This window comes from Cynocephalus volans, chromosome 1 (genome assembly GCF_027409185.1).
Source record: "Cynocephalus volans isolate mCynVol1 chromosome 1, mCynVol1.pri, whole genome shotgun sequence".
NCBI lineage: Eukaryota > Metazoa > Chordata > Mammalia > Dermoptera > Cynocephalidae > Cynocephalus > Cynocephalus volans.
In genome coordinates, this window is record NC_084460.1 from 256,472,339 (window position 1) to 256,591,740 (window position 119,402).

A 119,402-nucleotide genomic window follows, 5' to 3' on the forward strand; every position below is an offset into this window, starting at 1 on the left:
AAAGGATTGAAAATTGCCTGTTGGCCAAGGGCCACAGCAGGACTCGCTTTGTCCTTGTAGAGGGCACACAGAGTAAGACATCAGGATGATGCCGGGAGTGTTGGCACGATGCAGTCCAAAGGCCAAGCACACATGAATTCATATTGAAAAACAGCTAATAATATTATAGAATCTTGGCTTTGAAGGAATTTTCTTAGAGGGTATGGAATTTTACTATTCATTTTAGAAATCTCCATTATAACCTCCCAGATAGATAAGTCTAACTTCTGGTTCAAGGGAAAACTCAATATTTCAGAAACCAGACCATCCTGTTGTAAACTATCACCAATAGACACTCCTCTTTTAATTAAATCCAAATCTTCCTGCCATGACTTCTTCCCACTGGTTCTAGTAGCGCCCATCAGAGCAATGTATATAGTATGCACAGTCCCTCGTCCATATGAATACCCCTCAGGTATCTATTCTAATTCCCCCTGACTTCTCCAGAATAAACATCCTAATGTCTTTAATTATGTAGCTGTGCCCCTTTTCAAGGTATATTAGTCAAATATTTAGCTTTAGTTTCAAAATTATGAACGAAAAAATATGTAAAAATCCAGAATTCCAGGAGGAAGCTGGATTTGAATTTATTTTGATCAAATTGAGACAGATTGTTTTCAACAACCAGGGCAGTGAGACAATGGAATGTGAGTCATATCGAAAGGCACAAATGCCCTAAGTAAACAAAACATGCAATATGATATGACATTTGAAATAGTAAGTTTTGGAGCAATGATTATTGCAGCATTTATCTGGTTTTTAACAAAGTCTTATATCCGCATTGCATGTAAAAAAAAAAAAAAGTTGGTTCCATCTTAATGCCCGAAGTGATTATCAAAATAAATATAGACAAAAATAACTTACAGAAGCTTGGATTCATGGGTCTAAGCACTAATGTTTTTCTGGGTTTAAACTGAGATGAAATAATATAAAGCATCAAAGCAGGGAAGTCGCCTTTGATTCAACAAACATTTCACACCTTCTATATGCCAGGTGCTAGAAATAAGTACATAAAATACATAAAGTACATGGTTACTATCCTCAAGATGCTCAGAATAAGGGGGGACAAATACTGGTCACTATAAAAGACAACAATAACAAAAACATAAGATGCTTATTTACTTCCAGGCATTTCTACCTCTTTGAGAATTGTTCAATCAATGTTTACAAAAGAAATGTAGTATCTGTCAATGGTGATTTAAAGACTTCAAAATGTATTGAATTAAGTTTAGCATAAAGATCTTTTGACAGATCTTGGATAGGAATGATGAGGCTTATTTCCTGACAAATGCTCATCAGTAAACCTAAAGACAACACAAACACAGAATGTAGAAAAACGTTAAGGAAAAATAGAACAAGTGAAAAGAAACAGACTGACGGTATAGTTGACAAGCTGTACGGTTAATATAATGAACAGAACTGGATTATACAATGCATGGTCAGGAGATCCTGTTCCGTAATACTCTAATTAGTTAAACTCTTATTTGGAACTTTCCCTAGTTTGGTTTACCAGACATTTAATTACATTTGGAGAATCAGAATCAATCTAGAGTAGCCTGAAAAATGTGAGTGAAAGAAACCCTGTGAGAAAAAATTAAAGAAACTTTTCCCTCAGGAACAAGGTTTGAGGGGCAATTTGATTCTTGTCTTCTGTGGAAGGAAGATGTCAATCACTTCTCATTTCAGTGATATAATGAGTAAGACAAGAATTGCCTAAAGTACAGCTTCAAAAATTTATTTTGGGAATAAGAACTTTGAAACATATCATGATTTGTATTAAAATATTATAATGAGAAACTGCTGTGGTTTGAATGTCCCCTCCAAAATTCAGGTGTTACAAATATGATAGTGTTAAGAGGTGGGTGTTTAAGAGGTGATTAGGGTATGTGAGCAGCTCCCTCATTAATGGGATTAAAGCCCTTTATTTTCTCATTTTTTTTTTTACATTAGATATTACTAATGCTTTATTGTCTGAATATCTTAACGTAGAAAAACAATGAAAACAAGTAAACAGAAAAAAAGGAAGGTGAGCTAAGACTCATAGCATCCCATTGTGGATTTTGTCATATTTGTACTTGGTAGATCTGCAAGATCTGACATCTTTACAACACAGCCAGCAATGCAGCATTTCTATTTGTCTTTTATCTCTTTCAGTAAGGTTTTGAGGGTTTCTTATTATGTCTTGTGTTTACCTTACTAAATTTATTTGTAGGGCTTTTTATTGTCTCTGTTGTGAATAAATATGAATCTTTTTCTCTGTCTAGTTTTCAAATTTAGTATGCTTGTATAGAGGAAAGATATTGATGTATAGACAAGGGGCAATATAATGTAAAAGATAAGAGCATGGACTTTAGAGTCAGAATTCTTGGGCTCAAATTCCAGCTCTATCCTAACAATACAATCTAGGGTAAGTTACTTAACATCTCTGGGCTTCAGTTTCATCTTCTGTAGAATTAAACAAGTCCCACCTCATAAGAGTTGTTGTAAGGACTAAATGAGAAATATATGTAAGGACCTTATAACTGTGCCTGGCACATAGTGTTAAATAAATGTTTATTAATTTCATGTTCAATGACTTTTTAAACATTCCTTGATGTTAGTTTCTTTTAGTTAATTCTCTTGGGTCTTCTGATAATAATATCTGTTAAGAACAGTAGTTTTTTATTCACTGGACCCAATGTTTATAACACATACTTATGTTGTATTGAAGTTCTGTTTTTAAAACTAGTCCTTTTTAGATATATGCTGAAATATTTACAGATGAGATGAAATAATATGTAGGATTTGCTTCAAAATCCTTAGAGGAGGAGAGTAAAGCACAGCACAGGCAGGGGTATACATAAAACAAGATCAAGCTGAAAATTATCTAAGTCACATGATAGGACATGGGGGTTCATTAAATGAGTCTCTCTACTTTTGTTTTGAAATTTACAAAGTAAAAAGTTTTTAAAAACCTACCTACTTCATTTTAAGAACCAACATTACCTTTAACCCCCAAACAGAGAGCTGCTCTCTCATTAATGGGATTAAAGCCCTTTTAAAATAGGCTTCATGCAGCATTCAGCTAGCTTGCTCTTTTGTCATGTGAAAACACAGCATTCTTCCCCTCCTAAGGATGCACTCCTCACCAGATGACCAAACCTGCTGACATGCTGATCTTGGACTTCCCAAACTCCAGAATAGTGATAAAGTAAATTTCTGTTCTCTATAAGTTACCCAGTCTTAGGTATTCTGTTATAGCAGCACAAAATGGATTAGGACAGAAACTCTCCTGGTGGGTTTACATTTTCACCTGTTTGGCTGGTCAGGTCATCTAATGATTTGATTCTGGGAAAATGTTCAAACGAGAAGATGTCTTTCACAACAGTGTGGTTAAGGTTTATAACAAGGTTTTGAAGCCTGCTAGAGCATAGGAACAACCAGGAGTAGTACAAAAGATGTAGGAAAAGTTTCAGGAGCAAAGGATAAGACATTTTTTTCATACCTACATCTAGTTCTTCATCAAGAAACATTCTTTGTGTCTTGGGCTACAGAAAGTGTTTCAAAAAATCAATATACTATTTCTGCTTCTGAATTTTTAAAGCTTTGCAATCTAAAACCCTAGTCTAGGGTCTGACATGAAAATGTGTCATCTACTTAGAGAAGATATCTGGGTCTCTCAGCCAAATCTAAATAAAATCTTAGCACATACAAGATAAGTTCACTGTTTTGGAGAGACTATTTTAGCCTGAATATATTAAAAATAGTACATAAAACCTGTATCAGTGAGAAATATATGTAGGAAATAGCCATGTTTTCCAATAACCACTAAAAGTTGTGGGGTTTTTTGGTCTCCTTAGACCAGTGAACTGAGAAATGATGAGGTAGAATATCAAAATGTGTTTTCATATAGGGTAATACCTATGTGCAGTTCCGTCAGGGTTCACACCCCATAATGGTGTTCTTTTTTCCTGTCTCCTCTGTAAGTTTCTCTTGTTAGCATTGAAAAAAATTTTATCTGCTAGGTTGATTTTGGCTTCTTTTTCATAACCTGAAATATTTTCTATGTCGGGGGCAGGGCATGGGAGTGGGTGGTAGTAAGAGTCATTTTCTGTTCTTTGTCTTTTCTGTGATTTTCATACCTCTCTCTAATGTCCATGTGAACCAGCACTCACAAAGTATTCCATCTACCCATCCTGTCATCATCACTTCATTATCAGAAAACAAATGAAGACATTTGACACTGATGTGCTAGTGAGAGTCCCAGTGGCCGAGAGGTGAGTCCCAGGGCCCAGACCCCTCTAGACAGAGTTGCATCATTCACTACTTAGAGTTCTTAAGGGAGGGGATCCCTTCTCCTCACTGGCATACCCTCCCTGACTCTCCCAGAGCTGCAAGTTCTCACTGGTCTGCCTGAAGCAGAAAGGGAGGTCAGAGGTGCTCGGTGTGTAAGTGGGAAACCAGTGAGTGGAGAGAGTCTGCTCTCTACCTCTCTCTGTCTGAAGATAAAGTGGAAGTTTTATGGGGCTGAGGGTGGACATGGGAGTTCTATGCAAGACAAAGGGTATATGGGTGCCTTGATTTAATTCTACTAATTTCGAGTTTACTATTTGGCATGCAGTCCTCAATCCAGCTGAATACTTTCTTCCTGTCAACAGCACAGTCTCTGGGGTCAGATTGCTTATGTTTAAATTCCAGTATTTTATCATTACTAGTTTTATTACTTTTACTTTCCATTACCTTCCAACAAAAAGAAAACCCACTAAACACTAGTTGTAGTGCACGTGTAGTCCCTCATCCTAACCACATTCACGTTGGGCCATCTCTGGGGTCCTTCCTCCTCTCTCTCACTCCATTCCCCAGATTTTTAAGTTGTCTTCAGCACGCTTTCAAAATCATACATTCGATCTCTGCCACCACCACTTTGAGGAGCTCTGGGTTCCCACATCCTCCATCCTTGTTCAAGCCAAGGTGAGAGAATGACCCAAGGGCAGAAATGCTGAGCCCTTGACTCCCAGTTCCAGGCTGGGGTGGCTGTGAGGAAAGCCAGCCTTTCTGAACCCCAGCAGCAGAGGGCACCACATTTCCTTGAGACATCTTCCCTCTGGATCTTACCATGGCACCCTCTTGACCAGAAGCGTGGCCTACAGTCCTGAGGAGGGAGGCCAAGGCTTTTTCTGGGACCCAGATCATGAGGACTGGCTGAGCCTCTGGATTCTGGGTGTGAGGCCTGGTGCTGAGGGAAGCTGAGCGAGGCCCCACAAAGAGGGGAGAGGGCTGCGCCCAGAGGATGGCTGTGTAGTCTCCCCTTGAGCATCAGGCCTGTGGCTCCTGCTCGGCCCTCCCCCTGAGGCAACAGGGCAGTCTGCGGAGGCCCAGGTCACACCCTCTCTCAGCCACCCGTGCCAGACCCAACCTGGACCTTCCCCTCTCCCAGGTTGGCCAGATAGCAAGGAAGGTTGGCCTAGGCCTGGTGGGAGCAGCTTGGCACTGGGTGTGAGCCTCCTCCCCCATCGCCTGCTGCATTCTTAGACCTAAGGTGAACGGGGACTAATGCCTGGGAAAGCTGATCCAGGGTGTTCCTGAACTGAGTGAAAATAATGTAGGGGGGTTTCTCCTCTGGTAGAGACTAGAGACTGATTCTTCACCCACGTTTTCTTTCTGCCCTGGTAACTGGGAAGCAAAAAATACAAAATTCTAGTGCATATCAAGAACTGACACCAATCTCTCAGTGTGGAACCCAGAAGTCTCTCAAGGATGATTCCAGTACTAGGTTGATAAAGCCTTAAAGCTGGGGAAGGAGAGGGCAAACAAATGACATAACAAGTGAAGAATTAGGCCTAAAGGTAGCACCTTGCATTTGATTGTGATTAAGGATGAGATGCCTGAAATACATAGAACTAAATATTTGTTTTATCTAAGTATACTCAATTTATATACATTAAAATTGATATTTATCAAACAAATCAATTAAGTATATTCATTCTATGATTGTCAGAATATACCTACTCCAATTCCATTAATCATAGCATGAAGAAAAATTATATTTCTGGGCTACTGTATTTGTATACAAAAGTTACCTTAAAATAAAAATGTTAGATTATTTAAAGATTCTGAGCTCGATTTTATATAATTTTTGCTTCTCAATTCCTCTGCAATCTGGTGTAAGCTTTTTAGGTTCCAATCTTTTTTATGTTAACTTTTGTGGCTGGATTCTGGGCCTCAGCGTCCTCATCTGTAATGTGAAGGAGTCAGGAAAAGTTATCACTAAGGTCCTTTCAAGCATGCATTTTGCATTGACTAATCCATTGTAGAACACAACGAGAATAATGGAATAATGGTTCTTTTGTAGTTCTCCTGAGGCTTTTACTATTGCTAGGAATCATACCGGGCAGATGCAGGCATCACATGTAATGTGTGCGAAGGGTAACTGAATAACGACCATGTTTCGAGGTAGTGGTGCTTGATGCTTCAGAGTTAGGAAATGCCCTTTAGAAATGTTTTCTTTTAAGGAGAGACAAGCTTGGAAAATGTTCTTGAGTTATTTGGGGATAGAAACGCACAGAACAGATGTAGCCTTTGTTTAAATGTGTCAAGCACTTACGCTGTGTATAGTCTTCGTGCTAACTAGTTAGAAGGGGCAGCGTCCCTGGTCTAGCTGTACAAAGTGTGGGGTTTGAGGTCAAAGCAGGTTTGGCTGCCAAGGCCAGACCAGAGCGCCAGGACCCTGATCTGGGAAGGCCGCGGTGAGGCTGCGGAGCTCACTTGCGCGCGGGATCAGCCCCTGTTCTCCCCACGGCTGGGCCCCCGCCCGTGGAGAGGCCTTAGGGAGCAGCGCCTCCTCTTACCAGGGCAGAGATCAGGAGAGCTCGCAGTCCAGGGGGCTCGAGCAGACGAGGGGCCAGGGCAGTGAAGTGACTTGCTCGCTTATGCTTTCATGAACTTTGGGGCTCTGGTTCCTGCTGGGAAGGCGACAGCACTTCGGACAGTGTGTTGGGGGGTAGACGTGAGGGTGGCGGCCGCCCCGCCCCTGCCTCGGCCACCGCGCCTGCGGACGTGACCACGGCACCCCGGCTGCCGCCCGCAGAGGGCGCGCCCTGGAGCCGAGCGCCCCCTTGGCCGCCACCTGCGGGGCCCGGCCGGCCGGGAGCGGAGCGCGAGCGCGCGGCGGGCGCGGCGGCAGCGACAGCGGGAGGAGGGGCGGGGAGCCGGAGTGCGGCCCGAAGGACGCCCCGTCCTCCAAAGCTGCCACTTGACTGAGCGGGCGCTGGCAAGAAGGCGACGCCGCTGCCCTTGCAGCTGGACTGCACTTTGCCCCTGCCCGCCCTGACGCCAGCGCCGGCTCCGGAGCTGCGGGCACCGGCCCAGGGCATGCAGCCCGCCGAGCGCCGGCTGCCTCCGTGGCCCGCACGGCCGTCCGGACGCACGAGCGGCGCGCAGCTGCTCCGGCGATGCGTTGTGTAAGTGAACATCTGGTGGACGGCCGGGGTGTGTGTGTGTGTGACGGTCTTTGCTCGTCAGCTGTGCCTTTTTGATTTTTCAGTGGCAGAAACCCATGAGTTACAGGAGGCTTTAATCAAAGCAGACATTTCTCCGCCAGCTGTCTTGGGTAGAGCCATACATCTCTGTCCCCTAATCGAGGACAATTGGCCCCCATCTCTTCCATCTTGTTCTGAGCCCCCATTTCATTACGAGTTGCCGTTTAACGTTCTTTCCTACCTCAAGAGTGAATGAAGATTTTCAGGTAAAAGATCTGTCCGTGAACATTTTATTTGCATGCCAAGCTGTCAGGCATGTGATGAGCAAGTACGGTGTTAGCTCTTGTGCTCTTTGGAGCTGTGGGAGGCTGAATCTTGAGGCAAAATGATGCAAATGAGAAATAAAGCGGAGTAGACGAGCAAGATCGTGCAGCCATCAGCGAAGGGATCTGAGAAGCAAAGCTGAACAACTGGACTTGCTTCCCTTCTCTCTGGTCTCCCATCCTTTATGGAAGTATGTTAACATAAAATTATAAACTAGTACATATTCTCCTCAAAGACTCCATCTTTTTAGGATCTGGTTTATATGATAGTTATCTTAGGGATATTTTTAGATAAGAATTCAGAGGAATAAGGAACCTACTTTTATTATGACAAAGTATAAATCAAACCAAGATCAACAGTTGGATGTTCCTTTTTCCTTTGGATGAGGTTGTTTTCAAGTACCTAATACAGCTATCATATATAGATGGGAAATAACATTATTTAGGTATTCTGCAGACTGGTCTGGAAAAATAACTTGTTTTTAACTTTGTTTTGCCATCAAACAAAAATTACAAAAAATACTTATTTAGGACTACAATCTTATTGCAAAAGGGTACTTTAAAATCATAGACCAACCTCCAGTCCGTTTTAATATCTCCTCTGTAGCACTCCTGACAGACCAACCACAATTTGAAAAACAAGTCATTGACAGGAAGCTCACTACGTTTTGAGATATTCCTCTTTTCTGTATTAGCAAGACTTTGTTTACATGGAACTGACAACTGCTTCCTTGGACCTGTTTCTCATTAGTCCTACTTTTGCCAATAGCCCTCCAATTCGTGAAATTACATGCAGGATTTTTCTGTAAAAAAGGTCTAAAACTTTCATCAGAGTCTGAAAAAAGTCCATGACCAAAAATAGTTAAGAAACTACTTTTCATTTTCCTGTGAGGATATCTATTATGGTACTGGAGGAACTGTTGCTGACCGAAGTTAAATATCTGTGGTCATAAATAGGAGTGGCCAGGTGAAGCCACATGGTACCTAAAGTAGAGGCCAGAAAGGTTGAGGGAGATGTCTGCTGGCGGACCTGGTAAATGAAATGAAGTACTGACACCTGACTTGAGAAATCTATCACCTGATTTTGTTAAAAACCCTAAATGACTGTTGGCATTCTTATGGAATTTGAAAGAGACTACATATATGCATAAGACCTTTTATAAGACTACAACATGGTTATTATATGGAGATTTGCATTAATTCAGGGTATGGCCCATTTTGAGCCAAAACTTGATATATAAGACATCTTAGAAATCTGTGTAAAGGCTTAGAATATGACATAAAATGTGACAACAGAAAAATAAACTCTCTGTTAATCTAGTATTTAAGATGAACTTTCAGGGATTTAGCAACCTGTTTAGTTACTAAGCAGATTTTAGAAGTTACTTTTATTTTGACAGAGCTTTGTGTTTGGGCCCCACTCAAAGCCAAGTTGGGGCTTTTTTGGGGGGATACTTCCCATAGGATACCTTCCCCAGGAGCTTACTACTTCTGATGACATTGTACCCAGGGTGGAGGACCACAGCTTCAAAATGAACTATAAAGAATAGGCTCTAGTAAGTCACATTTTTCTCTTTGAAGGACCCAACAAAAGGCCCAGGGGTTGCCAGACGCATTCCTGAGGGAAGTGCCAGAGCTGTGGCCTGACACACTTTATATATTTAGTACTTTGAGGCTTCAAAGTAACATTGAGGGAAACATGTAAAAGGGACCTTCTTTCCCTCATGTTGTATGACTGTGTGATGTGTATGTATGTCTCTGTGCATTGGGATTCAGGAGGGAGAGGGAGTGGTGGGAGGAAAGACACCATTAGATTTTATTATTTTTAATTGAAACAAATTAAGGACCATCTCTGGGCATGTACGCTACATGTAGCCTGAGTAAGTTTTCAAAGTTTTCATCTTATTCTCTCTCCCCACTCCCCTCTTTGATTTTATTGTTAAATAAAATTTGAAAGCACTTACATTCTGATGGACATTGGTGCCGAACACATAGTAAACATTCAATATAGACTGGTTGGATGGTTAAGGGATGGTCTCACTAATAGCTTTTATGTATCTTGAGATTATATACTAAGGTATGAAAGATATTGGTTTAAATATTTTTGAAAAATTGTATTTTTTAGACATGTTTCTGCAATCAGCCAGTTAAAATGATAAGAAAGCCAAAACACTTCTCCTGGTTAATTTCCAGCATTTAATATATCATGCCTTGAACTGATAGCCGTAGTAACTTCCCAACCTGATAGATGAATAATACAGTCTAAAAATTAACTCAGTACGGCCAATCACACCTGCTGTCCTAAGGCCAATCATATCTGCTGAACTATATGCATTAATGATTAACATTGTTGAAACTTTATTTCCTCATTATGAATCAACTATCTTATTAGGGTAGACTGAAGTTACACAAAGCTTATTTGTTCTTCAGTGGCGTACAGGCTTGGATTGTAATTGCCTTTTCAGATGTCTATCAAGTATTTGAACAGCTGCTACTATGACTATGAGCAGTAAATGCTATGGATAAACTTTTTTTCTCATTTGGGACTGACTTTAAGGATCACACTTCCTTATTCATGATAAATTTTAAGAGGATTCTGTGGGATGGAGACTATAGAGCTAAAACAGAATATTCTGATGACTCTGCTCACCACCTTTTATTTATCTGACCCTCATTGATTTTTCTAATCTTTTTCAGGTTAACTATGTTCAATTCCCTTAACCATCCCTCACAGTACAAAATAGATACTATGGTTAAGTCATTACATGCTGGACATGCACAACTGAGACAGTCCCCATCTTAAAGGAGTTCAGTCTGGTAAACAAGACAGACATCACACACATCCCTTGTTCCATTTTTGAAAAAAAGTTGTTTTGTACTGTTTTAATCACCCCTAAGTCTTATCTTAAGAGAAGTTCATTCAGTGACAACACCCACTTGGGAAGCTTAGAAGACACATCACAAGCATTGTAGCTACTTACTGTCTAAACGTCGAACAACGGGAGGAATGACATTACTCAGGAGAGAAACCTTTAACCTTATTTTAAATTAATCTAAGCTTTTCATATATAATTTTTAATTTAGGAGAAAAAGATATGTGACTTTGCTATTCCTAACCTGTGTTGTTTAGAGTTGGCACTAGTGTAAAGACCATCATTCTCTGCTTCTCTTTGAGTTATAAATATCCGACCAGGAGAAAAAGCTTGACTCTTAATAGCAGTCCAAGATGTGCAGGCTCACAAGGTCTGGGGCAGGAACAAATCTTGATATGCTTGTGTCCACTGACAGTATAGACCAAACGTTTTCTGTAAAGAGCCAGATAGTAAATATTTCAGCCTTTGCAGGCCATGATCTATGTCAAAACTCTTCAGTTCTGCCATCGTAGCATGAAAGCAGCCGTAGACTATATGTAAACAAATGAGCATGTCTCTGTTCTGATAATTCATGAAAACAGGCAAAAATGATCTGTCATGTGCTGTCCCTTGGTACAGATAAATAAATCTAAGCTAGCAAAAAGCTTAGTCACTAAAGATGTTGAAAAATGTTTTCCTGTTTTGTAAATTGCCATTTTTATTGAGTGATTTTCTTTTTCCTCTTTTGATAAGAAAAAAGCTGTTTGTTGTTACTTCATATTTCCTCTAAGTGATAAAATGGTGAAAAGGACTTTTGCAGTATTTCTACATGCCAATGAATGGCACGTTATTTTGCATTCTATAACTTCAAACTTTCCTTCTCTTGACAGATAAACACAACAGGTGAAGAGTGGTAAAAAGGAACACTGATTACTAAAGTGGCCTGGAGAGGGAAAGCACTGGTCAATATCACGTGGATGAACCCTCACTGTCTTCCAAAGATGCTGTTGAATTAGTCTTTGCCTGCCTTCCTTCACTTAGCCAAAGCTATTCATAACATGGGCTGCATGAAATCAAAGCAAACTTTCCCATTTCCTACCACATTAGAGACTGAGAAGCGGCATGAGAGTGAAGAGAACTTTACACCAGACGAGAGACTTCTACCCCGGATGTCTTCTCTGGTTAATGTCAAAGAGGAAGTGAAAGAACCCCCAGAGACCAATATTGTGATCTTTGAATATGCACACCACCTGTCCCAGAAAATCGTGCATGAAGCCTTGCAGCAGTGGGCATGCAATAACATTAAGTACTATGACATCCCATACATTGAGAGTGAGGGGCCTTGATGCTGTAGGATGATGACACCTTCTTGAACTGTGGATATAGTTGGTGCTAGTTTAAATACATGAAACAAAAGCAAAAATTGGTGTGACTATAAAGAATTCCATCTGGATGTAAAACCATGTCTCTGATAATGTCACTTGTGTAGGAATACTTAGGATGAAATGTGTTTTAAGCAGTTCTGTGTTAACAGCAATTTCTATCTGCTTGGTCTTGGATTTTAGTCATTTGAAGGGCTAAACAGACGTCCGTCCTCTGGCACCTCTGGCAGCCAGTAATCAGCTGTATGTCATACCACTTTCCTCCTTAGGCAGTAATGGCATCACCAAAGAAAACACTGAAGAACAAAAAGTGCCCCAAGTTTCAAATGGGTTATTTACACCCAAAAAAGCCCAGATATGAAAAGGGTTTTTCTCAAAATTCCTTGGCAAGTGAGAGGCACCCAAGCCATAACACTCAGCAGTGGGTCTTATTTGTCAAAACCATTTACGTCAAAGATCCCCACTTCTTGATACAGATAACCTAGCATGGGAAGCAACCCATGTAGATAGGTCCACATTGAACCCTGTCCTTAATTAAGAACTTCTATTTTGTAGCTGAAAAGCATCACTACCACTTTAAACTTTAGGGCCCTAACTAACAACAGCTGTTACTGAGTAAACAGTCTGTTTACTCAGACTGTGTATAAAGCCTTCTTAAAAAGGTACCATTTACAGAAGCCATGATATTAATGTTCATTGCATTGAACTAAGAAGCCCAGTGATATAACTATACAAAATACCAGGTATGGGCACCTTTTATGAACAGCAATCCAATAAATCTTAAAAATAATAGAAGCCTAGTCTGCAAGGTGGAAAGCAGAACCTGGTCTCAGTGCCAATTGTGTATTAAGTTTTACTTTCTCAGAGATTCAGAGAGCTTGTCTATGAGCACTTGTTTCCAGTTTTTTATTGACTAGTGGGGTAGTCACCATTCAAATTACTGTAGGACCAGATAATGCATGAGGACTTATAGTTGAATTACAAAACAGAAAAGATAGAACACTTCTTCAGGGAGAGTACTCACATTTTTTTTAGTGGTAACATGTTCATAGGGCATTTATAGCCATATACTATTTTCATAAATTTTGCTAACTTTGGGGAAAGCTATTTTTTTTTTCTTTTTCACTTTTACTGTCAGCCACACACATGCTTTTTATTTTTATTTTTTTAAAGAATTAAATACTGTTTGAACATCAACAGTGACAGAAAATTTGGGAGTGGGGAGAAAGATACCGAGAAGACATAACTTGTGGGAAAATTGGGATGAGTCTCTAGAATTAACTTTTCATCAAGATTTGCTACACATTGAAATTAATTGGAAAGGAAATTATTTAAGCTGTGTATGTTAGCTCCTTTTATTAAAAAATACTATTGTCATTGAAATCTAAAGGCAGGCAGAAAAAGGCTTATGACCTCTTCAATGAGATAAATATGTATTTGGCCTTATAAGCAGGCAGAAGATCTACCTCTAACTTCAACAATACTTTGAAACCCACAATCAAACAGAGTGAATTGTCCAAGTTACCTGAGCAAAAAAAAATTATCTGAAATGAATAATGTGCCACTTTTAGTTGACTTTGGACACCTGACCATTCAACTTTAATTCCCAGGATTTACACTGTCCCATTAAACTTGCAATTTAGCAACTTATATAATAGGAAACCAGCCATTCCTGGTCATACAAGGATCTGAAGTCATAAGGCTAAGGGCAGAAAGTTTCCCATAAGTACAAAACATTTCCAGCTTATGAAGAAAAGTTTAGGTTTTTGAGTGTTTATACTAATAACTCAGACAAAAGCCTAGATGATGATGTTTTTCATTCATTTTATATCTCACGTCAGGACACATTTGCTGTAAGGTCATGTGCTGGTTCAAAGATATAATTAGGTACACAAAATGATAAATATGGTAAGAATACAAAGCCATATAAAGCAGCATGTCACACTAAATTTTTCAGTATACATAGAGACAGAGACTAGTGAGTTTTGGTTATATCTAAATACTTTAACTTAAAGTTCCTTCTTTGCCCTGGGCCCCTATTTGCCAGGGGTGTTACAGTGATGCCTACCAGATGCATATCTAGCTAGAAATATAATTTGTTTCTACTCTCAGCAACTGTGGCAGTATAGTTCTGTCACCGAGCACCCCCTCCCATCCCTGAATCATATTTTAATAGAGTATATATCTTGTGTACTTCCAACAGACTTATCTTTGATATATATGCTGTATTATACATATGTCAACCCATGAACAGGAACTACAAGACTTGCATAATCAGTAAGTCAGTAGATAAACCAACTTGGGAGCAGGCGGGAGGAGAGAACTGAATAAACAAATTTACACTACATTGATAGCTTTCTCATCAAGGTATAGTCTAGCCTAGGATGGATGAGAACATCTTTGATAGGATTATTAGCCTTATTTCATACCTTTATATAGCCATAGTGGCTTTACTTCATTTTGAAGGTCTTTCATGAAAAATAAGAGTAGAAGGGCTGTTGAGAAGGAAGGAGACATATAAAACAGAAAGAATTATTAGCTACTGGAAAGAAACATTTAGAACATCCAACTACCAGCACAACGAAAACCTCCAGGTGTCAACTGTGGATACAAATTATCAGGAAAACAAATGTGCCAATTCCTTATTTAAGACTCAGATGATAACCCCACAAATATGCTTCACAGCTGCCTTCCCCAATTGTCTCTTATGTACTGTTAGCTTTCAGTTACATGTCTTTGATTCTAGAATTCTCCACTTTTAGTTGCCTTATCAGTTCTTAGCAAACTGCCTATAGGTATTATTAGCACTTAAAGCACAATTTTGAAGGGGACAAAAATGATCATCTTAGTCCCAAAGAATTTGTCAATTTGCCTTATTACTATTAAAAATAGACACACTAAATGAAGTAGCATGATACTCATACATCCTACTCAGTGTCATTGGCATTTTATGAGATGGGGAGAACTGTACTTTTGTATTACATAGTTTTAGAAACGAAAAGTTAGAGACACTTTATTAAGTAATATCAAGGAACAGTAACTTAAAAACAAAGTTCTAACAGATATATTGTTTGCTTAATCATAATGCCCTCATCCTGCATTTGAATGAACAAATAGGACATGTCTTCCCTGGAGCCGTGGGCACTGGCTCAGAAGAACTACCTGCGTCTTAATTAACAAAACTCAAGTATTGTTAGCAAATTCTCTTCCCTCTAAGACTTTAGCTATGAAGTGGTATATTTTTTCCAAATATTTTTGTGGAAACCTTTTTTTTGTAACTGTACAATAAAAGTCCAGTTGCAACGAACTAGCTATGAGTTTTTATTTAATTGAAATAAGTAAATGCTTTTCAACATTGTGTACTTTCAAATTAAGACATTTTGTGCATTGCTAACAAATGTAAAGTGAATAAAAATCCACTTACACAAATAATTTCTTGGATCATTCAGGTCCAGTTTAGGAGCTTTAGGTCCAGTATAGGAGCTTTAAAAATATAAATGTAACCATGTCTAATATCATGGCATCTTTATTCCAGATCTGTTCCTGAATATTTTGGAAGAAAAATGTTTCATGTCAAGTAGATTAATAACTGAGAAAATTCAATGCAATACTACAATTTCCTCATCTATAAGCAGGGTGCAGAACAAGATATTTGATGTCTTTTTCAGTCCTATTGGCTTTTTGCTCTTACAAAACTGAAGTTCTCTTAATTTCTGAGGGGTATGGGATGAGGGAGAAACTGTTAAGTTGTTACAAAATAAATGATAACTTGGTCTTTAATTTAAAAATTATTCTTACCTAGAACTTAACTTTAAGGTCCTGAGTCTGGAACACCCTGCAGTTTCTTACATATATTAAAAACACTTATTTTGTTAACAGTATGAATTATTGAAGATATTTATATTTTGAATGGAAGTCTTGTTTTCAATTTTTTTCTCCTGATTTGAACCTTACATAAGGACAATTAACTGTTATCACACAAGAGTTTGATGTAAGTTACAAAAAGCAGAGTGTCTCTATCTTAGACAGTGGAGTTTCCGACTTCCTCATTCTGCCAGATTAGCAAATATTGCAAATAGCAAGAAATAATACTTCATTTCCACCACAGGAAGGTATTCTGATTACTTTAGGGCAGGTGAAGCCTGAATTAATAATACTGAAGAGATTACTTCATAAAAACCTTTTTCTCTTTGCCCGAGATTTGTAATGTTTATAAAAGGAACTTTCTGTAATAGTAACTCAATTGTTTTAAAATACACTCATTTATGGAGGAAATTCCAGCACAGTACCAAAAAAAAAAAAAAAAATTCAGGGTCTTTATTTTTAATAATCTATACCTAAGTTTTGGGGGGTTTTTTTGTCCTTTTTGTGACCGGTAAGGGGATCGCAACCCTTGGCTTGATTTCGCGCACTGGCCATCCCTATGTAGGATCCAAACCTGCGCGGGGGGAGCGCCGCTGCGCTCCCAGCGCTGCACTCTCCTGAGTGCGCCACGCGGTCGGCCCTATACCTAAGTTTTTTAATCAACATATAAACCACTACTGAACATAAAGTTCCCATTTCAATTATATATACTCATACTAACTCAAGAGACTCTTTAAAGACCTTCAAATTTTCCCACTTTCTAAAACAGCAGTTGCCAAATTTTTTCTGACCTGAACCAGATCGTAAATATTTTAGGGTTCGCAGGCCATACAATCCCTGTCACAACTACTCAGCTCAAAGCAGCCATAGATAACACAACAGATGAGTATAGCTATTTTCCAATAAAGCTTTATTTATTTATGGACATTGATATTTGAATTCATATAACTTTCATGTCAAGAAATATTAGTCTTGATTTCTTCTCCCAACCAGTTAAAAATACAGAAACCATTCTTAGCTTGCAGGCTGTATTAAAACAGGCAGTAGGCCAGATTTGGCCTACCTGCTGTAGTTTTCCAACTCTTGCTCCAGAATATACCTTAAAAGGCCAAGTCACCTCAAAATTTCAAATCATTGCTTCCCAGAGATTTAAAGTGATTATTCAAATCTTCATCAGTAACTTCTTTTAGATCAGCTGGTTTCCACTTCGGACTCTGGTCTTTATCAATTAAAACTATCAAGAGAAGATACAGTTGTTAGTACATTTCTTTCTGGTATTACCAGATTTTAGTTACTGAATTGACATAAACCATCTTGTACGAGGCATATTTTTCTATAGCACATTTTTCCTGCAAAGTTTAAGTTTTTATATATGTTCTATTTTTTCTTCTAAATTAAAACCCCAAAGAATATGGATGGATAGTAATATACTGATGATGACTAATGTGGATATTTTCTAACCTTCTAAGCCTCATGTCTCTCACTGTAATAAAGCCTACTGGACTAATCCATTGATTTAACATCATAACTGTTTTTTCTTCTTCAAAGAGAATTGTGAGTGAAATCTCCATGTTATAAAACAGCTAAAACCAGAGCTGATGTGGTTTAAAGGGAAGGCAGGGGAGGGCAGAGAGCCCAGATCTGCCTTCTAACCTCCTCCACAATGGGTTTTAGGAGGAAAATTATTTGCTTAAGGTAGAGAGAAGGGGACTTTATGAATAATTAAATATGGATACTGCTGTTCTACTGAATTCTGTAGTTAAGACAGCTCTGAATTTAAAAATCAGACCACCTTCAGGTTTATCATGAAACCTTCTACTATTTCAGTGTAGTCATCACTTAGTGTAGCCACATAGTATCCCCACAGGATTAGAAGAATGAGGCGATCTGTAACCTCCTAAAAAAAAGGCGGGGGGCAATAGCCATTTCCTGGTTGTGAAAGTATACTATAGTTACACAAATATTATCACTTGGGAAACTGGGTGGAAGGGATGCAGAAATATTATTTTTTACAACTGCATGTGAATCTACAATTATCTCAAAAAGTTTTTTTTTTTTTAAAAGTATGATTGTGGCAGCGAATTTCAACCATGCTTAAAATGTGCATAATTCTTTTGAAAAACGGAAATATTTAAATATACAAACTCTACAGTAAACTAGAAAAAAACTAATTTAGCATTAAAAGGCTGAGAAGTTAAAGAAGCAGTCTGGGAACCAAGGAAGAAGGCTGCCGTGGTAGGTAGAGGGAAGGAAGCTTCATATACAATTAAATATGAGTACTGGAGGTTTTTGAAGGATTGGCTGCCTGCTATGGGATTTTGGTTTCAGATCAGTGGTGATACTAAACACTGTTCTGATCCTTACCAATTTGAAAGTTTTATATTCTCTGGACAGCATAAACAAAGAACAATTCTGGGACATTCTTTCAACAAGAATCTTTTCCCCATACCTCCTTGAGATCTCACTGAAGGGCAAAAGGAAAGCGAATATTAACAAATTTGTGTGTTACTTTATTTCAAGCTAGCAACTTTTTTTTTTTTTTTTTAAACCTATAATAGATATAACAAGTTCTTGCCAAGTAGGCAGCTCAGATTTTTCAGGTCTCCTGAGATACCTACTCAAACTCCATTAAGTAGCTATCTACCTCTACTAACATGATCCATTTTCATTTTCTTTTATGACCAGAAAGAAGTTTATTCTATACATCAAGAGGAAGAATTTTAAACAATCATTTCCCTAATTTGTTGACATTTTTATAATTAGCAAATTGTAGCAAACATTTGATTATGCAAGAACACTATACAGTCTTACCCAGAATAGATACTGCTTTCTGAGTAAATACGAGGCACTGCTAAAAGAGGCAATATACTTTCTCTTCACTAAAAAGTTGTTTGATAAGCACTTGCTTTATGAATAAGAACTTGGATGCTGCTTGGCTTCAAGTCTTTTTCCTTAAAATAACTGAGAGTATAAAAACAATATCTTTCTTTTAAAAGGGTTGTTATATAGTGAAATACTTTAGCAACTTACCCAAGCAGCACACAAGTCCTCTAAAATCAGATGTTTAGGCTCTAATCCACATTCAGCGAGAATTTGCAGAGAATTAGCGAGATAAATGCATATTTTACATGGCTTCTATAAAACACATAGCCATCTTCTCTGACTCATCCCCATGTGTCTTCTAAAAGAATTTGAACCAAGTGCTTATTTCTGATTCTATATCATGCCAGAAATTAAGAGAATTCTCTAACAGTGAATTGGTGTTTATCAAAGCTCAGAGCTCAGAAACCATAACCTTTTATTCAAATAAAAAAGTATATCCAGAGTGTGTACTATATTAAAATGATTAATAAATAAGAAAATTAGATATGCAAAATACACACAGAGGGAAACAACTCATTTTATACAACATAAATAACTTTTTATAGGGATAAGGGCTATACATAAATAGGAATTACTGCAAGTTTGCTAGGGAAAAAAAATTCAGCCGTTTCTCTTGCTTTTTCTGAATATGCTGACTTTGGAAATGACAAGCAAAACTGGAAAGCATTAATAACATTAGCAGACATTACTAATTATGTCATATGGTTTTTCCCTAGCAATGTTTAACTTCTCAGGTACAGGCAAGGAAGTAGATAGGAGGGTTCAACCACTGCTCAATTTTGCCAGGCCAGTACAAAAGAGGGACGAAGGGTAAGGGACTTGAGGGCTTTTCTGCAAGAGAACAAATGCGTGTCTCAAAGGCCTTAGCAGGATGAGTTTACAACCACACACTGCACTTATCCCATGTGACTGTAGAAGTAAGATTACCTGTTACATATAAGGTAGGGGGCAGTGACCAAGTTATGTGAATTTTTAAAACAACATTAGTTTCAAAGACTGATCTACCTTTATATCCCACATGGTAATATTAAAAAAAAAAAAAAAAAAAAAAAAACACACAAATACAATCTTTATAAAATTCTCACTAAAGCATAAAACAACTATCATCTTTAACAGTACATGCTCACAAATCCTATTTCTCTCACAGCCAGGAAGGAAACATAGCTATTTGCCACTTACCAGCTCTAACGCCTTCATGAAAGTCATGACCTCCCTGAAAGAAAACCAGTATTAAACGGGGTAAATTCTGGGCATCTTTGTTCCTTGTGATCTTCTCTCTCCTCTACCCACTTCAGCTTCCCACTTCCGTGGCCACAACCTGAACCATGACATTCAGAGCCTCTGGACCACCTCTGATAACCCACTCTCTGATCACCACCTCCTAATCGTGTTTGCTCAAGTATCTCCACTGCTGCAAATACTTGATCTTATTGAAATCCACTGATCCTATGACTTTCTCCCTATCTGCACTGGTTTCACTTTGCTCTTCATCCTGCCTAGTTTCCCTGTCTATTAATATGGTCACTTTCCCTTGAAAATGCCTTCATCTCCCTCAAACCTTTTCCTCTTTTATACAGTCCTGGCAAAATTCTGACACCAGCTGAACCCTACCATTTACCTCTGCCTGCATTTGAGCAGCTAAATTTTGCTGCAGAAAGTCATAAAACTGGTTCCATTTAAAATTCATGGTAACAAATCTCAAACAGGCATGGACCAACACCCAACAATCCATAATATCTTCCGCACTCCCCAAGATAATGATTTAAACTGTTTACTGCCTTCTCAATTTCTACCCCTAGAGTACACTCTACTCTCGCTATATTCTCAGCTAATAATTTTACTCCTACTTAATTTAAAAAAGAAAAGCCCTCAGATGTGAACAGTCCTGTCTTCCCACCACTAAAACACCTACAGCCAACTGCAGCCATCTGCAACTGTTTTCACTTTCATGACTATGAAGGAAGGGACCATCCCTCTTTCAAAGGCCAGTCCTCCCCTGCATTCCAATTCACATCTCCTCCTGGGTTTTCAAGGGCTTTGCTTGAGAAGGTTATCCACTTCTCTTTCTTATCCTGACATCGCCAATGTAGGCAGTAGTTATAACTGATGGCTGAGTGCATGCGGTTCAAATGTTTGGATTCACATCCTGGTTCTACTAAATAGTAACTATGTGAACTTCAGCTAGTAATTTCTCTAACCCTGTTTCCTTACATGAAATGGCAGTATCAACACAAGGGTACTTCAAAAAGTTTGTGTAAAACTGGAATTTTAAGATACATGAATCCTTCCATGAAGTTTCTGAAGACCCCTCCTACATCCATCATAAGATTATTTTAATCCACATTCCAGCATAGTGTCTGACACACAGTAAGTTTTCAGCAAATGAACTGTTAGTATCATCCACATAATCTTTTCTCTTTTGCATCATTCCCAATGATTTATAAACACAGTCTAGTATCTTTTACCTTACAAAATAAAAAAGGAAACTCACTTGATTCCACAGTCCCAGTTTCTATTCTTTTTTCAAGAAGAAAAAATTGTATACACACGTTGTCTGCACTTCTTCACATCCATTCACTCACTTCCTCTCCACTTTACTGCACTCTCGCTTCTGTCCCTACCACTCCTCTGAAATGGCTTTCCCAAATCACCCACAACTTCAGTGTCACCAAATTCACAGGATACTTCTCATCTACTAGATGCCCTGGCAGTATTCGACACTGTTCATGACTCCCTCTCCGTGGAACACTCCTCTCGTGCTTTTGTGACACCAAACTCTCCTAGTCCTCCTACTTCTCTGTCCTGTTTTTCTCATCCCACAGCTCTTTTGCTTCCCCACCTCAAAATGCTGCAGTTCCTCAGGGTTCAGATCCGGGCTTTTTCATTTTCTTTCTACGTGATTTCATCCATTCCATGCTCAATACATCAGCCTGAATGATCAATCCTGTTAAAGTATAAGATCAGGGCACTCCTCTGCTCAAAACCATCTAGTGGCTTCCCACTTTACTCAGAACAAAAGCCAAAGTCCTCATAGAGACCTTCAAGGCCCTGTATGCTCTGCACAGCCCTTCCCCACACTGTTCCTTATGACCTCGTCGCTCCCTCCGCACTCCCTCCCGCGACCCCTTCCTCACAGCCTCCCTGCTGCTCCTGGCACAGGAGGCACAGGCCTGCGCCTGCGCAGAGCTGCTTACTGGCAGCTCCCTCTGCCTGAGATGCTCTTCCTCCAAATAGCTGCATGGCTCACTTCCTCACCGCTTGCAGGTCTTTGACACAAAGAACATGTCAGTGGGGTCTTCTCTGGTCATCCTATCCACAATTCAACCCTCCCTCACCCTATATTCCATATCCTCCTTCCTTGCTTTATTTTTCTTCCTTAATATTTACAATCATATTGCATGTTTTATGTATTTATCTTCTTTACAGCCTATTTCCCCACTATAAAGTAAGTTCCATGAGGGCTGGAATTTTGTGTGTTTTGTTTACATATGTATTCTTGGTACATCTAACAGTACCTAGCACATGATAAGTACTCTTGTTAAGTAAATAAATAAATCCCCAAAGTTTTTTTTTTAATTGGTGCTAATGTCTCCCAAACATAAATCTCTAACCCATACCTCTAAGCTCCAAGTCCTAAATGTATTCTTCCCCTCACATCCATCATCAATTCTATCTCTTACATTTGTCTCAGATCCATTTACTTCTCTCCACTGCCACCACGCTAGTCTAAGCCACTACTATTTCACACCTGGATCACTGCAATAAACTCATATCTGGCCTCTACACCCACTCTTGAACCCCTCCAACACTATTTCTACTTAGCAGCAATAATTACCTTCTTAAAGCAAACCAAATGAAAAATCAAATCACCCCCTGCCCAACCCGAGAGGCTTCTTAACATACTCATTTCTCATTCTTCAGGTCACAGATGAGTTGGCATCTCAAAGATGTCTTCCGTGACCTACTAATTTAAAGCAGGTTTCCCTTTGCCTCCCCAATTCTCTCCTGTTCCTGCATCATTCTCTTCTACCACCAACCCTATAAGTTTCCTTTAGAGCATGTACCACAATTTATAAGTATTTTTGTTTACTTGTTCTTTACAGATTCAGTAGACTAAACTCCATGAGAACAAAGGACTGTGTCTTCTCATTCGACAACATAACCATAACACTTAGCATATTACCTGGCACATAGCTAACATATTTGCTGAGAGAATGAAGGAAGGAATCAATCAATCTAGGCAGTGCACTAAAAGTGCAATGAAAAACATGGACTGTGTGAGGTATATAGGGTAGTGGTCCAGTGCAGGCACCGGAGTAAGACTGCCTGGTTTCATGTTCCTTGTCTCTGCTATACAACGTTAGGCAGGTTACTTCTCTATGCCACAGTTTCCTCATCTGTAAAATGGATACAATCATAATACCTATATTCTAGAGATAGTGTAAGCTTTAATGCAGAGAATGCATGTAAAGTGCCTGGCATAGTATCGGCCCATAATAAAACTAAACTTCAGCTGCCATTTACATCGTACAAGCAGTGACTTTAAAAAATGGCTAATAGAGCTTCATTTCTAATTAGATGAACTACTTTGAATATCTTAATAACTATTTCAAGATACTGAAGTCCATTAAGAACGTCTGCTTTCTGGTTATTAAACCAAATATTCCTTTTAGTTTATTAATCTAAATAATATGGTGCTTCTTAAGGGCCCAACATAAGGGATGTTTATAATCTGGAAGAAGAAATAACTATGACTCTAAAATGTTTTATGAAATCAATAGTCTATGTGATTACTGTCTAATTATATTTACAATGGCACTTTCAATGGTAATCTATTAATTAAAACATGTAACAATTAATAACTTCTATGTATGAATTTTTTTTATATACATCTCCTTATAACTAATATTTCTCATTTTACCCATAAGGGAATTCAGATTTAGAGTGTTTATGCTTCTTGTCCAAGGTCACAAAGATCATGCCTGAAAAATGGTTAATTTCTATTTTGAATCCCACATGAAATTAGAGGCCTTCTTACACTTCTAACATGCAAATATAATTGCTCTTTCATAAAGGCTTAAATAACAATCTGGTTATAAATATTTCCATACACTAGCCTGTTGTGCTTTCATAGAGTTGATTTACAAGTATTTTAAATTTTGTTTATACTTTTCTGTACTTCATATGTTCTACAATGAACATATATGACTTTCATAACTAGAAAATGACAATTTAAAAAAAAAATTCTTACCACACAAGCTTGACTTAGCCGATATTCCATAGTTAATACTTCTTGCAAGGTCTTTGAAGACCCCTCCATTAGCTGCCTTAGTGTGATCTTTAGGGATGTTGGAGACATTTTATTAATTACCTTTTGGGGAAAAAAAATTTACTCATTTTAGCCCAATAGCTCTTTTATTGTCTATAATTAACTAGCTGAGTTTCTATGTAAATGATTTAAAATATGTTCCTTAACAGTACTTTCATATGCCAAAGTCTCATAAAAGATTATTCCTTAGTCTAATCCTGACAAAGCACCAAACAAAAGTTTTCTAATCTGTTACAAAAACAAAACAGATCATTCCACAAGTAGAATAAATTCTGTACTTGTAACTTAAGTAACAAAATAAATATACATTTATCATTTGCCTGGCATAAATTATGATCCCAACTAGCCAAGGAAACAGTGATTACACTAAAATTAATACCCACCTACTAATAGTCGCAGAGGACATTTTATTTTACAATGTAAAGAAGGTGAAGGAGTAGAAATATAGTAGCTCTTCCTTCCCACTTTGTTACTCTAGAGAAGTGTCTTAACTGAACTATAGTCTTCACCTATAAATAAATCTACTTACCTTGGAAGAAAGGAGAGAAAACAATTCAAGTTACTTAGAGGCACTCTTCTACAGTATTTGAATATTTAATAAAATAAGAATTACAGACCCGACTCATTGGCTACAATGCTATGCCACTTTCTTTTGAAGTTAAGGATGCTATTACTAGCGTTCTAATGCATGTGTATGATTGTGACTACAACGGCTGCTGCAAGACGTCCATTATATCTTGTATATATCTGAGGCCTGCCCTTTATAATTGCAGCATATAGTTTTCAGATTTATTGTTGAATGATTGTCTGAAAGGTTTAAACTTTATTTTTGAGTTCAAAGAATTCTCCACTTCAAGATTCCATGTCCTTTGTACCATTTAAGTCTGGCAAACAGATTCAAAGAATAGATTGAATGGATAGGACAGTATCTTACTTAGGAGTTGCTAGAGCTTAAATAGATGACTACAATCCAGGAAAAGTTCAGGGAAGATCAGTATCCAACCTACAGCAACAGTGCTGCTAAAGAGAAGAGAAGAGGGAAAGAAAAATGATTAAGGGCTTTTATGAAACTGGTTTTTGGGGGAACTCGTCCTTCTGCCCTCGGTGCTTTATGGACATAATCCCTCTTAATGCCCCAATGACAATCCTACTCCACATTCTCGCCTTTCTGGTTGCAAGCCATGAGGATGATGGCATTTCTGCAGCAGTCTGTATCATGTGCTAAGAGGCCCCTCCTTTCTGTAGGCAAGTAGATAATGGGTCCATTCTTCAGCAGGAGCAATACCCATACTGTCTCAGGTGAATACTGAAAGAACTTCATTCACAATGCCCAAAGTATATTTAAGGGAGTGACATAGCCACCTTTCCGGCTTTTCTAGTCTACAAGGTCAATGTAACTACAGTTCCCTTTCCGACAGTGCTGCAGCCTATGAGCCCACAATTACTCCTCAGCACTACCATTATGGTTAACTGCTATAGTTTCCATTTCTTGGTTTGGCACTTTATGCACCAACTGGATTTCTCGAAACACAAAAGCATGTCTCTTGCTATACTTCCTCAACCCCTTCCAGTTGGCTATCAACTAAAATTTCATAAGAAAGGCCACTTAAGGGCCCCATTTATTTGTGCTTGTCACAAACACACACACACATACACATGAAAAAATGGGGAAAAAATTCATTCAAAAAGCTTTGTTGGCTCAGACATTTCATGAAATATTAATTATTTAAAGACGTTTTCATAAGACAAACATTATATAAAAAACGGCTGTGCTGACAACTCAGGGATCCTTACAGTTTCCAACGACTCTCAGTAGGCTGGCAATTCAGCACAGAGGCTTAGGGTTTAGACTCTAGGGTCAGTGAGCTCTGGGTTGGAATCCCAGCTCCATCACCTACTAGATGACTGACCTTAGTTTCCTCATTTGTAAAATGGGGGTAATGATACTACCTGCCTCATAAATGATATGGCAGTATAGGACTCTGCAATATGTCAGAAACCAAGCAAAATAGGGAAGGGAAGGAATATCTATTGAGCACATTTTCTTTAGGTCTCAAAGAAATACTTTAACATGTTTAATTGCACTTTGGGAAAGGCAGTGTTATGTTCATTTTACAGATGAGGAAACCATGCTCTTGTATGAATTTGCCCAAGGTCACAGAGAAAGTGAAAGAACTGGAGAAAAGAGGATGTTGAACATAATTAGCACAAATAAAAGATAAATATTTAGGTGATGGATATGTTATCTACCCTGAGTGGATCAATATATGCACGTATTGAAACAACATACTGTATTCCAAAAATATGTACAATTTAAAATAAATAAATTTTTTAAAAAGAAAAGTGAAAGTGCTGGAATGCAAACCTAAGGCTGCTGACTCCAAAGCCGACCTCCTTCTACTATGTGAAGCTATAAAAGTAGTCAAGGATATCAAAGGCTGAAGAGAAGGCAAAAAGAAAAAGGATGAAGAAAGGACATTGTATCAGGTAACAAAAGAAGTGAATAAAAGCTTGTTTGTGTAATTTTGACGGCAAGGGAGAAGACAAAGTCAGGATGGTAGCTTGAGGAAAAAGAGGGACAAGGGATTTTTTTTAATTCAACAATATTACTGCATCTACTATGCATCAGTCGCTTCAAGGGAAACAATAATAAACAGGACATGGTTCTTGCATTCAAAGAGCATTAGTACTACAATCACTGCCCTTTGGGTAAGAACCTTAGGAACTCTTCTTTTTTTTTTTTTTTTTTTTTTTCTTTTTTCGTGACCGGCACTCAGCCAGTGAGTGCACCGGTCATTCCTATATAGGATCCGAACCCGCGGCGGGAGTGTCGCTGCGCTTCCAGCGCAGCACGCTACCGAGTGCGCCACGGGATCGGCCCTTAGGAACTCTTCTTTTGCCAAGTTTTATCAAGCCCTGGGGGACTTCCAACAATAGGAAAACTCAGGATATTGCCTCTACCTCTCCCCTCAGGAGTCTCCTTGAACACCCAGAGTGATATGCATTATCAATAGAAAAACAATATTCAACAAGCCTACTGATACAATTAGACGAATATTCAATACACCTATTGATACAACTAGAAGAATTCTATCAAGTAGGCCTCAGGGTTGACTGAAGGGCTATACAGATATGCCTAACTCTTCCTATAATTCACTACGTGATCTTAGAAAATTATCTTTTTTGAGTTTTTTCCTTTATAAAATAAAATGGCATTTATAACATTTTCTAAAAGACTAGGCTCTCTCAGATTTAATTCCAAAAGAAGGAAGCTATTATGGTTAATTTTGTGTTTAACTGGGTCATGGGATGCCCAGATATCTGATTAAACATTACCTCTGAGTGCGTCTGTGAGGGTGTTTCTGGATGAGATTAGCATTTGAGTTGGTAGACTCTGAGTAAAGCAGATGATCCTTCCCAGTGTGAGTGGGTATCATCAAATCCATGAAGGACCTGAATAGAACCAAAAAAATGCAGAAAGGTTGGATTAGGCATCCCTTTCTCTCTGCCTGACTCCTTGAGCTGAGAAACCAGTCTTCTCAGACCTTCAGACTTGGACTCAAATCTACGCTACCAGCTCTCCATTTCTCAGGCCTTCAAACTACACCATCAGCTTTCCTGGGTCTCCAGCTTACAGAGATCAGATCATGAGACTTCTCAGCCTCCATAATTGCTTGAGCCAATACCTTATAATAAATGTCTTTCTAGATATTTTATATATCTAGAAAGATATTTCTATATACAAAATATTAGAAAGAGATTTATATATATATATATATTTTTAAACATATATCTCTTATTGGTTCTGTTCTCTAGAGAACACTGACTAACACAGAACTCTAACATTTTGGAATTCATGTATACTTATTTATTTTTTTTCTTCCAAATTTTATTTTATTTTGTCAATATACAATGTGGTTGATTATTGTGGCCAATTAAGAATTAATATATATTTAGATCATTTTACTTTTTAAAAATGCATTAAAAAATAGAACTGATACTGACTTCCAATAAACAGGAAATGAGGGCCTAAGAAGCTAATTGAAGGAAACAAATTGGCTTGTTCTCTATCTAACTCAAAGGAATACATAAAGGTATAGAATGAATATACATGGGTGTAATTTTGCTCTCTCTGAATAACAGCTACAGTATATTTCAAATCTGCTAACATGCCATGAGGTAAATTTTCTAATCCCTCCATTAAGAAACCAAATTCACTATTTCTAAAATCTTTCTGTGAACTGCTAAAAATACCACTGAGAAAAAAGTGTAAGTAAACCACAGACATTAACCACTTAAGAAGTATTCAATGTAGTTTCCACATTATGGAGGTCAGAGGGGAAGGACAAATCATTTGTTCATTTTCTGATAACAAAAAAATCTACTCTGACCAGGTCAGCTAATTGCACTACCTTGGAAGATCTGGGATAAGTCAGTAGTCACATCTGCATGTCCTGGAAAATGTTATCCTAGGACCATTTTTACTTAGAAGCAGACATAATGGCACCACAAAGGCATAAAACAACCCAGAATGTTTCTTGTAACTCTTACCCTAGATCCCTGCACATAGGATATAACCTAGTAACAATCTCAAATCTATATGTCACATGCAACCAATAGAAAAACTGAAGTGATTAGGTGGGGCTTTCTCTCTCTCTCTCCTCTTTAAGTCTTCCCCCTTCTTGTGATTATGAAATGTTAAGTTCTGCTGGCTCCCTTCCAAGTGTATTTCTCAGGGCAATGAAAATTAAAACCACAAGGCAATGCTATTTTATATACCCCAGAATAACAAAAATGAAAAAGACAAATAATATCAAACTTTGGTAAGATTGCAAAGCAACTAGTGCTAGAATATAAATTGGTACAATCATATTAGAAAATTATTTGACAGTAACTACTAAAGATGAATGTACACATATCTGATGATTTTGCAGTACTGCTCCTGGGTATATACCCAACAGAAATGTGTACCTGTTACCAAAAGGCATACACAAAAATGTTCACAGCAGCACTATTTCTAACAGTAAAAACCTGCAAATAAATGTCCAGCCGTAGAAATGAATAAAGTGTGATATATCACTCAATGGAGTATCTTACAGTAATGAATGAACAAACTATTGCTACATAGGTACGATGTGGATGAATCTCATAATGCTGAGCAAAAGAAGCTAGACACAAAGCTGTATAATCTCACTTACATAAAACAAAATGTATGGTGTAAAAAGCCAGTATAATGGTTATCACAGGGGAGGATAGTGACTGGAAGAGGGCACAGATGGGATATTCGTGGTGCTCTGTAATTTATTCTAAGTGTTGGTTATTGTATTAGTCAGGGTTCTCCAGAGAGAAAGAACCAATAAGACATGTGTATAAATATTTGAGAGGGGATTAATGAGGGGAATTGGCTCACACAATTGTGAAGGCAGAGCTGTCCCACGACAGGCTATCTGCAAACTGGATGCTGGTAGCGTGGTTCAGTCCAAGTCCAGAAGCCTCAGAACCAGGGAATCCAATGGTGTGATTCTTAGTCTGAGGCCAAAGGCCTGACAGCCAGGGGTGCCACTGGTGTTAAGTCCTGGAACTTAACAGGAAAGGCTGAATAGTCTTGAGTTCAGATGTCCATGGACAGGAGAGAAGAATGATCCCAGCTCCAGCCAATAGAGGAGATTTGTCTTTTCCTCCAATTTGTTCTCTTTGGGCCTCCAGCAGATTGGATGGGACTTCCTCATATTGAGGGCGGATCTCTCCTACCTAGTCCACTCAGGCTCACATGCTAATCTCTTCTGGAAAAACCCTCATAGACACACCCCAAAATAATGCTTTAAGCAGGTTTCTATGTATTCCTTAATCTAGTCAAGTTGATATCTAAAATTAACCATCAGAGTTAAGTTCATGTGAAAAAATTTTGAGCTATACATATATGATTTCAGTATTTTTCTGTATGTTATGCTACAAAAATATGAATTTTTGAAGTACACATACTTGGAAAAAAAAACTTACTGAATTCAGCTCTTTATTATAATATAAATAAGCCCCCTCACTATCCCGCCACAATCATCTTTCTGGCCACATTTTCTGATACTTTACTCCTTGTTCCTCACTCTGCATTCTCTAAACATCTGTCCTTTGAGTATGTTTGTTCTGTCTGGAATACTCTTCGCCACTTGGCAACTCACAACATCTTCTAGACTTTGCTCAGATGTCACTTGCTCTGTGAAGCCTTTCAGAATCCCTCTATCACTGCATGGACATCCACAGCAATCCGTGCAAGCCTCTATTTTAGCAGCACTAGAACACACTGTATTATAATTGTCTATTTACGTGTGTGTTCCACTAGATTGTGAGCGCTGAGAACAGGTACTTTCTGTTCCTGTTATTTCTGTATCTCAATGGCCAGTACAGTTGGCACCTTACCCACTCATCTATTTGTCACACCTATCACGTGAAATGCTCTGTGATAGGTGCCTGGAGATACAGGGCTAAGTAAGCTTCTCAGGAGCTTATGTTCTGCGCTATATCTCACTCAATAAAGCAGAAAGACAGAAGAGGTAGAGAGAAAAAGACACATAGCAGGATAGGAACAAGTGGATACAAGCACACAGACCTTTATGGACTAATACTGCCATTTTATGGTGTTTTACAATATAGCCCCTAAAGACCTGAAGCTGTGTTGTGTTTTTGTAAGGCTTAAATGGGAAACATCTCTTAGTATTATTTGTACTCAGGATTGAACGAAGTTAAGTTGAAGGCAGAATTTTATCCACAAGTGGTAAAGTCACATCAGCTCTTTCTTTAAAATCAAGCAGCAAAAGCCCTGTTATATCCCGTCAGTTAAATAGATCTTTGATTTTTAAAACCAGTTTAAATCAACCATAGTTGAGTTATGTTTTGCTATGAATTGTGAATATTTTTCTAAATAATCATCTTGTACATTATACGCTTATATCTGTAACTCTTTCCAGAAGTGTTCAGACCAACAATAAACCAACACAAATACAAAATACTTAAACTAGAACAAGTCAAAACACACTATAAGTGCAATTTCACAGAAACATTTTTATTTATTTTCACCATTCTGAAATATATTATTATATAAAGACCAAACAGCCCTTTACTTAAAGAAATGGCACTAGTATTTTTTTTTCTTATCTACAGTGAAAGGTTTATAGCCAGTACAGAAGAGTACTATTTTTGCAATCTGATCTTACATTTATCCGGTAAATTCTTTAAAGCATTAATAATTTAAATAAAATGAAAAGATAGTGCTACAGTTTGAATGTAGTTTGTCTCCACCAAAATTCATGTTACCAGAGTGGTAGTGTTGAGAGGTGGGACCTAGCAGGTCACGGGGGAGGAATCCTTCATGAATAGGTTAGAGCGAGACTCTCTCAGGACTGGATTAGACACCAGAGAGCAGGCTGAGAGTCTGGCTTCCTCGACTCTCTTGCTTCCTCTCTCACCATGTACCCTCTTTGCACAAGCCAGCTATGAGTTGATGCAGCATAAGGCCCTCACCAGATGCAGCTGCCCAATCTTGAACTCTGCAGCCATCAGAACAGGAAGCCAAATAAACCTCTTTTCCTTATAAATAACCCAGCCACAGGGCCGGCCCGTGGCTCACTGGGTGATCATGGTGCTGACAACACCAAGTGTCAATCCCCTTACCAGTCATCTTTTGAAAAAAATAAAATAAAACAAATAACCCAGCCTCAGGTATTCTGTTACAGCAACACTAAACAGACATATCTAAAAATGCAAATACCGCTATTTCGTGGTATCCTAAATGCTCATCATAGCGTTTAAAGGTCACAAAGGTCCATCAGTGGACTGGAAAACTGTTTTCTCTTTCTTTCTATATAAATTGATGCATTTTCCCTTAAGGTTTACTGTACTCTTTCCCCAAAGGGCACAATGTGTCCATCAACACTGCCATTAAATTGCTCTTATTACTAGCAAGAAACAGTATAGTATAATGGGTACCTTTAGCAAATATAATGCACACTTCTATAGATAACATTGTCTTTTAATATAATTTGGCATGCCATTTTTTAAAAATAATTTTACTGATGTTTAACTTAGATATGATTAAATTCACTCATTTTAAGCACACAGTTCTATTAAGTTTGATGAAAGTATATGGTTGTATAATTATCCCCATAATCAAGATACAGAACATTTCCATCACCCCATAGAGTTCTCCTTACCCCAACCTTACCCCTTGCAACTGACCTGTTTTTTGTCCCAATAGTTTTACCTTTTTCCTTCCCAGCTCTGGCATTCTGTGAGCCTGCAGACCTAACACCACGTGGACACCACCAAGGCTTATATTTTCCAAAGCTGCAGGCCCAGCCACACCTGGGGCCGATTTAGCCATAGATGGAGTAGCCAAAGCAGCTGGGGTGCTGGTGCTGGAAGCAGCTTCCCAAGGTGGTCCTGGGCAGTGAGCCCGTGGAGGGCTCCTCCAGCCTGTTCCCCAAGACAATTCTGTCTCCCTAGATCTTTGTGCCAGAAATGGAAGAGTTGGCCCCAGAGGCTTCTGCAATGCCTTCAGGGCCTTCTTCTTCCCTTGATAATCCCTTTCCTTTGTACTAACCTTCTTAGCAACATTGGATTTTTCCTCTGAAAATGCTCTCTGCTTTTCTACCACATGGCAAGGCTACAAATTTTCCAAATCTTTATACTCTGCATCTCTTTTAAATTCTGGATTTATGTCGTGCCTTTGCCACCATAACTCAGCGTACGTAGTCTGTTGCAAGTAGCCATGCAGCTTCTTTAACGCTTTGCTGCTTAGAAATTTCTTCTACCAAATGCTCTGGGGTTCACAGCTCCTGTTTCTACATCCACAAAGGCCTAGGGCATGGACACAATGCAGCAAAGTTTCTTGCCAGTTCATAGCAAAGGTGATCTTTGCCCCAGTTTCCAATAAACTCCTTCTTATTTCTATCTGAGACCTCCTTAGAATGGTCTTTATAGTCCATATTTCTATCAGCATTCTGCTCGCCACCATGAAACCAGTCTCTAAGACATTCCAAACTTTCCCTCTTCTTTTTGTTTTCTTCTGAGTCCTCCAAACTCCTCCAACCTTTCCTCAACACCCAGTTCCAAAGCTGTTTCCACATTTCAAGTATGTGTTATAAGAAATACCCCAACTCTCTGGTACCAATTTTCTGTATTAGTCTATTTTGTGTTGCTTATAACAAAACAAGTGGAACTGGGTAATTTATAAAGAAAGCAAAATTTATTGCTTACAGTTTCTCAGGCTGGGAAATCCAAAGTCCATCTGGTGGTGGTGATAGTGACCCAGGGGTCTCACATTGCAAGATGGTAGAAGCATAGAGAATGCAGAGCGAGCGAGAAAGACAGACTCCCCTCTTCTTTTAAAGCCCTCAGAATCATGCCCCCAACCACCAATTTTAATCCATTCATTTCTGCATGGTCCTACAAGCCAATCACCTCTTCAAGGCCCCACTTTTCAACTACCATAATAGGATTCCCCAGCCTCTTAACAGTCAGAATGGGGGCTAAGATTCTAATACATAAAACTTGGGGGACACAATTCAAGCTTCAGTGAGTTTTGGGGGGACATAATTCAATCCACTACATGGATTAATGTCACAATTGCAATATATCGTAAGGTGACTATTCGCCAGTGATCTAATCGCTCTAATAAAAATGTCACTGAAAACTTCCCCCACAAGACAAGGAGGACTATTTGGAAATGAAGCATGCTTACTAAAGTCCTTCTCTGTTAGATTCAAAGGACTTAAAACCAGCTTGGCTTTGCCCTCAACAACCAGCAGGCTGACACAGCACTTGGGTTTAGTTCAAAGTTTAGTGGAATTGCTTTCTGCGGCTCACCTGAATTTGGGGGAAAAAACACAATGCTGTAGGCTATGTCACCACCACAAAGCACTCATGGCCCTCAGAGAGGTTTCTCTGTCACAAGACTTCACCACACTCAGTCTTTGCAGAATGGATCCACATATTACCTTCAACTGCTCTAGAGCAAAAGATGAACCATCTTGCCGTAAGTTTTCAATAATCTGTTCCATAGTATTGGCTGAAAAACAGCTATAAAAAAGGAAACACACGATTTCACCAATGTGCAAGTGATTTCCTATTTCTAAGATAACAATGAATCTAACACGGGCTTCTCCCCACACCCATTTCAATAATGAAGAATTTCTCAATTTACTTTACAGGATTATGAAATAGAACATTACATCCCTGGGTAAGTGTCTGTAGTCTATCTTCACTAATGCAAATAAAAGGTAAATTTTTTCCTTTCTTTTGCTTTCTTGCATCTATTTTGTACTTATATGTAAATAAATATCTCAACTGTGAAAAACTGATGCTTCTAACATGTAGAGATGGCTGTCTTATTTTCCAATAGTTTTCCTCCTGTTGTTTCCTTAAGCCAGTCTGTCAATCTCTCAAACTACTGTACAAAACCTTTTTCTAATTGGCTGAATAAGACCTTCAGGGAAGATGACTTTACAAAGATAAAGGATAAGTTAATTCAATTATTATTTCCTAGCCTTTCTTCCCCACTTAAAAAAAAAAAATCTTTTGCACTAAAATGAATTAGCATGGTAGATTACTTAAATATAATGAATTCATTTCCCCCCTGAAAGAGGCAAGAAGCTACTTTCAGAGGTAAGGGTAAATAAAAGCATTATGCTATCTGATAGCAAAATTCAGTGTATTATCAAACACAATGTAATTAAAATGTTAATGAATTCAATTTAACATAGTCTTTCCAAAGGAATAGATACAATTGAGATCTCTTTGTCAAGTACCTGTTTATTTTCTCCATGTGTTCCTCAAGTATAAAAGACTTGTCTTGATCAATCTTGGACTGTTTGAAAAGAAAACTATTTTAATCAATTTGAAGTAACTCACATCTTTTAAAAATCCTTAAAAATTTAATCATATTTACACATTGTGACAGGTTATCACTTTCAGTCAAATTGCATCTAACAGTCTCACAAATAACTACCACCATATGTTCAAAATTCAGACAGTATGTAGTACTCCAGACTAGCTCTTAAAAGTGCCAAAATCAAAAATATCCTTGTATTTTATTTATGTCATTATGTAGGACACATCATCATTAAAATATATCTATGAATTTAAGGATTGTAGGGAACATGAAAGGTCATCCTGCCCAAATTTCCACCTGATCTAGAAATTCCCAGTACATTCCTGGCATCCCTGCAGCGCTGACCTCCAGGCAGAGAAACAGCACTTCGAGAAGGAGCTCACAAGTGCTTCAACAACTATGATAATTGGGTTTTTGTTGTTGTTTTAGTTGTGGACCAAAAATCAGTCCTCTTATGTTTACAATTCTAGTTAATCTCTCTTTCACCTTAATCAATTCTCACATGGCACTGTTTTGTGTCCCCTCACAATCCAGGTCCTTTTTTGGACAGGTTCCACTTTCTCAAGGTCATTCTTCTAGTGTGGAACACATAGCTTAGCAGCAGGTGTGGCTATATCACAGCAAAGTACAACAGGGCTCCAGATGCCCTGGTTTGTTTTGGATACAATACTTTTACTAATAGGACTAACTCTGAGTTAGTGCAGAGGCAGGCCTATCATGCGGCTGATGGCCCATCAATTAAAGCTATCTTTTTTTTTAACCTGTGCCACTGTAAGCTGTATGTCTCCCATTCTTTACTTGTGAATTTAGTACTTGGAAGTACAAGATTTTCACTTATCTTTATTAAATATCACCTTGTTACTATTAAACAGAGCACTCAAAGGGGTTTTTTTTTTTCATCCATATTCTTTTACCTAACAACATATTTTTCTTAGTTTCAATCAAAATGCTGTCAACATTCTCACCCAAATCAGTGAGAAAAATACTGAAAAGTCCAATACCCACTCATTTAACAGAACTCTTTGGTAAGGCCCTTCAATCCCCACACACCAAAATCCATCCCATATGTACCCAACTTGACAACATGAAAGACTGCCAAAGTCTCTGACAAAAACAGATAAAATCTTCATATTCTCTGTAGTTCATATTCACTGCACCAAGTACTTGGTGGCCCTCAATCTGCACTCATGTTCTTCAGTTCTGGGTAATTTTTTTGTACTATTTCTCTAAATATTTTCTTCCCTCTACCTTCTCTGTTATGAATTCCAAATAATTAGATATAGGACCTCCTGAATACCTCTAATTTTCCATTCTCTCCATTTTCCATCACATTATCCTTTTCTTCTTCTTTCTCGGAGTTTTCCACAACCATCAATTTTAATCTATTGTTTTTTTCCACAGTGCTTTCATATTTGTAATTTCTTATTCTTTGAACTCTTTATAACATCTGTCATTTCATATATGAAATGTTTTTCTCTTATCTGAAGATTACAATCATAGGTTGGTGTTTTGGTTTTTTTAAAGTTTGCTTCTCCTTGCATTGTCTGCTTCCTTCCAGTGCCTTTTTTTGTTTGTTGTGGCCTGAGAATACTTAGCTTTCTGTGTGAAGAACTAAGATTAGGAAACTGTGTAATATCAATTGCAGTTATAGGACTGTCAATTATATGATGGATTATAAGATGAGGAGGCAAATACCTGGATGTGTCTTTAAGAGGTCCGTGTGTCTTTAAGAGGTCCATATGTCAATATCCACAGACTTTTTTTCTTTTCCTTCCAATTACTGCTTGGGAGTGGGGTGGCATACAGAAGCTCTTCAAGCCAAACAGGGCTGGAGATCTTGGCATTTAATATGTTTTGCTTCTTTTTAGTACAACACCTCACCCATCCCCACTCTCAGCTGGACCTGTCTAATTTGATCTCTTGAAGGACTAAGTCTCTACTCCTCTGCCAGACTATGAAAGGATAGCTGCTCTTGATTGTACAGGAGGAAGACTTTTGGAGGTCTAACTGCTGCTTATAACTTCTGCTTATAAAATATCTTCCTGTGTTTCTGCCCTACTCCACACCCCAGTCTTCAGAGGGACCTGGTCCCTTCAAAAGGGTCTACAGCAAGAATCAGCTTGCTGTTTACTGGCTTCTCCTACTGAAGGATAATTTTCAGCATTCTAGGTCTAAGTTAGCTGCCATCATCCCTCCTGCTTTCAAGCTTCCAAAATATTAACATCTCATATCTGCCACTGTCTCCTTTTCTGTTCTATTTGTCTTTGTGGATTTATGCCTTTTTCATTCCTTTATTACAATTTTAGTGGAGTTTTAGGAGGGAACATATATTCAATCATCATGTTTAACTACAAGGTATGTAGTGTTCTAGATTCTTGGCTCTTACAAGAAAACTGAAGTTAGACAACATAAGTAACGAGTTAGAAGTAAACACTTATTATTAAATATATATACACTATATCAGAGTTTCACTATAGCAGTTCCACAAATATTGTCAACTTTGAACCTCCATTACAGAAATGTTACACTGTGTGTAAAAAGCCCTGATCACAAGGCTATGCACTGAAGTTCACCAGCAGTGAGAAGACAGGCTGTGAAGTTTCACAGTAAAGAAGTCATCTTATGAGATGGCTATCCTAGCAATTGTGAAGCACTGATTCTCCCACCAAGCTTTAAAGTAAATAAATCCCCAGTATATTTATTTACATCCACAAACTATAATATTTACCAACTTCTAATTTTTTAATCACTTCCTTTTCCCCATGAATTAGAACCTGAGTTATATTGACAAGATTACCTCTGTATGGTAAGCATCTAAGACATCTGCAATATTTTCTTTTGAAGGAGATTTCAAGGCAAATAGGTCTTCTTCTAACGTGCCCAACTAAAGGGGGAAAAAAAGGAAAACAGACTTAAAACCCCACAGAAATACAGAAAGCTTTTTAAAAATTTCATATTCTTTTTTAGAATCCCTATCTTAAAATTACAATGCTCTCTCTTCAGCTGAGTCACTGAAAGAAATTTTGACTGAGGTTGAATGTGTATGCATTCCCACACAGCAAATGTTGTGGATTTGCTTACAAAAAATGAATAAAGGTGGAAGAAACTAAGGAGAACTAGAGACATTCATCTTTTTTTCCCTCTGCATCTTGAGCAGTTGAAATGTGGTATTGAGACTAAAGATCTGAATTCTATATCATACTTCATTTTTAATTAATTTTAACTAAAATTGCCACACAGGACTAGTGGCTACCATACTCGATGTACAGTTCTACATAGCCCCGCTTACCTCTCTGTCTAATCCCTCGTGTATCTATCATCTCACAGTCAGTCAAATGGGACTTCTTACTGTTTCTAAGACATAGCTAAGGCTTTTTCTGGCCCTGTGGTTTCATTGACTTTTCTCTGTTTGGAATCCCTTTTCCTGACAATACTCAGCTTAGGGCCAGTTGAACTGCAACCTCTATAAAAAAACTTCTAGTCCTCTCTTATAAGTAAGTTTGTCCTCCCATCAATCCTTTGAGTACTTTTTTTTGTATTGTTTTTATACTTATCACACTTTTTACTCTGCCAGGTGAGACAGATGGTTATTTATCTTTTGTCCCCACCTCTTACCTTCTCATCCCCAATGTATATTACTCATTTTTGTATCCTCTACAAGCCCTGAGAATGGTGGTCTACCTGCTGCAGATATCATTTTTGGGCAGCTGATAAGGAGGGAAAAGGGTTGTGAATCAGATCACACTTCCATCCTTAACTAAATTCTACTGTAATGAAGGGTGTTCCTTCCACAGCAGATACCAGAGCATCCACATTTGCTTCCTGTTACAGCTCAAGGGAAGAACGAGACGGCCACCTGCTCAACATGACTGAGGATGCCCACAACATGGGGAGAAATCTGAAACATCAACCAAATACGACGGAAGGTGTTCGTAACAGTGTACAGAGACAAACTTCAATTTTGTATATTTCATGTGTTTTACAGGATCTTTAACAGTACCATAAACAAGACCAAGGCTTATCAACATAAAAATTTTCACAGCCAATTTATGAAGTTTGTGAAGAAAATTCTATCAGCAACCAAACAATACATTTTCATGCTATCAAGCTTTTTAATTTCAGTAGCAGGTGGGCCAAAGAGGATGAATGAAAATAAAAAATCATAATTTGTTAACAGTCCTTACGGATTCGTATGACAGTCCAACTGTCAACGTTGTACCCAAAACAGAAGAATGTGATAAAGTGGACATGTGGATATGATGGGCCATCCAGATGTGGTGGGCCATCCTATGTAATGTAAAAAGAGACTCTCAATGAAAAATATTGCTGTGTTTACAACATTAATAATAGTTAAAATTTGAATGCTTACTACATGTCAGTTACTGTTTCTAATTTAATTATTATAACATTCCTTCTCCTATCCTAAAACACTCTTCCCTGAAGATCAGATATTCATTTGAAGACCATGTGCTTCTAGGGAAGCTGACTTTACCCCACAGCTCCAAGGACAGAGCACATTAGCTGGGATAGGACAGTCAGTGTATTCCACCCACCCACATGGTTCAAGGGTGGGTTATGTCAGTCCAGTCAGGGTGAGGCTAAGCTAGTTGAGCAGAATAAATCCGAGGTCTCATGGTGAGAACACTGGGTTAAAAACACCTTGAAATGAGTGTTGTGTCATATGTAACACAAGGAGTTTCAACTACTATGGTAATACTGTCATCCCCATTTTGCAGATGGGAAAACTGCAGGCCAAAGAGGCTAAATTCCAGCTAGGATTTAAACTTGGGCTATCTGCATATTCTTTGCCATTAAGCTGCCCTGTGCTAAGAAAATTGGCCATACTGTTTTTTAAAAGAAGACAAAGTAACATGTGTTCCTTGTATCAGATAAGCTTTAGAAAAGTTGTAAGACCACATTTTAAAACCAATTATTTTAAATGCACTGAGGAAACACAACCAAGAGAACCCCTAAAAAAACTCTATAAAATAAAAGCCTATCATTTTATACATAAATTTAGATTTTTATATATTAGACTTTCTTAAAGAAGGCATTACTTTTATTTACAGACTCTAATTATTCATTTAAAAATATTCACTGAAGGTAGCTGGCAAAACAGTCCACAATCCGGTATCACCCCATTTTACACATTTGGAACTGAGAATTAGAGAGCTTAAGCACCTTCCCCAAGGTCCCACAGATATAAGCAGTAGATCCAGGATTCACACCCATGTCTACCAAAAGATTGTGATCTCAACCACTCATAGAGCCTCCCTATGCAATAATTTTTATTGTTATTCCAACAACACAAAATGCAAACATCCAAACAATTACCTTTTCAGAATCTATAAAGTGTGTAGCAATTCCTGCTCTGTACACATCTCTTCCTTTTAGTCTGAATCCTGTTAATGCAAGGAAGTAACCAAGTTTTCCTTGAAGTCTTGGTAAGAAATAACCTCCACCCACATCAGGGAATAGTCCTGTAATTAAATATAACAAAAAGAGAATAATGATTCAAATAAAAAGATGAATATAATCTCTTTTCTTTAGATTACAAAGCCATTTCTTTTTGGAGTTTGAATCTATGTTACAAATACCGATAACCTTAGTACTATACTATGTCATCAATTTTACAAAAGATTTGCTATAAACTGCGCTAACTTAATTTGGATATTTTTCAAATCTTCATGTCTCACGTCTAGAGAAGTCAGTAAAGTATTTGATGGCACAGTATTTTGTATCTAAGAAGTATTCAATAATGTTACTTAAATTTTCTTACCACTAACTTATTTTTTAAGAACCTCTGAAACAGGTAAAAAATTTTAAATATTTTCTTTCCAAATGGTAAACATAGGAAAATACATACATATCTAAGGGCTTTTTTATTATGGGAAAATTCATTATTACCATTTAAATCATTTCCCAAACTTAGTCAATTATTTAATATTTGAGATATTCAAAGATTAATACAATAACCACTAGTCCTATTAAATGGACAAATTTATATCTAATAAAATCACTTGCATTTACACTTTCCTTAATCATCAGTGTTTTTAAAATTCCCTGTCTACTGGTAACAATTGAAAATAGGATATATACAAATAATTGCAGTATACTACTTTTTGGTATTTAAGAGCTCCTTAAACAATTGTGACCCTCTAGTTTCACAATCCATATATCTATTCTAAGCTTGCTTCATTTAATCAAGTTGAGATAAAAATATAAGCACTCAAATTCTTTCCAGTTCTATTTGACAAAAAGTTCCTAGACTTAAAAGCAGCATGCTACTGTAAATAGAAATATCTCCTAGTACCTCAAATCAGCTAGGTCTATAGTTGAACTCATGACCTCCCTGCTCCCATCTCCCTCTAGTACCACCCACCTCAGTAAAGGACACACCATCCAGCCTCCACACCTTTTTCTCTTGTACCACCCCCATAAGCCCCATCAAAAACTACATCCTGTTGATTACTCCTCCAAATGGTTCTCCACTGAATAGCCAGAGTAATCTATTATAAAATACAAATCTGGAACAGAGTCTTGCATTCAACTGCTTAAAACACTTCCATGGCTGCCTATCTCTCTTAGATTAAAATGAGCAACTTCATCGAAGTTTTCCAGGCCCATGACCACTTTTTCAGTTACATCTTTTACTACTCACTCACTATACTCCAGCCACACTAGTCTTTCAGTTCCCCAACATTCTTCACCCCTTCCTGCCCCAGAGATTCAGCAGCACTCTGCCCAAGTGAAAACACCCTTCATCTCTTCCAGGGCACCACATTCTCTCCTCCCTTACCCCTTGCCTCAATGGCTGTTTCTTACCAGTCTCCCTGGCTCCACTTTCTTTGCTTGACCTCTAAATGTTTCTGTGCCTACGCTTGATACTAGGCCACCTCCTCTTCCCTATATACACACTCCCTATATACACATTTTAAAGCTCCTATGGCTTTAGATAGTATCCACATGCTGATTACTCCCTATTATGGACTGACTTGTGTCCCTCCAAAATTCATGTTAAAGCCCTTACCCCCAATGTGACTCTATTTGGAGATGGGACCTTTAAAGAGGTAATTAAGGTTAAAGGAGGTCAGAGGGTAGGGCCCTAATCCACCAGGACTAGTGTCCTTATAAAAACAAGAGACACCAGAGATGTATGCAAACAGAGAAAAGGCCATGTGAGGACACAGCAAGAAGGCAGCCATATACAAGCCATGGAGAGAGGCCTTAGGAGAAATCAAAGCTGCTGACACTTTGAACTTGGACTTTCAGCGTCCAAAACTGTGAGAAATAAATTTCTGTTGTTTAAGCCACCTTGTCTGCAGTATTTTGTTATGGCAGCCATAGCAGACTAATATACTCCTGAATCTAGTTATGCCTTTTCCTTTGAATACCAAACTCTTAGATCTGCCTTCTAGACATAATCACATGGATAATAAGCATCTCACATATAACATGGTAAAACAAAGCTCTTGATTCACATCCCTCCAATTACATTGCTTATTCCCTAATTGGCCTCATCCATTTAGTAGCACAGGCTTAAATACCTTGGAGTTATTCCCAATTCATCATATCAGCAAGCCAGTTAACCCCCAAACATTTTTCCAATCTATTCACTCTATCTCTATACCTCCACACTACTCCAAGCCAAAATCTCCTCTCTCTAGACCTGTGCTGTCCAATAGAATCTGCTGCAACGATGAAAATGTTCTATAATTTGTTCTGTCCAATAGGTAGCCACTAGTCATACGAGGCTGTAAAATACTTGAAATGTGGCTGGTGCAACTGAGGAACTGACTTTATTTTATTTAAACTTAACTAATTTATACTTAAATTTAAATAGCCACATGTGGCTAGTGACTACAGGACCAGAGAGTATAGCTCTAGACTAACATAATGACCTTCTAACAACTCTCACTGCTTCCACTCTGGCACCTCCATATAATCTATTATCCTGAAAACAGCCAGAATGATGGTATTAAAATGTAAATCAGATCATGTCACTCCCTGTTTTAAATTCTCCCACAGCTTCCCATCATATTTAGTTTCAAATCTAAACTCTTCACCAGAGGCCCCTGGTTACCTCTTCAACAGCCCCCATGTACCCCTTCAAGAGCATATTAGATCACTCCTGTCCTTGATTCAGACACGGTTGCCTCCATTTGGTTCCTTGAAGAGACGAAATTCATTCTGACCTTAGGGTCTCTGAACTATTCTCAATGCCACAATATTCTACTCTCACATCTTAATACAGCTGGCTCCTTGTCTTTCAAATCTCAGCTTAAAGAACATCTCCTTGCAAATCCTCTTAAACCATCCAGGCTAAAGTCCACCTGGGAGACTTACACTTTGAACAAGATAGAGTAACAGGGACCAGATTTACCTCCCTACCTGAAACAACTATAAAAACAGACACAACATATGAAAAAACAGTGTTTTCAACACACTGGATCTCAGGCAACGAAGGAAAGCAATCTCTTATATTAGAAAACGAAAAGGTAAGCCTTAAAATAGCTCCAGCTTAATGCCTTGAGTTTCCAGGACCAGCATAATCCCTCATTTTAGATGAAGCTTAGAGTCCAGGGAGACGAAAGCAGCTAGAATTCCTAGAACAAAGTACCAAAGAGGAAAGAGCTGCACAGAGAGAGAGCTCTGCAGATCTGTAGGAGGTCTCCTTTAAGTATTTAGCTTACGACCTGTCAATACATGTGTGTGAGGAAACTACCTGAGGCTAAGAAAAGAAGCCCACAGGAAAGGATTACAGAGAACAGTACTGTAAACCAACATAGGGCTGAGAACAGTGCCTGTTCCCACCGGCCAAACTAGAAAAATGCATGATGCATGGTACACTAGGTAAATACAAAGAAGGATATTGCCTTAGTAGTGGGAAATAAACAGCCCTAGTCTGAGCACTTCTTCAATCCTGCATTTTAAAAAAAACACAAAATTTGAAACATCTGAAAAGGTCAAAACATTTCCAAGTAACTTAAATGCATCCCAGAAGAAAGCAAGAATAGTTAAAGAATACAAAAACATCCATCACACAATAAGGTAACGTTTACAATGTCTAGAATCTAATCTAAAATTACCAGCCATCTAAACAGCCAGAAAATAATACCCATAATGAGATGATAAAAAAATCAATCAAAATTGACTCAGAACTGACATAAATGTAAGAATTAGCAGACAAGGACATTAACACAGTTATTATAAACATATCCCATATGTTCAAAAAGTAGAGACATAGAGGATACAAAAACAAACAAACAAAAAACCCCCTATTATACTTCTAGAGATGAATACTGAGATGAATGTATGAATTGAAAAGTACCTGGATGGGATTAAGGGTAGATTAGGCTTTGTAGAAGAAAAGATTAATGAACTTGAAGACACAGGAATAGAAACCATATAACATTAAAAAGAGAAAAGAAAACTTAAAAAAATGAACAAAGCATGAGTGAGCTAATATAAGTTTAAATGGAGTCCCTGAAAAGGGGTGAGTGGGAAAAAAAATATTTGAAAAAATATTCCAAATTTTGCAGAAACTGTCAACTTAAGTAGCTCAATAAATACAAGCATCAGAAATATGAAGAAAACTACACCAAGGCACATCATAATCAAAAAACCCCAAACACATAATCAACAGAAAATCTTAACAGCAACCAGAGAAAATAAAAAGACACTTACTTACAGAGGAACAAAGAAAAGAGCAGACTTTTCATAGGAAAAATATAAAAGTGAAGACATGTTAGTATCTTTAAAGTACAGTCATCCCTCAGTATCAGTGGAGCTCAAGTCCCTGAAATAAAATGGTGTAGTATTTGTATATACACATCCTCCTATATACTTTAAATCATCTCTAGATTACTTACAACACCTAATACAATGTAAATGCTATGTAAACGGTTGTTATATAGTATTGTATAGGGAATAGTGACAAGAAAAAATCTACACATGTTCAGCACAAATCTAATTTTTTTTTCGAATATTTTCGATCCACAGTTGGTTGAATATATGGATGCAGAACCCACAGATATGAAGGGCCAACTGTACTGAACTTAAAAATCAGAGAGAATAGAATTCTATAACAAGGTCTCCGACTAATGAATTCAGCTTTCACTTGATGAAACTAGAGAAAGAAGAGCAAATGAAACAAAGTAGAAGAAAGGAAGTAATAAATATCAGAGTAGAAATCAACAAAACAGAAAATAAATGAAAACAAAAACCTGGTTTTTTGAGATCAATAAAATTAATAAACCTCTAACTAAACTGACCAGGAAAAAAATTGAGAAGACACAAATGACTAAGATCAAAAACAAAGAGGTCCAGACACAACTACAGATTCTACAGATATTACAAAGACAAGGAAATATTACGAACCACTTTACACCAATAAATTGGGAAAACTCCTTGAAAAACCTAAACTACCAAAGCTTATACAAGAAAAAATAGATAATTTGAATAGTCATATATCAATTAAAGAATTTGTAGTTAAAAACCTTTCCACGAAGAAAATTTCAGGCCTAGGGGGCTTCACTAGTTGGAATTCTACCAAACACTTATAGAAAAAATAATACCAATTCTACACAAACTTTTCTAGAAAATAAAGCCAACATTACCCTGATACCCAAACAAAGCAAAGACATTACAAGAAAATTACAGACCAAATCCCTCATGAACACAACTGCAAAAAGTCCAAATAAAATTTTAGTAAATCAAAGCCAACAATACCAATATAACCAATATAAAAACAGTAACACATGAGGGAGATTTCTCCTAATAATGCAGGGTTGGTTTAATGTTGAAAAACCAATTAAAGTAATTCACCATTAACAAGCTAAAAGAGACAAAACAATGATCATCTCAATATATGCAGAAAAAAATTTTAAAATTCAAAATCTATTTCTAATAAAAAACAAAACAAAATAAAACTCCTCAGCAGTCTAGGAATAGAAGGAAATTTCCTAACCCTAATAAAGGGCACCTATGAAAAACCTATGAAAGATTGAATACGTTCCCCCCTAAAATGAGGAACAAGAAAAAAATGTCCACTTGCATCACTTCTGTTCAACATTGTATTGGAAGTTCTACCCAGTACAATAAGGCAAGAAAAAGAAATAAAAGGTATCAGATTAGAAAGGAAAAAGTAAAATTGAACTTTTTTTTTTTTTTTTTGGCAGCTGGCCTGTACAGGGATCCAAACCCTTGACCTTGGTGTTACAACACTATGCTCTAACCAACTAAGCTAACCGGCCAGCCCTAAAACTGACCTTATTTGTAAATGACATACCTCTATTTAGAAAATCCAGTGGAATCTACAAAAAAACACTAATAAGTGAGTTTAGCAAGTTTGCAGGCTATAAAGCCAATAGAAAAATCAATTGTATTTCTATACACTAGCAACTAACAATCAGAACTGAAAGTTTTTAAAAATCATTTACTATATCACCAAACAATATAAAATACAGATAAATCTGACAAAAGATGTATAGGACCTATACACTGAAAACTATAAAACTTTACTTGAAAGAAATTAAAGACAACTTAAATGGAGAAATATATCTTGCTCATAGGTCTGAAGACTTAATATTGTTAAGATGTCAATTCTCCCTAAAATGATCTATCGATTCTAGAGAAATCAAATCAAAATCTGGTTACAGGTGTGATGGCTTCAAGGTTACTTTGCGGAGCTGGAGCACTCACTGCACAGTCCCTGAGGGCCCGCGGTCCCAGTGGCGCAGCCACAGTATGCTCCACGGCGTCAGAAGGTGGTGTTCCAACTGATGACAAACAAGCAATTGGGCTGAAGAGGGAGGTCACGATGGCTGCGCAGAAGGGACTGGACCCATACAATATATGACCCTCAAAGGCAGCTTCAGGCACCAGAGAAGACCCTCATTTAGTCCCCTCCATCACCAACAAGAGAAGAGTGGGCTGCATCGGTGAAGAAGACAACAGTTGCCATCTGGTTCTGGCTGCACAAAGGCCATACCCAGCAATGCCCTAACTGTGGAACTCATTACAAGCTGGCGCCCGACCAGTTGGCCCACTGAGCCCCTGCACTAACTTACTCAAAATGTGCTGTGAAGTGTCCTCTTTACAAAAAAGACTAGCCATTGCATTGGCTTCTTCTCCCGTCTAAAAGAAAAATCAAAATCCCAGGAGGCTTTTTTGTTGACAAACTCACTCTAAAATTTATATAGAAACACAAAGAATCTACATAGCCAAAACAACTTGGGGGAAAAAGAGAATGAGTTGGAAGATTATAACTACCTGATTTGAAGACTTATTATAAAGCAACAGTAATCAAGACAACATGGTGTTGGCACCAAGATCAACAAATACAGACAACTGACAAAGGTACAAAGGCAATTCAATGGACATTCAATAGACTTTTCAACAACTGGTGCTGGAATGATTGTATTTCCATATACAAAATCATAAACTTTGATCTATGCCTTTGATTCATATGTTATACCACATATAAAAATTAACTCAAAATGGGTCGCAGATCTAAATGCAAGAATATTCCCTTAATAACCTTTTATTTAAAATTAACTACAGTGTGATAGTATCTCCAATTAAATATTCTTCTTTTGTATTTTTAGATACAATTATTGAGCTTTTAGGTATCTTCCTGTTTAACTTCTTTTTTGTTTAATTTCTTTCAAAAAACTTTTTCATTGTTGTATCCCTTGCAAGAGTCTATCAATTCCTTCATCAATAGTTGCTAGGGATTGATTGAATTGTATCACCCAAAGCCTACACTAAAGCTTAATCCCCACTGTATAACTGTTGATGGTGGGAAATCCAATTATGGTAATTTAAAGGTGCGGCCTTGAAGAGGTGATTACATTGTTGAACCATGCCATAGTGAATGGATTAATAATGGTGGTCATGAGTGTGGTTCTGAGGGCTTTAAAAGGAGAGCCACGTAAGAGTTTCTCTCTCTCTCTCTGCTCTGCCATTTTCTGCCACGTGGGACTCCTGAGTCACTCGCTACCACCAAGGCCTTCACCAAATGTGTTCCCTGGACTTTGGACTTCCCAGCTTCTGAAAATGTAAGCAATAAATTTCATTTTCTTCATAAATCACCCAGTTTCAGCAATTTTGTTATAAGCAACAGAGATGGACTAATAATACAATAGTATAGTGTAAAATGTATCAAAAGATGATTCTAAAAGTGATTATGAAAAATTTCTGGTTTTTTACCTATTCCTGTTTCTGGCATTGCAAAAAGAGACGTTTCGGTAGCAACTCGGAATTGTCCATGAACTGAGAGACCAACTCCCTAGGGAAATAATACAAAAAATTTGGTTAGAAAAACATAAAAAAAATAAAAACATAAATTCACATGTTCACAACCATTACAAAGCAAGTAAATTTTCTTTATATTCCACAGGCATTTGTTTCAGACAATTTAAGATGAACTTACTGGATAAAATATATGGGAATCCCTGATATCCAAAATAAATTTGTTTTGGCTAAAATGTTTTTAATCAATCAGTATTGTATGATTTGCTTCATGTCCTCTTCACCAATGCCCTCTCATTTCTAAACCGACGCAGCATTATAGAATACTGACTCCTTCAAGAACCACTGAGTGTTTCTTGTTAGTGCTGCCAACAATCAAAAAGGCACAACCAAGCTATTCTAGCAAATTTCAGTAGTTTTGAAGATAATATTAACACATTTTATTTATTTACATATTTCACCAAATAAGATTAGCAACACTATTTTTCTCAGATATGACATTTAATAGGGCCAATTATATAACTTAAAAATTGGTTACTAAACACTTTCAGAAAATAAAAATATTTGACTGAAAGTCTCTATCCCTGACTTGCTGAATGTCACTGAAAGGGGCAAACAACAGTCATCTTTGAACACCGCACATATCTGAATAAGATGAAATGAGAGAGACACACGATGACAAAGCATTCAAGTTTATGTCAGTTTTTCACATTGTAACATACATTTCCTCTTTTCACATTACTCAGAACTTCTATTTGATTGTTTATGTTTTTCTCACTTAGTTCATTTCAATCAGTGTACTCCATCTTTGACGTCACACAGTTAAATGAGTTAAAATGTGAAGTATCTGGAACAATGACAGGCACTTAAGAGTTCTGTAAGTGTTAGCTAAATAAAAAGGGCCTCGTTTCTACCTGATTCTTTTAATTTTCCATTACAATTTCCTCAATTCCTTTACATGTTTTCACACTCAGTTCAGCCATTTACAAGGGTACTTCAAAAAGTTCACGGGAAGATTCATATTATCTTTTCACCCTACTTGTCCCAAACTTTTTGAGGTATCCTCATATAAGTTCTTAAAACTTTTAAGCCTTTCATTATGAAAACACTCAGAAATACATGCACTTTCTTATGAACTTTGTGTACTATATGCTAAGCTTAAAATTTAAAAGATCATATATCCATAAACATGGAAATGAACATTCTGCAGTCACTACACCTACTTGCTTTGGTGTCAACATTCATAAATTATATGTACAATGTTAGACACACTCTGTATAGGCAAATATGATTATTTATGTTATAGGTATGCAATTAGGACATATTCAACCAACACTATTAACCCAAATTAGACTGCAAACTCTTCAAGACTATATGAAATCTTACAAATTCTCATAAAAATAAAACATTAGTCATATTAATATAATTTCTTATATGACTTTAAGAGCCTTTGCCTTATATTCTACTGTCCACTTTTAGTTTATCACATTATAACTAAAAGTTACTAGTGTTCAGGAATGTGTTGCTAAGAATTTTAAAAGTAAGGGCTGGACTGGATTAACCGTTTTCAGACTATGGTCTATTGAGCCCTAGGACTGAGAAGAGCTGCCTCAGTCTGGAACTACCCAGCAGGTAGATCTCCAGGCCTCATTGGCTGACCCTGCCTCAACCATAACTCCTCTACCTATTGCCCTACCCCTTTTAAATAATTTTGAATTCCACAAATAACACAAGACTATATTCCCCTTTATTAAATATTTATATATAAAGGTAAAGTCTGAACAGAAGTCTATTTTCCCTTTTAGGGCTTTCCACTTTTTTACAAGATGAGTCATTTTTAAATGTATGAAAATATCACATCAGTAGAGTTATTTTAGACAGGCAGAGGTTTGTTCCTTTCATTTCTCAGTTTTAGTGCTAGTGTCATATAGTGTGCTATGGAACTCACTGGGTAATTCAGTTCAGCTTCATACTGTTTTAAAGAGTTTTAGACAAGTGCTTATAAAGTATCTTTCACAGTTTATTACAGTCAATAAAATTATTTTCAGAATCTGACCCCAGTGATCTTAAGAGGGTGAAAAGCTGAACAGGGTTTTCAATGGACTGAGCTAAGCCCTACCTGCTAAAGAAGCAAAAACTGAAATTTAGAGCTTCCCAAATTGGGCCCTAAAGTCTATACCCTAGAAGTTAGGGTGGCCTGGATTCAGAGTGAAGCCCAGCTTCAAATCCTCCCATTCCTGACTAGATCGCGATGAGCTGGGGATGCCAGTGCCACCGCCTGAACATCTATCAGGAAGATGATGTCATCCTAGGGCTCAAGTAATCTCTACATCTTTAATCCTCAATCACAAATAACTAAATTAAAAATAATCCAACATACGAGAAAAGACCACATGACTAAAACCAAAGAGAAACAATATACAATAGAAAGAGATTCACAGGACATTCAAATTTAGATGTTATATGTAACCATTCTACAATTATAAAATGTTCCATTTTGAGTAAAATTTTTGCCAAAAAATGTACCTCATTTGATAATAAAACAGCTATACCAGCTTTCTTTTAGTATTTCTTATAGTGTTCTTACAGTATTTCTTTTAGTATTAGTATGCTTTCTTTTACATTTAATCCTTCTGTACCTTACACAGATGCTGCCCTAAGCACTCTGACAGTCTTTGTTTTTTGATTGGACTATTATTAAACAATCATCTTTACATAGTAACATAACCTACTATAAAGAATACTATATGAACAAGCATAAATAACAGGTGAACAAAAATGGAACAAGTATACAAATGCAGTCAAACTCATACTCTGTCACCATAACAATGAGCAACATACTTATTTAAATTTTTGGCAGCCTTAAAGGTAAAAATTAGGTAATCTAAGGCTTTTTCTTAAAATTAAGAGACACAGATGAATTTCAGACTGTTACAACATCAGGGGAAACCTGGCATAGTTTTAAGGGTTTTAAAGAAGATCTAATTACAATTTTTTTAAAGAGGGTCAATTAAATCCTTCAATTATGTTAATCAGGAACTAGGAATAAGCATTAACTTCCATATTTCCAGCTATTACTATTCTAGACAAAAGGCAATATTAATTTTTAAAAACTAATCATTATAAAGATATTTAAAGTTAATTTAAGACATAGTCAAGCACACATGATTTATATTGATGGCAAAATTAATCCTCCAACACACAAACATGGACACAAATAAACAACTAAATTTGGTGCTTGAAAAGTAGATGTTACAAAGTGAACAGAGCTGATAATCACAGTTAAGAAAACAAGAAACTGGAAAAGACATACAATAGGGTGATGTGACTAACACTTACACAAAGGCTCATGGATTTAAATTCTAATCAGAGAGCATGAGTAAGCTCCTGTCCAGAATGAACACCGCATCACAGTATTGGAGAGTATATGAGAGTTTTCTCTTACCATCACTCAAGAGTATAAATGATGCTTTGAAAGAGGTGTAGACACTTGCTTTCACTATGGTATAAAGTGAGTATCATAACTATAAAAAGTTTCATAATGTATCTCTGGGACCATTAGCATTAGATTAGCAGTCAGATCAGCTGACTGCACAGTAAAAACAAAGACTTTCTATTATGCTTCTCACATTAAAGTTAATACATTAATAAGCTACTGTTGCAAATTAACGTACAATATATTGATTATAATATTAATATATTTTAAGAGACTAATATACATAGGCCAGCCAGATATTTTATATCGTGCTATCGAATACATACAATTCATGTTATTTTTAGACAAAAATGATATTCAACAACAACAATTGAGGAAAAAACAATGAACCTATTTATGTATTAACAGTCTACCATTCTTGGAGGTATAGTTTCACTTACAATTTGTTATTCAATACACACATATATTATATAATTATCTAATCAGAATAGTTAGCATATCTATCACTTAAACATTTATCATTCCTTTGTGGTTATAACATTCAAGATCCTCTTTTCTGGCTACCTTGAAATACACAATACAATATTAGGTATTGTCACCTTAGGGCACCAGAACTTATTCTTCCTATCTAACTATAACTTTGTAACTTTGTACCAATCTACCAACCCTTTCCCAGCCTCCTTGCTAGTTTTACCTTAAATAAAAAAAGCCAAGGAGTAAAAAATATGATTTCTGGTACAACATCATACATTAAAATATATATTTGAAATAACTCTTAAAAATACACATCTCCAAGATTCATACTCGTGGTTTTTACCTCCATGAGCACATACCCCCAATATATACATATTTATTTATGAATTATGTTTGTACATGGGTCACTAATGTATTTCAATAATATATATTTAATAAAAGTTTAAAGGGAGAAGTTCTAAGAAACCACTGCCTTATGTCATATACTCAAACGAGAAGGATTATTATAATAGGAGTATTCCTGACTAACCTCTGATTTACAAAGGATTTTCATTAACTCAGTAAAATATATTAATTGATATCCACAGCATCCTGATAGCTACTGTCTGGTACACCTGCATACTTCTCTCTAACCTGTTAATGTTTTACCAAATGTCAGTCATATTTTTTTCCAATCTGTTTATGCTAGTTGTACTTGTTAAAGTATGCACATTAAACACTTAATATATAAACCGATATGAGTATAAAAATAGTTGTTTCTGTGAAAACCAGTTTGAATATTTTGGAAAAATATAAAAAAGCTAAGTCATTAAAATATGAGACAGTACAAACAGAGCAATTATTTCAAGTATATTCTTAGTAATAACATTGGTCCTGTTACTCTGAAATCATTATATACATTAAGATAAAGCAAATTCGTAACAATGTTAATGTCACTTTTAAAAGATTTTCAACATAAGAAAAAAGACAATTACTAAAGAAATAAAAACTTAAATTTGATTAGGAAATACTGAACTCAGGATTTATTTTCTCTTAACAAAATATTCTTAGTTCTCTTCACTGAAAAGGCCTAGAGACAATTACCAATATACTGGTCCCCAGCAGACTGTGACTGATAACCACCATTTTCTACTAAAAGTAACCAGGGCTGCCTTAGTCAAACAGCTGATTTTAGTATGGAGAATGAAATGTGCAAGACAAGCCTGAAACGTATTCTTTATCACAAAGCAAAGAAATTGTGAAAGATTCTGGAGCACAGAAGCTAACTTGAAGGTTCTCAAGACAAGTCCACTCCTCTTGTTTGCCTCTTATCTTTCAGGCCCCTTTTCTTTTTCTTCAGTGTCTTTTATGGGCTCTTTTTTCTGTTCCTGGCCAGTAAACATTGGTGTTTTTTTAATTCCATCCTAGGATGGAATGTTGTCACTCTGCTTCTGTCACATTTCCTTGCATAATTTTTTCGACTGACAGATTTTCAATACAAGGCATCTCTACTGTAACACAATGAGTCCCTGAAAAAGCCCTCATGACAGAGCTTATAAGAAAAATAGAATTGGGGCAGTCTGCTCAGAACCTAACTTTGTAATCTTTGTGCTAATAAATACCATAAACCGTCCTAGGGACCAGATTTAGACCATCCGATTAGGCAGCTCAGCATGAACAAAGACTACCACAGCAGATATTTAAAGTACCGAAAAATAAAGTGGAAAGAAGGCAGAAGTGCAGCTGTGAGCCAGTTAAATACCCCGTGTATCAAGAATTGGGAATTCACCTTATGGTGGAAGGTGCCCCAGAAATAGGCATTTGTTTTCTTTTAATTTTCTTAAAATACAAGGACCGGCCCATGGCTCAACTGGGAGAGTGTGGTGCTGATAAAACCAAGGCCATGGTTCATATACCTATAAAGGGATGGCCCATGGCTCACTTGGGAGAGCGTGGTGCTGACAACACCAAGTCAAGTGTTAAGATCCCCTTACTGGTCATCTTTAAAAAAAAAAAAAAATACAGAGAATTCCTGTTCATTGTACACTGAGCTAAGCACTTTTCTGTGTCTAGCTGAAGATTATGTATCTATTCCCAATATCTTATCTCCCCCTGCCTAGCAAAAAACTGGCTATGTACCAATATGACTTCTGGATTATTCTAACATCGTTTCCCCATTTACCAACCACTTAAGAGTTAATTCATGTTACAGAAGCATCCATTATAGTGCACTCTGCACCTACATGAGTCTGAAAGTTACATTTCTTGCCCAAGCAGCAACCTGAGTTTCAGACCTGCACAACCAACAAAACACTTTTGTTCAGACAAAACACTCCTATATGGATAGCCCACAGGCACCTCACACTTAACAAGCCCCAAATTAAACTCATTTCTCCTCACGCTCCCCAGCCCTCTGCACAGCCACTCTTCCTCTCGAATCTTCATAAACAGTGCCACCATTCAGTCCGTGGCCCAGTCTCGAAATCTTGCCTCCTTCTCCGCTTGGTCCTTCATATCTATCATCAAATCCTAAGTCTCTTCCTAAATATCTTTCTTACATCTATCTAATTTTACACGCCTTCATTACGTCTACCCTGGCTCAAATCACCCCAATCTCTCTCCTGGATCCCTCCAGTAGCTTCCTAAATAATCTCTTTACCTCCAATCTTACCCCCCTCCAATCTGTTCTTCCCACAAGAGAGTTCTCTCTCTCAAATGCAAAACTAGTCATTGCCCCTGCTAAAAGCACTTAAATGGCTCTCCTGTCTTATACAAGAGTACTGATCTGGCTTCTTGCTTAACCTCTCCAGCCTCAGAACTTAACCCCTATCTCCTTCATACTCCAAAACTGAACTTTCCTCAAATACTCATTCTCTCTCTCAGCTCATTTTCACACAAGCTATTATCCGCTCACTCTCACGATGTCACTTTAGACTGCACCAAACCTTTACACACTTGCTCCAACCACACTCCATTTCTCTACAATACCCAACTTGTTCTTCCCTGGCTAACTCCTCCTTCTTTAAGTCTCAGCTTAAATATAATTTCCTCCATGATGCCTTCCCTACACCACCCCCATCACTAAACTACTCACTCATATACACATAGATGAGGTTGGTACTCTTTTATGTATTTCAAGACCTCCCTGTATTTGCCTGTTTAGACAGTAAACTCCATGAGGAAAGAAAACATGTCTGCCTTGTTCACTGTTTTATTCCCAGAACCTAACCAGTATCTAGTTCATAGTGGGCATCTAGTAAGTTTTGCTGCTTGGGTAAAATAGCTGAGAACAATCTCAAATGTGTAACAGCTAAAGTCATAATGAGCCTCTAGTTAGTTTCAAACCTCATATGACCATAGATTCTTAGGGGAATGAGATTATTTTATGGGCAAGAGGAACTCCCTTCCCCCCTTCTTCTCTGTGAGATAGTTTGATGCTTCAATATAAGCAAAAGAACCCTCTAGAGCACAAATCATCCAACTCAACATGGTGGGAATGGAATGAAGGCAGGATGAGAATAGCACCAGGGAGAGGTGCCTACCACCTGACCCAGAATCTAGGATGACTTCACAATTAAAAACAAAATGAACCAAAAACCTGACCAATATGACCACAGGAAATGGCCAAGGAAAGAGGAAAAGAACTCCTCTGTAGATCTGGGAATCTGCAAGTCTATAAAAAGTTGCTAAGAATACCCAAAGTCCTAGGAAGTCCAAGTTCTATATCCCAGAACTCAATATCTTAAAATGGGGAGAGGAGGAGGGAAAACAGTGAAGCCAGGTTCTTGGTAAGGAAATGGAAGCACTCCACAGTTCTCTACTTAAGATATTCCTGAGCTAAATGGAAAGGGAGGGGGTCCAGCAAGGTGGAGAACAAAGGGTTCTGTCTAACAAGACAGACAAGTGGTGAGATAGAGTTAACAGACCACCTGAGGTAGACTGCCAAGAAGCATAGAAATATCTGTTAGAGGATGACCCATTACATCTTCGAAAAATAATATATCTTAATGCTTGCCTATGAAAAAGGCTCATTACGAAACTAAATGACCCTAAAAATTTACTATGAGAAACTCTGCAACTAAAAGTAATCCTAACTCTCCCCTAATAAGAAAGAAGGAAATCTTAAGTAGAAAGAATTCCATTTGGGGAAGGGAGAACTACCCCTCCCTATCAAGAAAAACAAGGTATCAATCCACATTTGAAGGAAGTTCAACAGTGAACATAGATTAAAAATGAATGCATATAGGTACATACCCTACACACTTAGAAATGCAAGGGAAATTTCCTTCTGTTTTTCCTCTCACAGCTCCTGCTACTAATATTTCAGTCTTACAGGAGTCTCTTTTCATATCTTAAAGAATTTTATAATTTTTTTAAAAAACGTGAGATTTAAATGACATGGGGGGTGGGAACTATACCAAAGTAAGCTGAACTCAAAAGTTTCTCTAAACATCTTAAATTAGTTAATAAAATTATTTCATCTCTTCTTTCGTAACCTCTGTTAAAAAAAAATTATAGAAAGCCATTGTTTTGGACTAAACTGCACTAGGAATCAACAGACTAAAATTCAAAATGGAGTCACTTATGCTGGGTTTCACATCACCAAACCAAAACTAAGTTATCTAATCTTCCAAGAAATAGGAGCAAGAGATAACAGCCAATTTCCCAAACAAGCCAGTTTTAATCTTCAATTGGCATGATAATGAAGTTCCCTCTGTTTTAATCCTTACAAGAAAAAATAACCTGAAGTAACCTGATGTTAACCAATCAATTATCTTTCTACTGTTCTGTCTCCCTGTCCCCACCTTACAAGGAAAGTAACTTTAAAATGACCAATCCTCTTTTTGTTATTTGTTTCTGCTTTCTTCAAAATATAAAACCACCCCCTTCTACTCAACTCATTGAAACACTTATTCTATTTTTACAGAAACAAGTGCTGTCCAATTCTAGAATAGCAATAAGGTCAATTGATATCTTTAAACTAAATATGCTGTAATTTTTTCTTTGACAGCTCTCAGGTTCTATTAAGTAACTAAATGCTGTTAAGAAAAATCTAGCATTTTATTATAACAAAAAAATGGTTTCTTAAATGTCATCTTATACAGTTATCACTAACAGCAGCAAGAACAGAATACCCTTTAAAACTGAAAAAAGAAGTGCCTATGATGTCTAATAGACGTTTGCAATATATTAACATAATTCAATCGTTGAGGACTGTTCATTTTTTTTCATAAAAAAGGACATGTCTCAGATGACATTACCAGTGGCTAAAACATAAGCTAATTCAGTAGCTTCTACTTAACTGAGCACTATTCAACTTTACATGTGGCTGGTCTATGTACCAATAAAGTCACTTGGGTATTATATGCTCATTGCTCATTGTTTCTATTCCACTCCAATTCCTACTTCTCTATTCAGTAGAACATACGCCTTCTAATATCTTTTAAAAAATAAATAAATAATATAGAGAACATACTCCTAAAATATGCTTTCAAACTTTTTATTTTCCACTACTGATCAAGAGTAGCAGAGGAAAAAATAATTTTCCCTCTACCCTTCTGAGTTGTTACTCAGACCCTGTAACAAAAAACAGATTAATAAGAGAATAATAAACAATTTTATTAACATGTATAACTCAAGTTATATGGGATATATCCATGGGAAAATGAGAACTCTCCAAGAGATGGCCTAGAACTCCACCTTACAGAAGTTTATTAACATGTACACCTCATGTATACATGGGACATATCCATGGGAAAGTGAGAACTCTCCAAGGGGTGGCCTAGAACTCCTGCTTATATAGCATCTTCACCTAAAAGAAAGTAGGGTGTGGAGGAGGCAAGTTATGGGGAGATGACCAGAAAAAGCACAGCAAAAAAGACTGTAGTTTGTTTTGTAGATTTAAATTGGTGCCTTCTCTACTGATAGGAGTCTCTTGTCATTCAGTCATCCTTCTCTTTCTGGTACAGAGAGGTAGATGGAGATTGAAGGAAAGTGAGCCAAAACGCCCGATACTGATCAAGCTTTATTAAAGGAAAGGAATCTGCCCGGCTGCCCTCAAAATGGAGGACAGCTCCGGGCCTGCGGGTGGGAGAGCTACAGACTGTAAGGAAGGCTGACATAATCAGGGAGGGGTTTGGTGCTGGTGTGGAGGAGTTCCTACTTCTCAGAAAACATGAGGTTTCTCATAAGGGAAAGGCTGGTGGCCATTTTGTGCTGTGTGTGTAAAATGGCGTCTGTTACATCCAAGATGGCGTAGGTCACATCCAAAACGTACCAAAGATTTCCTTTATAGGTGTAAATTACAAAAAGGTAACTTTTGCTGTTTTCAGGGCTTCTCCTGTGTCTGCTATTACTCAAAACAACCTACTCAAAATAATCCCTATGTCAAAGTGGCATATTTGGGATGGCATATTCTGGTCTCCTACAATCCCAAAACCCTTTCGCTAGCAGCTTCTTAAGGATACTTTGAGAAACACAAAAACAATACCCCATATTGAGCCCACGTTCTGAGTTGGCTTGGGGTGGCCAACTTTGTTTCTACTATAAAAGGCAAGAGGGGGTGAAAGGGAGGGAGGGAGGAAGGGAGGAAAGATGGAAGAAAGGAAGGAATGAAGGAGAAGAAAGAAACTTAAACATTCTTTAAATCCAATTCAATTGGGAAGGGAAATGAGAGTGGTACTACATGTGTGAAATAAAAATAAAAGGATTTTCTGCTGTTCTACATCTATGACAATTAATTTCAATTTTTAAACAAATGTGCCTGTGTTATATATTAGCTTGAGAAAATGTGACCTCAGATGTTTAAAATAAAGTGCAAAAGAACTTAAAAATTTGTTTTCTTAGGAAGCAGAATGAACTATTCATTCAAATATCTATTCATTAAAAAATTGTTTCTTTCAGAAATGGAATGACATAATGTTACATAATTTTGATCAAGTACATGGTGAACCACTCAGTAATATTCACTTTCATGTTACTGTATACCAAAATATTGGGTAAATGTTTAAATTTCTGAAGTCTGAAACATAATAGAATTTAGCCATTCCCTCTATAAAGTACTGTGCTATTCTACAGGGTGGCTAACAGACAGTAAAACAGTCATTTTTTATGCTGGAAGAAACTAATACTTTCTATAGCAAAAAAGAAAGGAAGGGGAAAAAATCAAGCTCTATGGTACCATCTTTTGGATTGTTCAAGTTCTTAACAAAATTATTTTTTTTGTTATCATTATTAAATTTATTGACCAGAATCAAAATAAAAACAAATACTATTTGTACATCTTTTCTTAAGCCCTATTTGCCCCATTTATTTGCACACTTATGTATTAGGATTTGTTAAATTAAATAAGGAGGAGGCCACTGGCCTAAGAATGTCTCCCTACTTTGAGTTCCTACACCACAAACCACAATCTACCTTTGTATGTAAACAGAAACTTCACTTAGGAGTATACTTTTGTAACAAACAGCTAAGCTTCAGCCAGTCACAGGCAGCCAACTGATCAAACCATGTCCAAATAAGGCAAACGCCTAGCTGTAACCAATCAGATGATTTCTCTACTTCAGCGTTCAGCCTATAAAAGCTCCCTCCTCACTCTGCTAGGTGAGCTCTCTCAGCCTCTTCTGGTTCTGAGTGCTGCCCAATTCATGAGTTGTTCTTTGCTCAAATAAACTCTGTTAAATTTAATGTCTACAGTTTTTCTTTTAACAGATTGAAAATATACTTATATTGATTATATACAATACTAAAATTCCACTAAAAATTCTGAAAATAAAAGCTTTTTGAAAAATAAATTGTATTCCCAACACCTCACAGAAATGGTTCCTAAAATGAGCCCTTCCCCTGATCATCATCATCATCAACTGAGAACTTGTAATTCCTCAGGCCACAATCCAGACCAACTAAACTGGAGACCTGTGGAGTATGCATAAAACACATGTACTTCAAAGGGCCTGGTTTTCCAAAGCCTTGCAGTTTCAAATATTGACCTTGCAAGGACAGGAAATTTTCCCCAGGCTATTGAGTCTCTGTTGCAAGACAAGAATTCTGGCACAGCAAGGTTGCTGGCTCAAAGACAGATTAGTTACTGATTGATATCTAATTTGCTGGAAAACTGCTAGAGGGAGAAGGAATGTTTGCTAAATTAGGCCTTTGTTAGTGAATCATTTTATTGCTTAATGGAATGTCATCTGACTTGTTTCACTGAATGTTACCAGCTTCTATTGTTAAACCTTGTTAAACTGTGCTTAGCAAAACCACACCTATTTCTCTTCCTATAACTTCCTGGTCTGGAAAATAAATGCAGGAAGAGAACCCCAATTTGGGGTTAATTTCCCAAGGAAGCAATGCCTCTCGGTTGAGGGTTCCAGGGAAGTTAACCACTTCAGGGCTTCTCACTGCTCGGAAGAGATGGGTTTTGAGTAATCCTTTGCGGCTCCATCACCCAGGGGAAGTGGGGTGACAAATCTGTAGAGGGCAAAGCAACAGAGACCAACTAAATGTGAGAGAGGGGAGGAATCTGTGTTTTAACAAACCCACCAAGTGAATCAGAATTGGGGAGAATTTAGAAAAAGGTCCAAAGGTGACACTGAACCACATGCTAGTTAAGAAACAACAGATTTGCAGTTCTTAACCTTACCTTCACACTGGTATCACCAGGGAGCTTTAAAAATGCCTAGGCCTCACTCCAAAGTCCAATTTAATAGTTATGGGAGGTGAGAAAAGCCTGGGCACTGGGATTTTTAAGACTCCCAAGTGATCCTAAGTACAGGCAAGGCTGAGAGCCAATGATCTACAGAGGATTACATTTTTAAAAGCTAGAGTTCGTGAAGAGTCTTGGATTAAGAAGTCTGTAAATGAGACATGAAAAGTTAGCCTTTAAAACCAAGATATATACAAAATCCCACTACAAAAAAAAAAGGCCAGTTCACTTCCAATATGTTAATTTCACACTTTTAAAAGCTACAAGATGTTTATTATTATTTAGAATAGAACTGTTTTAACAAACAATTTTGCACACACACACACACAGTGCATTCCTAGTTGTTATGAAAAAGTGAAAATTTTTTTAAAAGCATGATAGTCCTTGCCCTTACAAACCATCTAATATACTTGGGGAGAAAAGACATATTACAAAGTAACAATGAAGTACAAATGCCAAATTTAGAGTACACACTGAATGCACTGACTCAATGGAGAAAGATGTTACATCTACTAGAGGTAGCATTTATGACTGTCAAAAAAGAGGGTAGAACTTCCCTATTTAAGGATGAATGTGAGTGGGCAGAACTGATAGTATAAAAGTTATTTTTTAGGAGGGCCGATCAAATGTAACATAAAACAAACTTTCTCATTCAGGAGTTCCTCATCTGAACCACAAATGATGTGACTACACCATGTGATGTGATGTACACCATTCTAGAAGCACAATACAGAAATAGAAAAGAATTCGTTATATACAATGGATGCTTTAGGGTAATGGTTCTCAAACTTAAAATGACTCAAAATCACTTGGAGGGCTTGTTCATACTGCTGGGCCATACCCCTAGAGTTTGACTCTGGGGTGGGACCCAAGAATGTGCATTTTTTAACAAGTTCCCAAGCTCTGCTAAAGCTGTTATTGCAGGGATAACACCTTGAAAACCATTGCTCAGGGCACTAAGACTTAACTCTCTGGTGGAATTCTGGTTAAGAAAGGCTGATATAAAGTATATTTTCATTCTGAAAGTTGTTTATGCACTTTAAAGTAAATACAGAAAAAAGACACCAGTAGGAAGCAGCAGCATCACGCTTACTTCTCTCAAGACAACATGATCTTGGCCTGTTTCACTGTATTCTTTTCTTTAGATATAAATACAATATTTTTGGCTATTACATATGTAGGAATGTATGCAAACACTATACAACCTATACATGTCATGGTGGCCAAAAGGCATGGCCAATGCATTCAGATGTGGTATGTTAAAGCAATGATTCTTCTCAGGCTTCTATATAAAGATAAAAATTCTGCCCACTGTCAGCACCAAAGGGCAGTTCACCAATCCTTTCACATCGAAACTATTCTTGAGTTACTAATTTTGAGTGATCTCTTGATGAACTACACCAAATATTTACTGGAATATTTTCAACAATGATAAGTTAGCAGTATATCTTCCAAGCCCATTCATTTCTGAGAATGTTTTTGATTTACATTTATACTAAATGACAACTTAGTTGGGTGGAAAACTCTTGGGTTAACTACTTCATGACTTCCTCAACCCACTGACTCTGGCACTTTAACAGAGAAGTCTAAAGCAAGATTTATGTTCCTTTGTACATAACCTGTATTCACTAATTACCCCTTCACTCTAATTCCTTGGCCTAAACATTTGCAGTTGCTTTTTTCCTTAAGGTTTGTAATTTAAAAAAATTTTTCCTGAGCTTTTATCTAGGTGTGGGTCTCTTTTTCCATTATCTTATCTGAAATGTTATATTTCCTTTAATTATGCATACATCAGGTTGGGAGTTTTTGTTTTTATTTAAAATAAAAGAAAGCCTTCTTTAATTATATCTAACCATCAATTCTGTTCCAAGTGTTTGATTTACTTATCATGGAGTATTTATCACTCCCTTGTTGGGTTCCCAATATCTTTCTCTCAGTCATTACCTCAAAATATTCGTTCTTATTGTTATTTTTAGCTTTTTTCTTTTTAATGCTTTATGACAGCTTGTCACATTTGTTCTCCACAGATACAACTTCACTACCTGTAATATTACATTCAACTTTCCAACCTATTGACTTCAAAATGGAATGTCAGTTCTGCTACTTTTAGTTCCCAGTCATCCTTCCTTATGTTACCTATTCCCCTTTTCAACGTGTAGCCCTTTCATCTGAGCTTGCTGTCTCATTATGAATTTTCTTTCCTTTTACTGGGGTGTGGCTTTTTTTTTTTTTTTTAACATGCTATTGGGTATGCCCATTGTTTCTGTTTTTATTTTTTCCTGGTTCCTTTCACATTCACAGGGCAGCTCTTCCCTCAACAATTCAGATTGTTTCCCTTCCCCTTGTTCTGCTATATTTTTTTCCACAGAGCTTTTATTTCCCCCACATTAACATTTCCTTGACAAAAACAGGACAACCAACCCAAGCTCAGTATCTGCCAACAAGCAGTAAGGTATAGCCTGACCTTGATCCCGCCCTCTAATCACCCAGCTGCTAGTGAAATTCCTTCCTAAAATGATGTGCAAGACCTAAGCAATTCTCGGTGCCCAAGAGGCTTCATTTAAAAGGGTGGTTCTACTGGAACAATAGGGAGACTTCTTATATTCCAAATAATTAAATCTCTGAAACATTGAACAGGTAGAATTTTAAAAATTCCACGCTTTGGCCTCCTACTACCTACCTAAGTCCTACCTATTGTTGGGGCTCAGAACACACTACTACAAAATATGTCCCCTTGGACCTCACTCTCTGATTTTCTCCCACCTTTCTGTGGAAGAGCTGGCCATAAAGGAATTCTCTGACCTACCCCTTCTGAAAGTATGCTATTAGACCTCATGTGACAAGGTGTCCTGCCCTATACCTGGAGGTAAGGAAAGCTACAGAGAGAGGCCAAGAAGAATCTGAACCAACATGCCTTGCGAAGTTCCCTCCAGTTTATTACCAGTTTATTACCTTTTTGTCCAGTCATACTTTTACGTGACTGCCCACTCTTCATCCAACCTAAGCATAAAAATACATGGTTTTCCCTAGTTCTTTGGGTCTTCATTTCTAAAGGTTCCCATGTCATGTAAAACAATGATAAAACAGATTTGCTATGCTTCTCTCTTGTTAATCTGTCTTTTGTTATGAGTGTCAGCCATGATCTTTGTGACAGGTGTGGAAAAAATATTACTTTTTCTCCCCTACATTATCTTTCCAGGCTTAGTTTAATTCAACATCTTCTCCATCCAGCCCTTGTCCTACCATGATCCATTCTGACCCCTCACTTCTTTACAGGCTTGTCTTTGTTATAGTCAATGCCATACAACTTACCTCTTGCTCTATAATTATTTCATGTTTTCCCCAACTGTATATCAAGTTATTTAACGCCAGTTACATACTGGACTTCTTTGTAATAGCATAGAGGCAAAACAAATATTTGTCAACTGATAGAAATGCAGTTTCAGAGAACTTCATAAAGAATTCAAACACTTCCACTAAGGTGAAATTTTGTGCAATATGTACAATTTAGGAAGCCACATTCTCACTATTAACAGTCTAAGAAAAAAACTCAACATTCTAGTTTCTCTTCTGAAGCTGTTCAAAACAGTTTATTTGTAAGTGGAAAAAGAGCTCTACGTATATATATATAATATATATAATATAATATATTATATATATAAAATGCAATATTCCCATTGCCTAAAAAATCTTGCTAATCAAAAATTTTAAATAGTATATAACATAATTAAGAACATACAACTTTTGCATTGAGATATCTAAAAGTGCAAATATTATATCTCAAATATCTAAAAGTGCAAATATTATATCCCAAATCTGCCAGAATATAAAATCCACAGATTTTGTTTCAATGAGTTCTATTGTGTTACATTCATCACCTCACTTCTGTTTCATAATTATTAACTTGTTTTTAATTCAACTCATTCAAATCAATGATGAGAGTAAAAACTCTACTTACCCCACCCATTGTAATTCCATGAATAAGTGCAACATACGGTTTCTGGCAAAACCCTAAAAGAAGTAGAGCTGTTATTTTAGTAATTTTAGTTGCAATGTTAAGATACATATAGTTTTTTCAAAAATCACATGTTATATAAAGTTTAAGTATTTTCCCCAGGAAATTTTCACAAGAAATATGAAAAAGGACTAAATGGATAGCTTTTAAAATCTGTTATTTTTTAGATATCAATCCATACACGATCCTGATTATTTAACAATTCAACCATCCATCTGAAACAGATGAATGCCTTGTAAACTCAGATATTGAGAAAATAATACACATCTACCTTATAAGCCACCTATGTTTATGGACAAAGTTGTATTTTAAAGAACATATTTGTTTTCTATGCATCTAAAGAAGTATCTGGTTACATATAGAGAAGAACAGGATATAGGAAAGAGAACAGACTGGGAATTAGAAGACTCAGATTCCAGTCTCAGCTTTATAATTAAATTAATTGGCGATTCAACTGGGCATTAAATGATATAAATATATCAGTAATATATATTATTTATACATACATATATATATACACACATGCACACTAGGGTACTTCAAAAAGTTCACGGAAAGATTCATATTATCTACTTAATAGATCTGCAACATAACCAGGGCCACTTTAGACAAGCCCAAGTACAAAATGGCACCGCCCACCTCCTCCCCTCCCTTCCCCGCTTCCCTTTAGGAGAAGCCTCCTGACTTAAACAGAAACCCCTTTTGCTTCAAGGACACAGTTCTCCACCCTGATCCACATTAGCATAATGACCCTCCTTGATGGTATCAGCCAGCCCTTGGCACACTATATAAGCTCTACCACCCCCACACCTGGTGCTGTCCCCCATTTTCAGGGCAGCCCTGGGCTGTTCCCCACTTTGAGCACAGCCCAGTAGATTCTTTTCCTTTAATAAAGCTTGAACGGTACCCAGCATCTTGGCTCACTTTCTTTCATCTACCAATTCCATTTTTCCACAAACTTTTGAGGTCACCTCATATATGCATATCAGATATGTGTATATCATATATGATATACAGTTAAGTTCCCTTATCTATAAAATGATGAGACAATATATGGCCTCAGATGTTCCTTCCAGCTCAAAAATTCTGTTAATCATACAAACATTTACAGTTTTCCTTTCCCTTTTGTTTTTCCTCAGAGAGGAGAAGTTGCCCAAAATATAACATAAATGTAAATCACTGAGCGTCTATTACAGCTTGCTGCCAATATTACCTCCTTACTAAGGGCCAATATAAAACTGCAGAGTTTTGATCCATTCAACAATTCTCTAAGTATTCCCAGTTAGCCAATAAGCCAGCAAAACACAACTCCAATTTCACATTCACAAGGACTTCCACTGCCCTCAATTTTGACTTGCATTTCCCTAGAAACCATGGGAAGAAATTTACTGATTGGCATGGAGATATATAAATACACACGCCACCCCCATGCCAGCTACAGATACATACAATTCAGATATAAAATATTACAGGCTAACTGATGCAGTACATGAAGCCAGACTCTGTCAAATTCCTTACTGACTATAATTTTATTATAATGTACAGAAATTATACCTTGAAGGTTTTCTCTCTGTATGTTAACACTGGACCAAGCTCTTTGCAAACTACTTGAGGTTTTCTCCAATCTCTTTTTATTTAGTATAAAACTGCAATAATATGGCAACCACTAGCTATATATAGCCATTTAAATTAAAATTAATTACAATTAAATAAATTTAAAATTCAATTCTTGGTCACACTAGCCACATTTCAAGTGCTCAGTAACTATATGTGGCTAGTGGCACTCATATTGGACAGCACAAAATATAGAATATTTTCATCACAGCAAAAAAAGTCCTATTGGACAGTGCTGGTACATAGAATGTTTGAATACTTTTAGGATTTAAAGAACTGATAGATGTCCATTCAATTTGACTTACTGAGGTAAAATGGGAAACAGTCTCCTTTCCCTACTAATACTTCAAAGACACAAAATTCTAGAAAAAATAAATAAATGCTAAATGTATATCCCAGTTCAAAGCCAACCAGCAGAAATCCCCAGGTGCCAGAAACGAAGAAAAAACTCAAAGTCAATAGCTGAGTGGAAGCTAAAGCCAAGAATTATGAGTGAGCGTGTGAGGGGGTGTCTATATGTGTTGCAAGTTGGGGATAAGATCTGGGCCACGTATCTTATGTAATCAACTACCTGCACAAAGCCTCAAGTTAGGAGAAGCTGTTCCATTTATAAAACAGGACAAGCAAAACTCCACCTACTGATTTGGGAACTGAGTAAGGAAGCTTGCCCCCTGCCCAGGAGACGAGAGAAAAAGTCTGATAAAGTAGATGTTTAAGCACAAGATCACCACCACCACCATCAAATCTGAACAAACAAACCACCCTTAACAACTTTGGAATACATATAATGTCTGTAACATGGCAAAAAATTTCTACAAAGAGATTTATACCTAACTGAAATTTTAAAAGCTTTCTTCCCATTGACATCAGGAACAATGACAATAGTACAATCATTCAACACTATAACAGAGATCCTAGCCAAAATATAACAAGAAAAGTCATAAATAAAGACTGGAAAGAGATGGAAAAAAAAGTTATGTGCAGATGATGGAACTGCCTATGTAGAAAAGCCAAAAGAACCTACGGAAATACCATTAGAATTAACAATAAATTTCAGCAGGATTGCTAAGTATAAAAAGATATTAAAATCAAAAGCATTTCTACATGCCAGAAATATTTGATTAGAAAATGTAGTAAGAAAATAACCATTAAATGAAGTAACAAAAACCACAACATACCTAAGAGTGAGTCTTTAAAAAGAAAATTTAGAAAGCAAGATTTTTATGGAGAAAATTATAAGACATTATGAAAGGACATGAAAGTCAAAATGAAGAAAATGTTCTAAAATTGATTTATGGTGATGGTTGCACAACTTGGTTACTTTAGTAAAAATCATTTAATTGTATACATGAATTATGAATTTTATGGTATGTAAATTACAACTCCATAAAGTTTTAATCTACATGAATTAATGAAGAGATATGCCACATTCAGGGACAGGAAGACTTAATATCAAAGATGTCAATTCACCCCAAGTTAATCATTCTCATTCTAATCAAAATCTCAATAGGATATTTTATAAAATCAGACAAAACAATTCTAAAATTCATGTGGAAGATCAGAAGTCCAAGAGTAGCCAAGCCAACAGATGTGTAGAAAAAGAAAGTCTTACACTCTAGGGTAGAATTTGGAAACAAACTGCAGATTTATAAACCCTATGATCCATCCCATTCCACATATATTTCTAGAGAAACTTTTGTACATGGGCACTAAGGGGGAACACACAAGGGTTCAACTAGCTATATTAGTAAAAATTGGAAATAATCTAAAACATTCATTAATGTGGAATAGATAAGTAATGCAGAGTATATTCATAACATTGGAAACAGGCATACTTTGGAGAGATTGTGGATTCAGTTCCAAACCACCAAAATAAAGCAATTATCACAATAAAGCAAGTCACATGAATTTTTTGGTTTTCCAGTGCATATAAAAATCGTTTATACTATACTGTAGTCTATTAAGTGTTCAACAACATTATGTCTAAACAAACAATATACACACCTTTATAAAAAAATACTTTATTGCTAAAAAATGCTAATGGTCATCTGAGCCTTCAATGAATCGTAGTCTTTTTGCTGGTGGAGAGTCATGCCTCGATGTTGATGGCTGCCAACTGATCAGGCTGGTGGCTGCTGAAGGCTGGGGTGGCTGTGGCAATTTCTTAAAATAAGACAAGAATGAAGTTTGCCACACCGATTGGCTCTTCCTTTCATGAAAGATTTCTTTGTAGCATGCAACAGCATTTTATCCACGGTACAACTTCTTTCAAAATTGGAGTCAATCCTCTCAAACCCTGCCACCACTTCAGCTGAGTTTACATAATATTCTAAATCCTTTGTTATCTTTTCAACAATGTTCACAGCATTTTCACCAGGAATAGATTCCATCTCAAGAAACCACTTTCTTTGCTCATCCATAAGAAGCAGCTACTCATTCATTCAAGTTTTATCATAAAGTTGCAGAAATTCAGTCACATCTTCAGGCTCCACTTCTAATTCTAGTCCTATTGCTATTTCCACCACATCTGCAGTTACTTCCTACACTGAAGTCTTGAACCTCTCAAAATCATCCAGGAGGGTTGGAATCAATTTCATCCAAACTCCTGTTAATGTTAACATTGTGACCTACTCCCATGAATCATGAATGTTCTTAATGTCATCTAGAATGGTAAATCCTTTCCAGAAGGTTTTCAATGTACTTCTCCCAGATCCATCAGAGGAATCACTGTCTATGGCAGCTATCACCTTACAAAATGTACTTCTTAAACAGTAAGACTCAAAAGTTGAAGATACTCCTTTATCCTGGGATGCAGAAGGAATGCTCTGTTAGCAAGCATAAAAACAACATTAATTGACTCGTACATCTCTATCAGAGCTCGTGGGTGACTTTTGAAAGGAATCTTTTTTTTCTGAATCGTAAGTCTCAACAGCAGGCTTAAAGTGTTCAATAAACTACACTGTAAACAGATGTGCTTTCATCCAGGCTATGTTGTTTCATTTATAGAGCACAGGCAAAAGTAGATTTAGCATAATTTTAAGGGCCCTAGGATTTTTGGTATGGGAAATGAGCACTGGCTTCAACTTAAAGTCACCAGCTACCTGCCCCTAATAGAAAGTCATCCTGTCCTTTGAAGCCAGGCATTGATTTATTTCTAGTTATGAAAGTTTCAGATGGCATCTTCTTCCAGTAGAATTTTTCTTCTCCACTGAAATCTGTAGTTTAGCAGAAGTGATATCACCAAGATGGTGGACTAAATGATCCCAGGTGTTGCTCTCCCTGGCAAAAGAAACCAACTTGCACCAATTAAAAGACAAAACTACCATCCTGAAACCACCAGAACACAGGGGAAGAGGAAGAGAGACCCAATGAGTTCATAAAGTCACAGAAAGTAAAGTCACCATGGGTGGGAGGAAGGATCAGTCCAATCAATGCCCACCCCAGCTACTCCCCAGGCCAGCTTGGCACAGTGCACAGAGCAGCTCCATGGAGACAGCAAAACCACCACAGCACTTTCTGTGTGAAGCTAATTGGAGCCTGTAGGGGAGAAAAGTGCTGTGACCACTGGCAAAAAATACCACTTTAGAACATCCCATTAGCGTAGCTCCTCACAAGGTTCCCCTGCACCAGCATAAGAGGGAGGGGCCAGGAATGGAGGGAGGAAAGAATCACTTCAGAACATCCCATACCCCACCTTCAAGGCCAGAATAGCATGATACATGGAGACCATCACTGGACTTGCTGTCTTAGAGGTGAGATGAGAGAGTAAGAGGTGGTGTCTGATTTGCCCCGAGATCTGTAAGTATTCCTGGGGGACTCATATGGGACCTGCCCCAAGGGAAACGTTTGGAGTTGGGGGGAGGGTGGGGATGGGGAGGCTGATCCACTAGCTGCACTGAGGCACGATATTGGTAGCTGATCTGCTTCCTGATCAACATAGGCACCACAGAGTGAAAACTGATCAGCTTGACAAGACTACAGGGGGCATGATTTGTGGTCAACAGTCCCGGGACAGATTTTCCACACAGCCAAGTTGTTCTTGTGGAATTTCCACATGACCCAGAAGAAATTAAAATCCACTCCACACAAAAGTTTTTCTTCAGACTGAAAAACAATAGCAAGGCAACAGTTTAGCTCAGGGACAGCATTCGAGTCCATTCCCTGCAGTAAATCTTCCCCATCCTGGGAATTAACAGCAGGACAGTAAATTAGTTCTAGTACAGGGTTTAAGTGGTGGTGGTTGCTATTAATTCACCACAGAATGAAAGAAAACCACAAACCAGAGACAAAGTTCTCATAGTAAGTACTAAAGAACCACCTTCAAAGAACACCTATAAAACCTGGAAGAGGGCTGGTCTGTTAGCTCAGTCAGTTAAGAGTGCCACTTTGCAACGCCAAGGTCAAAGATTTAAATCCCTGTCCCAGCCAGCCACACACACACACAATAAAAACCCCTGGAAGATATAGACACCTCCTCAAATATGCAGGCATCAATGTAAACACACAAAGATTGAGAAAGAACAGAGAAATATGACACCACCCAAGGAAACAAGGCACCAGAAATGGACTCAGAAATGTCTGACAGAGAATTCAGAATAATCCCCTTGAAGATGTTCAAGGAGTCACAAGAAAATACAGAGAGAAAATTATATGATATTTGGAAAACAATCCAGGAGCAGAATGAGAAACTTGACAAAGGAATAGAATTAAATTTTTTTTTAATAGAAATAAAGATTATCTGAACTGAAAAACTTGATAGAAAGCTCCAACAGCAGACTTGACCAAAGAATCAGCAAGCTCAAAGAAAGAACATATGAAATTACCCAATCAGAGGATCAAAAAGAAAAAATAATAAGAAAAAGTGAAACAGAAATACAGCAATTATGGGACACCGTCAAGCATAATAAACTCCACCTAACTGGCATACTCAAAAGAGACAAAAAAGGAAGAGACCCAGAAAGCATATTTAAGGAAATAATGGCTAAAAATTTCCTAAATATAGAGAAAGATGACAGCATCCAGGTACAGGAAGCTCAGAGTTCACCAATCAAATTCAATCCAAAGAGGAACACCCCAAGGCACATCATAATCAAATTATCAAAAACCAAAGACAAAATGAAAAGAAACACAGAACATTCAATGGAGCCCCAATATTGCTCTCAGCAGCTTTCTCAGTAGAAACAGGCCAGCAGAGAGTGGGATGATATATTCAATTGCTGAAGGAAAAAGACTGTCAACCAAGATTTCTGTATCCAACAAAACTAACCTTAAAATATGAATAAGAAATAGTCTTTCCCAGACAAACAAAAACTAAGAGAATTCATCAACACTAGACCTGCCTTACAAGAAATGCTAAAGGGAATTCTGCAAGCTGAAAGAAGACGACAATAAAATGAAACAAGAAAACATTTGAAGGTACAAAACTCACTAGTAAAGTAAGTACATAGACAGTCTCAGAATACTCCAATGTTGTAAGGGTGATGAATAAACCATTTATTTCCTTACTATGAAGACTAAAGGACAAACCCAAAAAGATAATAACAAACTCAACAGTCATATAAGAGATAGGCAATGTTAAAAGATGTAACTTGAAACAATAAAATATCAAAAAGTAGGGAGGGGAATAATGTCAAAGCATAGAATCAACTTTTTTTTTCTTAGCTGTCAAAGTTGAGTTGTTATTAGTTTAAAGTAATTTGTTGTAATTTGTATAATGTAATATACATTTAATATAATTTATATAATGTAAATAATTTGTATAATGTGTTATATATAATATGTTATTCTGTAAGCCTCATGGTAATCACAACACAAACACCTATAATAGATATACTAAAAATAAATAAAGAGAAATCAAAAAGTACTACTAGAGAAAATCACTTAACAGCAAAGGAAGACAGTAAGACCAGAAAAAGGATGTACAAAACAACCAGAAAAAAAGTAACAAAATGGCAGTAACAAGTTCTATATATCAATAATAACTCTAAATGTAAATGGATTAAATTCCCCAATTGAAAGAGAGTAGCTGAATGGATTATAAAACAAGAGCCAACAATATGCTACCTACAACAAACTCATTTCACCTATAAAGACACACACTGACTGAAAGTTAAGAGATGGAAAAAGATTTTTCACGCAAATGGAAACCAAAGAAGAGCAGGCACAGATATACTTATATCCAGATAAAACAGACTTCAAGTCAAGGAAAGTGGAAAATCTGTTGTTTAGGGTAGCCACCTTGGTCATGATCTTAGCTAGGTCTGGATGACTTGCTTCAGCTTCTCCATCAGCACTTGCTGCCTCATCTTGCACTTTGATGTTATACAGATGGCTTCTTTCCTTAAACTCATGAACCATCTTCTGCTAGCTTCAAACTTTTCTTCTGCAGCTTCGTCACCTCTCTCAGCCTTCACAGAACTGAAGAGAGTTAGGGCTTTGCTCTGGGTTAGGCTTTGGCTTAAAAGAATGTTGCGGCAGGTTCGATCTTCTGTCTAGACCACCAAAACATTCTTCCTAGAAATATGGCTGTTTCACTTTCTTACCATTCATGTGTTCACTTGAGCAGCACTTTTAATTTCGTTCAAAACTTCTCCTTTGCATTCACAATTTGGCTAACTGTTTGGCACAAGAGGCCTAGTTTTTGGCCTGTCTTGGCTTTTGACATGACTTCCTCACTAAGCTTAATCATTTCTAGCTTTTGATTTAAAGTGAGAAACATGAGACTCTTCCTTTCACTTGAACACTGAGAGGCCACTGTAGGGTTATTAATTGTCCTAATTTCAATATCGCTGTGTCTCAGGAAACAGGGAGACCCAAGGAGAGGAAGAGAGATGGAGGAATGGTCGGTTGGTGGAGCTGTCAGAACACACACATTTATCAATTAAGTTTGCAATTCTTACATGTGTCCGGTTTGCAGTGTCCCAAAACAATTACAATGGTAACATTAAAGATCACCGATCACAGATCATAACAGATATAATAATGAGTTTGAAACAAAATGAGAATTACCAAAATGTGACATGGAGACATGAAGTGACCACACACTGTTGAAAAGATGGTGCCAATAGACTTGCTTGATGCAGGGTTACCACAAATATTCAATTTGTAAAAAAAACGCTATATCTGCAAAGCGCAATAAAGACAAGCACAATAAAATGAGGTATCCTATACTGTAGAATAGTTACATTCTATGTTGTTAAAAACAATTTAAGAAATGGTATATACACTAAGAAAGTATTTATGTAAATTTCAAAACACAAAGTAATACTCTTTTAGTTCATAAATATGAAGTAAAAATATAAAATGTGGTCCAGGAGGATACACTACAAATCAATAAAAAATAGTTGTTTTGAGGGGGTATAATGGTTGCTTCCGGGAAGAGAGAATGAAATGGCACTGAGGAATGCAACAAAATGAGCCACAGGCCGGCCTGTGGCTCATTTGGGAGAGTGTGGTGCTGATAACACCAAGGCCATGGGTTCGGATCCCTATATAGGGATGGCCGGTTCGCTCACTTAGGAGAGCATGGTGCTGGGGTTAAAATCCTCTTACTGGCCATCTTTAAAAAAAAAAAAAGCCTGTAGTATTATATTTATTTTAAACAAATTTTAAAACAACAAGGAAAAACAAAATATTGATGTCTGTTAATTCTGGGCAGGTGGGTACACAGTATTTATTTTGTTACTTCCTGTCATTTAACATTTGAAACACATGCTTGATAAAAGTACTGTTTCACTTCCAATGAAACCTGGAATCTTGACTGTAAGAAAATTTTCATTACAGAGTTCCTCAAGAATTTGAAAATGACACTTCATTTTATAGAGCAAAGTAGGACTCAAGAGTTTTCATTTTCTGTGAAAGCCAACCATATGATCAGGAATCCCTATTTTCATATTGATTTTATGACAAACAGCAGTTAAGTATAGCCTACTAATAGTAAAGTGGAATTGTTCCGGAACAAGCAGTCAGAATATTTTAATCAACTTCAGTTATGCCTGGCACATAATATATGAAAGTTTAAATGAGAGTGCCTATTGGTTATGCTTTTAACCAGTCATACTGTCCACCTCATTTCTTGATTTCATTTTCAAAGCTCTCAGCAGAGCATACGTACCAATGGCACTGTTCAGCATATATTCTTCTCTGAAGAAATCCTGAGCTATCTTCTGTTTTGCCTTTCCAGCTTCTGAGATCACTACAAAAAAAGAAGAAAGGAAGGAGTCAAAATCAAAAAAGGTGAATATTTTCAGTTTTCCAGTGAATATTGCCATACAAATTAAATGAAAAGTATGATAATCAAGCAAAGGTGGAAGGGGAGACTCTAAAATAGCTTGTTAAAGTTTTGATGTTGCCCACACCACAGACACACCACAGTTAGTCACAAACCCACAGTCCAATGTCAAAGCTTCAGGGCAAAAATTCCTATTCTTACTTTCTATGTTTATTCCACAATGTTATACTTAAATTAAAAATTATAGGTTGCTACACACTGAATGTTCTATTGACTATATTTTCTCTACCACCTGAATAAACATTTGCTAGACATACTAGTATATATCTTAACAGAAAGTTCATTATACATACATACATAGCATGCGTGTGTACAGTACTATAGAGTATTCCACCGAGTTAAATATTTCTGCCACGTTCATTTCACCATGAAACATTTACTGAGCATCTACTATGTACCATATGCTGTTTTAGGTGCTGCAGACAGCAAAACAGCAATGTAACATGGCTTCCCTGGAGTTCAGACTGATAAGAGAGATAGACTACTAAAACACACTTTTTGTGCTATGCCCACACTCTGAGAGCAGAGTATTTTGGGAATGAGAGCAGAAGATGTATGATTAAAAGAAGGCTTTCCAGAATAGGTAAGCCTGAGCCACGTTGAAAAGATAGGTAGGAATTTCCTACAAAATGACAGAAGGAAAAGCTACAAGTAGAGGAAACAGTGCCTACAAGGGCACAAAAGCAAGAAAGAAAAGAGTAATTTTTTAATCAAGTAGTTTTAAGACTAAAGAGAAATGGTAAAAGGTGAGGACAGAGAGGGAAATAAGACAGTAACATTCTTACTTATTAATAATATCAATGGATATGTAACTTCTCAAAGACATTGCTACCGCCTGACTTAATAAACATGTACTGAGTAAATATCTGCTGAATAATAAACACTATCTAATGGCTTCATTTCTATTGCAATCTCCTGTTATCCAGAGTTCACATCTCCTACCATTCTCCTATATTCCAGTCAATCTCAACACTGCAATCAAAGTTTTCTCTTCCATATACCACAAGCTCATATGCCTTTCCTGTCTTTAAGTCCTAAGAGAATTATTAAAATACAAATTAAATATATTATACATACATGTTTCCTCTTTTACAGGAAAGCACTGACTACCGATTTTTAGACTAACTCTGGAATTCTGACATATCTTCCATCAAAATGTTTCATATGTTCACTTCTTTTCCTGTTTTTAAAAGACAGATCTGATACCTACTTTTGTCATTCTGAGGTTTTCACTGATCTATGCCTGAAAAAAGAACCTTATCTGTTGTCCTTTATTCAGTCCTTATTACTGCTTACCAATTCTAAAAGGAAAGGAGTGTAAATTGTATTGCCTTTGGAATGAAACTTTTACCTCAAATATTCTCAGATTTCCTCCTAATCTTATTCTAATCTAATTTTTGTTCTAATCAATTAGTTCCATATAAATTAAAATTAAATGACATTCACAATCTTTTTTTAAAATTTTCTGAGTGCCCACATAATTGTTTTAGACTATGATCTTTAAAGAAACTAAATTTCCTGGAACTGAAATTCGTTGTTTTATACATGTAAACTAGAGTAATTCTAGAATTTGTACCTATATTTTCAAATATCAATATAAAGTTAGGCCTATCTGCAGAAATAGCTCACAGTTAGAAGCTAAACGCAATACACAAGGCAATGCCCATCTGCAAACTGATGTGATCAAAGGCCCAACTCTGAAGGAAAGACTAATTCCAGGCTGAAAAACAATGTTTTAAAAATATTCATATTGTGCTTAAGAACAGGAACAAGACAAGGATGCCAACTCTCACCATTCCTATTTAATACAGTATTGGAACTACCAGCCAGAGCAACAAGGCAAGAGAAAGAAATAAAGGGCACTCAGATTGGAAACGATGAAGTCAGACTGTCCTTTTTTGCAGATGACATGATCCTATATGTAAAAAATCTAAAGACTATACAAAACAACTCTTAAAGCTGATAAACAATTTCAGTAAAGTTGCAGGATACAAAAATCAACACCCAAAAATCATTAGTGTTTTTATATTCCAATAATGAACTAGCAGAAAAAGAAACCAAGAAAGCAAGCCCATTTACAATAATCACCAAAAAAATAAAATACCTAGGAATCGATTTAACCCAGGAGGTAAAAGCACTCTACAACAAGAACTACAAATCATTGCTGAAAGAAATTAAAGAGGACACAAAAGATAGAAAGGCATTCCATGATCTTGGACTGAAAGAATTAACACTGTGAAAATGTCCATACTACCCAAAGTGATCTACAGATTCAATGCAATCCCCATCAAAATACCAATGCCATTCTTCACAGAAATAGAAAAAACAATCCTAATACTCATATGGAATAATAAAAGACCCCAAACAGCCAAAGCAATCCAGAGCAAAAACAAAAAAGCTGGAGCATAACACTATCTGACTACAAAGGTAAAGTAACCAAAACAGCATGGTACTGGCATAAAAACAGACATTCAGACTTATGGAACAGAATAGAGAACACAGCAATCAACCCACATACTTACTGCCAACCGATCTTTGGCAAAAGCAACAAGAACATACATTGGGGAAAAGACTACTTCTTCAATAAATGGCGCTGAGAAAACTGGAAGTCAATATAGAAAAATGAAACCCATACCTCTCGCCATATATCAAAATCAACTCAAAATGGATTAAAGATTTACAAAGACCTGAAACTATAAAACTCCTAAAGGAAAACATAGGGAAACACTTCAGGAAGTAGGACTGGGCAGACTTTATGAATAAGACCCCAAAAGCACAGGCAACAAAAGAAAAAATAAATGAGATTATATCAAACTAAAAAGCTTCTGAACAGTAAAAGAAACAATTAACAGAGCAAAAAGACAACCTATGCAAAATGGGAGAAAATATTTGCAAACTATGAATCTGACAAGGGATTAATATCCAGAATATCCAAGGAACTCAAAACAACTACCTTAACAGTAAAAAAACAAGTAACCCGATTTAAAAATGGGCAAAAGAGCTGGACAGGTATTTCTCAAAGGAAGATACACAAATGGCCAAAAGACACATGAAAAATACTCAACATCACCAAGCATCAGGGAAATGCAAATCAAAACTACACTGAGATATCATCTCACTCTAGTTAGACTGGCCATTATCACAAAAAGAAAAACAAATGCTGGCAAAGATGCAGAGAAAGGTCAACCCTCCTATACTGTTGGTAGGACTATAAATTAGTGTAGCCGTTATGAAAAACAGTATGGAGGTTTCTCAAACAACTACAGATAGCACTGCCATATGATCCAGCAATCCCACTGCTGGGTTAAGTCTTTACTTTTTTTTCTAAGTTAGCTTTATAAGAACATATTAGGGCTGGCTGATGGCTCACTTGAGAAAGCATGGTGCTGATAACTCCAAGGTCAAGGGTTTAGATCCCCATACCAGCCAGACACCAAAGAAAAAGAAAAAAAAAAGAAAAAAGGTATACACATACACACACACACACACACACACACACACATATTTAAGAATGTATTAACTTTATAACAAAAAAAGTCTAAGAAGTAAAGCAAATTACAAATTACTACAAAAATTTGCCAATACTTTATCAGTTCGAGTGGAGGAAAAAGCATTTAGGTAAGGGGGAAAAAGTTTTTACCTCTGACATCACCCCCAGCACAGAAAGCCTTTCCTCCAGCTCCCTTTATAATGATCAGGAAAGTTTCAGGATCTTGTTCCCACTTCTGTCCAAATGTAAAAGAAGATGGTATAAGCATATTATAAATACAAACTTATTAAAAATATATCCACATGTGCATATACATACACATTCATATACGTGTGTGTGTGTGTGTGTGTGTGTAACCTTTTATAAAGCATAACTTGAAGAATGGATCCCATTCCATTCTTCATTAAATAAAATTCATTTTCTTTTCTGAGATAAAGTAGAAGCTATTCCAACAAGGTTGCTAGATAAGTACATCTTGTGATCCAAATTTCATGATGGCATCTGAAATCTTTGCCATCATAACTTTGAGACCAAGATGAATAAACATGAGTTAATAATATTATGTTACATAAACATAAATTTGGTGAACAAATCAACGCAAAGACTGCTGATAAACAGAGCAATAAACTTTCTACTGTGGTAGGTAATACAGGACCCCGTCCTACTGACAAATTTGTAAATAACAGAACAAAACCAATTATGATATTGATCAAATATACAAGTGATTTGGGGTTGGTAAGGACAGCTAATAAATAAGTAGAATGAAAGAATCAAGAGCCAAAGGAAATTCAAAAGGCTAAAACAACGGACCGAATGAAAACTTAGTTAATTAGAGACAGATTAACAGGGGTTCTATAAATTCTCTACTGGAGAATAAAAATATAAATGCAAAGGAAGAGATTTAGCTGGACAGATGTAATTGTACAAAAGATTAATGTGCTACTGTACTACACTAATAGAAATATGTTATTTTAACATGGAAGCTTCTATTTTCTTCCACCCTGCTCCAACTCTATGCAACACTTGGCTTATTTCTATGTATCATACTTCAGGACATAAAAGGTACCCCAAACAGAAACACAAGAATGGAAGAGAGACTCTTCAAATGAAGAATTAAGAACTGGTGGCCAGGGGAGAACTACCAGTACTTGTTCAACACCTACATGGCAGACTGTGTTACATACTTATATGAACTATTTCAGTTAATCTTTACAACCATCCTATGAAATATCATCATCCCCATTTCACAGCTGAGGAGAGTGAGTCACAGAGAGATTAACTTTCCCATCCCACACAGTTAATAGTAGAAATACAAGTTTCAAACCCAGTAAGTCCTATGTTTTGTGCTACCCCGTGCAGTTCACTTATAAAAGTTTATGACTTTCTCCAAGAAAAGGCAGGCCAAACAGTTTAAAAACAGCAGTCTCCAAACCAAAAGGCTGTCATGTGGAAGCAGATTAGATTTGTACACTCATGCCCTAAGAGACAGAGCCAGTAAAACTGGTTAAAAGGTCAGAGAAACAGAGTGGCAGAACATAAGAAACCTGTAAGTAAATCAGAGCTGTGTAAAATTAGAAGAGGCTGTCTCAGGAGAAAATGAATTCCCCATCACCAGGGGTGCTCAAGAATAACTGCATAGGAAAATGAGGACTTAAGAATCAACTGGGCATGGGTGCGGATCCCATGGAGATCTGATTCTATGGCAGAATATACCAGAAATGGTCTATTACAATATAGTTTTAAAAGGATCCATATATTTGCTTTAAGAAAATTACAAACCTTTAGCTGTGGATAAATCTGCCTAATCATATTAAGAGTCAGTGCATTTAGGAACTTTGGTCTGTTTAGTGTAATCACTCCTGCACAACCTTTTCTTTCCAACAGTACGTCTCCTGTTGCATCTGTGTGCTTGGACATTCTCTGTGTAAAAAAAAAGAATAACTTTATGATAAATTCATTAAGTTTTTGTCACAGGCCAACATCAAAACATACACATCAAATGCAAATCTTTCATGTTAATGGTAAATAAAGGAATGGATAATTATGTACATTTAACAAAAGTTTCTAAAGTTTAGACTCCGTAGGTGGACAATTCCAAAGCAAATTATACACACCTCCTAAATTTTTTTTTTTTAATTTGAGAAAATGGAATCAACTGATTTAGAGTAGAGCCAAGTCCTAGAATTCCTTGGACTATGAAATGTTCTTAAATCTTTTAATTTATTGCTGTATATCAAGCTCTACGTTAGGTGCTAAGAAAGCAAAGAGGAAGAACAGAGGGCAAATAATTCTGACTACAGTAGCTATGGACAACTTGGGGAAAAAGGTGATATCTGAGGTGGCCTTGATGTATACCAAGAAAAAGAGAAGTGAGAATTCTAGGTAGAAGAAATAGCACATGCTAAGCCATAAGCAATGAATATTCAGAAATGTTAAGATGTTAGGCGGAAACAAAGTCTGGCTGAGAAAATGAGTGATGGTAGGGTAGGAAGAACAAGTAGTTTATGGCCAAATTATAAAATGACAGATTCATATGTCATACAGTTGTGAAGAAGTAGCCTATACACTGATTTAGGGCCTCACACAATATAACTTAATCACTAGGACTCACTGCTCCAGTAATATAAAGTACTGACTAAGGTAACACCTGTAAGGAACATGGTTTCAACTATACAGCAATTTCTCAGGACTCTGCTAACCACAACCATCAGGGCTCATGGCACCACCATTCTTAACATATTCCTTTATCTAAAGACAAAACCTTGAAGTTCACATGGGAACAGTATGCAGTAAAAAACTGAAAGTCGGTTTAAACTGGAAAAATTTAACTGGAGAATGCCAACTAAAACTAAATAGCACACTTATTAGCTAAAATCTAGTAAAACCCAGAAACCTATATTTTTACAGCATTAAGCAACATGTTCATGCAATTCTTAAGTTTTTCTTTATAGGGGCTGGCCTGTTAGCTCACTGGGTCAGAGAATGGTGCTAACAAAACCCAGGTCAAGAGTTCAGATCCCTGAACTGGGAACTGCCAAAAAAAAAATTTTTTTTTTTAAATAAAAAATAAAATAAATTCTCCTTTATAAAATCACATTGCATGTTTAGATTTTGGAGTTAATTTTTATTAAAATTCATTAACAGATAAAATAAAAATAATTTATATTCACTTAAAAGTTTTACAGGAAAAGTGATTAAACAACAGAAAAGGTTGCATCTTCAGCAACTTAAAACTATAACTAAAGCAACTTTTCACCACATTGGCAAAGATCAAAAAATTTGACATCCTGTGATATCCAGAGTGTGAGTAAACAGACAGGCTGTGGAAGCATAAACTATTACAGAGCATAGGAAAAACAATCCAACAACACATTTTTAAAAGCACACACTCTGACACAATGACACCTGTTTCAGAAACGCACCTTAAAGATTACACTCACATATGGGCTAAACGAAATACATACAAAGTCAGTCACTGCAAAGTCATTGGTAACGGCAAGAGACTGGAAATGACCTAAATGTTTATCAGTGGGAAACCAATTAAATAAATTATGGTCATTCATACAAATGCATACTATGGAGCCTTTAAAAAGAATGAGTAAGCTACCTCTCCATACACTGTTATGGAAACATCTCAAGTGCAGATAGTGTGTTTACTATGCTACTCCCTGTGTACATGGACACATACAAATTTATACACAGAACATATCTATAGGTAGATACACAAGAAAATGCTAAAATGTTTGCTTCTAGAAAGGGAAACTGGGCATCTGAAGGACAAAGATAGGACAGCCCCTTTGAACTCTATGAATTTTGTACCATATGTATATATTGTCTATTCAAAACAATATTTTAAGAAATTTTTTTAAGAAGTGATAGATTGGGTTTAAAAGGTACTAAACTACATGACTTAGAAAACTGTATTTTAAGAAAAATCTGTGGTGAAAGAAAACTATACGAAAAAATCACAAAAGAAAGCAGACTTTCAAATGCTTAATTTCTCTTTCTATAATGTTGACAAGATACATGAGCCAAGTTTACTGACAAGCTAAAGGAGAACAAATCTAAATACAGATATAATCAAGGATACAAGGAACTATAATTTATGTTAATGAATGTAAGTATAGTGGCCACATAATTGAAAATGAATAACTTTTAAAATTAAGACTGTTTACCAGGGGAAAGTGTAAAACAGAAAGCAACTTGTCAATACATATGAGGAGTCTTTAAAACGTTCTTACTTTAAACAAATAATTCTACTTTAGAAATTCATCTTTAAGAAATAAGCCAAAATCTAGTGAAATATTTATTAGATTATAATCTGCCTTAAAAATATATACATATACACAGAGAAGAATGGCCATATATATATCAAATTACAAACAGTGATTTGGGTTCACCTTTGGTGACTTTCTATATTTTTCAAATTTTCTACCATAAGCATAATAAATATTTGATTACTCAAGTGTCTCTTAAAAAATACAAAAAAGTATGTTTCTATAATTTTTTATAATATCAAAAATACATAACACAGATTTAATTTATAATACATTCACATGAAAATACTGTAGTTATTGGAAAACATTTGAATATTTAAAGGTGTACAACAAAATGTTCATAATATGATGCTAAGTGAAAAAGAAAGGTCAAAAACAGCAAACACACATGAGACAAAGATCAAAAGAAAATATACCAAAATGCTTAGTGATTAGACTTGGGTAGATTATTGGTTGTTTAAAATTTTCTTCTTTTAATATTTTGCTTTATTTCTAAATTTTCAGTGGTGATCTTTCACAGAATTTTTAAATAATTTTAATGTCGTTTTTAGAAATTATATCCATTTCAATACATGGTCTTGGTCATTTTGCAACTTTTCAGAAAATATTTTTTTAAAAATGAGTGCGGCCAAATACAACCTTCAAATGACTTGGAGAAAGTTTTCATAATTAACATTAGAAAAAGATTCTCTCCTTGACCAAACTCTAGTCAGGATCCTCTGAATCCTCTTTCCAATTAGGCCTTGACTTCTGGGCTTCATGTTTATCTCTGCACTGTACAATTTTACAAAGAATCAGCACTACTAAGTCAGTTTAACCAGAATCTCCCACCCTTGATATCTGATCACCCTGAATACATGATCAGGTTCCCTCATCCTCTACCATGCCCCAGGTGTTGATGTCTGATCACCCAGTCTTGCCTTCAGCAAGAATCCGGTTAGGTCGGTTTAGTCAGAATTCCCCCTTACCCTTGATGTTTCCTCTTAGTAATTTTCCATCCACCAAACCACCCACACTTCCCCCCCACCCATCCTTGGCTATAAATTCCCATTTTTCCTTGTTATATTTGGAGTTGAACCAGATCTCTCCCCCCCTACTTCAAAACACCATTGCAGTGGTCCCTATACCATTATGATGGTCCTGAATAAAGTCTCCCTTACTGTTCTTTGGCAAGTGCCATAAATAATCTTTCTTTAACACACTGTTAAGAAGATTAGGTTAAAAGTGAAAACCCACTAGTCAGTTTTGGATAGTGTTTCTGATCCCTGATAAGCCAGATAGCTAGAATATTAATAAAAATGTCTCATTGCATAAAAGTTAGCAGATAAATTCTAACTCAGTTAAAGGAAATCTCTGCACATGGGTAATATCAGTCATGATTTTTTTATATTGACAGAAATACAGGAAAATTTCGGTCAAATAGAATAATTGTTATAACATTTCAAAGACAGCAGAATTAATATCTTTTCAATATCACTCAAATCCATTCTAATTCCATAGGACCAAGTCTGAAGTTCCCTCACCCCTTCCAAAAGGGAGAGATGCAGTCCCAGCTTAGGTAGTGCCATGAACTATGGCCAGAATGAAGCCAAGAAATAAGTAATTTGCCAAGAAAAAAAGCAAGAAAAGCAAAGACCAAGCCAGGGCCAGAATGTGCATGCTGAGATATTTTGTTCCATGAACATCTGACTACACCAAACTTACATTTCTTGGAATCCCTCTTTCTGAATGATTAGGAGTTAGAGTAGGTCAAAAGAGAAATCTATGTGAATTTTGGAAATGGAAGTGAGGCAGCAGCTATTACTCTCTCAAAGTGGTGGCAAGTTTCAGCTTGTCCTTCCTCACTCCTGCTCTATGTCCAACTCTCCCTGCCCAGGCCCAGCAGCAGACACAGACTCACCAACACCTCACCTTCCCACTCTCCAGATTCTCTTGCAAGTTCCTACTGGCCCACCTGTGCCAACAGATGAGTAGAAAGGACAGTGAAGAACTTTTCTGATCCTCCACCTCCCGCTTCCGGGAGCTTTCATAGCTTTCATCACTACTGTGGAACATCTTACACCTTATTCTCTTAATAAATCCTTTATTCCATAATATTCATAGTGGCTCTACTTCTCTGATTAAACTCTCATGTGAGAAGACAGATAATAGAATAAAAAGCCTATATTTTTCAGATACCTACATCATTCTAAATCATAAAAGTTTTCATATTACACAAAAGCATTAATAAATTTTGATCTCTCCTAATACAAACTAAATTTTTTTTCCTTGAACCAAGCCAGATTCGCAAGCCAAGAAAAACAAATGTTTCATGACTATTTTCACTGAACAACTTACATAAATTATAATACCAATACCAGAGACAATACTTTAAAACTCTATTATTTGGTTTCAGTCCAGAGATGTTGAGAGCTAGAAAGATGCTCCTTCTGACCCTAAAAAGAAAAAAAGCTGAACAGACTGTAAATTAATGACTTTTGGTAAGCCCACCATCACAAAATGTGGCGATAGACAGGCACTTTCAGGGAGACACAGGACCAGAATTCTTGGTTCCCTGGGGCAGAAGCCCTACGAAGATTAACTAGAAATGCTGATGAACTGCTGGAAGTCAAGTGTGGGCAAGTGTGATAGTGTGAAGTTTCTGGGGGGGTCACAGTCATGGGGAGTTCCCACCCTCTTGCTGGCCTTTCCTCCTGGAACCCCACCAGGTTCACCCAGGGAAGAATGGAAGATTGGCTCAGGAAGGAAAACCGCAGCCACATCAAAATCCTCTCCCCTTTTTTCCCACACAGAACAAAAGGCTTAATCTTCAGGGACAGGAAGGAAGACTTCAAAGCCCCAGGGCCCTGGTGAAGTCCTCCTACAGTGGGGGAAGGGAATGGAGGCCTACAAAATAAAAGCCTTCCTCTCAAAGCAGAAGCACTTCAAAACCATAGCCTAAGGACCTTCGTGTTTATCAACCACAGCTGGGCTTCCCTTTTCAGGAAGGGAGGGGGCAAAGGAAAAGAAAAAAATAGGGTAGCCTGTCCCTGGAGGGTCAGGAACACTTGTGTGAAGGACACACTCCTGAGACTCAGATCCAAAGAGCCTTCCAAACATTAAGGCTTACTTAGAAGCAGATATGATGGCACCAGAAAGTCATAAAATAACCCAGAATGCTTCTTGCCCTTATCCTAGATCCCTGCATGAAGGATGTAACCTAGTAACAATCCCAAATCTATCTGTCATGTACAACCAATAGAATGCCTGATGAAGAAATGAGGCAAGACTGTCTTTCTCTCTCCTTGACCCTTCCATCTTTTTGTGATTAAAAAATGTTAAGCTCTGCTGGCCCTCTTTGGAACACATTTCTCAGGGCAACCTACGTGTCTCCCTGCTTTGCAATCATCATATTGGCTCAATAAATCCTTGCTATATATGTATTCAGCCTCTTTCTTTTTAGATCAACATTTGAGGACTCCAGAGCAACTCACCTGACTGCCTAGTGTTTCCTCTTGAGTTCGAGCTTTCAGTACCAGCAAAAAAAGGAACCCATTGTACCCTCCAACTCCAGGGGCTTTGATGATGTGGAAGGGGTGAGTTTCTCCTGGATCCCACATCTCCCTCTTTTTTTGGTGAGATCAGAGGATCTATTGAGCTGTTGTTTTTTTTTTCCCAACTCTCTCTTCCCTTTGAGAGCAAGGAGTTCTAGCTCTGTCCATGGGAGTTTCAGATAAAGGAGCTGCTAATTTCCACTCCCCCTGCACAGTGGGAAATTCTAGGTTACAGTTTGGCAGCTGTCTCCATTTTTGGATAGGAAATTGGAGAAAAGGGAAATTCTGTCATTCCAATTTCTGCTGCTAGGTGAGTATACCAGGTGACAGTATTGACCAATATAGCACTGGTGTATTTCAGTTTTGTTTCTCGGCAGAGGGAAAATTACATAGCAGGCTTTGAAATAACAGCTGTTTCTTATGGTGTTTCATTTCACAAATACTTAGAAAATGGACCCACATAACTGGAGGTGACCTCAAAATTACAATGGCCAAACATGGAACCTTTAAAATTGGTTATGTTAAAAACATATATATATATACTCTATAGAGCTCTTATCTTAAACAGCTATAAGTAGCTATAGGAAAAACATCAACAAAACAACCTTTTAAACGGAGATTGGATTTGAAACAGTTAAAAGTTTTTTTTTTAGACCCACCACAAAATTTCTGTAACTTAGGAAAAAATGTTTGCCAAAATTATTTTAAATTGTTGTTTGAAAATTATGAATTTTAACCTTTTAGGGTGCACATTTGTGATCCTTCTATCCCCATAGACAGCTTTTGATTTCCTGTTTATCTTCTAAACAAAAACGTGGGTTACACCCATTTATAGGCAATGAAACTTCCAAACTTTCCTCTTTATCATTAATAAGAGTCTAGATTGTGACAGGATACAAAATGCTTATTTGCTTTGGTTTTTGAGTCATTTGTTCAGAAATATCTTTGATTTAAAATTTGGTTTATGTTAGAAATTTTTGTTGCTTAATTTCTCTCCTGAGCTAAATGAATAGGGCCATTTTCAGCTAGCATAGTGACTTGCCAGCTCTCAGGGCCTTGTTTTGGGGAGTGGCACTGGATACCGAGAGGGCTTCTTTACACCTCTGTGGTTGTGTTTGAGTCACTCGGTAGCTACCTTAAAATTTAAAAGCCAAAAATACTTACTGTTTGTTCTGGCTAAAAAATATAGATTTAAAAAAAATTTTTTTTAGAGATCTGTAATCAAATTTGGCTTAATTAAAAGCTAATGGCCAAGATATATACATATTTATTTAAGGCCTCTCTATTTCTCTCTATTGGATTTTGCTTCTTCCCATGGGAACTAACAAATAAGAAATCTTAATGAAAGCTATGGGATCTTTATGTGTTTCTATTTGTGTTTTCATGTATACGTGTGTGTACATATACATATATATGTATGGCACATTGTGTCTACATTTATATGTCTACACTTGTGTTTGTATATTGTCTACATGGTACCAAATTGGCTTATAAATGATACGTGCTTATAAATCAAGTAGATAAGCCTAAATATTTTTCAAGTTCACATGACCTTAATAATTTTTGATTTAAAAAAAAAAAAAAGCTAGCTTTTAAATTGTTGGTAAAATAAAATAGAAATGTTTTCAAATTTAACTTAGATGCTGTCTCTGCTAGATATTTTTAAAATGACAAAACTGCTGCTTCTATTATATTTTTTATACTGACTGGAATAAGTTGTATCCTCCAGACATTATCTTTGTAGTTCTGCCCTCTGTCCTGTGATCCATCCCAGGTATATAAACCTTAGAACCAAATGGGCACCGCCATTCATAGCCACCCTGGATACCACATGAGTACTTGGGATCCAGAAGGGCTAAGGGGAGAAACATAGGTAAGAGTATCTACACCCAATACCTCAAAGGCCTTCAGTTAAGAGGAGACTGGTTGATATGGCCCTGTTTTCTTAAAAGAAAAAGAAAAAAAATTAAAACAATATTCTGGTATAACAGATAAAAGCTTCATAAGTCATCAAAATGACACTCTTTTGTATTTCACTTTCCTTAAAGAATTTGAGGAGGATCTAGTTAGTCTCCTTGGTTAAAAGAAGTCAAATTAATTGGGCAACTGCCCTGACTCATGATTTTTGGCTAATCAGCTCTCTCAAACTCAAAAAAAAAAAAAAAGGAAGAACTCTAAACTCATGAGCATAAAGCTTTGGCAGCTAACTAGTCAAACTACATCTATTAAAAAGAAGGCAAACTGCTCCAAGCAAGAGGAGTCTGTTTTTACCACAACAACCAGGCCACTTTAAAAAGATTACAAATAATTCAATGGCTAACTTTGTTTTCCAAAAGGCAGTTCAAATATACCTGTTTAAAATAAGTAATTAGATAAATGTGATTAGTATAAATGTTTATACATAAACTTACCACAGTTTCAAAAGAATCTTTTCAGTAACTTAAAATCTTAAAGTCGTATTACATTAAGTAATACTTATTATTAATAATTATATTAATATTTATTTATAGTATTAATAACTTATAATAATTATTAATGGCTATATTAATAATTATTAATCATAAGATGTTTGGGCCATTTCTAAGTAAGTTTATATACTTCGACATCTTATTTTTACATGGCATAAAAAATATATTTAAATGTTTTAAAAAATTAAAGAAACATGTCTTTTCAAAAATTAGAAAATAGGGGCTGGCCAGCTGGTTAGAGCATGGTATTGATAACACCAAGGTCAAGGTCAGATCTACAAATCAGCCAGCCACCAAAAAAACAAACAAAAATTAGACAATGGTTTTCATCTACAAATATTGATATAAAACAGTTCAAAATTGCTTGCTGCCTAGTTTTTTCACTGGAAATTAGAGTTCCTAAGAGCTAAAATTGTAGTTAGTATATGTAATTAAAATTATTAGGTATAAGAAAAACAATTCTATATACAGAATATATATATTTTTTTAAAGTAGGATGTAAGAAAAGTAAAATGCGTTTTTGGTAAAAAAATTTATAAGAAAGACACAAGGATATGGTTTTCATTGAAGGAAAAAAAACAATCTGATTTAAAGGGTATTCAAAGGCTGTTTCAAGTTAAAAAAAAAAAAGTTATGGACAAAACTAAATGAATATCATTTTTTTAAAATGTATGAGGTTGTAGGTGGTTTATAAAAATCTTCTCATGTGGGATCAAACCTGACTGAAACTGAATAAATTTATATATAAGGGTTTAATAAAATTAGCTTTAGCATTAATAGTACACTGGTACAAAAATGAAATTTGGGCTTCTCTTTTAAACAAGATTTTTCATGTAGTATTGATAAAAGGTGGTAAAAAAAAATTATGTTTCGGGCCAAGCCCGTGGCGCACTCGGGAGAGTGCGGCACTGGGAGCACAGCGACGCTCCCGCCATGGGTTTGGATCCTATATAGGAATGGCCGGTGCACTCACTGGCTGAGTGCCAGTCACAAAAAAGACAAAAAAAAAAAATTATGTTTATCCTTTGAGTAAGTTGAAAAAAAAAAAAAAGAGAGTGAAAAAGAAATTCTGTGTCTTTATTAGATCATTCTGATTACTTAAAAGAATTGAGTTAAAATTTTAAGGTTTTTTCCTTAAAATATGTAACTTTATATTTATATGAACATGTTATCAATATGAGTTCCAAAATTGTATAAAATTCTTAAAATTTGGTATATCTTACTACATGTTATCAGTCATAATTATGGCTATTATATGAAATTATTGTAGGCCATAAAAATAAGGAAATGTCTTTGCTGATTGCATCTTTTTTAAGTCTTGATTGTCCACAATAAATTGCTTTATTTTGATGCCTTTCTTTCTGAAAGCTCTTAAATTTGTGTCTTCAAGAAGGCTTATTAAAAAAAATAAAAAGACTGACAGGTACTCTGAAATATAGACCTCTGCTGATGACTTTGAGATTATTCAATTGCACTGGGTAAAAGTTTCAAATGAAAAAACTGAACTCATAAAATTGCTAACATAACATCAGGAGAACAAGAACTAACTACATAGGACGGAACTGATAAAAGACTAAGATGATTTTTTTAAATAACTTTTTGTTTGAAAGATTGCTGATTCTTTTCGTATTTTGTTTACCAGATTTTAAGAAAAAAGGTTTTTTCTTTTGGGGATATCTAAAGCTTTACAACAATTTGGTAACGTACACTTTTGTGAGCAAAACTGAAACATTTACTTTTCTCTCCACTTGATCCCTCCAGGATTTTAAAACTATTCATATTCGTATTTTTATTTTAAGGCAATATAGTTATCTGCATAAGTTCAATAAGAATCTGCTCTTCTTGTAACAGAACACAATTGAAAATACTGGTTATTTTACCAGATTGCTTTAAGGATGAAGATTGACTTTATAAAGCCAATGGTTGAAGAAATACTGGCGTAGTACCTTGCCTACACGTTCCTTTACAAGGCTCCTGGCCTTGCAATAAGTAAAAAAAAAATGTCACTTTCTGACAGGTCCAAGAACCTCTGGAAGAGAGGAATTCACCCAATTTGCACAGGTACAATCTAAAAGTGAATCAAATGTTTATACTGACTTCCTAAGCCTTGAGAAACTTTTAAAGGTCTAATCGAAAATTCATTATAAAAGTCCCACCAAAGCCAATTTAAAAAGAGCCTATATGATAAATCATTATTCTTACTGCACTTTATACAAATAATCAGGCCAGAGACTAAAACTTATTTTGCAAATGAATTAGTCATGTTGTAAATCTCTCTGGTAAAAAGATGCGACCAGAGAGAGAAAAATTATGTTTTAGAAGAAAACTATAGTGCACCTGTTATTAGATTCTCGACCTGTCCATTGTTTTTTGAGTTTTTATTATCTGAACTGAATTCTAAATTTTAACAAATAACCATTCTTGAGGAGCGCCCTCTGGGCTCCACAATGATTAGGAGATATGTTTTACTAGTCAAATAATTTGGTCCATTGACTACATATGACCAAAGGCTCTTCAACTGATATTGCTTAACTTGCATTCTACCCCATTTAAAGAGTATCAGCTTTCTCCCTTTGAAATAACAGGTAAACTTATGCGTTAGATAAATGACTTTATGAATCAGCTCTTCTAAAAGGTGATATTTTTCATTACTGCCAAAGCTTCTCACCAAAAATTCTAAATTAATAAAAGATTCCTTCCACAGTGAGCTCCTGAGAAACAAAGACATCAATGACCATGGTCTCCAACCCAGGGACTTTGTTTACTTAAAAATGTCATAACATAAAAGGACTCCTTCCAGCCACACTGAAAGGGACCTTGTCAGGTTCTATTAACTGCATTAGTCCATTTCTGCTGTTTCTAATAAAATACAGAAGTCCAAAGTCAAGGGAACACAGCTGGTGAAGGTCTTAGTGGTGGTGACAGTGATGGCAGGGTATCACATTGCAAAAACGGCAGAGCTGAGAGAGACAGACTCTTCCTGTTCCCCTTTTAAAGCCCTCAGAACCACGTCCCTGACCACCATTACTAAGCCATTCACCACGGCCCGGACTTACAATCTAATCACCTATTCAAGGCCCCGCCTTTCAATTACCATAATAGGATTTCCCACTCTCTTAACACTGTCATCGTGGGGATTAAGTTTTGGGAGGACACTCAACCCAAGGCATTAACCAATCCCTGTGCAGCTAAGCTTAAAGACACTGACTCATGGATTCATGTTTCTCATTTTAAAAAGACAAATGCACCTGACTTCCATCACTAGAGATCTTCAACTGAAGCTAACCAAATGCCTCAGTCTTCCAGCCAGGATGAGAAGATGGCATCTGAGTAGACAGCATTTACTCAAGACTCCAGCTCTGACCTGATGACAACTCCAGGATGAACGTTTCTAAAACACTGGGAATTTTACTTTTACTCTGGGGAATTCTTCTAGTCTTGGGATTTTGTCAGACTGTGGGTCTCATATATTAGTTCGAATTCTAACCAGGCCATATGCCTCAAGATTACTTACAAAGTTAAACTCTTACTTTAATATTTGTTTTTCCAGGCCTATGCCAAACTAAACTTACTACATAGTTTAAGTTGTAAAAGTGCTCTTTGATTTTCTTTCTCTAGCTGTTTTTCAACCTAGTTCAACAACGAGAACGCTCTTTTGCCCGAGGGCACAACTTATCCTCCTGTCAGATATGTGGCAGATGACATTTTTCAGGTTTTCCAAGAATGAAAAGGATCTGATTATTTTCTTATCCCAACTCCCATGTTGTTTAAAATTCAGACTTAGACCTAGTGGTCAGAGCCTAATTTCTTTCCCTCCTATGTGGGACAGTACTTTCTAGGAATGAGCCTTTACAGCAACGAGGGACCAAAATGTCTACCTGAGTTGACCATCAATGCTTTCAGATGAAAGTTTTTTGATCAAAAGGGGGGAAATAATAACCAAAAGAATCTGCTCTGACCAGGTCAGTTAAATTATAGTGCCTTGGGAAATCTGGGATAGGTCAGTAATCATGTCCACTTGTCTCGGAAAACATTATCATAAGACCAACTTTACTTAGAAGTAGACTTAATGGCACCAAAAAAAGTCATAAAATAACCTAGAATGCTTCTTATTACCCTTACCTTAGATCCCTGCATGTAGGAAGTAACCCAGTAATAATCCCAATGTATATGTCCCATGTATATGTCATGTACAACTGACTGAAAGCCTGATGGAGTAATTAGGCAGGGCTGTCTTTCCTTCTCTCTCCTTGACCCTTCTTCCTAGTGACTAAAACATGTTAAGCTCTGCTGGCCTCCTTTGGAATACATTTTTCAGGGCGACCTGATCTATGTGTCTCCTTGGTTGTGATCATTATATTGGCTCAATAAATCCCTGCTATATGTATTTGGCCTCAGTTTCCTTTTAGGTCAACAATCCATAGTAGCAACATTCCTCCAAGTATGTAAAAGGATGTTCATTGCTGCTATGTGGAAGGGGAAAATGGCCTATGGACAATTAGTTTGGGAAAAAATTAAACCAATATAAACAAGTTTCATTCCTGTAAGACTTTTTGGTCTTTAATATGCAAATCCACAATGTAAACTTTTAAAATAAAATAAACAGCATATTTCTTACTTGAAATTTTTTATCATGGAATATCTCTTGGAGCTTGTATTTTGCAGGTCACATTTTAGAAAACACTTTAGAGTCTTCATAAACAGTGTGAGAAATGAACCTTCCCTTTAAGGAAAACCCAGTGCCTCATACATAGCAGATATTCCAAAAATGTTTAATAAACTGAATGAATAATCCATTATTTTACTGATGTAGTTCTGCTGAAACACCAGACTAGGAAAAGCTTCACACTGTGGATACCCAAGACCCAATCTTAAGTATGCAGCTTTCACTATATGTAACATCCACTATCATCAAATGGGCAACTCAAAGACATACCCAGGAAAATATTCTTCCATCTTTAACAGACATGACTTTTGACATGCCTTACTTGCTTTCATCTTTATCCAGTGTCATATCCTTCCCACTCCTAAGATTTTCTTCAATTTCCAGCCAATATTGAAGAATGCCATTAAACTTGAATTGTTTTAACACAAATAAGACACAAAAACACAATCCAAGTACAATTCTTAGCATCAGAAACATTTTTAAAATGTTTTCTGATTACTCAAACTTCACTCAATCCTTTCTGACTTCAAACTGGGTCAGTAGATTACTCCATACGGCAATAGTTTAAAAAATCTACAGAAGTGTCCTTAGGTGTACTCTACTCTCTCACTTTTTGTGATATCATCTATTCTCCAGCTTCAACTAGTACTTCTAAGCCGCTGGCTCAAACCTGCTTCTATATCTTTACTCTCCACCAAACATGTCTTTCCTCCTCAGTTCTCTATACCAGGTAAAGGTATCACCACTTTCTCAGTCAACTAAGCTCAACATGTTGGTGTTTATTCCTACTTGCTCTCTATCCCTCTCTGCCAGCAACGTCAGGCAGTTACCAAGTATCACAGACTCTCTCTAAAATGACTCTCTTATCTATCCATTAATTTCCATTCCCACTGCTCTAACCATACACCATTTTTACAATTTACCTCTTCAGCATTCTTCCAGAATTCTTTGCCCAATGGTCTACGCTTCACACTGCCATCAAAGAAATAGAGCACAATTCTGATCTTGTCACTCCCATTCAAAAATATTCAATGACTCCCCATTAAATTTAAAAATATCCAAGTTACTGGGTATGGACTTCAAGTCTCTCTACAATTTGATCCCAGGCAAACTCTCTGAGCCCATCATGGCACAGCACTCCTATAATGCATACTAACAAAGCCCTGAATGTGTCACTTCAATTCTCCTATCTTGACGTTCTCACCACTTAATACAGGCTAAGTATCCCTTATCTAAATTGCTTGGAACCAGGAGTGTTTCAGATTTCTTCAGGTTTTGGAATATTTGCAATACACTCACCTGTTGAGCATCCCTAATTTGAAAATCTGAAAACCAAAATGCCCCAATGAGCATTTGTTCTGAGCATGACCTTTGAGCATCATGTCACCACCCAAAAAGTTTCAGACTTTGGAGCATTTCGGATTTTCAAATTTAGGATGCTCAACTTGTATAAGCATAGTATGTAACAAAAAGAACAGATTTTGGAGTCAAAGGGACTCAAACATTAGTTCTGCCACTCACTACTTGTATGCCCTCAGGTGAATTATTATCAGAGCCTCAGTTTCTAGATTTGTAAAATGAAGATAATGGAATCACTTCTTACGGTTACTACATGAACTTCCACCACTCCCCGTCTCTACCTGTTGAAACCTTAACCATGCATCAAGGCACAAATCAAATAAAAGAAACCTCCTCCAGGAAGCTTCCATTGGTTACAAAGTTAACATCTGTCTATTCCACCTTTTCTTGCACCTCTAATTAACTGGCCTTTTATTTCTCTTTCATTATACTATTTATTACTTAGGGTCAGGAATTGTCTTTTTCTTAGCAATACCTCAAAGTGCTTAGTTAAGTTCTTTACGTACACAACGTAATCAAATGGCATTGATTATAAATTGGTTAATACTATTTCTAGAACATCATCTGGACACACAGAATAAGAACATTATCACTGTCATGAAAATGATATGTGTAATATCATTTCATGCAGTTCAAACATTACACCCTCAAACTCAACAGAACTAATTTCTAAAAGGAAAAAAAAAAAAAAAAGAAAATGGAAGTCTTCTCCATGTTCAGATCAAAACTATATGGAAGGAATGAGCTTTTACACATTAAATGAAAATACAGTTTAAGAGTTCAAAATAGGGGGATGGCTCGTTAGCTCAGTTGGTTAGAGCAGGGTATTATCACACAAAAGTGAAGGGGTCAGATCCCAGATCCCCATACTGCCAGCCACCAAAAAAAAAAAAAAAACAACTTTTTTTTAAGTAGTTATGGAGAAAGAAAAAAAAACTCACATGAATATTTTCATAGTAAGAATATGTCCAAATCAGCCAGTGCATACCAATGAGGCCTCATTAACAGGCACCACTGCTTTCATTGTCTTGACAAACCCTATCTATAGAAACGCAGAACCTTGGCCTCCTTTCTGGGTTTTATTCCTTCTTATCTTGGAAGGGTCACCAGGAATGTCACACTATTATCAGTAATTAGTCCTGTCCAGTTCTCAAAAATCCTGCCTGCGATACTGCCACCAATGGCATACTTTCATCACTCTACCTTGAAATAAAAAGAAAGGATGATTCTCTCTCTATTGACTCTCACAGAAGGGTCACAGAAGGGCTGCTTGGCATACATCCTCTCTATCCCTGAAGCACAGGTAAAAGCAAACATTTGGACTCACACCCACTTAGCCCTTAGGCCCTGATGAGAGTCCAGTTCCTTCCTAAGATTGTTTACGCTCCATTGTCATCACAGTTCCCATATGGACTGGATTGTCATGTCTTCCCATTCCACCTATGTACATATGTCTAAATATGAATCCCTGACATTGTTCCAAATTCTTTTTCTAGAAAACTCCTCAGCCTCCGTGTATATAAGCTGATTAAAATAAATAAAGGTAGTGTGATACTGTGAAATATAGTCGTATATTTGGTCTTCATCCTCATTTCCTGGCATATGACTCCTAAAATCCTTAGAATCCTCAAAGTGAGTCTTTCTGTATGCTAATGAATTGACCGATGGCTGGCAGCCCCTAGTTAGCTTCACCAGAAAGACACCTAGTTTTCACCTAGATAGCTGGTCATCGGAAAGACAAAAGCAAGATTGGAGGGTTGAGACTTTCAGCCCCACCTGCCAATCTTCAGGGAGGGAGACTGACCAGAATGGCCCATGATTTAATCAATTATGCCTAAGTAACAGAGCCTCCATAAAAACCCAAAAGGACAGGGTCTGGAGAGCTTCTGGATAGCTGAACACATGGAGGTGCCTGGAGAGCAGGACGCCCAGGGAGGGCATGGAAGCTCCATCCCCTTCCCCCATACCTCGCCTATGCATCTCTTCACCTGTATCCTTTGTGATAAACTGGTAAACGTTAAGTGTTTCCCTGCGTTCTGGGAGCTGCTCTAGCAAATTAACTCAAAGAGGGAGTTGTGGGAACACCAACTTGAAGTCAGTCCATCAGAAGTTCCATAGGCCTGGACTTGCAACTGGCATCTCAAGTAGGGGCAGTCTTGTGGGACTGAGCCTTCAACCTCTGGGATCTGATGCTATGTTCAGGTAGACGGTATCAACATTGAACTGAATCAGAGGCCAGCCAGCTGGTGTCTGCTACAGAACTGATTGCTTGGTTGGTATGAGGGGAAAAACTCCCACACATTTGGTCACAGAATTCTTCTGTGTTGATTGTTGCTGAGTAAGCGTATAGGAAAAACTTTGTTTATTCCTCTATTATTCTCAGGTAGGAAGAAATATTCCAGTCTTCATATTCCCATCTCCACTTAGGCTTAGATGAAGCACTCTTTGCAATAGTTACTTACCGCCCACTCTGTCAAAGACTGTAGAGTGCAGTAGGTAAGTCCATGGAGACCAGACCACTTGGATTCAAATAATACTTCATATTTACTAGCTGTGTGACACTGGAACATTTTACTTGGCCTCTCCCTCAATTTTTTAATCCATTAAAGAGGGATAAGGCCACAATCCCTTAATTCAGAAAATTTTCAAGATTTCGGAAAAGTAACACAGTACATATTACATACTACATAAAATACTCCAGGTGGAGCCTGGTTCAGTATATTGTAATCAAATGCCTTTATATTTCTGCACCAAACCATGAATATTGACACTAGTTAGGATAAAGAGAAAAAGAGCTTCAAGTATGTTCAGGTCAGATTTTGCTACCAATGCATTTACCACAAACTAACAAAAACTTTTGGTTTTGAAGTTTTAGAATGGCAGATAAGAGATCTGTATTATCTACCTTATAGGACTATAACGATAATTAACTGAGCTAAGACATAGTAAGTACTTAGATACAAGCACCTGGCATACAATAAGTGCTATATCAGATGACCTGTTATTTTTATGTGCAAGGTACTTGCTAGGCTCTATAAGAGATATAAAAGTGAATAAAAATAATTTCTTCTTTACAATCTGATAAACAAGGACATTTAAGCTTTGCAAGGGTACCATTAGTACAATAATAGCCAACAGGTATAAACTGATCATTCTATGCCATGCACTATGCTAGATTTTTAAGTGCATTACCTTATTTATCATTTATAAGCTCCATAAAGTTAATACTATTATTACCATCGTTTTATATATATCAAAAGGGATGCTGTGAGAGACCAAGTAATCTGCCCAAGATTAAGTAGTAGACCCAATATTTAAACCCAGGCATTCTGACTTGAAGAACCACACTCTCAACCATAACTTTACGCCACCTCCTAAAAGGTATGTGCGTTAAGTCTTGACACTATAAAACTGAAAACCATGGTGTAACAAGATCAAAGAAACCTGCCACCCCAGTATTTCTCTACTTCCCTAACAATGACATTTTTAATTACACATCATAATCTAATAATGCCCACAAAACAAAGTCCAAACTTACCAAATGTTGCAGTATGATATTAGTCCTTTTGAATGAATTAAACCTGAAACAAATGTAGAATATAATGAGCACAGTAATGTGGGCTGCCATGGCTCAATTTACAAATACCATATCACCTTTTGCTTTAGCCTCTTCTAAAAGATATTAAAACAAAAAGTTAAAAAAAAAAAAAAGGAAGGTTTAACTCTCATCCATTGTTGGTAGGAACGCAAAATGGTATAACCACTTTGAAAAACAGTTTGGCAATTTCTCACAAAACTAAGCATACTCTTACCATACGATCCAGCAATTGCACTCCTTGGTATTTACCTGTGTTGACAACTTATGTCCACAAGAAAACCTGCACATAAATTTTATGGTAGCTTTACTCATAATTGCCAAAACATGGAAGTAACAACCAAGATGTCCGTCAATGGGTGAAGGACAAATAAACACCGGTACATCCATACAAGGGACTATTACTCAGCCAAAAGACAGAGGCATAGGTACTTTGTTCAAAGCTGCCCCAAATGATTCCAAAGTATAGACAAGTTGTCATTAAGCTCAATACTTTATAAAAATTAAACTGAAGCGAAAGGTCCTAGCTTATTTAGGGGTACTTTCTAAACAGGGTTTTCATACAGACTTTTAAAATCTGAACCACACTTACCCTGAAGCACCATTTCTAACATTTTTCTCAACATGACTCAATTTTATCTTTTTGAAAGTTTTAAGTATCAAAAAATTTATGAATTAGATCTAGAATGACTGAATTTCTTAATGAGGCCAATACCCAAATGTCAGTTCAAGATTAAAGAGAGTGCTGCCAGATTGGCAAGTCTTATATAATAGCTTAAGTACATCTTTGGCATAAAGCGTAAACAGAGATACACACAGACCTGGCTTCAAGTCCCAATTTTATTTATGAGACAGAATTTTATTCCACTCAGAGAAAGTTAATGTAAACTTATTAAATGTAAGCATAAAGTATTGTGCATGGCATTTCTAGGCCACAAAAATACCAGGAACAAGTACTACCAAAAAAAAATTTTAAACCTAAGAACAACTAAATTTCTTGCCTGATTCTATATAATCACAATGCTTCCATTTGTTCAAATTCACACTCAACTGTCATTTAAAATCTGATGTTAACTTTTACACCTCAAAAATGTATTTGAGAATTCAGAGTCCCCAAGCAATTTTGAATTTAGTCATCTCTTTCCTGTCTCTTGGCTCCAAAACTGCCATCTGGTGGAAAAGAGGGCATGCACATCTCAGCTACTGCTAATTTCTTAATTCACTTTACCTGGCTTATATCCCTCACTTGATCTCAACTTGGCTTCTTGGAGCACTTGTTCTCAAAGTGTGTTCTCTGGACCAACCACCATCAGCATCCCCTGGGAATCTGTTAGAAATGCAAATTATCTGCTCCAATAAATTGGAGGGACAGTGCCCAGAAATCTATGTTTAACAAACCCTCACGGTGATTATGATGCATGCTAAAGTTTAAAAACAACAGGCTTGGAAGGATGGAAACTTTATCATTTAGAAGCTTTTTCCAATTATCCAATAAAACAAACATGGGCTCACAAAATTAAACAACTCTATATAAAACTGTTTAAGCAAGATGATACAATGAAAGTAGGGCTAATGAAGAACTAGTAGGCAAGGCAAGAAATGAACAGAGCAGAAAATCGAGTCCAAAAGGCCAAATAATTCATTTGTGAGCTGATGAAGAACAGCAGCTGTGCAAAAAGAAAACAATGATTTATTGAGCATTATTACGAAGTAAAAACTCAATGAAAAAGAAAAGAAGGGTTCGGATCCCCATGCCAGCCAGCCTCCAAAACAAAAAGAAAAGAATTATGTCAAAAATAACTTCAAGATTTCAAGGCAGGAGCTAGAAGAGAGGTACTGAAATGACTGGGAAGGAAGCTAACTGGTTTGTAGGATGAAACATGAACTTGACTTTGAATTTGTGTTTCTATTGACATAAGTAGAAATATTAAACAAATGGAGAAAAGACATTGAAGCTTACAAGAAAAGTTAGGACTAAACACATGTCAGGAAGTGACATGCACAATCACTGAGGCATGAAAACCTCTCAGCAGCTCTCTATAAGGAATAAATGAGATGACGAAGTTGAAAACTAGTGACGAGAAGGCTGCTGCTTGGGTCTGAAGATGTGTTTTTTTGGCCAGCAGTGTTTTAAAACTACAAAGGTTTAAAAATCGAGAGATTTCACCTAAAAACACAGTTTTCCAACTTTTCCTGAAAAATTGGTTAGTTTTGGAAACCCCGGGTCTATAGTCCATAACAGCAACAACGCCTGGGGCTGAGAAACTGCCTTCTTTAGACAGAGCTTCCCTCTAGCTCACTAGTCCCCCACTGGTCCCATTGCTACCATCTAGCCAGAATCACTCAAGCCTTCCTTCTTGGCCTCTGCACAGAAAAAAAAAACATAACAGTGCATCAAAGATTGAGTCTTTGATCAACTAAGAAACAACTAAGTAGAAGTAAAAGAAAAGAGAGAGGCAGCCAAAGAGCAAAAACCAAAACAATGTGGCTCTGCAGAGTTCAGGGCAGATGGCAAAGGGAATGAGCACTATTAACAACTTAAAAATCAACCCCTTTGGGTTTTTTTTGGCAGCTGGCCGATATGGGGATCCAAACCCTTGACCTTGGTGTTACAACACCATGCTCTAATCAACTGAGCTAACAGGCCTGCCCAAAAAGAAACCTCTTTGAAAAGGCTCCTAGACTCCCTGCCCCTATATCTAGTCTCATAACTGTACTTTTCCTTTAAGACACATCACAGCTGGTAACTAAATGTACTAAAATACTTTTGTCTAAGTGCTAGGTCCTCAGAAAGTTCATGGAAAGATTCATATTATCTTTTAATTCCATTTTTCCATGAACTTTTATAAGTACCTTCTTATTTGTTTCATGTCTGCTACCCTTCAGACTTAACTGTCACATAAGGAACATTAAGAACACCAAATAGTCCAGGTTAGCTACAGGATATGAGAAATGACTAGAACAGTGTTTCCCAGCAGCTGGAACAGAACAATAAGTATTGCTGTATTCATAAAATAAATTTGGGCCAAATCTTCGAAATCCAAACGATAAGTTTTTACTTAATTCCATAGGCAGGAAGGCACCTCTGATACCTTCTCAGCAGAGGAAAGGCACTGAAATAAACTTTAGCAAGATTAATCTGGCATTCACGCACAGAACTAACTCAAATTGGGAAGAGGGGTGAGTCCATTTATCAAGTTTCTGCAAAATTAGCAAGTAACAAATTTGTGAGTATTGTTCAAATCTGAATCAGCAGGAAGAAGGAAGGTTTGGGAGTGTGGGAGCACTTAGATAACTTTAGGAATCTAGGAAAATGATAGTGCCAAGAGAAAGAGATGAGGAGTAAGGGTTGCACTTATGTGCAAATTTACATTTGAGATGCATTCAAGATGCATTCACAGGGCTGGGACTAGCACTAGAGTTCAGTATAAACCAAGGTTAGGCATAAAAATTTAAGAGTTATCTTCAGAGAAATGACTTCTTTGGGAACAACAACAACAAAAATGTCCAAGGGCAGAATTGGCACTGGGGCAAGATCTAGAGAGCAGGAAAGCAAGAGAGTGCCGAATAAGCCAAAGGAGGCCAGAGTTCAAGCAGGATTGCCCAATAATGTCAACCATGACTCAGAGGTCTTTTTTCTTCTCAAAAACAGTCTCTGTGGCAGCCTTATATGTTCCCTTATATATATATATATATATATGGTTAGGCTGTTGTAGACTGGATGACCTTGGCCTCAGGTCTCTGCTTTGCTAAGGTAATACCCACTCCAGGGCTTGACCTGGAAAGACATCTTCTATCAAAGCCCAAAAACTGGTCCTGGCCTCACCCAGTCAAACTGCATCTTGAAATATGGGGTGGAATAAAGCCAAGTTCAACTGTGGGAATGACAGATTCTCTCTCAACTCAGTTAACTCTGCTAACAAGCATGTGCTTCTCAAATAATTTGGTATTTGCTGACAATATCAAAAAAGCACCAGCAATGATTACATGTACTGATTTTCTCAGTATTGACCAAATCTCTTCCTACGCTGGTTAGAGGTTCAGCACAACTAATTTTGTCTTAAAAAAAAAAAAAAAAAAAAAAACAAGAAACACAACTTTTCAATGTGTATAAAGTATTTATTGAGAATCAGGCCTGTGTATACAATGTTACACAACTACACACTTCCCCCTGAAGCAGTAACTGTTCTCAAATCAAAGAAACACTCTCATCCCTTTGCAGAAAGTCCCTAAGGCAAATTCTAAGACGTAAGGGACCCAGTAATTTAAGTTCTTGAGAAAATAAGGGTGTTTTCCCCCTTGAAGCAGGCATGGCATCCCTGCTACTGTGTAGGGACAGGCAGTAGGCTTCAAGACTGATGCAGCCTAACCGCCTAAAATGATTGCTAGCACATTTCCTCAGCTGAACTCAAGCTGCAGTGAGTAGCACTTTCAAAAAGGTAAACACCACGTTTGCACACAAACCCCACTACGCCACGTTAAATGTCGGCAACACTAGTCTGAAAGTTCCAGACGCCTGTACTAAGGCTGGAGCCATCCGATCAAGCTGGACGATAAAGTCACACCACGAGCACAGGTGCAACAATTGGCAAAGCACGAGTGTTTGCTAGCCGGACAAACAGGCCACAATAAATTCCACTAAGCTGAGGCCCTACATGTCCCCAAACTACACCCAACTTTGAAGAAAGGAAACAAAATCGTCATGCAGAGTCGAATAAGAGCCAAAGAGGCAAAAAACGAAGGTGTTGCCGCCAAGAAGACGCTAGAAGGAGAAAAGGCGAGACACGGAGGCGGGACTCAGGTCCGAGGACTGCGAAGGGCGACTCGATGCTTCGAGGCCGAGCACTCCCACCCTCGATCGTTTTCCCACCTCTGCGAGCGCAGCTCACGAGCCTGCCCTTGGCCGCTCGCTAGCTCACTCACCTCGACATGAGCCTCCACACCTCCCACTGCCCCATCACCGAAAAACTCAGGAGCTAAAGCAGCAGGAGACGCCCCCGATCGCCTCACGTCAGACCCGCCCACCGGCGCCCTGCGCTGTCCTGCGTCGCCGGACACAGATGACAAGTCCTCCAGGCGGCCAGAGCGGCCCAAGGCGGGCGCTTCCGGTACGCAGCGCTGAGGGGCGGGGCAAGAACAAGGGCTTGAGGAAATGGGGTGAGGGCTGGGAAAGGAAAGTGGGCCGAGGGCAGGGCCCGGGGCGGGGGCGGGGCCAGGGCGAAGGCGGAGAGAGAACTGAGGCGGGGCGGGGAAAGAGATTGCCCTCTAGAGGCTGTCTTGGGAAAAGCCGAAGCTGTCGTCTAGGCTTGCTGATTTGACTAGCAGGGATTGATGTGAAAGACTTACCTGGAACGTGAACAATTTTTAATGAAACGTGTAAACTTAGTATTCTTTTCCTTGAGAATCAAACAGATGAAATACACTTGAAAACAGGAGGACACTGGTGTATTTTATTCCTAACTCTGTATAGCAAAACTTTCACATTAGGATTGAGACATTTACAATTTTCTTGGGAAAAGTTATAGATACCCCTCTCTTCCTCAGTGACACCAAGAATTGTCCGATTAATAGGTGATATATATGTTTCACCAACTAAACTAAAAGTTACTGTTATCAGTGAAAGCATAATTACATTCAAGATTTAACTCAACCACTAGGATCCACTGTTGAGACTTGTTCTTCTGCTTCCAAATCCATCCAGATGTCTAGCAGCAAACATTTCATCACGAATAAAGTACTGACACATTTAGCAGAAAAAGGGAATTCAGTGAAAAATTTCAGCAAGGGGGAAATTAAAGGAGTTATTCTTAGCTCCTCGATATTTAAGGAGATACTGTCAAGTCTTTGATCAAAAATTACTCTTCTAACCTAGATCAAATACAATAACCAAATACCCACCAAACAGAGGACAAATAACAGACATCACAGAAGAAAATTCTGACCTGCAATTCAGTTTTTAATCAGCCACAGGACGTCACCATTTGACATCACCGTCATGTCTCGTTCACTGCGCACAGAACTGAAAGGATCAAATAACCCAGCATGATTTACTGGAAAGAGCATGGGCTTTCCCTGTCAGAGAGCCGGAGATTCAAATCTTCCTTATCCCCCTAGCTTCAAGTCTGTGCAACCTGTGTCTCACAAGGTCCCATGCTTAGAAGGTCCCTGTGCTTGGTTTAATGCTCTGCTATTAATCATTTTTGAACAAGGGAACCCCCAGATCTTCATTTTGCAATAGGCCTACAAATTATTAATCAGCCTCTAGCACACTAGTAGTTTAGTGACCTTGAGCAAATTATGTAACTCCTCAGAACTTCAGTTTTCTTTCTCATCTCAAAATGGGTGTGCGGATGACTAAAGACAAGAGGTGCTTGTAAAGATCAAATTACATATGAATGGAAACATGTGCATAAAAAACTTATGACCTCCCACGCATTCGAGAATGTCAGTTATACCACTACCCTCCACCAAGCTCGCCTCCCTGTTTGTAAATTCTCTATTTCTGTGAATGATGCCATCAATCTTCTGGTCTCCAGCTCTAGAAACCATGAAGTCTTCTTTAAAAGAATTTTTTTTTTCCTTAACGTTCTGTTTTGAGGATTTTTCAAACATATAGAAAAGTTATAAAAATTTTAAAGTAAACACCTTTGTACTGTACTCACCAGCTAGATTCTGCCTGGATAAACATTTTATCTTGCTTTATCATTTATCTCTCTGTCCCTCTATCCAACAACTATCTTATCTTTTAAATGCATTTCAAGGTTAATTACAGTTATCAATATGCTTTTTCCAAATATTTAGCATGTATATTATTATCTAGGGTAACATATTCATTTACATATATTTCCTTTTGAGATAAAATTTACACACAATGAAATGCACAAATTTAAGTGTACATTTACTAAATTTGACAAATGTATACATACACTTGTATAACCAAAACTCCTACGATATAACCATGTCGTTACCCCATAGAGTTTTCTCTTGCCATTTTCCAGGCATTCTGTCTTCTATCCCCCAGAGGCAACTGCTATTCTGATTTTTTTCTACTGCAGATTAGTTTTGCATTTTCTAGAACTTCATGTAAAATGTAATCATACAATATGTACTTTCTATGTATGGTACCTTTCACTTAGCAAAATGTCCATATCGTTGAGTGTATGTAGTTTGTCCATTTTATTGTGGAGTAGAATTTTGTTGTATGAACATACCACAGTTTGCTGACCCATCATCCTCTTGATAAATACCTGGGCTGTTTTCAGTTGGAGATTATTACAAATAAAGCTTCTGTAAACATTATTGGGTAAATATTTTATAGACATATGTTTTCTTTTCTCCTGGGTAAATATCTAGAAGTAGAATTGCTGGTTTACAGGGTAGGTCTATGTTTGGTTTATATGAAACAGCCAGACCTTTTCTAAGTGTTCATATCATTTTGGACAAGAATGCTGGTGGCAGACAACCTACAGAATGGGGAAAAAAAATTTTTATAAATGATATATTTGATAAGGAGCTTGTATTCACAACATGTAAAAAACTATTACAATTAAAATAGCCCAATTTAAAAATGAGCAATGGATCTGAATATACAGTGCTCCAAAAAAGGTACAATCAATAATCATATGAAAAGATGCTCAATATCATTAGCCATCAGAGATCAAAACCACAACAAGATATTACTTCACCCCCACTAGGATGGCTATAATCAAAAACACAGATAAAAACAAGTGTTGGTGAGGAGAATTTAGAACCCTCATACACTGCTAGTGGGAATGTAAAATGGTGTAGCCATCTTGGAAAAAAGTCTGGCAGTTTCTCGAATGGTTAAACATAGAGTTAACACATGACCCAACAATTCCACTCCTAGATATATACCCAAGAGAAATAAAAACATGATCCACACAAAAATTTGTACAAGAATGTTTATAGCAGCATTATTCATAATAGCCAAAAAGTGGAAACACCCAAATGTCCATCTACCGATGAACAGGTAAAAGAAAAAAGTTATATAGTCATAAAATGAATTATTATTAGGCAAGAAAAGGAAATGAAGTACTGATACATGCTACTACTTAGTAAGACCTTGAAAACACTGTGCTAAGTGAAAGAAATCAGTCACAAAAGACCACTTATTATGTATTTCCATTTATAACAGTGTCTAGAATAAGCAGATGTAGAGAGACAGAAGGTGGATTAGGAGTAATCTAGTGTTGTGGAGTTGGGAGGATTGGAGGGTAACAGCTAAGTCGTAGAGAGTTCCTTCATGGAGTAATGAAATATTGTAAAATGCATAGTGGTGATGGGTGGACAAATCATATACTTTAAATGGGTGAATTGTGTGGTACGTGAATTATATCTCAATTTTTTAAAAAAATTCTGGTTGCTCCATATCCTCATCAACATTTTGTGTTGTCAGTCTTTTTAATTTTAGCCATGTTGGTGTGTGCGTACTGTTATCTCATTGTGGTTTTAATTTGCATTTTCCTGCTGTCTGATGATTTTGAGCTTTTTTCATATGCTTCTTACTCTCTTTTGTGCCTATTTAATTTTCTTGCCAATTTTACAATTGGGTTTTCTTTGTATTATTGTTTGATATAGTAATTATCTATTGCTATTACAAATTACCCCCAAATTATTTAGCAGCTTAAATCAACAAACATTTATTATCTCTCACAGATTCTGAGGCTCAGCAATCAGGTAGTGGGTTGGCCAAATGGTTCTAGCTCTGAGACTCTCATGAGGTTGCAGTCAGAGTGTTGGCTGGAATTGCAGTCATCTGAGTGTTCAACTGGGGCAGGAGACCCACTTCCGAACTCATGTGGTTGTTGGCAAGCTTTAGGTCTTACCGCATGGACTCCTTTTTTTAGTCTGTTTCTGATTCTTATAACAAAATACACAGAACTGGGTGATTTATAATGAAAACAAAATTTATTGCTTACAGTTTCAGAGGCTGGGAAGTCCAAAGTCCAGGGAACACAGCTGGTGAAGGCTTTCTTTGGTGTATCACATTGCGAAAAATGGTGGAGCAGAGAGAGAGAGAAAGAGAGAGACTCTTTGTGCTCCCCTTTTAAAGCTCTCAGAGTCGCACCCTGGACCACCATTATTAATCCATTCACTACAGCATGGTCCTACAATCTAATCATCTATTCAAGGCCCCACCTTTCAATTACCATGATAAAATTTCCCACCCTCAACAGTTAACCTCAATGAGGTTGGGAGGGGTGCATCCAGTCTACAGCACTTCTCCACAGGGCTGCTTATAATGTAGCAGCTGGCTTCCTGCAGGACAAGAGATCCTGGAGAGAACCACCAAGATAGAAGAAAGAGGACAGAAGAAAGATCTTTCATAACCTAGTCTTGGAGGTGACCTATAGTAGTACTGCTTGTTCTATTGGTCACACAGACCAGCTATGGCAAAGTATGCAAGGGGATTAAACAAGTGTGTGAATACTAGAAGGCAAGACTCTTGAGGGTTCTTTGGAGGCTGGTTACTAGACTTGATTTTTTTTCTTCTTCTTTTATTGCCAATCAGTTGTCAAGGCACACCAATTATTTCTTTGAAAGATCTCTCAGATTTGCCCTATCCTCTCAACACCGCACTGTTGGGTCTTAAAAACTAATGCCACCTTAAGTGACATTACAAGTGGCACCATTATGGGCCCACAAGGGCGTATTAATGTGGCAGCCTAAGACAGCGCCTGGAGGAAGTAGGGTGGGGGTGTCTGCGGGAACCTTGCCTTAGCCCTTATTGGCCAAATATGTGCTTCAGCACTCGTGAACACTGCGTGGTTGCAATAGCTAGGCATTGAGACAGGATGCATGCCCTTGACCTTTAAGCTGATAGGATTATGTAAAAAACCTCCCTTCCCCATTTGCCTTTAAAAGCAAGTACTTGTGTGATAATAAACAGAACTGCTCGACAGAACCCCCCGCCGCATCTTGAGTGTCCTTTAAACCAGGAGGCTAGGGCTGTTCGGGTCAGCCGGCGGCGGACCCAGCAACCGCACTGCCACCATTCTAGTACCCACTCATTCCAGATCTAACCTCTCCCTTCTCCATCAACCATCATACCCTTCAATTCTTTCTGCATCTTACTGACAATCTTTCTAAGATACTACTTTTGATGTATTATTCAGCTGCTAAATAATCTCACAATCTTCTATAGCTATGTTGTCCAATACTAGATGCATATGGCTATTGAGCACTTGAAATGTGGCTAGTACAACTGACGAACTGAAGTTTTTAAAATTTAAATTTAAAAACTAAAGCACTGTAAAAAAATTTTTTTATTGATCGCATGTTAAAATGACAATATTTTGGGTACATTGGGTTAGGGAAAATATAAAATTAAAATTAACAACACCTATTTCTTTTCACTTTTTTAATGTGGCTACCAGAAAATTTTAAATTACTTACATGGCTCACATTATATCTGTATTAGACGACAGTGGTCTATAACATTCAGTTCAAACTGACTGACTTTTGAGGCAACAGAAACAGGGCTCCACCTTAGCTATCCAACCTTATTTTCCATTTACTTGTTCTTGTTCCTGTCACACATATCTCTCCTGGATGTCCCTGAGCACATAATGTTGATTTTCTGCCTCAGCCAGGAAAGCCATTCTCTTTTTACCCTCTTCTAAATTTCTTCAGTCTGAAGGCTCATCTTAAATTTTATCTTCCTGCAATAGTCTTTTACTCTAACCTGAACTGAACTCTCCTCTCCTTAATTCAAAATTACTCTTCTAATCAGTATCGCAGTTCATCACTTTCTTGTCTAATTGGTTATTGAATGCTAATTTTCTCTAACAAATTGTACATCCCTCGAGGATAGGAACTGTATTTTACATTTTGTCTGAATCTTTCAAAAACCTAGTGGTGGGACATGGTAAGCAGGCTTACAAATTTAATAATAATTAACTAATTATGAAGGAGATTATGTTTACAAATAATTCTTATATTTTAATCAGTGTAAATCTGGCATTGGTGTGGAAAAATAAGGTTGTAAAATTTATTTATCAAAATGCAAGTACTCCTTGAAGTACCCCCAACACGTGAAAAGTGAGAAAAGTGACTCCTTCCCACTTTCTTTTTTTCTTTTTTATTACAAATCATGATTTTTCCTTATGCCCATTACCCAACCTATCCTCCCTCCTACTTTCTGTCATTGAAAATTAATGATAAGCAATCAGTGAAGGGCTCTGGAGAATCTGCCAAAAAGTCATCCCTGTTGGATCGAGGTCCATCAGCATGCCCAGCCCTGCCCCATCCCTTTTCCCCCAAACTCCACACCAATCAAGGATTTCTGCCAGTGCCAGGAATGAGATGCTTACTCTAACTGTCCCCATAGCCCACTTCTGGAAGAACCTCTGGGGTCCTGCCTTTTCCTAACTCTAACCTGCCTAGGACTGTCTACCTTTTCAGCTCTACCCTACTTCCTTGCTCATGGGGTGAGTAGAAAGCCTCAAGGCTCAATCCTCTACCCTTTCTTTCACACCTCTTGTAAGTGTGCTGAAACCTACTTAGTTCCCCTTCTTTTCACTTGTGAGTTTCTCAAAATTTTGCAAATAGTCTTCTGTGGGTAGAGCATTTTTAACACCAACATTCTTTGCCAAGTCCCGGGGCAAGGTCCTGACCTACAGTGATCTCACTGGTCACCACCTCAAGGCTGTGGGTGTAGTGGTCTCAGTGTACGCCTTTGGCAAAGGCCAACTTCAGGATGCACAGAATGGAGACCACCTTCAGGAAGCCCCCTCTGTCTTCCCAAACAAGGTGAACTGGGTTGTATGACTGGAGGCCAAGAAGTAGGGCATCTTTCAATTATTAAAGACAGAAAGTGTAGGAAAAAGTCCTTGATTCAGGGATTCCAGATGGTGATGTTGATCTCACCTTATGGATCCCCAAAGGGTATGGGTACTCTCTCTTATATGTAACGAGATGGACAGTATGGGATACTGTGGGGCCTGTGACCCAACAGCACTTCTCTTAAGGGATTTACCATTTTCTCTCCCTTGTGCAATAGGCATGGAAGAGCATTCTTAGAGATTCCAAGGCTTTGGATGTACCTGATATTGAGTAATGAAATCTTCTCGATTCTTTCCCTTCCCTCTTGATCAGTACCAAAGCAAGTTAAATAAGCCCTTCTGCAAAGCTAATATTCAACAAATAAGCATCAATATGGCATATGATTGTTAAGACATTGAGAAACCTCCAAAATGCTTGGTAAATAGCCACTGCCCACTGCCAGGCAACCCAAGCACTCTGGCCCCAAGGATCACCAGCGGGCACTGCTGAAGAAACCAACCTGGCACCTGCCAGTTGGCTGACAACAGCTACCTGCACTAGACCTCATGTGTTCATAGTGGGCCCAAGTCCTTTTGGGGGAGATGACAGTCCTGGCAGTAGTGCTTGCAAACCAGAAGACCTGTGCCTGCTGCCCATCAGGCTGTTCCTCCCAAGGCTGAGACTGCCTGCTGCAGGCTGGCACTCACCAGAGTTGCCCTCGAAGCACTTTAGTGTACCATGCTCTTCAATATTTTGAATATCAGTCTTGCCCTTTTGTATGCTTATGCTAATCATTTTGTGTAACTCAAAGGAAAGAACCATACCATATGCATTATGATGGAGCTATTGAAGGGATCACATAGACTGAAATTGGATTGGAAAACATTTAAAGTGGAGCAACATCTGAGGGCCGTTTCTTCTCTGTCTTCCTCTCTCATGCAAACTTGTGGAATGTCTGTTTCTCTCTTGACGCTTTGTCTAGTCATGGAAGGACTCTTATGATCCAGGTGCTGTGTAAGGTATTGATCCCTGGAGGCTACATGGTGCTATGGGAGCACATAATAGGGCCACCTGTCATAGTCTAGAAAGCAGAGAAGGCTTCCCAGAAGAAGCGACTGTTTTAGACAGAGAAACTCTGCACAGACGGAGAATAGCAGGTGATTCCAGCATTCTAGCAGTGGCACTGGAGAAGTGGGGAGGGATCAGGTCACCAAGGGCCTGTGAAGCCACCTTAAGGGTGTTTAAACAGAAAAATGACATAATCAGATTTGAATTCTATCGGCATCACTTTGAAGCATGGCCAAAGGATCAAAGGAAACATGTCTGGCTCCCCACACTCCTCCCTACATCTTTTCTGTACGTCCATACTAACTTGACTTGCAAGAGGTTTTGACTTGCCTCGGCTTGTCTGATCCCAACTCTACTTCATGACATTATCTCACAGTATTGCTTTTAAACAGGTATTTATTTGCCTTTATTTTGTTTTTGTCATACTTGCTGGCTGGCCAATCTGTTTCCCATTTTCTGAACTCAGCAGAGCAATCTGATTAGCCTAGTGTAAATTTTTTGAGTTATGAATGGGCCACCTTGGATCAAGAGGCCATGGAGTCTACTAATCCATTTGGACACTGGGGATGTTCTTGGGTTCCAGGATTGTGTAGGTCTGCAGGTGATGATGGCTTATCTCTCAGAACATCAACGAGCATCCATGCTCAGAGTACTGATTCAAATAGCAGCTGATAAAGACAGAAGCATTCATAAAATAGGACACTTTAAAAATAAAGATGATTTCTGTTAGAAAAAGAAGTGTGTGTATATACGTGTAGAAACATTCTGAGGAATGTACACCCAGAATGTTAACAGTTATCCCTGGGTGGTGGTGAAAATATGAGTGACTCACTTCTCTATAATTATTCGTATTTTTGTTGCTTCACTTGAGAATAAATAGTTGTTTTGTAATAAAAATAAAAGTGTTTTTTAAAGAAATAGGGGAGCATCACATAAAAGCTGCCATTTTTTCATCATGGATAATTTTGAAAATACATTTTGGACAAGTTTTTTCCTTACTACATGCAATTGGTTTCTACTAAGTTGCCACCAGGTGAATATATCACATCTGGGCTTGGTGTTGTCAGCACCACGCTCAACCAGTGAGCCAACCGGCCATCCCTATATAGGATCTGAACCCATAACCTTGGTGTTATCAGCACCACACTCTCCCGAGTGAGCCATGGGCCGGCCCTAACACAAATCTTTTCATGAACTTTTTGAGGTACCCGTGGATGTATACATAGCAATAATAATAGGTAGGTAGCATATATTTTTTTGTAGCGTACATATACTTCCCTCTGATGAACATTAGATTCCTTAATATTTGATATTTATTTTGGGGAGAAGAAATAAAATCAAATAAGTATTGAAATGGTACATTTTTCTACTTATATGAGAAAACCTTGAGTTCTTTTTCAGAGTCTCTTTTATATTGTTTGGTTTTCAGTTGGCTGAGGCTTTCTAATACTTTCTAACACTATTTTTGAAATACCATATTTGTTTTCCCTAAGGAATATAAAGAGGTAAGGAAAGCGAAAATAGTAAATATCGATATTTTGTATTCTGATACTCAGCTACTATGTTCAGAAACCATCTTTGAAACTCTTGCCTCCAAATCCTAAATTAAAAGAGAAAAATGACTCATCCCACAATACTAGTGGTAATATTAAATTAAATATATATCATATCTGCCTGTATTTAGGACCAAAGGGTCACTTAGAACAAAAAAGAGAGTGAAAGGCAAGACAGCTTCAGATTGGATGAGGTAGAAAGTAATTTGCAGCTTATAAAAGATTTATGGGGTGCTGGCAGATAACTCAGTTGGTTAGAACGCAGTGTTATAATGTCAAGGTCAAGGGTTCAGATTCCTTTACTGGCCAGCTGCCAAAAATCTAAAAAAAAAATAAATAAAAATAAAAGATTTATGGTAAATGGTAACATCAAAGATTTTTCTTCAAGTTTTAAGTTCTGACTTGAACAACAATGACAAATTAGAAGCAGCTGCTGCTGCACTCATCTCCCCCTAAACTTCAGAGTATATTGAAGTCAAAACCCCCATATTCATCCACAAGATAAGACTATTCTAAAGGGATAGAGAATGGGAGGCCAGAGAAGGCAATGGACAAGTAGGTGGTGACTGGGAATTACCTTCTTCCTCAAGTTGGTGTCAAGCAATGGGCTGCAGCTTTCATTTAACTCATTGGCCCTCACAGAAGCATCTAATGACTGCTTTGGTTGTTATTTCCAAGACAAAATGTAATTGTATATATTAATTAAGATATTTAACTTTTTTTCACAATGTTGTGAAAAGAGAAAAAGTGGAGGACAATGTATATAGAGAGGGGGGGAAATGCATATGAAAAAAGAAACTATGTGAAGTAAGTTCAAAAATAACGAGTCAAATATGTGTTCTTTCTGATTTTCCAGTGTTTTCTTTTTATTTGTAACAGTTCATTTGTGGAAATGAATCACAATAAGCAAACATTTCAGTGCCAGTATATTCCATAAAAATACTTGGGAAAAGCACTTAGGATCAGATATCCAATATGTGTGAAGGCATTTTGAAAACTAAAATTATTTTTAAGTTGTGAGGTAGTAGGAGTAATAGTACAGTCCCTTGTGCCCAAATATATTTAATATGTCTCCAAGTATTACCTAAATAATAAGGCACTTCATATCACAGGAAGAAGTTATTTAACAAATTAAAAAGACAGTATAATCCGCATATGAGAGATCTACTTCTTCTCTCCTCTTGTCTTTTCCATCCCTTGTTGGCTTAAGTTTTTACCAGAATGATTTGGTAACATGAGATGTGGAGGAGATCGATGGTGAGGTTTAGGAAAAGAATTTGATTCTGTATACTAGATATTTTAAAGAAGGCTGTAAAGGTTCTATTTTTAATGCTTAAGAAATTAAATGTCTTTTAATGAACTATTCCCTATAAAATTAATTTCATTGTTGTTCCTACCACAAAATATCAAAAGATAGGTTGCCAAATTATTTGCAGTTCTAAAAATAAAGTTAGGTAAAGAGAGCACACCTGGGGTCCTAGGCAAGGTGCCCTGGACCACAGCCCCCTCTTCCTGGAAGCAGGCAAAAGAGCACACCTGGGGTCATAGGCAAGGAGTTTGAGGGCAGTACCCCCCTTCCAAAGCAGGAAAGAGAGCATGCTGAAAACACCACTTTCATACAGGTTGCCTGCCACAGTCACCACCACAGCCACAGCTGCTGAAAAAAAGTGGCTCAACACCACAGCAGCAGCCATACCCACCACACAGGCAGCCTGCCAGACACTTGACTGCATTGACACAAGGAGAGTCACCAGTAGAGGCCAGAAAAAGAAAAGGACGTCCCTCTCCTCAAAGCCCACTTGAGAGTAATGGAAGAAGCAACTGCTCTACTAGATGACAGACATTAATGTAGAGATATGAGAAATACAAAAAAAAAAAAAAATGACATCACAAAAGAATACAGTAATTCTCAAATACCAGACCCTATAGAGCAGGAAACCCTTGAAATAACTGAGAAGGAATTCCAAGCAACAATCTTAAGGAAACTCACTGAGATATGAGAAGACTCAGTCAGACAACATAATGAAATGAGAAAAAAACCTAGGATCTGAAGGAGGAAATTTACAAAGAACTTAATACCTTTAAAAAGAATGTAGCAGAACTCATAGAACTGAAAGGTTCCCTCAACAAAATAAAAAACACAACCAGTAGCTTAAGCAGCAGGCTAGAACAAGCAGATGAAAGAATTTCTGATCTTGAAGATAGTCTTTTGAAATAACACAGGAGATAAAAAAAAAAAAAAAGAATTTTAAAAAACAAAGAAAATCTAAGAGAGCTAGCAGACCACTTTAAGCACACAAACCTTCAAATCATGGGTGTTCCAGAAGTGGGGAAGAAAGGAAAAGGCATGGAAAACACATTCAAAAATCATGTAGGGAAAACTTCCCAGGTACAGGGAGAGACATGAACCTTCCAATCCAGGAGGCTCAAAAATCCCAAACAGATTCAACCCAAAAAGATCCTCTCAAAGACACATTATAGTGAAACTGGCAAAACTCAAAGACAAAGAGAGAATCTTAAAAGAAGCAAGAAAAAAGTGTCAAGTCACCTGTAAGGGAGCCCCTATCAGATTAACAACAGACTTCTCAACAGAAACTCTACAGGGCAGAAGAAAATGGGATGATATATTCAAAATACTAAAAGAAAAAAAAAAACTGTCAGCCAAGAATACAATATCCAGCAAGGCTATCCTGCAGAAATGAGGGGAAGATAGTGTATTTCCCAGACAAACAAAAGCTGTGTGAGTTCACCACCACATGACCAGCCCTACAAGAAATCCTCAAGGAAGTCCCATGTCTGGAATCTAAAAGACAATAATCACTACCACAAATACACCAGAAAGAACAAAACCTACTGGTAGAACAAAAAAGCAAACAAGAAAGAGAAAGAAACTAAATCTTACACAACAAAAGCCATAGTGACAGTATAATAATACCCCTACTTTATTTCTGATTTTAGTAATTTTGATCTTCTCTCTTTTTTATTGTTCAGTCTAGATAAAGGTTTGCAAATTTTGTTGATCTTTTTTAAAAATCAACCTTTGGTTTTGTTGATTTGAGAATAGAGATATTATTTAATTCCCTGTTTTATATATTTCTGTTGTAATTTTTGTTATTTCTTACTTATATTTGCTCTTGGTGTAGTTTGCTCTACTTTTTCTATTTTTTTAATTTAGAAGTTTACTGACTTAAGATTTTTCTTACTTGTATATAGCTGTTTACAAGTATAAATTTTCCTCTAATCACTGCATGAGCCCTGCATCGTATAAATTTTGATATGTTGCAGTTTGATCTTTATCTCAAAGTACTCTCTAATTTCCATGTGATTTTTCTTTTTACCTATTGTTTATTTAGGAGACTGTTGTTTAACTTCCACACATTTGTGAGTTTTCTAAATTTCTTTCTGTTATTATGGTCAGAGAACATATTTTCTATGACCTTCATCTTTTTTTTAAAAAAAAAAAAAAAAAGGAAAAATTTAATCAAACAAAAAGTTCATGGAAAGATTTCTATTATCTTTCAGTTATATTTTTCAAAAACTTTTTGAAGTGCTTTTGTGTTTTCTATTCCATTTATGATTTTTTATGTAATTTATGTTGCTAAACTTAGATATTTAAATTCTGTTCTTAATTTCTTTTTATTAAATGGACTTGTTGATTTGCTTAGAAATTAACTTGCCTTTGAAAAGTTTATTCATCTTCCTCTGTTAAAATTAATTTGGTATTGCATGCTTTTGAAGACTTTACAGAGGTAGTTCAAATAATTGTAGAGATTATAAAATGAAATATGTAAATATTAATAAGTTCTACATCTCCAGTTTTTGTAAAAATTTGAAACCCTATTTTCTACAGAGTATTTTGTTATTCATCTGTTATTCAGTTTATGTATTTGTTATTTGAACAAATAAATGTGCATATCCTTAAAAAAATAAAAATAAAAATAAATCTAAGCAAACTTATTCCAAAACAAAATACACAAAAGGAACTAGCAGTCGAGATGTAAATATTCAAGATAACAAAGTATGCAATAAAATGATTTTACAAACTAAAGTGTATCAGGGAGGATCCAACAATAAGTTCATTTTAGAGTCTTTCATGGAAAGCTAAAGTAAACATAAAAATATCCAAGGAAGTTTAGAATGGAAGGAAATGACTCATTGATGACATGCTGTTCAAGAGGATGACCTTTGTACTGAACAGTGGAGAATGCCACACCTCATCAACAGAGGTTGGACTTGGCAGTTTACCAGGAATGTTCAGATGGAACACTGGGAAAGGCAATCCAATGTCCCTTCTCTGAATTTTTTACTCTCAGATTCCAGCCTTTCATTTCCTTGAGACAGGGGAAACTCAGATCCTAATGATTCATATATTCAAGGCTTTGGCATTTACTGTATTTTACATCTGGGAATACAGTAAGCAACACTTCTGTGGAAAGTAGAAAAAAACTATAATTCCCATTTTATGAAGTTTAACATATATATACTGTGTGTGTGTGTGTGTGTAGAGTATACTAGAATAGAGATAAATACTCAAGGCCAGTGAAACTTTGTTAGAGAGAAGACTATAATCCTGTGCACTGGGAAGTGACTATAAATATATCTTCTATAACTTTTTTCTAAAAACTTATCCTTTGCTTCTGATATCTCAGCTACTTGTAGCCCTAAATACCACATTTGGCTCCCCTAGTTTGTATAGCTGAGTAACCTTGCACACCACCATAAAAAAAAACTGTTTTTCTTTTTTTGAAAAATGTTAAGGATTTCTCCCCAAAATCGTTTTAAAAATCATAGTTAGCTCTTTGTTTTCATGAGAGTTATTTAATCTTTTCTAATGCAGATGTAAATGATTTATATTAGTTAATGATTTAAAGAGAACACAAAAATAAGATTATGCAATATGGTGCTAGGAATCTCTTACAACTCAATCAATTCAAATCCAGTCCTATGGGTAAGCTTTTAACTACCTAATACCGTATGGTCAAGTCATTTTTATGCCTAACAGAAGAGATATAGGTGGCAAATGCTGCAAAACTCATTATAATCTAGGGAACTACAGTCAAAATCAATTTCATGTTTCCAGCAGCTGATTTTAAGTTATAAGGTGTGGCAGTGGCAAGCACACAATGTTGATCCATGTAACAATTGGTAACTTCAATGCTATTTGATGTGATTTATATGACTGAGTAAAGGATATGACTTATGTCCAGAAAGGCTGAGAGTTACCTACTGACTCTGCTGCTGTTGATTCTTATTCCAGAGGCCTTGGCTAATGTGTCATTAAAAATTATATTTCAAACGAATACTTAATGACATGGTAAAATGCTCATATCTGATGATTAAACAGTTTACAAAACAATACTTTTAGTAAAATGTGTAAAAGCAATACACACACACACACACACACACACACACACAGAACACTGGAAATTTATATCCAAAAATGTTAACAGTTATGGTATATGAGGTAAGTTTTGTTTCCTTCTTTATACTTTCACATTTTCCAAAGTTTTCACAAACTTTTCTTCATAATGCATGACTTTTATATCCAGAAAAAGTCACTTAAAAATAGTAAATAATTTTTATCTGAAAGTATAAATATTAAGAATATTTTTTAAAGTTAATTTTAATAGAGAATTACCCCATTGCTATTAAAAAGCTATGCCATTGGCACAGCAATCCAAAGAAAGATAAACGAAACAAAACAGAGGACCCAGAAATATGGCCTAGTGCATAGAAGAACTTAAATTCATGATATATCAGTAATCACAGATTAGGGGAAAATGGATGTTTGTTCAATAACAATGTCAGGAAAATTGGCTAGCTATTTGGGAGGGAAGTCAGTTTAGAGCTCCTCAGAATAACTTCCACATTATTAAAGACTTAAATCTTAAAAGTCAAATAGTAAAAAAAAAAATTAGAGAAAATATAAATAAATATTAATCTGGGGCCGAGCCCGTGGCGTACTCGGTAGAGTGCTGCGCTTGGGAGCGCGGCGACGCTCCCGCCGCGGGTTCGGATCCTACATAGGAATGACCCGTGCACTCACTGGCTGAGTGCCGGTCACGAAAAAGACAAAAAATAAATAAATAAATAAGTAAATAAATAAATAAATATTAATCTGATCTTTGGTTTTAAAAGGACTTTCTACGCCTATAAACAAAGAAATGAGCTATAGATTTGATTACATTAAAATGTTTTTATTTTGTAAATAATAAGACCCCTTACATAAAATTAGAAGGCAAACGAAGAAAAATATTTTCAACAAATGTGACAACGGGTTGCCATGCTTGCTATATTGTTAATAGCATTAAACAAGAGAAACAGTAAGACTACTTAGCTCAGTTGGTTAGAGCATGGGGCTGATAATACCAAGGTCCAGAGTTTGATCCCTGTACAGGCCGGCTGCCAAAAAAAAAAAAAAGCTACAATATTGCTAGTCTGTGAGCTCCATAAAAGCAGAGGCATAACTGTATAGTTTACAATTTATATCTATTAGCATAATGCCCAGAACATTATACAAGGAATAATGTATTGAATGAATAGAGAAATGGTTAAACATAAAATGATGACTAAAAAAAAGGAGAAAGTGGTTGAGAAGGAGATGGGGAAATATAAATGGCTGATAGATGTGGAAAAAAATTCAATAATAATAAAAATGCAATTAAAACTATGATGAGAAATTAGGAGAGCCTTTTTAGTGCTGTGCATTTGATGATAGATATAGTAATGACAATAGGCAGTATCAATCACAGTGAGGAGTATCTTGAAGGGCAATTGGTAGAAACATATTGTTGACCATATGATTCTAGGAATCTAGCCTACAGAAGTACAATAG

General features: G+C 37.1%; 2 protein-coding genes and 1 pseudogene across 8 annotated transcripts; 2 read left to right on the forward strand and 1 right to left on the reverse strand.

The window, feature by feature from the left end:
* The first annotated feature begins 7,402 nt into the window (after positions 1–7,402).
* On the forward strand, positions 7,403–12,018 carry C1H2orf88 (chromosome 1 C2orf88 homolog). The gene is made up of 2 exons (XM_063080829.1): positions 7,403–7,478; positions 11,562–12,018. The coding sequence occupies exon 2, from the start codon at positions 11,730–11,732 to the stop codon at positions 12,015–12,017; it is 288 nt and encodes a 95-aa protein (XP_062936899.1). The 5' UTR covers positions 7,403–7,478; positions 11,562–11,729; the 3' UTR covers position 12,018.
* Positions 12,019–16,814: 4,796 nt separating this feature from the next.
* HIBCH (3-hydroxyisobutyryl-CoA hydrolase) lies at positions 16,815–103,202 on the reverse strand. Of its 7 annotated transcripts, none has more exons than XM_063096445.1 (14): positions 103,086–103,202; positions 98,106–98,148; positions 80,044–80,184; positions 78,415–78,499; positions 74,598–74,678; positions 64,814–64,866; positions 48,224–48,302; positions 40,346–40,491; positions 37,809–37,895; positions 34,929–34,987; positions 34,119–34,200; positions 24,052–24,171; positions 19,980–20,013; positions 16,815–17,151 (listed from the first exon to the last, which is right to left on the reverse strand). In XM_063096445.1, the coding sequence occupies exons 1-14, from the start codon at positions 103,118–103,120 to the stop codon at positions 17,036–17,038; spliced, it is 1,161 nt and encodes a 386-aa protein (XP_062952515.1). In that variant the 5' UTR covers positions 103,121–103,202; the 3' UTR covers positions 16,815–17,035. The 7 variants fall into 7 exon arrangements, with proteins under 7 accessions (XP_062952515.1, XP_062952525.1, XP_062952532.1 ...); XM_063096455.1 differs by lacking the exon at positions 103,086–103,202 and adding an exon at positions 99,391–99,424; XM_063096462.1 differs by lacking the exon at positions 80,044–80,184.
* On the forward strand, positions 46,677–47,064 carry LOC134373213 (cytochrome c oxidase subunit 5B, mitochondrial-like; annotated as a pseudogene).
* Positions 103,203–119,402: the final 16,200 nt, after the last annotated feature.

Bases quoted from the DNA above. Each gene is read 5' to 3' on its own strand.
- HIBCH (XM_063096445.1), bottom strand. From the start codon at position 103,120: ATGGGGCAGTGGGAGGTGTGGAGGCTCATGTCGAG. The intron at 40,492-48,223 runs GTAAAAAACCAG...ATTTAATTACAG, and splicing joins AATGCCAGAAACAGGAATAG to GACTATTCCCTGATGTGGGT. The intron at 37,896-40,345 runs GTAATTGTTTGG...TTCCCCCTTTAG, and splicing joins ACTTTATAGATTCTGAAAAG to TTGGGCACGTTAGAAGAAGA.
- C1H2orf88 (XM_063080829.1), top strand. From the start codon at position 11,730: ATGGGCTGCATGAAATCAAAGCAAACTTTCCCATTTCCTACCACATTA.